This window comes from Podarcis melisellensis, assembly GCF_964234715.1.
Source record: "Podarcis melisellensis genome assembly, chromosome: 14".
NCBI classification, from domain to species: Eukaryota; Metazoa; Chordata; class Lepidosauria; order Squamata; family Lacertidae; genus Podarcis; species Podarcis melisellensis.
Window position 1 is genome coordinate 13,646,812 of NC_138546.1, and position 121,896 is coordinate 13,768,707.

At 44.6% G+C, this 121,896-nt stretch overlaps 6 protein-coding genes and 1 long non-coding RNA gene across 17 annotated transcripts in view; 5 read left to right on the forward strand and 2 right to left on the reverse strand.

Moving 5' to 3' along the window:
• Positions 1-5,874, forward strand: part of TMC7 (transmembrane channel like 7) — a 19,510-nt gene extending 13,636 nt beyond the window's left edge. The window contains exons 13-16 of the mRNA XM_081887993.1: positions 1-85; positions 883-1,038; positions 2,803-2,881; positions 4,156-5,874. The exon at positions 1-85 is cut by the window's left edge and continues 46 nt beyond it. Coding sequence (XP_081744119.1) covers positions 1-85; positions 883-1,038; positions 2,803-2,881; positions 4,156-4,215 — 380 coding nt within the window. The 3' untranslated portion in view covers positions 4,216-5,874. The remainder of the gene's footprint in view (positions 86-882; positions 1,039-2,802; positions 2,882-4,155) is intronic.
• LOC309356568 lies at positions 5,875-9,200 on the reverse strand. The gene is made up of 2 exons (XR_014162844.1): positions 9,084-9,200; positions 5,875-7,630 (listed from the first exon to the last, which is right to left on the reverse strand). It is a non-coding gene; the product is annotated as an uncharacterized lncRNA (long non-coding RNA).
• Positions 9,201-9,209: 9 nt separating this feature from the next.
• LOC309356500 (uncharacterized protein) lies at positions 9,210-19,212 on the reverse strand. Of its 3 annotated transcripts, XM_081887996.1 has the most exons (8): positions 18,921-19,212; positions 17,602-17,686; positions 16,632-16,811; positions 15,127-15,176; positions 13,825-13,936; positions 13,421-13,569; positions 12,754-12,885; positions 11,693-11,790 (listed from the first exon to the last, which is right to left on the reverse strand). In XM_081887996.1, exons 1-7 carry the CDS (start codon positions 18,983-18,985, stop codon positions 12,849-12,851), a joined length of 678 nt encoding a protein of 225 aa, XP_081744122.1. In that variant the 5' UTR covers positions 18,986-19,212; the 3' UTR covers positions 11,693-11,790; positions 12,754-12,848. The 3 variants fall into 3 exon arrangements, with proteins under 3 accessions (XP_081744120.1, XP_081744121.1, XP_081744122.1); XM_081887994.1 differs by lacking the exon at positions 12,754-12,885 and having other exon boundaries at positions 9,210-11,790; positions 18,921-19,132; XM_081887995.1 differs by lacking the exon at positions 12,754-12,885 and having other exon boundaries at positions 9,210-11,790; positions 18,856-19,132.
• A 132-nt stretch (positions 19,213-19,344) lies between these two features.
• Positions 19,345-24,339, forward strand: COQ7 (coenzyme Q7, hydroxylase). Its single transcript, XM_081888082.1, has 6 exons — positions 19,345-19,543; positions 20,671-20,870; positions 21,765-21,879; positions 21,978-22,117; positions 23,060-23,128; positions 24,178-24,339. Exons 1-6 carry the CDS (start codon positions 19,360-19,362, stop codon positions 24,253-24,255), a joined length of 786 nt encoding a protein of 261 aa, XP_081744208.1. The 5' UTR covers positions 19,345-19,359; the 3' UTR covers positions 24,256-24,339.
• A 5,531-nt stretch (positions 24,340-29,870) lies between these two features.
• ITPRIPL2 (ITPRIP like 2) lies at positions 29,871-32,549 on the forward strand. The gene has a single exon (XM_081888025.1). It carries the CDS (start codon positions 30,095-30,097, stop codon positions 31,598-31,600), a length of 1,506 nt encoding a protein of 501 aa, XP_081744151.1. The 5' UTR covers positions 29,871-30,094; the 3' UTR covers positions 31,601-32,549.
• A 13,677-nt stretch (positions 32,550-46,226) lies between these two features.
• On the forward strand, positions 46,227-82,555 carry SYT17 (synaptotagmin 17). Of its 9 annotated transcripts, none has more exons than XM_081888108.1 (8): positions 46,227-46,888; positions 61,197-61,214; positions 64,193-64,341; positions 67,666-67,817; positions 69,293-69,912; positions 71,861-71,981; positions 74,308-74,463; positions 80,049-82,555. In XM_081888108.1, exons 1-8 carry the CDS (start codon positions 46,793-46,795, stop codon positions 80,243-80,245), a joined length of 1,509 nt encoding a protein of 502 aa, XP_081744234.1. In that variant the 5' UTR covers positions 46,227-46,792; the 3' UTR covers positions 80,246-82,555. The 9 variants fall into 9 exon arrangements, with proteins under 9 accessions (XP_081744234.1, XP_081744239.1, XP_081744241.1 ...); XM_081888113.1 differs by having other exon boundaries at positions 46,822-46,888; positions 61,192-61,214; positions 64,231-64,341; XM_081888115.1 differs by having other exon boundaries at positions 46,873-46,888; positions 64,231-64,341.
• Positions 82,556-88,237: 5,682 nt separating this feature from the next.
• CLEC19A (C-type lectin domain containing 19A) lies at positions 88,238-98,964 on the forward strand. The gene is made up of 5 exons (XM_081888103.1): positions 88,238-88,531; positions 92,830-92,995; positions 94,465-94,558; positions 97,196-97,328; positions 98,627-98,964. Exons 1-5 carry the CDS (start codon positions 88,441-88,443, stop codon positions 98,704-98,706), a joined length of 564 nt encoding a protein of 187 aa, XP_081744229.1. The 5' UTR covers positions 88,238-88,440; the 3' UTR covers positions 98,707-98,964.
• Positions 98,965-121,896: the final 22,932 nt, after the last annotated feature.

A 121,896-nucleotide genomic window follows, 5' to 3' on the forward strand; every position in this document is an offset into this window, starting at 1 on the left:
CGTCCAGCTCCAACTTTTTCTTCCTGGTGGTGCTCTTGATTGGCCTCATTCTAGCTTTCATTCCGTTGGGACTCAGCATGACGCAGTAAGCAGTCCTTTTAATACAGCTTTGCCTCTCTGTTACTGTGTAGCTGGGAGGGGAAATGGGCTTCACCTGGGTCTATCCAAGTCCACTTATGTGCCAGTGTTCAAAATCCTGAGTTGTGATGACAGCTTATTTCACTGTAGAAATGGTCAGGGGAAAATACACTCGAGCTAAAAGGCCTTGGAAAATAAAAAGGAGTTTTCCTAGTGCTTAACAAACATTTTTATAGGTGTCATATAAGCCTTTCTGGGGGGAGAGTTTCCTAAGCAGAAAGGCTCTCCCCTGTCTCAATTCAGAGTGTGGGGGCACATCTACCTTCTGAATGGGGGCTCCTGCTATCAGAAGACACTGGAGTAGGGCTTCATATGAATCAACCTAGACCCTTCTATCATCATCTCCTTGTGCCCCCCTCTGTGGGAGGTCAGGAGGATGGCAACACAAGAATGGGCCTTTTCAGTCATGGCTCCCTGCTTGTGGAATGCTCTCCCCAGGGAGGCTCACCTGGTGCCATCATTAATTACCTTTAGTCACCAGGCAAAAGCATTCCTTTTCTGACAGGCCTTTGGCTTTTAATTATTTGCGGCCTTCTTCAGCGGGTGGGATGTTTTAGTTCTGTCTTTAAAAACATGATCAAGTTTTATATTTTATTGTTTTAGTTTCATGCTGGTTTTAATGTATCCGTTACTTTGTCATTGTTTCAAGTCATTTTGAGTTACTTTTGCATTTAAAAAATGACTAATAAGCTTAGTTAATAGTAATTTTCTTGCACATGCTTCCTTCCTTCCCCGCTTAAACAGCATTCCCTCCTCAAAAGCGTGTGGGCCTTTTGTGAATGTTAACCGTTCGTGGGATGTCATAGAACATACGGCGCATCATTTCCCACCAGTATTGCAGAAGGTTCTGAATGGCATTGTGTCAGAAGCCTTTGCAGTGCCTTTCTTTATGGTTGTCTGGTAAGCACTGGCCAGGCTGGCCTTGATCTCTTCCATGTTGTTCTTCGGTGTTGTCTGGGGTCAATAGAAAAATGTTCCCAGTACACAGCTATTGGATCATGTTCAATGTAAATGTACCAGATTTCTTTTGGTGTGGGGTGGGATGCTGAGCACTGCTGTGCATAAGCAACCATTGGATATTTAGTTGAAACAGTTCATACTGCTGGTGTTTCTGCGAGTATGATATCTTTGGGTACATTTGTAAAAATAAAAAAAGATCTACTGTATCTTAATAATGTGTCTAGCTGCCACCCTTTCCCCCTCTAACTCTGACAATCGCTTAGCACTATATAGAGCAGTGTTTTTGTAGTCGGTATTCTTCCATTGTGCATGATACCGCAGTTGTGCGCTGGAAGCACTATTTTATTAATGTCACTGCTGTTCCTTTGTTTATTTAAAGGATTTTTGTCCTGCTCTTCCGCGGCAAAGGCTTCAAGAGCAGCTTATAGTTCAATAAAAAAACAAGGCCATTCCTCTTCTCAAGCTTAGAATACTGGTCCCTTATTTAGCTTCAGTTGCTGAGGTCACCATTGGCAGGCATCTGCTGTGGAGAAAGCAGCACGGACCGTGTTGCAGCCTTTGCTAGGGTTGAGTGTCCCATGTACGTTTGAAGGTGCCCTGTACAGTGGTGCCCCGCAAGACGAATGCCTCACAAGACGAAAACCCCGCTAGACGAAAGGGTTTTCCGTTTTGGAGGCGCTTCGCAAAACGAATTTCACTATGGGCTTGCTTCGCAAGACGAAATGTCTTGCGAGTTTTTCAGACTTTTTTCCCCTTCCCCCCCCTTTTTCTAAGCCGCTTATCCGCTAAGCTGATAAGCCGCTAATAGCGCTAATCTGCTAAGCCGTCAATGGGCTTGCTTCGCAAGACGAAAAATCCGCTAGACGAAGAGAATCGCGGAACGGATTCTTTTTGTCTTGCGAGGCACCACTGTACTGGGAGGCCACCGGGCTGACTGGCCCTGTACTGGGAAGGACTAGCTTGGGCAAAAAACTCCTTGGGTTAGGGTTTTCTAAGCAGGGACTAGATAAGGATGCAGTACCCATGGATTCCCTACATTGGCTGGGAGTTGGACTAAAAGACCTTTTGAGATCCTTTCCAACTCTGATTCTGTTGTTGAGTTTGATTGACATCAGACCTCCAAGGCCTCCAGCACTGGTACCCTTCCCCAGCCCTGCTGCCTTTTAGATCCTTACATGCAGCCCCAATTATAGCAGTCTTTTGACACTGCAATGCCTCTCTTCTCATGGATTTCACTGTTCAAATACTAAGAAGAATGTAGCTGATGTAGGGCTCACGCCTTGGATGCAGATGGTCCCAGGTACAGTCCTTGGCATCTCCAGTTCAAAAGGTTGGGTGGCAGGTGACAGGAAAGACCCCCTGCCCAAAGGCCTGGAGAGCAAGTCAAAGATGACAACACTGAGTTAAATGGACAAAAAGCTTGAGCTCGTATAGGGCAGCTTCCTGTATAAATGCAGAAAAAGGTCATTGGTTAGTTTATGGCCCTAAACATCCATGATAAACATTAAATTGCTATTGGAGACAAATTACTGGGTTTGAGGAACTCTTCATCTGTCTTGTTGAAGTTGTTCCTGCATTTGGTAGCCTGGGAATCCTTACTATTATTTCGTATGTATCTCAATCTTCTGGATGCTGTTTTACAAAACTTGGGCCTGCATCGGTATTAAACTGTCCTGATGTTTGCGTTTCTCCATTGTTTTACAGCCTGATTATGTTTTATTTCATTGCCTTGGCTGGAGCACATAAACGAGTTGTTAATCAACTCAGGGAACAATTAGTTATGGTAAGTTTAAATCAGTGCTTCATCTCCCCTCCCCAAATACTGCATGCACAAGTTGTCCTGACAGTCTAATGTATGATGAGAGCCATCTTTTTTTTTTAACCTGCTAAATATTTGTTGTGGGATCATAGGACATGATGTCAAATTAATACCTTGGACAGATTACTAACCTGGGATGTCAACCAAGGCCATTGCTTTGTGTAATTAACTCCTAGGCCACGCTATCATTTAGTGAACTTTGCAAGAGTTTGGCAGGTTTGCCCCCTATGTATTTTACATATTCTGCCTCTTTAAAATGGTGCATTGTGTTTTTGTTTTAGCTGCAATCTTGATGGCTAGAAATATGTTTCTGGGCTTCAGAGAGAGCCACAAGCTGCAACCCATGGAGTCCAAGGCTTACACCAGCCTTTGCCAACCTGGTGCCCTCCAGATGTTGGACTACAACTCCCATTAGCTGTCCTGGTGAGGGCTGATAGGAGCTGTAGTCCCAGCATTTGGAGGTATCTGAACACAGTCTTCTCTGGGCTTCAGTAAGGCAGGAAATCATAATGAATGGAGTAGAAACTGAAGTCTGGCCACACTCTAAGGAGTAACAGGCTGAAGAGTGGCAACAGGAATTTTGAGGGAAGTGGAAGGTTGTCCTTGACCAACTGACCTCTGGGAAGATGTCACTCAAAGTTTCTGCCAGTTTGCATGTTGCAGAGTAAAGGGCTGTAGTACACAGTTTTTTAAAAAAATGAAAACATATGCATGCATTTCTTTATTCAGAGCCAACTGCTGTTCAGTCACTCTGCTTTTGCTTAGGTTAAGGGTAGGGATGTTCTTGGATGCCAGCTCCCATTTTTCCCAGCTAGCATGATCAATGGCATGGGTAGGCAAACTAAGGCCCAGGGGCCGGATCCAGCCCAATCGCCTTCTAAATGTGGCCCTCAGACGGTCCAGGAATCAGCGTGTTTTTACATGAGTGGAATGTGTCCTTTTATTTAAAATGCATCTCTGGGTTATTTGTGGGGCTTGGGTATTTGTTCATTTCCCCCTCAAAAAATATAGTCTGGCCCCCTACAGGGTCTGAGGGACAGTGGACTGGCCCCCTGCTGAAAAAGTTTGCTGACCCCTGATCAGTGGTCAGGGATAAGAGTTCAGCAATATCTGGAGAGGCCATAGGCTCCCCAATCTGGTTTAGATCTTGCTTGGTAGAGGACTTGCACTTTATATTGAAGAACTTCAAATACTCTGTTTATTGTATTCCCTACCCCACCACCCAATTTCTGCCTTAGGAGAGTCGTGACAAGCTTTTCCTGATCAGGAAGCTGACTGAAGCTCAGAGACTTAGCTGAGGTGCCTTTTCATGCCTGCTGCCTTTGGAGTCGGTTTTTTTGGAGCTGCTGTTCAGGGGATGCTAAAAAGAGAAGAACTCTAGTGCCTTGAACCTTGAGCCAAGTGACTTGGAACTTCATCCTTGGACCAGTGTAACTTGCAGTAGATGTGGGTCTCCTACAGCTGTTCCAATATCTGTGTCCGGATCTGGGGCTGGTGTGCATAAGTGACTCAGGGAGCCATTTATCATGTTGACCCGTTAGGCTTCTCGTTGAGCATGCACCCCGATTGTACAGGATTTCTGTATTTCTGTTTGTGCAGAATTTACTCTTAAAAATAGTGCTCAGAATCTCTACCATTGTAGAGGTCTTTGTGAGGTTATATCTTTATTTTCATTGTTTACACTTTAAGCCTCTGTTTTTCATGGGTGTTTTAAAACTGTTGTGAACTGCCTTCCCTGTCTTGACCAGGAAGCTCTTTGTAAAAGGTTCTCAGTGTTGTTTTCAATGCCATTCCTTTTTTATCTTTTAAAAAATCAACTTTTATTAATCAGTTTTACTTAATAACATGCAAGTACATCATTCCTAATGGTAACTACCTGGGTCTGTGCTGGTTCAGCCACATAACAGAGTGCATGCAGTGAAATGTAGTGCTTCTAGACTTCTTTGATGGAGAGGCTTGGTTGATCACCTGTCCAGAACTTGGTATGTGCTTGAGGAAGAGAAGATACATTACCTGTCTTTAAGTACGACCCCCCCCCCCAAAAATGTTAGGGCAATTATCTCTGCTGCCCCAAATCTTCCTGAAGACTTGCTGGGTATAAACTAGGCATGTATTGTGCTTCAACCCAGAATCTGACTTCTGTTGATTTACTCTGCCAGATGGTTGGATTTTGCATACCAGATAAGAATGGCTTTATGCTGAAGCCTATATACGTGTCCCAACTATATACTTTGTTTTGTTTTAATTGCTGCTTTAGGAGAGCTGTGACAAACTCTTCCTAATCAAAAAGCCAATGGAACCTCAGAGGCATAGCTGTGAAGCCCTGCCCATAGGTGCCCATGGTTCATGCGTTCCATGGCCATCTATAGAAATCACTTAAATCCAGGGTCGGAAAGTTGTAGTCCTCCAGGTGTTGTTAAAACTACAGTTGGTCTTGCTGCGTGGGGCTGATGGGAATTGGAGTCCAACATCTGGAAGGCCACAGGTTCCTTACTCCTTTTGTATTCACTGGGTATAAATATAAGCGGCAAGGGACAGGAAAATGCTGATAGCATTATGCTTCAAAACGAACGTGTAGATGCTCAAGTCATTAAGTTAAAACAAAAAGATTTTTTTGTAATGAGATGGGGGTGGAAGAAAGGACGTATTGAGGTAGGTTTGTAGCTATATAGTTACTCAGAATCCTCAGAAACCTTGGTTTTTCAAATTGTAGGTCAGACTATCAGGTAACAGCCAGATCCTTGGCTGGAATTAATTGCTGTGTTGAAATAGAAGCCAAGGGTTTGGTAATCTTTGGCCTTTATTAAGTAGCCATGTTTTCTTACTCTATTTCCGTTTTGGATAATTGTTGCATTAAATGGCACACCTCAGAGGTACTTAAAAACAAACAAAGAAAGAAATATTATAAAAAAGGTAATGTATATATTAATTAATGCTAATAAATATATTGCAGCTGCTTTATGGAGAGTTGGCTTTTATTTCTCTTTGACTACATGATTCAGCTTTGTCAAATCATATTACCCAAGGGTCAAGCTTTCAGCACAACATTAACGCAACAACAGTTGAACACTTCAAAATCATGTTTGCAAAACACAGGGCATAATCTGACCAAAGTTTAAACACACTTAGTCTTCTTTCAAGGAGACAGCAGTATTTTGTCCTTATTTCTGAGCCTGGTAGAAGATTCTAGTCAGTCTAAAGTAGTGGTTCTCGGGCGGGGGGGGGGGGTGATTCTGAGCCACACTTTCAGAATAAAAATCTGCTTGTGCCACACCAAATTTTTTATTGATCAGGAATACATTGGAAAACAAAAAGAAACAACTCCTAGCAGTGCTTGATTTATAACATACAACACAATTACTTTATAATATGACCATGGGACGTTCATAAGATATTAAACAACACAGCTACATAAGAACTTGAATCATAAGAACTTATATAATTATAAACGAGCCTCTTACATATGTATCTTAAGTAGGTTTTTTATAGAAAAAGTAAAGGACCCCTGGATGGTACCTTTCCCCTTAAGTATGTATACAAACTCAAAGGTGTGAACTTGCTTTTGCTGGGTAATCTCCTTGATATTAGGTCTAATTTGAGACAAATTCATCTTCTCAACACAAAGAAGCCTTTCTCTTTTCTGATCTTTAATATTTGGAAGACCCTGTTCACAACAATTAAGTCGTAAAGAACTAAAAGAATAGGCAATGCTTTTGAAGAGAGACATGGATAGATATCCTCCCCCCTCCAAAAAATAGTTTTCAACTATGCTACTCTGAAATGTTTAAATGTTTCCTTGATTGTCCTTGAATATTCCTGCAATACTTGCCATCCTTTCCTGCCACACCCCTTGAGAACCACTGGTCTGAAAAGGAAGAACTTCACACAGTGCATTGTTGAACTATCAGATTTGCTACTGTTGAGAGTCATCCATTTAGATGGTTTTTTAAAAGGGAGGGAGATTCATAAAGGGTAATGCTGTCAGTGGCTTCTAGATGTGATGGCAATCTGCAAGCTCCAGGTTCCACGCCTCCGAGTACAAGTTACTGGAAAACAATGGTTGGGAGTTTTGCTCATGTCCTGCTTGCAGTCTTCGTGAGAGGCATCTGTTGGTTACTGGGACTATACAGACCTTTGTTCTGATCCAGCAGGGCTCTTCTTAAAATGACAATTTCAAAATCTTTCAACACGGCGGATTAAACTGTCTTAAAAAATCAGAGCTCAGTCCCGTTGATTTCAAGAGTCTATGGACATTATGGGCAGATTTTGTTTAGAGGTCAGTTCTTTTAAGAAGATTCCCACAGTGGAAACAGCTTTTTTCGTTTCAGGTGGGTGATTTTATCAGCTGTCAAGATTACAAAAATAAAATGGCACTCTATTCATACCTGACGCAAGCTTCAGCCTGGGCAGACAGTCACTGAAATTGGAGAGGCATTGGGAGAAAAATGCATTTGAGATCTTAATGCTACTGATTTGATTTCCATGAACATAGCGAATAATGCGTTAAACAATCGCAAGCAGAGTGGTAAAAAAGAGCGATGGCTACCATGCCTTTTTTATGATGAGGAAAGATGAAGCAACAATTAACGTGGTCCTCTTTGAGTTGGGGATCTGCACTAAAACGACTGGGGGAAGTGAGAAAAATAAACTATTTGATTGACGCAGGCACCCTCAGTTCCATGATCCAAGTCTCTTCTCGTCTCAGTGGGAGGACTGAAGGGAGAAAAAGCAAGGGTTACAAAATGGACTTAGACAGGGAGAAAATGACTGGCTAGGCCATGGGTCAGCAAACTTTTTCAGCAGGGGGCCAGTCCACTGTCCCTCAGACCTTGTGGGGGGGCGGACTATATTTTGAAAAGAAAAAAGAATGAATTCCTATGCCCCACAAATAACCCAGAGGTGCATTTTAAATAAAAGCACACATTCTGCTCATGTAAAAACACCAGTCAGGCCCCACAAATAACCCAGAGATGCATTTAAATAAAAGGACACATTCTACTCATGTAAAAACATGCTGATTCCCGGACCATCTGTGGGCCGGATTTAGAAGGCGATTGGGCTGGTTTCGGCCCCTGGGCCTTAGTTTGCCTACCCATGGGGCTAGGCTATGATGTAGCTCAGATGGCAAAACTGTTCCTGAGTGAAACAAGGTGGAGCATCCTTGCACTGAACTAAAGGAAAATCAAACCCAACCAAAGTCACTTCCCTTGCTTTGCTCTGTAGACTCTTCACCCAAACAAGGAAGTAAAACTGAAACATAATGTTCGGGTACGTGGAGATTAAGGAAGCGAAACTGAGCATTAAGCTTAATTTGCAGCAGTGAGAGACACAACAAAAGTAACCTTACTACCCTTCCCAGCAAGGAACACTTTTTAAAAAGACCTTCTGAGTGCTTCCTCTTCCCATCTGATCACTGCCCAGGGGGAAAAAAAGTGGTGGGTTTTGTTTGGTACTGCCCTGCGTCCCTAAATTTAGCCATAGATCCCAAGTATTTAAAAGCCTCAAAGGTACTCCACTCTGAACCAAATAACACACATACAAACAACCACCACATGAGACCACATGTTATTCAAACATTACTCTTGAACCAGTGCATTCACCAGAAACCAGTCCAAGCATGCTTTCCAGAATTCTGTAAGCTGAGCTTTGGCAAACATGGTATCTGTAAGTGGGAGGCAGCCACATAATGCTTTTCTGCACACTTGAATAATGTGGATATACTGCACAGATGTGAACAAGAGGGTGAGCTTTCAGACAACCTTAAGAGCATTGGGGATGAAGTGCTTTCTCACATGTACAGGATTCATTGAATCATAGAAACTTAGAGTTGGAAGGGACCCCAAGGGTCATCCTGTCCAACCCCCTGCAGTGCAGAAATATCAGCTGAAGCATCCATGGCAGACTCAGTCTCTACTTCTTCCTTTGCTTTTACCCTGCCTGAATGGCCAGATGTTAATGGCAAGAAAGGGCTGCTAACTCATTAGTCATCCATATGTTGAATATAAGTGGGTGGCGGGAGAGTGGTGGTGGTTATTGCTAGGCATAATCTCTCTGGCCAAACTATGAAACCGTGATGTTACAGCACACCTGGAAACATCTAGACTAGAGTATCGTATTTTTAAAAATTCAAAATTGTCATTCGCCAACAGAATTAAAGTTTTCATACCTTGGCTTTTTGCTTTCTTGACGGAACCTATCTTGACATGTGGTGGTCTCTTCTGGCGTCACCTTCCGAAGTTTCTGAACAAGAAGTTCCATGCTAGGGTCAGTGTTGTTTTCCTCAGGATGAAAAGCACATGTAGGTATCATTTAGATAATAGGGAGATAACATAGTGTTCTGTTGGAAATGTTAGATTATCCCTAATTCATATGTCAGGGCAGTTCCTATGGAGGGGATCTTCTGGCCCGGGGTTAAGAAGACTTCAGGCTCGCTGGAACTATTTTGTATTTTACACAGCCCCCAAGATCTAACAGCTAGAGCCAGGTGTGTGTAAATATGTGCACACAGTTCAGCAAAAGTATGTCTCTTTCACATGAAGCACGTATGTTGTAGCAGAGGTAAAATCTTTAAAAACAGGCACCTTGGATGAATTTGCACAATAAACAGGATGCACAGTTCTAGTGCATATAAATAGGTTGACAAACATATATTTAGCCCTGGAAAGAGAAGATTGAATGGGAACAGTAATCACCATCTATTTAAACTATAAAATTGCAGGAGGCAGCTGCTTACATCAGTGTCTGCCATAGATCAACATAATTAGATCTACGGCTTATGCTGTCCAGCTCTTATGTCATAGACCAGGGGCTGCCAACATCATGCCGTCCAGTTGTTGTTGGACTACAACTCCCATCAGCCCCAGCCAGCATAACCAATTGTCAATGATGGTTGGAGTTGTAGTCTATTGATAACGTGAGGGTCATGGGTTTCCCATCCCCTGTCCTGGAGCCAGTAATCACTGGAAAGCACTTCAGGCTGATACAAAAGTATTATTCAAAATGATGTGGGGCTGCTGAGATGGTACAATGTAATATGAAGAGAGCCATACCCCAGATGTCCACTTTGACAAGTAACGTATGGTGGAAATGAATTTGTCTGTGTCTTCTGCTTCTGACCATCCTGAGCATGACCTACTAAATACCCCTGAGGCAGCATCATTCTAGTTCACTGAGGGACATTTATATGGTGGATCTGATCTGCGTAGTGCCAATGACTGTGGTGTGGCTACCCTCCACTACCAGGTAAACTCCTCAGAACAGGTGAGGATGCATCAGAAAGCCCTTTCCCCAAAACCTACTTGGACATGAAGATAGAGAATGAGCCGCAGCACTAGTAAGAGACAAATGGCAGATTGGCTCAGCACCTCTTGAGCTGCCCACTAAATCATAGCCGATCTGCCCAATTTTAAAAGATGGGTTTGGCCTAATTAGACAGCTTCCAATTTTGCTGAAAAGTAATGGGAAACCTCATTCCAGAAGCCAAGTAGAAGTCATTAAAGCACAACTTCAAATGCCTTACCATCTGTTCACATAGGCCAGTTAATGATCTGGCACTCAGGCTGCTAGAGGGAGATGAAATGGTGAATTCTTCTTCCGAATGCTCACTTTCCAGTCTTTCTAATATAGTTGCGGTTTTGACAGGGGGTCCCAGACGTTGCTTTTCAGGAGCTTGACACACACAGTAATTCAGTAGTTCTGAACACCTGCAAGCACCTGGTGTCACTGATGGGAGAGACGTCATTTGCTTATCCCGGGACTCTGATAAAGTAACATCCTGCATCTGTGTGGTATTGGCAGGGTCCTCAATGGCATAGCTGTCCCCTTCTTCCTCTGAAGAGAAGAGCTGGTCTAAAAGATGGTGTGTACTTTGGTTTCTGACATTTCCATCGGTATTCAGAGACCTATTCATAGTTAAATTTGGTGGTACATCTTCATCCATTTCCTGGCACACTTGATACAGAAAATGCGATTCACGCTGGACCACAGGGATATGGTCATTGTTCTGATCCTCTTGAAGACCTGTCACAATCCCAGTGGATACTTTATTGGTGGCAGTTGACTGAGTTGCATCTTCAGGGCTTCTTAGGTTTTGCAGGCTACAACTTTCCAAAGAAGGGTGTTCCCAAGCAGCAGTGCCAGGAATAGACTCCTCTTGAAGTGTTTGAAAATGAACCTGGCGGCCTTCAGGGTTCCTTGATACTAAATCACACCACTTTTGCTCATTTGGAGGCCAGTCGCTTTCAGAGTTTTCCACAAGCTTGCTTTTCTGATCACCTTGGCTGTGTATTTGATTGCCTTGCTCTTTAAGTAACCACCCAGAAATTGGCGTGGGATCATATTGCTTCTGAGTCTTTTCTATGGACATTAAACTCTGGATACTTATCACTTCAGCGGTCGATTTTGCAGAATACTTTGTGTTGCGCCTTTTTTCTTCTCGATTACTCCTGGAACTCTGGATCGGTCTTGTATTCAAAAACTTGCTTGCTGGAGAGCTCTTAACTTTTGGGACTGTTTTAGTTTGTCCGAGAGATGACTCTTGCCTTTTGATTTTAAGTGGTTTATTGGAAGGTCCAGCAGAATTCTCTGCAATTTGCTGAGGGGGTGAAAAGTTCTTCCATTGAGCATTTGAATGCTTATCTTGGTGTTCAGACATTGCTGAGGAGGTTCTGCTTTTAAGTATACCTTTCCTAAATGCTTCATTTTGTCCAGTTTGCAAATATAGAGCTACGGACCTCCTATCATCTGAGCTTATATCACTTGGTTTAGGGGAAATTTTCAAAAAAGGCCTGTTAGATTTCTTGTTGGAAATGCTTGAAGTTTCAGGTGATCTCTTCACCTCTTTCCATTTTTCCCCTTCGCGGTTTCGTTTAACCCTGAAAGACACCAGAAAATGAAAACATTGTAAAATCCCATTCACATTTTTTGAGAAGGACTTCTTGAGAAGCCAGGAAATAAATTAGAAGATCAAAGGTGCATCCCAATGAAAAGAAGTAATCCTATATTCACATTACACTGAGGCCAGAAATAAGCCACTGCTATTCTGGTGTAATGGCCACATATGCAATGATATTCAGCCCAGGAGGGGGAGAAACTCATAACCAGAATATATGAAAAAGATGCTTAAATGTATCAGATACATCCTTGGTATCTCTAGAAACACCACCATAGCCCAATCAATCATTCCCCCTTCCCCAACACACAAAGGCAGCCAATGAACTTGTGTCAAGGGCATCCCACATCCTTGCATCATTCCTCCTCTCTCACACACACAAGATAATGCCACTGTGCCCCCACTCATCACAGCAGTGCTAGAAGGTCACCTTAGGTGTGAAGGGGGATGCTTGTGTTGCACAAAGTTGACACAAGATCTTCATCAGAGTAAAAGGAAAATCTAGCATTCCACAGGTGGGTTAGGGATGCGGGTGGCAGTGTGGTCTAAACCACAGAGCTTAGGGCTTGCCGATCAGAAGGTCAGCAGTTCAAATCCCCGTGATGGGGTGAGCTCCCATTGTTCGGTCCCAGGTGCTGCCCACCTCGCAGTTTGAAAGCACATCAAAGTGCAAGTAGATAAATAGGTACCGCTCCAGCGGGAAGGTAAACGGCGTTTCTGGGTGCTCCTATGGTTCGCCAGAAGTGGCTTAGTCATGCTGGCCACATGACCCAGAAGCTGTCTGCGGATAAACGCCGGCTCCCTCGGCCTATAGAGCGAGATGAGCACACAAACCCCAGAGTTGTCCACGACTGGACCTAACAGTCAGGGGTACCTTTACCTAAACCCAGCAGAAATGAGCAAATATCAACACTAATAAAACTGTAGGATCCCTTCATCATGTCACCTCAATGAAAAAGCCTAAAAATCCCAGAGATGGCTCGTCCACTGCTAAAAGGAGGAGATGCCAGGGCAATTAGGCGCCCAGAGAAAACTGATCCATCAGCTGCAAGGGAAAGGAGGAGGTGGGAATACTTTTCTGAAAGACAAAAAGCAAAGAGAAAGAAAGAAGACGGAATCTCAGGAGGATAGGAAGCATCATCGGGCATGTGAAATGGTTAGTCTAGGGATGGAGGAGACATTTGATTCAGTGTACATTTAAAGCATAATATGCAAACCAAAACACAGCCATCCTTTAAAATCTGCACTTAACCCTATTATGGGGTGCATTTCTCCAGCTAACCACTGTTTACCAAAATGTGGATAAAAATAAAGGTATTAGTGATAAAAACATGTACTATATTAGGGGAAATTGCTTGCAAAACTGCACATTAGTCATGTAAAAGTGTTTTTTAGGATAAATTTGCTCTAGAAAGCTGGTGAGTTTTCATGAGGATTTAAAAATAAAATAAATTAGCAAATTGCTGCAAGATGTGAATAACTAAATTTAAGTTTGGAAAAATGAGGAACTGGTAGAAAGGGACAAATCCTCCCATCTCTGGGTTTGAATGTATGGAATTTGGGGCAAAGGTTTCTTTCAAGATGCCAATTGGCATGCCACCATACTGCCATACCTTCTTGGTTCATCTTTGTGAGAATGTGTGGAGGAAAGACCTGCCTTGCTGCCACTGTCCAAACTTTGAATGTTTTTTGCTTCTTTTCTCTTTGAGGTTGAAAACCTTTCTTGGGTTGTTCCCATTTCTCTCGGAGAGGCCTCAGAAGTCTGGAGAGAGAGAGAATCAACATAAATTCTTGAGAAATATGAGTTTGACAGAGAGATGTGTTCACAAAAACTGTCTACTCTCAACTCTAGAACTAAAACAGTAGCAGAATTATTGCTGGGAGATGTTTGCTAGAATGCAAAAAAGGTCAGCTGACTTCTTTCCGTACGTAAAGAGCAGAAAGGAACAGTGACAGATTTTAGGGGAGATGCTTAACAATTTTGTCAATGTGTGAAAGAGGGTGACTTGATACCCACAGCAGCAACTATTAGCTTGGAAGCCGATGAAATGAGTCTCCGTACTTCTGGTGCCATACATGGAGTAGTAGTTATATGTAGTCTGGAGGGAGTGCTCTGCAGATTTTCCTGCCTGATGAAAAACAAAGGTACAGTTAATTAATGCCAAGAAAAATGCCGATATTTACAACAAGCAGGCCCAGCTCCAAGTTTTGGGGGTCCTGGGCTGATGGGGGTGCGTGCCTGGCTAAGATGATGGTGGCACTGCTGAAAAGAACTGGGGATCGCATACACAAACTCACTGCTGGAGCTGCTGGCTGCTCACTTGCTTACAAGTGGTGGCTCTGGAGAGGTGCTGAGAGGTCTATCTGAGTACTGTCTACACTGGCTGCTAGCAGCTTTCCAGGGTTTCTAGCATGGCTCTCTCCCAGCCATACCTGGAGATGCTGGAAGTGAACCCAGGATACCTTCTGCATGCAAATCAGATGCTCTATCACTGAGCTACACCCCTTCCCTGACGCCACTGGCTTAAATATGATTATCTTTCCCCTGATGTGTGCATGTTGGGGGCAGCGTAATAAAGGTGGCAAGGCTGTAGAATCTGTGTATGCAGCTCATAACTCTGCTCAGTGCTGTCCCCAGCTGGCACTATGGGTGGGCAAGTGGCCAGCTACCCGCAGTACCGGGCAAGGCAGGTCTGTAGTGCCCGCCTATTTCACCCAAATGCCTGCGGGCCCCCAATATAGCATTGCTACAATCAGAGGGATCAGTTGGGAATGAGAGTGACTACTTCTACAACGCCTAAGCCTGTGCTTCTTCAGTAGTGAATCCTAAGTCTCGGCCCCCGTTAAATTAAAAATTCTGACATTAGTGTTGGGGACTCCCAGTATTTACCCAAGCATGCCAGGTGCTGGCGCTGGGCCTGATTGCAAAACCAACAGCTTTCAATAGGAGAGACTGGACACAATTATACACTGTCATCTCTAAATGACAAAACCATAGGATCTAGCTGCCATTTTGCACAAGCAGGGGCTGCATCCAGAGCACCCCAGTTTGGTTCAACCAGCAGCTGTGGTTGTGTGAATCCCAAATCCACTGCCAGTAGCTCACAGACACGGCACATGTGTGGCAGCTGCAGTGGGGCGGTTGAGTGTGTTAATGCAATAGGTTTTCTTTCATACACTCAACTACTATAATTTCAGGGAGAAAATAATTTGAGATTATTCTTGGGTGTACATTTGCATTATAGCATGCTAGCAATCAGCAGGGCAGCAAGGGCTTCTGCTAATCATTAGGCAACAATTAGACAGCAACAGGTTTTACCTTTTTGTACTTTTTGCTTTGCCCTCGTTTGTTCTATCAGGTATGTAATCCTACAAATAAAGATGCAGACCATGTTACTAACTTGTCTAATGCAAGTCAAAACGCTAGATGCTTTGGGAGCCTAGAAAACCACCCAGTTGCACTGTATCTCTTTTCATAATGAATCCCAATTTTGCAACGATACAAAAGCCTGCAGCAAATGAGCTGAGTCCTGGGGAGCAAAATTAGTAGGCAGCAGAGGATGAGTTCTGCTACTGTCAATTTATTTCACTGTTAATTTGTATGTCATATTTGTTGTTATAGTCGTATTTGTTTTATCACTCTCTGTTTTTGTTTTTAAGCCTTCTCAGCAGCTGTCTCTTGGTAGCCACTGTTTTATTTTCACAAAATGCCCTGGACATAAGTCAGAGGAGGGAGAAATAATGGCCTTGATCACAACAGACAGCCATGCTCCCCCATCCCACTGCTTTCTAAAAGGAGCTCAAGATGGCATACACAGTTTCCCCCCTTCCCATTTATCCTTGCAACAACCCTATGAAGGTGGTTAAGCAGCAAGAGAGCAATTGGCTCAAGATCACCCAGTAAGCTTCAGGAATGAGTGGAGATTTGAATCAAGATCTCCCCTGTCTTAGCCCACCACTCAGCTGCTCCACCATACAGGCAGGGAACTGCCTTGTTCAGTGGGAGGAAGGAAGTGGAAGAGGCACGCAATCCTAGAATCATAGAGTTGGAAGAGACCACAAGGGGCATCGAGTCCAACCCCCTGCCAAGCAGGAAACACCATCAGAGCACTCCTGACACATGGTTGTCAAGCCTCTGCTTAAAGACCTCCAAAGAAGGAGACTCCACCACACTCCTTGGCAGCAAATTCCACTGTCAAACAGCTCTTACTGTCAGGAAGTTCTTCCTAATGTTTAGGTGGAATCTTCTTTCTTGTAGTTTGAGATGTGTAATGTCAAACTGCAGTTTGGCGTTATTATTTATTAAATTTAAATCCCAAAGGAGCCCATAGCAGCAAACAACAAGTGACAAAACAATGAAAGCATTTTAAAAACAATTCCAATATAGATGATGGCTGGGAAAGTTCTCTGCTTAAAAGGTTTGTGGGAAGAGGAAGGTCTTCAGTAGGTGACAACAAAGACAGCTCCTGTCTAATATTGAAGAGGGGGAATTCAAAAGGGCAGGTACCATGGAACTGAAGGTTGGATTCCTATATTGTGCGGAACAGAACTTGTGAAAAAATGGTATCTGCAGAGGGCCTCTCTTGCGGAGCACAGTGACCAACTGGGTATATAAGGAGAGAGATGATCTTTCAGATATCTTGGTCCTAGGCTGTAGAGGGCTTTATACACCAAAACCAGTGCCTTGAACTTATTAAGTGTGAACACACCCACTGGCTGGATACACACTGCTATTTCCCATATGATGGCTCTACCAACATACACGGCAGATGTATGTTGTATGGTATGCATAAAGAAATAGAGAAGAGTGATTCTAAATATTACTTGTGCCATCTTTTTAATAAGCTTTTCCAAATCCTTTTGCTTTTCTGGGCTTTTCTGCAATTTTCTGTTGCATTCTTCAGTGTTCCCCATAAAGGCACGTAAGGATGCTTCCAATTTAATCTCAGCAAAATTATGTTCCAGCTCCCGGTTTTCCTTCTGCTTCATCAAAAATGCTGGATGCTGTAAGACCAGTAAAAATGAAGATTCTTAGAAAACTATTTAGATTGGGGAATCTTGAGAAACTCTACAAGAAAGCTAATAGGCTTAAATCTACAATACACACAACTAGTTTTTGTGTGTGCGTATTCAACATTAAAAACCCACTTTTCTATATGCAAATGTCAAAATGCTCAATCATAAAAAAGAAAAAAATCCAATGCATCTCACTGGTATTGCAAATACAGTACCACTCAAAATCTATAAATTTAGGCTGCAATCCTAAACACACGTTTGGAGATAAATCCTATTGAACTCAGTGGGACTACATCCATTTAGGATAAAGTGACGGGGGCAACCCAGGCAGATGGCCAGGGTATAAATAAGACCAGACACATTGTGCTGCTGTCAATGGGCATGGCTAGGATGGCAAGCCACGAGGGTCAAGTTTGCTACCATGATAATCACCATCAAGGCCAGATGCAGCATAAAAACCCAGCAAAGACCAAATGGGGAGAGGCTAACCATTAGCCACCACATGATAAGTTACAACAGGAGAAGGCAGAAGGTAGATCTACTAATGAACATTTTCTGGTAAGCTATTAGTGCTAGAATAGTACCCTCCAGATGTTGGACTAAAACTCCCTTCATACTTGGATTGCCACCCCCAAGCCTGGTTGCAAGTGAGAAGATAGGAAGGTGGGGAGCTGCCTGAGGTTAGTGGGCCAGTGCCCCCCTTTCCCTAATGTACCAGCCTTCATTGTGTGCAAAAGATGTAATTTGGAAACCCACACATACGTTAACAAATATTTACCAAACGCAAACTTTCAGTCTCATCATGGATGATTCCAGATGAATCGAAGGAATCTTCTTTTCTTTGTACATCAACGTAATACTTTCTAAATGGGGGAAAACACATTTTTCCTTATTTTAAAAAAAGCATAATTGCCATCTGGCTATGCTGCTCCCTTTGCCATCATAACATTCAAAATCACAAAGCTATCGTGAAGAGTTTGGGAGTGTCAAGATGCTTCTACTTCCCTGTCTAATTTTGCAGTACAAATTTAGCATTTAAAGATCACGTATTGGCCTGGGATGATGGTTGAAGCATTGCCAAGCAGGATGGCAAGGGCAGATCTCCAAGGCAGCAATCCTACACATACTTACTAGGCATAAGTTCCATTTACATATGACAGTGCTGTGAAGTACCTGTCTAGGTAGTAGGGAATGTGGATGGGGCCATTGCCCTGAACATATTTTATAAGATCAGACAGCTGTATACTGCAAGCCAAATGTCTGTTCAATCTTGTGCTGTGTGGCTTTATAACTAGGGTTGATAGATCTTAATTTTAAAAACATTGATAATTAACATTAACATTTATCAGTCCCTGATGGTCACTGCTAAGTGGATGTATTTAGTGTGCTTGTGGGTTTTCACTCCCATCATGGGAGCGATGATGAGACCCAGTGTGGCACAGTGGCTAGAGGACTGAGAGACCAGGGTTCAAATCCCCATTTGGCCATGAAGCTCACTGTGTGACTTTGGACCAGTCGCTGCCTGTCAGCCTAATCTACCTCACAGGGTCACTGTGAGGAAAAATGAAAGAAATAAGAATGTATGCCACCTCTTGAGCTCTTTGTAGAAAAGGTGGAATAAGTGTAATTATGAATAAACATATTAGGCTGTTGTGTGCTCTGTACTGTTACGGTCATGTCAAAGTCCTTTTGTATTTATTAATTAAATACAATTGACTCTAAAGAAAAACCCACAAGGCAGATTACAAATAATTGTATAATTATGTATGTTGCTGGTGTCATGGGTATATATTATTAATATAATAACAATAATGCAACTATATTATGCCTTTTTCCCCTGACAGGAACTCAAGGAACATTACCGATAAAAGAACAGCAGTGAAAAACAGGGGTGGGGGGAGAACCATTAACAAGCAATTAAAGATTAATAGAATTAAAGCATGCACACACACAAATATATATATATATATATATATATATATATATACACACACACACACACACACACACACACACACACACAGATAATTACGAATTACATTTCTGCCCCCGTTTCCCACTCATTGAAGCGCGCACACACACATACACACTCCTTACAGCCTGTGGGCCACCGAGCGGGCCAGTCCCCTGGGGGACACGGAGCCCCCCAGCAGCGCCGCCATCGCTTCAGCCCTCAGCGCCGGGAAGGCGTTCGGTGGTCGCCATGACAACCTCAGGAGGACGCGCCTCCCGAGGAATTGACGGTCGCTTTCCTCCAATGGGGGAAAGGGAAAGGCGAGCGAGGGCGGGAACCAAAGAACCCAGAGCGGAACACAGAGATGCGAAAGTTCAGAGCTCCCACGCCGCGCGCGTGTGTGTAAGTAGGTAGGTAGGTGCGTGCGTGGGTAGGAACAGGAGTGGTTAAAGCGAAATGCCTGTAATGGGCTGTCAGTTTCTCTCTCCGCTCGGCGGCAGGCAGAATAAAAGTTAGAAAGGAACCCGGAAAGCTGCAACTTTCTGTCAGTCTATATCATTATAAATCTATTGGGACAAAGCAATGTTGTATAATAGCTGGGAACGCGAAGGCGACTTTGGTCTGTCTTTCGTTGCTAGAGTGGGCGCGGTTGGGCAGGCCGATGGCTGCAACGTCATCGGCCCGCGCCAGGTGCCCGTGGGCGGGAGGATGGCGGCGGGGCTGCAGCTGCTGCGAGCTGAGTGCTGGCGGTCCCTTTGCAGGGAAGGTAGGGCGGGAGGGCGCCCGTGGTGTAGCCGCCCCTCTCCCGGGCTGTTCTCCTTCGTGCCTCCCCGGTGCTCCTTGCCGCCCTCTAAACGTCCTCCCCCCCCGCCCTGCCCTTTTCAGTCTCCTTGACACACCCTCGTCTGTCGCAATGGGTGGCGGTGAGGTGAAGGCGCTCTGTGTACGCTCAGAGGCACGCTCGGCCATAGCTGCATGATTTAGATCTTACTCCTTCAGCATGCAGTCAGGTCCCTGCAGCAACTAAAAGAAAAGGATGCTGCAACAATAATATTTGACGCGTTATAACTCTCGTATTTTAACTTAGTATTGTTATTAATTATATACTCAGTACTTTTTTTCGGGGGGGGAGCGCATACCCCTAAACATTTTGTGAATCTTTGTACTTTGGTCCGTTTACTGTATTTATTTTTCCCTATAAAATGGTGATCTTCAGGAATCAAAATGAGAGTACCCCTAAACATTTTTTAAAAGAAAAAAAGCACTGGATATACTTAAATCTCATTATTAGTATACTAAATATTATATTTTCAGATATTTTTACAAATAATAAGAATGCTAATAATTTATTAAGCAACAAGAATCAGGGAGCAGGACCAAGCAGAGTATTCTCCCAGTGAAGGGTTGTACAAAGTAGTCTCCCGAAGATCCAAAGCTGTTGTTATTATGAAGGCTGTCATCCGGATAGAGAAGTCTTCCTTCATTAATTGAAGGAGTGTTAATTAATGCTTTTTCTATAAATTCATAGAAGGGACTACATTCTTAAAATCAACTCAGTTTTAAAAAAATTATGTGTGAAACATTGCAACAGGCACCAGCCTTGAGGGTGTTTCTCTTTTGCTGCTCAGAGGGAAATGCTTCTTTTAAGAACACCTTTTCCACCTGCAGTTTTTATAATTAGTAATAATAATTTAATTCCCTGGAAACCCCTTTCCAATTTAAAGGGATTTTATGGCCTTTTTAGTTGATTTAATTGAATGACTAACATCACAGCTGTAGTTATTACCAAGTAGAAAAATTTCCTGGCTTCCCTCCTCCCGCCCCATTGTTACAAAATAGTGACAGGATTCTTGTTCTCATATTTTCTGATAAATAAAATGTATGTTTTTACAGGTGGAAGAAGAAAATGGCATTTGCCATCCTTGCACTCACCTTACAGATGCTGTAGTACTGGAACGACCTATGGAAGCATCAATAAGCCAGTTATTGACCGTATAATCAGAGTGGATCATGCTGGGGAATATGGGGCGAACCGCATTTATGCAGGACAAATGGCAGTGCTAGGGAGAACTTCAGTAGGACCAGTTATAAGGGTGACTATTTCTAACCTATACCTGTATTTTTTTCTCCAACCCTTCTTGTGCTTTATTTATTTATACAATTTATTACCCGCTGTTCTTCACCCTAAGGTCCCAGGGTGGGTTACACTAATTAAAACAGAACATTCATATTAAAATACAATATGTAAAAAATGTAAATGAAGGCCACCATATATTATGAATACAACAATTTATGCTGTACCTTATTGTACACCACTTAGAATCTATAGTATTTAGTAACACGCCTGCTCACTCTTGACTTTTGATACTTAAGATGCATATTTTTAAGACCCACTAAATTTTTGTAATTTTAAGTTGTTTCAAACTGTTTTCATATGTTTTGATCCCGATATGGAGTGTTCCTCAACCCATTGTTTGCCAGTTTAGACATAACTGCAAACAGTGGTTTGGTTGAATGGTGATGTGAGGAAAGGAGGGTGCTTATTGTCATGGGCTTTATTCCCAGTCCTCCAAACCATGGTTCAGAGTACAGTGGTATCTTGGTTGTCAAACTTAATCTATTCCAGGAGTCTGTTCAACTCCTGGAACCGTTCGGAAACCAAGGCGTGGCTTCCGATTTGCTGCAGGAGCTTCCTGCACTCAGTCGGAAGCTGCGGAAGCCATGTTGGATGTTTGGCTTCCAAAAAACATTGGCAAAACGGAAGGCTGGATTCCGGATTTGCTGCGTTCGGGAGCCAAGCTGTTCGACAACCAAGGTACCACTGTATTGGAGCATCAGAATGCAACAATAATGAAATAGTGTTGAAAATAACAGCAATGCTCTTAAATCTATAATGTATCCTGTAGACTGATACTGTTTATCCCGGGGAAGATTTTCCTTCCATGTTACTGCAGTTGTCTTTCTGAACGCCATTTTTTTTAATGCAGAAAATGTGGGATCAGGAAAAGGGCCATTTGAAAAAGTTCAACGAGTTAATGATCTTGTACAGAGTCCGGCCAACCATTCTGTTGCCTTTCTGGAACATTGCGGGATTTATGTTAGGTGAGGCTAAACCCTTTTTCTCTTTCACCTTTCCTTCTTCATTTTTAATTCAAATACATATATGGGGCACATGTTTTATTTCAATGACTCTGCAACAGGTGCTGGAACTGCCTTGCTTGGAAAAGAAGGCGCGATGGCTTGCACTGTGGCTGTAGAGGAGAGCATATCTCACCATTATAACAACCAGATCAGGACACTTGTGGAAGAGGATCCAGAAAAATACAAAGAATTATTAGAGGTATGTTTTAATCCATGGTTGGCTAGTTTTACAGTTAAAGCTCCAGGGGCTCAAGTGTAAAATAGGTCTTTTTAAACAAACATTTGGGATAACTTTTGAAGGGTGACGGGAGGGTCATAAAATCCGGTGAGTTCCGGCTGAAAAAACACCCTGGTACTGAGAGCTGTTAGGAGATTTCCATTTCCTTTACAAAGTTACAGTTCCCTGAGTGTTTTGACAGTCAATCCCTCTTTCCCAGGGAACTCCGGGAATTGTAGCTCTGTGAGGGAAGAGCGGTCTCCTAACAACTCACAGCACAATCAACAAACTACAGTTCCCAGATTCTTTGAGGGAAGCCATGACCATTTAAAGTGGTATGGTGCTATTTTAAATGTATAGCGCAGATGGGGCCTAACTTACCGTATTTTTCACCCCATAGGGCGCACCGGCCCATAGGGCGCACTAAGTTTTTTTTTTGGGGGGGGAATAAAGAACCCCCCCCCAGGCACGGGGCTGGGGCGGGGGAAGCCCGAGCTTCCTCCGCCCCCAGAGCAGGCTGCTATCCGCAATCCTAGGGAGCCCGGCAGGAACTCCCGCCGGGCTCCCCAGGCTTGCGAATATCTACCCAAAGCCCGGGTGCGCCCCAGGCTTTGAGATGCAGGCTGCTGCAGATAGCTTCCTGAAGCCTGGAGAGCGAGAGGGGTCGGTGCGCACTGACCCCTCTCGCTCTCCAGGCTTCAGCGAAAGCCTGCATTTGCCCCATAGGATGCACACACATTTCCCTTTCATTTTTTGGAGGGGAAAAAGTGCATCCTATAGGGCGAAAAATATGGTATGTTCCTTAGCTTCAGTGAGTCTACTCTTGAGTTGGACTTACGGGCTACAACCCTGGGTGTTCTGGCATCTCTGTTGACTTGCATGTAAGACAGATATTAATCTGGTATGTTTTTGTTTTTAAACAAGGTAATAAAGAAATTCAGGGATGAGGAGATGGAGCATCACGACATTGGACTTGATCATGACGCAGAACTGGTAGGTGCCACTCATTTCCTCCCCAGGCTATCCATCATGGCTGGTTTTAGCACCTGGAATCCATGTTCGTGGATGGTTCCTCATCACCCCGGCATGGCTCACCACAGATGGCAGCCCTGAGTCCACACATGGATAAATCACTGGGGCTGTGAGCCACACAGTGTTTTAATTACCCCCAAGGTAGCATCGCTCCAGGTTCCTCTTGGAAATTTTAACAGGAAGGCCACCATTTAAATCCCCCAGAATGCCATTGAATTATGCTTATGTCGAGGCCAATGTTAACTTTTAAATGGAGGACAGGTCTTGCCTCTCCCCAGTGACAGCTGGCAAGATGCCCCCAAGATTGCAGGGAGTTTCCCAGAGGGCACTTCGATTGGGTTTCGGTTTGCAAACCTGGATCTGACTCTATTAAGGATTTCGGTGCAGTGATGTCAAATACGGAGACTAGGTCTGGCTGCTTGCACACATGGACCAATGGTTTAACTCTGTATAAGGCGGCTTCGTAACTACCGTATTTTTCCGTCTATAGGATGCCCCCATGTATAAGATTCCCTCTATTTTGGGGGAACTCAATTTTTTAAAAATGAGGGACGACGGCCCAAAGTTGTTGAGCCTCTCCCTGCAGGCAGCTATGGGCAGGAAGCACTCCCTAGATCGTTTCCTGCCCGCAGTGGCATTGGGGGAAGTTGTGCTCCTGCCAACGAGCTGGCTGGTGGCGTGCAGTTTCTCCTCCCCCCATGCAGCTGCGGGCAGGACCCCCCCCCCGACCGAGCGGCATCGGGGGAAGCTGTGCTCCTGTCAACCGAATGGCTGGCGCGCCCTGCTTCTCCCCCCCCCCCCGCCCATGCCACTATCTGTGTATTGGACGACCCCAGTTTTTTGACATAATTTTTGAATCAAAACACCTCATCCAGTACACAGAAAAATACGGTACTTAATATATGGTCTCTTGGATGCCAGGTTTGGAGTTTCTACAGTAGCACAAGACTCAGAATTATTCAAACTAAGCTGCAAAGTATATTTAAATGTCTTCTCTCTCTCTTCTGTAGGCTCCAGCATATTCCATTTTGAAGAATGCTATACAAATGGGATGTAAAGCTGCAATTTTTTTATCGGAAAGAATATAAGTTCTGGGCAATAGTGTAATAACATTTTTGAATAAATGGATTATTATAGCATCATTCAAATAATTTAAAACTAAAATCACACAATGGTGCATCTTTTTTCTTCCTGTTCTGTCCATACAAGCTATCTTCTAGTGCTTATAGCAGCACCAAAAAACAAACAAGCCCTAGGGTTGATGGGATGGCATGCTACCTTGAGCAAATAATTATTGTTTGGTAAGAATAATAATTATATCTACACATAAGATAGGTAACTGCATTTTTAATGTAAGTGAAAAGAAGGTGTAAACATTCACAGCATATATGTGGTAGCATAGAATACACGTACCATTGTAGCGATCCAGATCCTTATCAGGATCAGATTCGACTTGTCAAAATCCCTTTTCCCTCTGGTTGCAAAAGGGAAGCAGGAGAAGGCTTCCAAAAGCTTTTGCAGATCCAGCCGCTTCCCCACTACTTAAGATCAGGGACTTAATAGTGTGGAGACTTGCAGAGGCTTTTCCAACCCTCCTCCCTTTTTCCTTTTAAGTTCCTAGGTTCTTAAAAGGGAAGATGGAAGCAGCTTTCAGAACCCTTTGTAAGTTTCCCCCATCCCTTTTACATCTCCAGTCTTGTGACGGTCTTATTCCAGCCTTTAATCAGCTGATGAATGAGCAGAAATTGAATCCTGCTTCCCAGGCTATATAGACAGACAGTGCAGCCAATGGAGGATTAAATTGGGTTGTCCTGCCCATCAGCTGATGTCACCGGTGATGTCAGTTAATGGATGGGTGTGGTTTGAGAGGAATAGCCTGGCAGGCCAAGAGCCTATGGGCTTGAGGCTCCTCACCCCTGCAATAGTTGGAGGGAAATAAGCATTTCTTCCCACTCTGATGTCAACTATTCATGTTGGCTACATTTGATTGGAATTAAGTCTCATTGAAACCAGCGCCGAGGAATCAGGTTTAGGATTGAGGTGCAAATTAAGTTGCAGTTGTGGGATGTGTGTGTTTTGATTCCAAGTAGGGAAGAAAATGTCATTTAAATATTTTTTACTAGGAGTTTGCAGTGGCTTCGAACAGCTTTATTTGTGCAAGGCCCCTGCTTTGGGAAAGGTCAAGTGACAGCGAAGAAAACCATGTTGGACATGTGTCGAGTACACCCGCCCAATGGCCTCTGATATGGTGAGGAATGGGCAAGCAAAAAAAATTAATGCTTTTCTATTTTGGAGTTAGGTCCCACCCACACTGTACAGTTAAAGCACTCTTACTACTTTAGGAATAATGGATTCCAACCCCTCCCCCCAAAAAAGAATTGTGGGAACTGTAGTTTAAGCATGCTGAGAATTGTTAGGGGACCTCTAACTAGTTGCTCCATTCCTAGCAGTCTTTGGGGGAAACCATGACTCACAATACTACAAGTGTGCTTTAAATGTATGGCGTGACTCTGACTTTATTTGCCACTACGTACCAGTCCTGCTTATTAACACATGGCTTCTGTTTTCATTTTGTCCCTTCCTGCCATAAGTGGCAATTACTTAACGTAACATGGAGAGATCACACCAGGCATAGGCAAACTCCGGCCCGCCAGATGTTTGGGACTACAATTCCCATCATCCCTGACCACTGGTTCTGTTAGCTAGGGATGATGGGAACTATAGTCCCAAACATCTGGAGGGCTGGAGTTTGCCTATGCCCAGATCACACAGTGCCTGCTGGGCTAAATATTACCAACATGTCATCCATTTGGCCACTGGTTTTAGGCCTTTCCAATGGTCTTTGATACACTTTGATGTATTTTGAGACAGATTTTCATCTGGGCTCCAGAAAGGAGCCTGTGAGGCTGCTGCTTTGATGCAGAGATCATCCTACGTGTTCTCCCCCTCTTTCCTCTTCACCGTTAGCGCTCCTACCCTCTGACAGTGTCCCAGATTTCTTGGAATTCTCTGCTAGACTCTTCACAGACAAGTCATGTGTTTGGCAGAAGTTTGTGTGCTGTTCTTATCCCTCCTCTGTTCTGGGAGCTGTCAGGAACAAGGCATTGAGTCAAGTGCCTTTCCTGCAGGGTGTCAGCTTACAAACGGCAAGGAATGGGCAGTTTGGGGACGCAGTTACTGCACTGCCCCTATTCAGGTGTTCATCTCTCGGCTGGCGTTCCCATAAGCCACCCATCTGCAGTGGGTGCAGAGACTGCTCACCCCATCGGCTCCCAGACTAATGGACAGTATGAGGCAGGCACCCTACCCGGAGGAAATGGATCTATCAATTTCAGTTTCTCATTTTCCCAGTCTTAAATTCAGTTCAGTAGATTTCTGCAGCACTACGCATTAAAAAACCAAAAAAACCTGCATGAAAGTGTGGATTTCTCCCAACATTTTTTTTTGTATGCAGTGTTGCCTAATGCACACATTTCTGCAAACCAATTTCCCCTCATGTAGTGCTTTTTTATATATAGTATTTGCTGATATATGTGAAAATTTATGTATGTTTATGTACTTTTGTTGCACGTTAAAATGCATTTTTGCAAATATTCCTGAGCTGCAGAACTGTAGCAGTCTCGATTTTTAAGGATGGCTGTTTTAAGTGGGTTTGCCCTTAAAAGCAAATTAAAATGAATCCACGCCACAAATCCATAGGTAGTAAAAGTAACCTTTTTAATGCATTGGGGATGACCATGTGTGTGTGATGAGATACAGAGCTAGTGTTATTCCTACTGTCGCTCACCTGCTTATTTAACTCAAAAGACACTTGTCCATCTAGAACTCATATGTTTTGTGGGATTGTCCAACACAAATTAAACTCTGTGCCACACCTCAGTTCATTATTGTAGTGGCATCTGCTTCTGATGGTTCCTTCGGCATGCCAATGAAGATTGTCAAGATCATCCCATGTTCAGAACAAAAATGCCAGTTTCTTAATGTTTCCACTTAGGACAACAAAACTTCCCCTCCCAAACACTTTCCAGCTGAATTTACTTCTCTCCATGCCAGATGTTGGGAACTTTCGGCCCTCCGGATGTTGCTGAACTACAACTCCCATCAGCCCCAGGAAGCATGGCCAATGGGCCTGGGGATGGTGGGAGTTGTAGTTCAGCACCATCTGGTGGGCCAAAGGTTTTCCACACCTGTGCTGCAGCTCTTTGGTGTTTTCTCTGGCCAGAATTGAACCTATTGTTGCTAACAGCTCACTTTTATATCTTCACATTCATCAAAGCTGACGTCTTGCGCTCTTTGCACTGGGAAGAATTTAATTCTTGTATGGCTGTCAGTGTGACTGCAAGTACGCTCTGAACCTTGCCAGTTTTCTTGTCAGGGCTGCAAGATCTATTACAGGTCTGATTCCTTCCTTTGACATCTCTTTCCTTTAGACGTTCCTGTTCTGTCACATTTCAGTGAGAAAACACATTTCTCTTACTTCCAACCTTGCCCTCTGGATCCTGAGGGTACCTTCTTTGCAGACACACTTTAGCAACGCTTTGGTGCAATAGATAATCTCTTCAGCTGACATACAGTATTGCTTTGCTTAAAAGTCACTGCCTTCACCTTGGGCATAACCTCCTTTTCCTCCACTTTGGGCAGGTAATGCTTTGTCTTGTCCTTGTAAATATCCCTAAATTGCTCCCCCCTTTTGTGCTTGCTGATTACTGAACTAAGGCAGATTCATAAATGAATAATCACTGTATAATAGGTAAAAACTACTGATTCCTATGGAGTAAGGACCATTGATACAGGATGATCATGTAACAGAGAAGCAAAAAACCCACTTTGTTTTACGTTTGGCTTTTAAAAAATTTTTACTGGTGGGTGTCTGATGATGAATTTGGCAGTTGAAAATCTGCTTTAGAAACTGATGCACACAAGTGTTCTAGGTCAGTGCAGAACAGGGATTCCCCCAGATATTTGGGTGCCAGGTTTCCCCCTCTCGATTCTTGGGTTGCTGGGGTTTGAACCAGAGCTTTGATAATTAAGGTGAGATGACATGCTTAACTTCTTTTCCTTCCAAACAGAGGGGCAGAGGGGGATAATGGCCTTGCCATTAACCCATTGATTGCAAAAGCCATCAATGGCAAAACTCCCTATTGTCTCCCTCCCAAGAGGGAGATTGCCAGGGCAAGGGTGTGTGTGTGGTGCCACTCAGGAAAAAAGTTGTCCTTTTACACAGATGTTTTTTTTGGCAGCTTGGTGTTCTGGGAACAAGCAGGAGGAAGTAGGAATAACTCCATGCAGGTGCTGGGACAGAGGCACAGAGATGGCATTCAAGGGTGCCTTGGAAATCCAGTGCTGCCCTGCTGGAGGAATAAGCCCCTCTTGAGATGTAATGCTCTGAACTCCCTCCATTGAAGGCTTTAACTATAAATATGTACACATAAACCATATTTCTCTGCTGTGCCTTGATTTCTCAATGGAAACACAACCCTGGGTGAGTGCCTGGAATTCTGCTACCAGGCAGCAGAGATTGGGGATGGTGGACAACCTTTATAAGACATTTATTTATTTATTTATTCATTCATTCATCCATCCATCCATCCATCCCACCTTTTCCCCAGAAACAGGACTCAAGGTGGTTTGCAAAAATTAAAATACAGATAAAGCCATATAAAAGGTTATTGTTAAAATGTAATTAACTACCTGCAGATTTAAACCAATGTTATTTTATTTAAGTAAATAGTTTTCCTTCCCTCCCTCTTTTAAATAGCTGTCAATCTTAGGAACTGATTCTCTTATCTCTTCTGAATGGATGTAGCCTCTGAGCCATCAGGAGAGCAAAAAGCATTCAGCCAATGGAGTCATGGCTGGACTTTGGTGCAGAAGTCCCGGCCTCCATTCAGTACAATGAGCAGCATGTGCCCCTAAAAACAACAACACCCAACATACTTACCACATTTTGGAGTAATACTAATTACCATGGGGAGATGGAAGCTGCCAGGCTGTTAAAGTCTAAAACAAGAATGTGCGAACCTCAGCCACTCCAGATGTGACTGAACTCCGGCTCCCATCACCCCTGGCAAATATGCCCAAAGGCCAGGGCTGATGGGAGCTGTAGTTCATCAACATCTGGAGAGCCAGAGGTTCCCCCTCCCACTCTTGGACTACCGGCTCCGATTTCACATCCACCCACCATCCCAGTCTTTGTGTTATTTCCTCCCTGAGCTCATAGAATAAGTGACGCGAAAAAGTTCCTCTTTCCCACTCGGAAGAGGAAGCTTCAAAAGCCCCATTCCTCCCCCCTTAAGTAACGGTCTGCGGGAAGGGCTGGAGAGGGGAAGAGGCGTCGGAGGAGGAGGAGGCCACTTTGGCGCGCGCTCCCCCCCGCATAGTCCCGGGACAGTAAAAACTGGAGAGGAGGAGGAGGAGGAGGAGGCGGCGGCAACGAGACAGGAAACCGCAAAGGAAAGCCGTCCTCCAGGCAGAAAGTTTCAGCCAAGGGAGTTTGGAGAGGACGAGAGAGAGAGGGAAACGCGGGGAACCCGAGATCTGATTCCAGGAACGGGGAAGATCAGCTTCCAAAGTATTCCTCAGCCCGTTTCAGAGGCGGCTGGATCCCAGCGCACCAGCAGATCGGAGATCTACCGCGCCGGGGGAGGAGGAAGAGGCCGCCCAAGTGTTGTCGGCTGTTGCCGGGAGGAAAGAGGCGGGGGCCCTGCATCGCGCGTCCCGGTGGACGGGAAAGGGTAACGAATGGGTAACGAATGACCTGCTCCCGATCTGCTATAATGGCCTGAAGAGATTTCACTTAAAAACAGAACCGTGGCGCTCTCTTGACTACCAGCACCGCTCGAGTGCCATGCGCTCTGTGCGCGCTCAGAGGCACTCTTTGCGCCGCAGGCTTCCCGACTGAGCTTTCCCGGCGCGCAGCGAGGCGCCATGACCGCCTACAGACTCAACTTGCGCGTCTTCTGGCCGCTGGTGACGTGCGGCTGCACCGCGATCCTGTACGTCTTGCAAGCGCTGAGCAGCAGCCAAGCCGGCGCGGCCCTCGAGGGCTCGGGCTTGGGCGCCCCGCTGCTGAAAGCCTCGCTGCTCCTCTTGCTCCTCCTGGCCTGCTTGGCGCTGCGCTATCGCGCCCGGCTGCCCGGCCGCGCCCAGAGACCCGCCGGCCTGGCGGAGAGCCCCGAGGGTGCCTGGAGTGAACTTCGACGGCGGCGGCAGCAGCGCCGGCGCGACTTGCTGGAGGAGTTTTACGAGCAGCAGTTGCGGCTCTCGCCCCACGTGCTGGGCCACAGCAAGGCGCACGTCAGCCTGGTGGTGGGCGAGCTGGTGCGCGCCGGCAAGGCCCCGGACCGGCTGGCGTCGCGCGGGGACTTCGTGCAAGTGGGCAGCGCCTACGAGCAGCACAAAGTGCGCAGCCCGGACTGCTTCGACGTGCTGGTGCCTCTGCGGTTGCCGCCCCGCCTGGAGCTGCGGGTGCAGCCCCGTCGGGGGACCGAGGCGGGCCTGCTGGGAGCCTTCGTGTGCGCCCTGCAAGTGGCGGCCGGTTGCGCGCACTACGAGGCGGGCAGCGGCCCCTCTCCGCGCGTGGCCGGGGCGCTGAGCGAGGCGCTGTGCGTGGAGCTGCCGTCGGCGCAGGGCGGCGGGCGCCACCTGTCGTCGGCGCTAGTGCTGCGCTGGTTCCAGGGCCACGTGCAGCGGTGCCTGGGGGCCGTGCGCTCCCGCCTCCAGGAGCGCTGCCGGGTCAGCTTGGCCGTCGGGCCCGGCCGCCCGCTCACCTTGCATATCGCGCCTCGCTCCGACTACGTCTGTTGCCACCTTTCCATGGCTGTGCGCCTCACGCCGGCCATCCCGTTCGGCGAGGCGCTCTACCTCACCCCTTTGCCGTCGGCCCAGCCGCCGGCTCCTGGGAAGCTGGGAGCCTTCTGGACGCTCAACGTCTCCAAACCGGAGCAGAAGCTGCTGGGCTTCTTCAAGGAGCAAGCTCCTGCTGACTCCTGCCACCTCAAGTGCCTGCAGATCCTCAAGGGGCTGAGGGACCTGGGGGGACGCTCTTTGGAGCAGCCTCTGGGCGCTCAGTGGAACCGGATCCTTTCCTCTTACGTCCTCAAGACGGCACTTCTGTGGCTCCTCCTGCGGGGTCCCTTGCAAGCTTGGGAGGACCAGTTCCTGGTGGAGAGGCTGGAGAACCTCTTCCTGTTCCTCATAGAAAGCCTGCAGAGGCGTGAGTTGTTGCACCTCTTCTTGGGGAACCCCAAGCTCCCCGAAGCCCTGAGCCTGCCCAAAATCCTCAAGGAAGCCGCTCCGGTCAACCTGCTGGCCGACTTTGATGGCCCTACCTTGGACAAGGTGGCCGGCCAGCTCTTAAACACTTGGAAGCAGGCGCCCAAGATGATCAGGATGTACAGTGGCCACAGATACAGAAGAAAACATCCTGCCTGAGAACAGAGCAGAGGACTCTCAGTTTAAGGGAGCACCATTTGGGCTGTGCGTGCCTTTCCTCAATCTGTGGCCTTCATAATATTAATTGCAGAGTTGGAAGGGGTTGTAGAGGTCCTCTAGCCCAACCCCTGCTCAAAGCAGGATTTGAAGTGTGAGAATAAGCATCTACAGAGAGATCACCACCAGCCTTCTGCCTAAACATCAGCAAAGAAGAGACCCACTATCTCCCTAATGGCCCAGCAGCTCTTACCATTAGGATGTCCTAAAGCTTAGCTGAAATCTGCCATTTCCATCCTTTAGGTTCTAGTTGTGCCTTCTGAAGCTTCAGAGAACAAGTTTTCTGTGTCTTCTTAGTGAGAGCCCTTCAGATATTTGAAGACCATTATCCTGTCTCCCGTTATTCTCTTCTCCTGGTGTTAGGGCTTGTTTTCAGACTTGTAACTATCCTCTGAACCAGAGCCTCCATGTGTTGCTGAACTACAACTCCCATTATCCCTGGCCTATTGGCCATGCTTGCTGAAGCTGATGGGAGTTGTAGTTCAGCAACAACCAGAGGACCAGAAGTCCCCCCACGCCTGTGTTGCCTTAAATGCATGATCACACTTAACATATCTATTAAACCTCTTCACACCTTTGAATGATGGTTTCTTGGATGGCTTCACAGGTGAGAAGAGCCCATTTGGGATCAGATACTGCTTATAGGTTTCCCATGGGCATCTTGTTGGCCACAGTGAAATCAGGATGCTGAAGTAGATCGATCATCAGGGCTCTTCTTATGTACAAACAGGAATCTGCTATTGACATCAACAGCAGCCTCTGTTCCATATTCAGTAACAACTTTTGGGGAAGAGAGTTTTGTCAGAACTTATGAAGTCCCTCCCCCTTACAGTTCTGATCCTCTCCAGTTGCTATTTTTAAATATATACAGTAAAACACATGTTTACTGTAATTTTGCATTTGATGTAATGTGTAGTTTGGCCCATAGGTACTTTCATTTGGAATGTGGTTAAGCCACCACAATGGGTCTGTCCTACTCTCATGTTTTCACATGGTTTTTGCTGTCTTTTGAAAGCACCACTTAACCAGATGCAGAGCATGACAGAGCACATGGTCTCCGGATTGTGCTTACCTCTGATATCTTAATGCACACCGGTGCATTTGGGAGCAAACGGTCTACAGTGACAACATAGAATGTGGGTGCTGTTTTAAAAAACAACATCAAAAACAAGTGCAAAAGTTCCCCTTAAAAACACAGGTCTGCACTACTGCTGGGTTATTTTATGGGCTTCAAATTAAATAGAATAGTTCTGATATTGCTAATCAAGTAGTGGGACAATTTTGGGGAAATACTGTGCCTTGCACCCTGAGAGTAAACACAGGTTTGTCTCCAACGGAGTTCTGCTCAGGGAATTGAAAGGAGTGGACCTACAAATTTGTCATTCTCATTCACTTCAATTGTTGTGTTCATAATATGACTGAAGTTTGATGTAACTCTGATTTTTTGGGGAAGTGAGTCTGGTCCATTTCCTCTGGATGTATCAAGGTGCAGAATTTCACCCTAATAACCACTTGCAAGCCTTCTTCACCCAACATTTCTTATTACAAGCTGTTGTGGTGAGGTGGGTTCAGCTTTTGGACATTTGTACCAGCAAGTTGGAATATATGTTGTGCTTGAAGAGGGAACCCGTGTGTGGAAGTATCGTGCAGCAGCTCCTCTGGGCAGCTTCCCTTTCAGGCAGGTATGGGGAACCTGTGCCCCCCGAGAAATCACTGAACTACAACTCCTATCAGCCTCAGCCAGCATGCCCATTGGTCAGGGAGGATGGGCATGTTCCTGGAGCCCAGGAACAACTAGAAAACCACAGGTTGTTTATCCCTGCTCTAAGGCATTACTGTGGAAGAATTTGGCAGTGTGTGCACTATATCTTGGAATCATGTGTCCTCAAAGAAGTCTGGGCTCTGTTAAGGGTTTGTTAAGCGTTGCTAGGAATTGTAACCGTGTGAAGTGCTCATAATTCTTTTGAAGGGAGTGCATGTGCTTCAAATGTGCTTCAAAAGTTTATACACAGCCGACAAAGCCAGAATTGTGTATGATATCCAGAACTGCTCTTGGCCTTGACTCGGAATGTGCTTATAGCTACAAGAGCCCTTTATCTCTAGTGTGGGTGAGGATTTTTACATGCCACTGTGCTCAAACTATTTGAAGTGATGTGGTATGCAAACTCACGGTCTGCACTTATCTGAACGGCTCATGTGACCCACGATCACATTTCCCCCCTTCCCATTTAGAAACAAAATTGGGTGTCCTCTGTCGTGTGATTTGGCATTGAGCCTGAGGACCTGAACAATTTTCCTAACGTCTCACCTAATGTGGGTCAGTCATGAACACCAAAGATGGGATGCCGTGCTGGATGGTGATGGTCAGGGAGATGTTGGTGATGGGATGTGAAATGGTGACATTTCCCCAAGAGGGCATGAGAGATCTAGCTGTGATCCAAAGAGAAGTCTCATTTTGGGGACTTAAATACAAGTATGCGTTCAGAGACCAAAAATATTAGCACCTTATTTTCATAAAGGCCTCTTATTTTTATTCTTGCAGTGTGTATAGGCTGTGTTAAACATTTTTTGCTCTGAAGTACCTGAGCAATACTGAGCAAAGAACTGGGAAAAATAAACAAGTACCCAGATTTTCAATAAGCTGCCTTTAAAAAGGCAGATCCAGAACACTTACGGTACCTTAAGAGGTGCTGTCAAACCTAAATCAGTACTTTGCTTTAACCAGCAGCCTTGTTGAAAGCTACTCTGCGGTGTGTGATTTAGAAGAATCCAGCTCAGGGGTGGCTGTATAAACCCTCTTGTTGGTTCTGACAACAAATTTTGTCTGTTGACTGTTCTAGTGAATCGCTTGGTGCTGCGCCAGGCTAAAGTCTTCCCAGATTAAAATCAACAGGAGCGCAGCTTTTAACCCCTTAGTGCACAAAAACACAGCATACCAAAGACTTGAGGACCTCGTGCTATGCTCTCCTGTGCATGGCTCTTGAGAAGCAAGTCCCACTTAGTACAATTTCCTCCTGAGCGAATGAATGTACATAGGATTGGGGCCATTGTGGGTGGCGGGAGCAGACCCTTCCGCTCCGAACTGCTTGCCGTGCTTAGCCACAAAAAGGAAATGAAACTGAAGGGGGTCTCTGTAAGGGCTCTGGCATCTGCCTGAAGGTGCTGACCCCAGCTGCTTCACATGGAACATTGGCCACATAAATATAGGTACAGGGATATTGACATGGTAGCAAATAATGTCATCAATCATAGCTGGTTTACATGTAACATTTTATTTTATTTTATTTTGGAGGTGTAGACACTTTGCATCCACTATTTGCTAATAATTAGTTTCCTTAGGCTTTTTGGCGTTTGGGGGAGCCTTTTCTAGACGGAGGGCCACATTCCTTTGTGGGCAACCTTCTGGGGGCCGCATGCCAATGGTGTGCAGAACCAAAGGCCCAAAATGGGCAAAGTGATGAATGAGGCTTTGTTATAATAGGCTGCATTCCAGCCAAGCGAACAACCTCTGTTTCTACACACACACACCTCTCTCAAGCCTTCTATGCAAACAAGAGGTATTATTAGAGTTCAAGGATGCACATTGAGGAGCATGTAGATCTGGGCTGGCGAGATATGCTGTCTGGGGGAGAGTGCATGGGTTCTGGAGTGTCATATAGAATGGCCTGGAGGATCACATGTGAGGTTCTGAGGTTCCATACTCCTGATGTCTCATGAGCCTTTGCATGGAATGGAAGGTTGCAACAGCAAGAATGCTGCCATCGCTGTTAACAGGGAAGTGCGGTTGGCTTTGGAAATGAAGGGAGATGGGAAGGAAATGTGTTGGAAGACGTAGTTGGAGCAGTAGCCAGGAAAATTGAAATCAAATGTTTGTGGAGGTTGGAGAAGGGACTGGGAAGGAGGTATAAATGAAAGCATTGCGAGGGGGTGGGCGGTTTGAGCACGTGCCAAATTAGTTCCTAAGTCATTAACAATATTCAGTTGGCTAATACCAGGGTCAGGACCTCCTTACTGGGACTTTCTTAATAGGAAGGCCTTCCTGCTCTGAGACAAGTGTTGTGGCAGGAAAGCTCCGATGGTAGAACACGAGACTCTTAATCTCAGGGTTGTGGGTTCAAGCCCCACGTTAGACCAAAAATAATAATAATCCTGCATTGCAGGGGGTTGGACTAGGTGACCTTGTGGTCCCTTCCAACTCTGATTCTATGATATTCTTGGCACTTTATAATTGAATTTTGTTGTTGGGGCAGAGACGGTTGTTTCGTTTTGCTGGTGTAAGCAAATGGCTTTGCTCCATCATGTCCAACTTGGGTGTATATGAGGATGTAATGCTCACTTAAGGTCTCTCTGTCTGGCCTTGGGTCTCATTCTGCTCCCCAGGCACACGCCTCAAGGAACCTTGCTTTACACCCTTCTTGAGTGATTTGGAATTTGTCCTTCAACTCTGATTCTGCCTCTCAGTTGTGTTAGCTTGGTGAGCCGTGGTTCCTGCATTTCAGGGGGTTGGACTAGATGGCCATTGGGTCCCTTCCAACCCGATGGTTCTGTAATTCTGTGGATGAAGGATAGAGAGGTGTGTGCATAGAAACTGGCCTGTGGCGCATAGGTGAAACTTGTTTTCATTGCCCCACCCACTTTCGCCTCTGGCCCCACCCATCACTTGCATGCGGCCCCTGGAAGGCCGCCCAGAAGGATATGCGGCCCCTGGGCTGAAAAAGCTTGGACTAAAGTAAAGAAGGGTTCCAGGAAACCAGTGCCCAGGCGGAGGGAGCCTGAATGTGAATACTTGGATTTAATTATCCGAAGGAGATGCTTGTTATGGTGGATCAGAGTGATCATTTTCAGATGTGCTTGACCACACACCAAAACGTGTGTGTGTGTGTACGTGTGTACCTTGCACACATTCATTTTCCCGCTGTTGTTTTTGCATGCCTTACTCTCCAGCCGTTCAGTGTGAGTCATCTCTCCGTCTCTGCAGAAATTCATCATTAGGAGTTGTTATGGGTGGGTTGAGAAAGCTGCAGGGTGGAGGGCTTGTTTGTCAAATAGTCTCGTAGTCTAATGAGAGACTAAATTGAAGAGCCAGGCAAAGAAGCACATCATTTTGGACACTGCTGTGTGGCGGCTTCTTTTTTTACCCCTCCACCCTGCACATCATATTTTGGAAGCACTAGAATCTAAGCCCAGGCTCTTGTTTCTCAACCATCGAGGGATACAAATGCATTTACCTGTACACACTTAACCTGGGAGTAAGCCCCACTGAACATGGCAGGACATCAGAGTGAAACATATATAGAATTTCATTATAAGATAGTCTTGCAAAGCAGTCCTTCCTTAGTCTCCTGTGGTGAGCAGTGATTGCCTCCAGGTGACCACATATGTAAACATTTACAAAGGTTAGTTACCCGGTCCACTTTGTGCCACAGATGATTAACATAGGCACTAGTAACTTTTGCATACTGATTTCCAAAATTGATTTCATATTTGCAGTATTATAAGTACCGTACATCTTGCAGGCATGGCTGGTGTTGGTTATAATTTTCTCATTCATAGACTCACTCAGTCTGGACTCCGGAAGTGTTCCTATACCTCTAGAGTTGTGTAGAAGTAACAATCTGGCTCTAGTGACTTTTCCCAAAATCATAATCTTTGGTAAGCAACTCCAAAGGTGGGAGACATGGAGCTGATACCTCTCCCCATTCACGTAGTGAAATAGTTGAAATGAGAACTTACTTTAAGTCCCCCCCGAAGAAACCATTCCTCTTTCAGGTTTTGCAAAATAATGCAAACAAAACCTTAACTTTACAACTGACAATTGTGGTACGATAATAGCTATTTGTTATCTGTCAGACCAAGTGTGTTTTGATGCTTATTGGAAGATGCAAAAGCACAGTGTTATTTAATTGTTTAAAATTTGGAGGAGCGAAAAGTGGTGTTAAGATGTTAATTAAGTTTTTTAATGTCATGATTTTTTCTTGTTTATGAAGTTGCTAATAATAATAATAATAATAATAATAATAATAATAATAATAATCTGGTCGTATTTGAATCTTGCCATTAACAATAAACAGCTGTTTGAAGCCTCCTGGGCTTGATTCTTTGCTTGCCAAAAGATGACTTGCACCCAATGGTGAACGTGCTCCAACAGGAAGTTTTATCAGAGAGGGCCGTTGAACAGGAGTGGCATGAAAGTCTAATCACTTAGACAAGAATGTTTCTGCAGGAGAAGCACACAGCAGATCGTGCCTCTCTGCTTTTTCTTATTCTCCGTTCAAAACAGTTTCCCACCAGTTCTGACACCAACTTTGGCTGTTAGAGGTAGGTGTGTTGCCAGGCACCTAAGGGAATCTGGACAGAGGGCCATGACACCTTTGCATAAATATATCAAGTGTTCCCTAGACTGGTTTCCAAGTAAGAAAGGAGGCAGGTAGTTGGCTGAGAGTAGACAGCTTGGTACAGTGCCCAACTTTCCCTAACAGACTAGCCTCCACTGGGATAGGGATCTGCTAGCAACTCTCAGCACCCTGAACTACAGTTCCCAAGATTCTTTGGGGAAATTCATTTGGCCAGAGATAAAGTAGAGCTATTGAGTTAATGAGTCTCGGGTCTGAAGTCAACGTAAAAATGTTTTTTATTCCCATAGTTCCAAATATTAAAAGGGGTGTGTGTGTGGATTCCTTATGCATGTAATAATGGTAATCAAAGCACCTTCATTTTGTTCTCATATATTTATATAAAAACAATTCCCCCCCCCCCTGATGCATTTATTTTATCAAAAGCTTAGAGTGACTGGCATATTGTTTGTTATGACTAATTGTCTCGACAAGAATAAATTGGACTGGATATTTTTGTTAGAGCCAAAGACATTCCCTCAACAGTTACCAGATGGAAGCACAACACAACATATAAATGGGCTGGTACGAGGATGTCACCAACTTCAATCAACACAGCATTTTTGGCAAGAAGGGCTTGCCTTTTTTATTTTTATCAGTGACAATTGGATGACGGGGCGGGAAGGAGGGAAGCAACTTGCGGTTTTATATAATATATTTAACTATGCCCTGTAATATAACCACCTTTCTGTCAAGGCAGTTTACAATTTAAAATGTTAGAACAAAGAAACGCTGTAAAATATTCTCAGGCCAATATCAGAAGTTGGCCTGGACTCTCTCCCTTCTGCCTTTCCTCAAGGCAGGCTGGCCTGAGTAGCCCAAACCAATTCTATGATCCTAAGCCCCAACAAGCATGGCCAATGGCAAGGGATGATGGGAGTTGTAGTCCAGTTCCCCATATCAGAAATAAGCAATATTAACTGAGGGCATTGCTATCAGAGGTGCCAACTTGAATAAAATAATGGTTGAGGGGGCAGGTAAGCCGCACCCTGCATAATTGATCATGTGACATGATACACACCCACCATCTGAGTGGCAATGCCCATCAACTTTGAGGGGGCCTGACCCTCTCAACTATTTTATTGGGGCAGCGGCGAAGGGACCTCAGCCCTTAGGAATTGGCTTCTATGATTGCCATGCGAGTTTCTGTTGGGCTGATAGTTTCTATTCCAACATATAGGTGTGCTTTGGATGTCCATTCTTTATTATTTTAAAAACAAACTTTAGTTATTGTTTTCACACTGTTCCCAAAATTATTTTTGGCTGTGGTATGTTTGCCAATCCCCTTGAGATGCTTGTAATAGAGGATTCATAAATAAAAGACTACCATTACTACTTTCTGTCTGCCCCTTGGCTGTTTTGAATTGGCAAGCCTCTTTCCACATGGCATTATGTGCCCTCAATGGAGTCCTTCTGCTCAGTTGTAGAGGATCTTACTGGTGTGGAACCTAGAAATTCAACTTCCTGAATAAATGAAGCATTAGATCAGCTGTTATAAAGGAAATGAATCATTCCTCTGTTTATCTTGAGATAGTTGTCTAGCCACTGCCTAATGCATCTTGGTTTTGTTTTTTTAAAGTTGATTTCATTCCAATTTTGGAAACACACACATAAACACACACACACACTATAATCCATCCAATAATTTGTGTTTAACAACATCTGGAACACCTACTGCGCCCATTACTAGGGTTAACAGGGTTTATAAGATTCAGAGACATTTTGCTAGGCTGGTGCCGAACACGTCAAATATCCTGGGGCGTTCCTTGGAGATGACTCTCGCTGCCTGACAGATGGTCTTGTAATTCATGGCTCTTGTCAAGGAGCCAATCTCACATATTAATCACTCAAAGACATTCTTGCATCCATCTGCAAGGAGTAAGGCAGAAAGCCCATGCCGATCTGTAACGTTAAAACACTGACGACGACAACAGCAGTGCCACAAATAAAACCAATATATTATTTTAATTTGTAGCACAGAGTCGGGGTGCGGAGTGGGGAGGCTAAGTTAGAACGCTGGCTTGATATACACCAGTTTAAAAGAATTGAAAACAATACTTATTTTATGGGCATGTCATTTCTAGAAATGAAGGAAGGAAAAAGAGAAAGATAAAGAGAAACCAAAGTTACAAAAGAATAACTTCCGATTTTCCATCTGCCGGTTACATAAAAAAGAAAATATGGTTATTTAAAACCTTCAGTCCATTATCAGAGTTGAGGGACATATTCCAGCCAGGCAAAAATACGGAAGGAGAGTGAAAAGCGGGGTCAGTAAGAGGTGTGGCTGGAGAGTGGTTGTGTAGCTGTGTGTCCTGAGGAGAGAAAGGCCTTGAGGGTTGCATTTGTCCCCTGGGCCTTTCATGATGGCTTTGAAACCGTGACTCGGTTTTACCTCAGAAGCTGCTTCAGTGTCTTACTGTCCTAAGATGATTTGGTTTCTTTGTGGAACTTGTGACATGTTTCTGATTCAGTCCAAGGGGAAAGGTTTGGGCACTCACATGATGCTTATAAGCAGCCCTGTTTAGGGAAGTTTTTAATGTCTGATCTTTTATCACGTTTTTAATGTTCTGTTGAGAGCTGCTCAGAGTGGCTGGGGAAACCCAGACAGATGGGCAGGGTATTTATTATTATTCTTATTCCTACAAGACATTGCTGAATCACTGAAGATCAATCCTTTTATCCAGGCTTCCTCATCCTCGGCCCTCCAGATGTTTTTATCCTACAACTCCCATGATCTCTAGCTAGCAGGACCAGTGGTCAGGGATGCTGGGAATTGTAGTCTCAAAACATCTGGAGGGCCGAGGTTGAGGAAGCCTGCTTTTATCTGTACACAAGATGGGTTACATTTTGGGATATTTGCCATGAGGCAGTGATCTGCCTGTGGTTGATGCTCCACATATTTATATTATCAAACGAGTGCCGGATTTTCAGTGTGAGTCATGAATTGTTTGAACTTGTCTCCACTGAGAGAACAGTTAAGAGCACAGTAAGTGGGGAATGGCAATACGAAAAAGAGACAAATCGCTGTGATTTATGAAAGGGAATGCAGGGAAGTGGCCACCTGTGGTTTGGAAACCGTATTTAAGATACTTTTTACTGTGCTGCTGAAAGAAAAGAGGATTAAACAAAAACACACACAGGCACCTCCAATTAGGATGTGGCGGATGGCCTGATAACGAGCAAGATCCATCTCGGAAGTTGGACCAATGCTGAGGCAGCTTCTGAGGTAAAACTGGGTCGTGGTTTAAAACACATCATTAAAAGGACATAGGAAGGGGACAGAATGCAGCCATCTTGTTATTTGCTTTATTAATGTGCAGAATTCAAAAAGCAGAAAATAAAATTAGCAGGAGGATAGTATAGTACAAGAACAAGAGCAAGGAACCTCAAGTCAAGGGCTGGATGCGGCCTTCTAGGCCTCTCTCTCTGGCTCTTGGGTCTCTCTCCAGGCCAATCCCCTCACTAGTTCCATTGGGCATGCCAAGTGTTTTTGCCTGGCTGCAATATGTCCATGTACTCTGATCATGCTTCTTGCATGTCTCAATGGAGGGTAGTGAATGTGCATGCGTTAGAAATCATGTGGAGACAGATGGTGTTCATGTATTCATCCCATGTCCAGAATGGAAACTAACCCAGGAATACGATCAGTATTGTCTATTGTTGCTGTTTTCAGCCCACAAACAATACATGTTTGATTATGTTTCCTCCCTGTCCACTGTCATTTTGTTTTCTTTCCATTGGTCAGAATGGGGTAGAATAACATAATGGTAATGTGATAAATTTCATAAAATTATGCCACAAGATAAATAAGCTTTGTTGTTGTTGTTGTTGTTGTTGTTGTTAACAGCACTGCATGCAGCAGAATGGAAACAGCACTGCATGCAGCAGAATGGAAACAGCACTGCATGCAGCAAACATAAGTTGGAAAGAAAACAGATGCCTTCTTACAACTGTGATTCTGCATTAGACCAATGGTCCATCAATGTCATGTCACAGCCAGGGCATTCTTCATCAGAGGAGGACCTGGAGACCCCAGCCTTACACCAAGCCCTGGATCAGGATTCATATGGGGGTGAGGAGTCGGGATTCTGTGGCGATGCCATGGAGGGGTGATCTGCACCCAGAGTGACATTGAGGCCAAACAGGTCCCAAGCCCAAGGGAAAGGCAGATGGAAACCCAGAGATGCACCTGACCACAAGCAAGGACTATTTGGGATTAAAGGGGTCCTGGGAAGTGAGACCCTCCTCTCAAGGAGACCTTTGGAGGAAAAGGAGTTGATAGGGGTCAGCTGAGGCTGGAATATGGTTCCAGCAGCTCCAGCTCAAAACCCCCAGTGCTGGGCAGAAAGAGCTGCTGGAACAATGTGGTGTAATGGTTAGTGTGTTAGACTGTGTCCTGGGAGACCAGGGTTAAAATCCCCGCTCAGCCATGAAGCTCACTGGGTGACTGTGGGCCAGTCACCATCTCTTAGCCTAATCTATCTCACAGGGTTGTTTTGAGGATGAAATGGGGAGGAGGAGGACCATGTACACCTTGAGCTCCCTGGAAGAAAAAGTGGTATATAAATGTAATAATAATAATAATAATAATAATAATAATAATAATAATAATAATAATAATATATGAATGGTGCTTGGGTGGTGTTAAGGCCCGGCCCAACCATGAGGCAAAATGAAGCAGCCACCTGAGGTGGAAAGATCTTGCCAGCAACAGGGCAGGGTGGGGCGGCACTCCCCATTTTGCCTCAGATGGCAAAATGAGACGCACAGGCCCTGCTGGTGTTGGTTTGGCTGCTTAAGTATAAGCGCTTTAGTCTGAACATCAGGAATTGAGGGAATGACAACTGGCAAGGAAGAACTAAAACAGTGATGGTGAACCTTCCAGATGTTGCTGAACTACAAGGCATACCATCCGAAACCACTGGCCATGCTGCCTGGCGTTCATCGGAGTTGTAGTCCTCTAGATGATGTTAGACTCTTTGGATTCCCACTCCATCCTACGCTTAGGCTGTGTAGATAAAAGCATCTATCCTAAAGACACCGCAGACTATGCTGACCTTCGTTCCGAGGAAACCAAACCCTGGGCAAAGAGCTTGGAGCCTCTCACTGCTTAGAGATTGGGGTGGCGCGTAATAATTTATTAAGGAAATGTATGCACAACACTGGTGAAAATCGAACACTAAAGTGCCTCCTGACAGGGGAAATGGCTTGCAAAGATGCATATTACCAGTCAAAACTGCATGAAAAGTGTGCTTCTTGGGAGAGGTTTGCCGTAAAATACTGGTGAATTTTCATGAGGATTTAAAAGAAGCAAGCAAACCCCAAATTGCTGCAGAAATATGGAGGCTGAACTGAAGGCTAGAAAAATGAGACGCTGAGAGAAACTGAACCTGGCAGGTTTACTCATCCCCTCTGAGAAAGGGTGGCAACAGACCCAGCCGTTGCTTGGAGCACAGCTGCCACAACCACCTATGCCCTCCAGAACCCACTGAAAGAGGAGGGAGGACCCCGCTAGATGGCACTTTGCCCACAGCTCCCTTAAACCTGGAACCAGACCTGGTGGTTCGCTACCTCCATTCAGTATAAAGTGGGAGTTGGGAAAATTCAGCTCTGTGCAGCTCAGTACTTTTTCCTCTAGATGTCACCCTTCTGCAATCCGGCCCCCAGAGGTGCTGCACCGGCTCCTTTGAAAGCACTCTTCTAGTCCACAAGAAAGAGCGGGAACTAGGGAGAAACCCTACCCTTCTCTGTGTTAAGCAATAGTGTCAACTAACAGCTTATTTAAAACAAAACAAAAGCTGGTGTGCATACACACATACAAATAGTTTTGAAAAATCCAAGTTTGTGAATACCCATGAGAAAAGGTGTTCCTTTTCTGCTTGGCAAACAAAGGCAAAGATGAAAGGTGCTGAGGAGAGGTTGAACGCAAGGGTGGGGCAGAAGGCCTGAGACCAGCCCACCAGCCCTGTGTCCCTTGTGACTAAGGCCACAGTCACACCAAACATTTAAAGTGCTGTGATATCACTTTAAAAGGTCATGGCTCCCCCCAGAGGATTGTGGGAGTTGTCGTTTGTTAAGCGTGCTGAGAGTTCCCAGAATTCTTTGGGGGGAAGTCATGACTGTTTGTCCCTGTAAGCAACGTAGCTGATGTGTTCTGCATCAGCTGCTGCCTCCAGACCAACCCCAAGGGTATAAGTCATACCCAGAACATGTTCATTAGTGCGATACAATGAGTAACAACTGCAGTCTTGGTTTGGAAAAAGAAGAGTTTCCAGGTCAGAGGTTACTACAGGTGTGATAGGAATTTTATGGTCTTAGATATATGGAAATGTTCATAACTGCACATACATAGATCAACACAGGAAGACCAACCTGGAACCATTTTGATTCCTAAACTGACCAAATCCTTTCTCTCAAGGTTAAACTGGAAAAGCCTCCCCATTGTCTCTTTCCTCACAAATCCTATCTCAAGGATATGTCTGTTTGAATAAGGTATGAGCTTGTGACCTGGCCCAGGAAATAAGTATTTTACCACTACAAAAGAATGGCCAGGCTCTCCAGGCAATCCAATCAAGTAACTTGCCAGACAGGAGATAAACTGTGACAGGAGAATAAGAACATTTAAATTTCTGTGATGTAGGTGGGATGTATCTGAGGGGTGGTCTTAGGTTACACCCCTTCTGTGATGCATGCATAATGTTTCTGGGGGTGGTCTTGATCTAGAGAATGGGAATTTCAAAAGTCTTTATAAGCCCTTGCACGGCATTTTGGGGGTCCTCTTCCTCTCCTGCGTGTGAGGGGAGCACCCTGTTGCAACAGATCAATAAAGATCAGGCTTACTAGCTGCCTTGCTTCTCAATATTCTCTGGTTGGCCTCTGTTATTCTCTCCTACCAATAGGGAACCTATGTAAGGACTCTATATGGGCTCTTGGATACCCCATAAGGGAAAAGGGCATATTTTTATTTACAACACAGGTCCCTCCAGACTGGTTTCTTCTTAAAAACAAGCAAACGGTATATTCTGCAATGTGCCGCTGATGTAGCAATAATGAATTCGTGGTGGACCATCCACACATTGCTCTGGATAGCCAACACATCATTGTGCTTTATTAGTTGTTCTGCAATGCTTCCCTAGTGTTGCTGCATTACTGCCATCTGGAGGGGGCACTTTTTCACTATGGTGTGGGACAAAACAAACTGGAATAGTTTATATGCTCTATGTGGGGCTTCCTTTGCATCAGATCCGGAAGCTGAAGTTGGTGCAGAATGTCTGTGGGATAGCTCAGTCATAGAGCAAGAGACTCTTAATTTCAGGGTTGTGGGTTCAAGCCCCACCTTGGGCAAAACTATTCCTGCATTGCTGGGCATTGGATTAGATGATCCTCATGATCACTTGTTAGCACATGACATATGTGCTCAGAAATCTGCTGGATGCCAATTTGCTGCTGGGCCAGGTTCAAGGTGTAATTATTAGTATATAAAGTCCTAACAACTTGGGACCAGTTTACCTGCTAGATTGCCTTACTGTTTATATGTTCACTCAATCCGAACACTTCAGTCTGTGGTCCATATTTGTTATCAGTCTTTTAATGTGGCAGGACCTACACATTGGAACTCTCCATCTATGAATCCCAGGCAGGCACCTTTACTATACTTTTTCTGGCTCCTGCTAAAAACATTTTTGTTCAGACAAACTTATCCAGATATCTAGAATGCTGGTGTGCTTTTAATTTATTGCTGGTGTATTTAAAACATTTTTTTGAATGTTTTAAATAGTTGTTTTGTTTTTTACTAACAGTTTTATTGGTGTATTCTTTTCGTAAGCCACTCTGAGGCCTTTTACAATCAAGTGATGTGTGAATTTTACGAAATAAATTTTACAAATGGTTGTGATGTAAAAAGTTACAGCAGAAAGTTACAGGGCACACACTGATCGGCAAACAAAGCAGCATACCTACCCTAAAACTTTTGCAGGTGCAAAGAAAGTGTGGGATTGCGGATACCTGCCCCGATGCTTTCATGAACGCAAAATGCACAATAAGACATCTGGATGGGCTCTAAGTCTCAAGTAGATTTGGCTTCTGCTGCTGTCATATCACAAATTCAGTACTTAAATGAGTTGAGCTGGATCAAACTGTATGTAAATTTCACATTGGTTACCTCTCTGCATAGTTTTAACACCCCAATCGTTCTCAATCTGTTGTATCCATGACAGTTTGCCAGGGAGCCAAGATTTCCTGTTTGGTTGCCGAAACGTCCCTTCAAACTCCCTCTCCCTCTCTGCATTGACCCTCCCACGTGTTGCTATTTGGCAACTCCTCCATCTGCCAACAGACAGATGGAGTGCTTCTGTTTCCAGGAGATGCTTCCTCCTGATACATCCTTGGGGTTTTAAACCGAGTTCTCCTTAAAAAAAATAAAAATGTACGGAGAGAGAAGGGAATCCAAGTTTACAAAAAAAAAAAAAAAACCCACCGTACTTGGGGTGCCAATACAAGCTGGGGGAAATTTGCCACGTGCCAAGGAGAAGCAAGAAGAAATGGGTGTCTGTGGATGCATGCAGTGACTGGGGCAAGGGGAAACCCACCCCTCCAGGAGGAGAGAGCCTTTCATCCTGGAACAGCAGGCGACAGGGAACAAGAGAGCGGACCCCAAAGTGAAATCCATTACAAGGACTGCAGGTGGCTGCCCAGTTCGTGAGAGAGTGAGGAGGGATGATTATCCTTACTGAACGAACAAATCATGTCTTTGTTGGCTGTTGAGGGCAGAGAGAGACACCAGGATCTGGATATGCCGGGGGCGAAAATGAAGCCTGAAGAAGATGGCAGATATATGCAGGTAGGTCTTGAGTAATATTGGGAAGAAAAGGATGTGTTCTGGGCAGGAAGCAGGTGCAGCATGGAGGTTAGCTGGTTGGGACCAAGTGGATGAGTTGCATGTTCAACTAGGCCCTCCAGCCCGCTCTATATGGCCTTCAGATCTTTTGCCAGACCACACCCCTCTCTGGCTCTGCCTTGCCTGGCTGGAAGGAGCCCCAGAATGCTGATCATGCTTCCTGCTTGTCTGTATGGAGGCTAGAGGGAGCTGTGGGAGGGTTTGTTGAAACTAATCTGCTGTACAAAGGTAAAATTTGCATTGTTCGGCCCACTTTTGCTTCTCACCGTGTCCACAAATGGCATGTGGCCCTCGGAAGGTTACCCACAAGGGAATGTGGCCCTTGAGCTGGAAAAGGTTCCCTGGCCCTGACCTAAGAGAAACTGGTGACTCCATCTCACACTGGAAGAAAGAGATGAGGAATTAGCACTATGGGGTTCATCCACCTGGGAAGGTAGCTCATCTAGGAGAAGGTACAACATACCTTCCAACATTTTCGTCCCTAAAATTGGGACGTCAGGAGGGGCGTGCATTCCAGTCTGGCACTCTGGTGATTGTCAGCAGGGTCGCAGCAGAACACTAGACTGAAAAACGGGACATTCCGGGGTCCAAACAGAAGCTGGGATTGGCTTCTGCGATCCAGGATGTCCCGCTTAAAATGGGACACTTGCAGGGTATGCATACAAGAGGGAACTTAGGAAGAGGCTTCATTCAGAGTCAGACCATTGATCCATCTAGCTCAGTGTTGTTTACACTGACTGGCAATGGCTAATCAGGATGCCACCGGCCACCAGATGCCAAAGATTTCACCTGGGGCCTTCTGCATGCAAACCAGATACCCCACCACTAAGCTACAGCCCTTCCCCTAACTGAAGGGCCGGCCAGCCCAAACAGAGAGGCAGCCTCAAACTTCCATGAGTTTCATTGTCTCTCAGACCTGGGACCCAGAGAGGCATCTCCCAATGGCTGTGCTCTTTACAGGAAGGCCTCTACTTCCCTCCACCCTGACATTGGGGGTGGGGGGTGGGGGCTGCAGCAGCCCTGGCGGGGCTGTTGAGCTGCTGTTGGCACTTGCCTCCTCGTGTGTGAGCAAAAAGACAAGGTGCGAGCATGCTCAGTTATACAGTATGCATTTGGCAAAGCCTGAACAGCATGCTTATTTCCTGTCTCCACATTCTTTTCTGCCTGCGTTTCTGGGACTGATAGATCTAAATGTCTTCTGTGTATGAGAGAGCTGGAATTGTGAGTACTTGCTCTTATCTGGGGTTGCATAGAGTTGTTTCCAGAAGGCAAAAGGGTAAGGGGTGCTGTGGCTGAGCTTTACAGGGAGGGAGACAAGCTTCGGGACTCAGGGCAGTAGCTCAGTGCTGGAGCATCTGCCTTGCATGCAGAAGGTCTCAGGTTCAAACCTCAGCATTCCCAGGTAGAGCTGGGAGAGAAATCTCTCCCAGAAATCCTGGAGAGCCGCTGCCAGTCCGTGCAGACACTACTGAGCTAGATTGGACTAGTGTCTCAGTGTAAGGCAGCTTCAAAATGCTGTTGTTCCGTTGTCTGTCTTTGTATTGACACTCTTGATTGTTAGTCATAATCCCCAAGCCGCCGGTGTCTTTTCTCCCTAAAAATATCTGCCTGGCAGAGGCAATATTTGTGTGGCTGAAGCTTGTGGTCTCCTGACTCAGATTAAACCCTTTTCCTGGGTTGGTGGAAAACACGGGTTTTGCTAGAGGCAGTCTCTGAAAACTACTGGCATTGATATCATACTGGCTTTGAATTCATAAGGTCCCGCGTTCAACACCTGGCACATCCAGGTATATCTGAGAAGGACTCTAGTCTAAAATGCTGGGCAGCTGTTGCCAATCATTAGAGACAGTGCCAAGCTAGATGGACCAGCACTCTGACTTGGCACCGTGCCATCTCCAAAGGATTCCCACAGTCAGATTCTCAACAGCCTGTTTACCTGAAGGAAGCTCTACCGAAACGCTTAGGACTTACTATTGAGTTAGATCTGCATAGGATCGCGACTGAGCCTGTGTTTCTCTGGCCTAGCAAAGTCTCAGGATCCCTTTAATAAATTTCCTGAGTTGTCGTTTGATGGCGTTGTCGCTGCTGTCTGTTGACATTCTATGCAAACAGCTTTGGAGAGCTGCTCAGATGGGGGCGGGGAGGACCATGTAGAAATGTTTTAAGTAATTAAATACAGTGGTACCTTGGTTTAGAACCATAATCTGTTCCGGAGGTCTGTTTGTAAACCCAAACAGGTTGTAACCCAAGGTGGGCTTTCACCAATGGGTCCTCCCAAAAAAATTTGTTCGTAATCCAAAAAAAGTTGCAAACCGGGACATGCACTTCCGAGTTTGATGTGTTTATAATCCAAAACGTATGCAAATCAAGGTACCACTGTAAATTACAGAAGCAATGAATATTGTTTTAATTAGACTGCACACACTTTTTCTTGCTTTAAAGAATCTGGCTGCAGAAAGTGGGCCAAGTACCATGGCAGGGGAGGGCAGCCTGCAGCCCATGCGATATTAGTGGACTCCAACACTCATCATCCCTGACCATTGGCTGTGCTTATTGATGGAAGTTGGGAGTCCAGCAACATATGAAGGGCATTTGCCAACTGCAGGGCCATTCTGTCTACTCAGAAGTAAGTTCCACGGAGTTCAATGGGGCTTACTACTGGATAAGTAGGTGTAGGATTGCTCTGCCTATCATTCTTTCAGTTTATAGTTTTTTAAATTAGTTTTTTATTAGGGATTTTCTTGTGTTACAAAACAAACAAACAAGGAAAAGTACATATAGCTTCCCCATATTCAATTCATTGAGTCTTTTTCATGGTTCATTTACATTCGGTATCATAGAATTGTAGAGTTGGAAGGGACCATAGGGGTCATCTAGTCCAACCCCCTGAAATTCAGGAATCTTTTGCCCAAGGTGGGGCTCAAACTCACAACCCTGAGATTAAAAGTCTCATGCTCTACTAACTGAGCTATCCCATATAGTTATGACACTGTTATCATAGACAAGTTGAAATAGTTAAAGAGTAGTAAAAGAGTGATAAGGGAGGCCTAGACCTATAGCACCTCTCTGTGTCCCATCTGCTTTGCTCCAGAGCAGTGGTTCTCAAAGTGGGTAGGTCTGCCCCCTGGGGGTGATGGGATTATCTGGGGGTGCTAAAAGGCGAGGGAGAGGCAGGGGAGATGTAAATGTCTCTCATAATTTGAAAAGCTGGTAGCTCTGTGTCAAGTTCATCAGTTCTGTTGAATTAAACTTAATAGTTTTAACTAGATGTTGAATGAATATGCAATTACCGTATTTTCCCATTTATAAGACGCCCCCATGTATAAGACGCCCCCTATTTTGGGGGACTCGATTTAAGAAAATGGAGGGAGATGGCCCATAGTATAAGATGCCCCTAATTTTTGACATTATTTTTTAGGGAAAAAACCTAGTCTTATACATGGAAAAATACGGTAATTGTTGCAGTTATGAAATTTATTGTGTGATTACCTTCCTTAGTGGGCCATGCAAACCATTATTCTGAATATATATATATTAATAGGTTAGGGGGCACTGGGGATGTACCAAGGGGGTAGTGGTTGAAAAAAGCTTGGGAACCTCTGCCCTAAAGCACCAGTAGGGAGCCTCAGACCTGGGGCATGAGTCCACAGGGAATGGTAGTTGCCCCCGCCAGCCCCGATAAACCCCAGTAAACTCCAGATTCTCAGCTTTCATTTTAAAAACAGAGCAAGTTTCTAGCCTTCGTGGAACCTGAGATATGAGGCAAAAATGTACAGGCACTATTCTTCTTATGTTTTTGTGAGAAAGTTGCTTGCTCCCAACCCTGGAGCAAACATTTCTGACTTCCATGGCCTGGGGCCCCAAATACAGCCCCCAAGGCCTCTCTCTATCTGACCCTCAAAATTCTCCCCAAGCCACATCCCCTTACTTGCCCCACTTTGCACCCCAAGTGGCTTCCCCCCCCGGCTGAAATGTCTTCTTCAACTCCAATAATGCATCAATCTTGCTTGCCTGGATGGAGGATAGAGAGGGGTGTGGTGTGGTGGTTATGTGTTTAGAAACTAGCTCAGGGGTCAGCAAACTTTTTCAGCAGGGGGCCGGTCCACTGTCCCTCAGATCTTGTGGGGGCCGGAGTATATTTTTTTGGGGGGGAATGAACAAATTCCTATGCCCCACAAATAACCCAGAGATGCATTTTAAATAAAAGGACACATTGTACTCATGTAAAAAAACACTGGTTCCCGGACTGTCTGTGGGCCGGATTTAGAAGGTGATTGGGCCAGATCCAGCCCAATTTACTGTTTGATTGTACTGACACCTGTAAAAAAAAACCCCACCCAGGTATTTAAAAATATTCGAAAGGTTATTAAAATCAACAGTAGTTAAACGGAGATAGAACATATGCAATGTCTATATGTCTACATAGGCTTGCTTAAACAAAAAAAATGTTTTAAGCAGGTGCTGAAAATATATTGGTAGCAGTGTCTAAGCAAGAATGTTTTTAGCAAGCACTGTAAAGAGGACTGTGGTGGCAATGTCAATAGGCAGGGAGTTCCAAAGGTTAGGAGCTGCCACACTGAAAAAACGATTTCTGACAAGCGTGGAATGAGCATTATGTTCCACAGATCAAAATGGCCGAGCGGTCATATATGGGGTAAGGGGCTCACACCAGTCTTACTGATCCCCCGCTTTATATACTAATAGTAACACATACTGAATATCACTCCAAAATAGCAATGCTCTGGATACACCTGCTGTACCCCACCTTCAGCAACAGCTGGGTACAGAACAAGATTTAATGAGCTCAAGTTATAGGGGAGGATATTTTGGTTAAACATTAAGAGAAATCTCTTGTGCACTAGCACCTTTAAATAATGAAATCCATTTCTTGGTGGGCTCAACAATGCTTCAGATTAAATTCTGGGAATTAAAATATTTTTATTCCCTATATTATGTCTTCTTTTTAAAAACAAAAAAAACCTTCCATATACCAGCCTATAGCAACCTGGTGAGATGTCTTGGTCTGGAGAAGGCTGCCCTATAGAAATGACTGGGTCACACCCGCTGTTTCAGTTCAGCGCCTGCTGCTCCTGCCGCGCGTGCGGTTCTCTCGCTCCCCCTAGCGGCGAGTGCAATATATATATTATATACAGTATTAAAATTCACCATCCTTGCAGAGAATTCCTCTTTCGGCTGCTCTCCTCCGCTGCTTAACGCTGCACGTGTTGCACGCTGCAGGCAAGGGAGAGAAGCCACCCACTCTCTTCGTTTGCCCTTCCCCGGTTCTCGCCTGTAAAGGTCATTCCCCTCCCCCTTGGCTGGAGAGGTCGGGGGATCAAGAGGTTTCCCCCCCCCCGGAGGGGTGTGGCAGAAGGCTGGGAGGCAGATTGCTAACCATGCCTAGAAGGTGGCTTGTTAAAGGAGAAAGATATAAAAGAAATCTGAATTAAAGCATCCGGCGAAGGAGGTATAGAGTGACCACCCGTTCTTCCAGCCAGCCCCCTGGGAATCCAGCTCATGCAACCCTCAGTTAAGCCGATGCAAAAGGAGCAAAAGCAACGAGTTGGGGTTGGGAGCCGGCATGGTCAATCAAACAGTCCTCATTGAGCAAGCCAGGCACGTCTGTGTTCTATTGTTGAGGGCAGACGCCATGCACAGCCTGTGCAGGGACTAATGTGAGAGACCCGAGGAAGATGGCGTATATACAGGTAGGTCTGAGCAGCACCAGTGGGGAGAGAGCGAGATTATTGGGGGGTGGCGGTGGCTGCAGACTCCGAGGTTGCGGTGTGGGGAGAGGCAGAGGGAGGGCAGCCTTTGCTTGCAAGGAACAGAACTAAAACAATGGCAAAAATCTTAATACAAAAAAAGCTGTCGAGGTTTTCTCCTTAGTTGCTACCTGGCAAAAGGGAGGATCCCCCTTTACTCTGAAACTTGAGCGACTCGAGTTGTGAGTTTTCGAGTTGCTGACTTTGCTGGAAGAAATTGCAACCTGTAGCATACATTTCTTTTTAAAGTAGCTGGCTGTAATTTTATTCTGCCTTGCCCTTCCTTCCTCCTTTAAATTTTATTGACTAGCAATCGCCGGAGTAGGAAAATAAAAGCCGTTGTTTTTTGCTGGCGGTTGGGAGAAGCACTTGGAGGTTAATGGAAGAGCTCCATGGGGGGAAAACAAGGGTGTTTTTTTATGAGGGAGGTGGGAAATGAGTCCCTGAGATGCTGCACAAAGTTAATGGAATGATTTCGTGCAAAAATGGGGTTTGGTGAGAAATGGGTCTCTCAAATCATGCTGAAAGTGTGTGTGAGAGAGACAGACATTTATATATATGTATTGTGCATGACTTTAAAATGTGTACATGGCTGCTACCCCGTGGGTCTTTAAATATGTGTGCATATGAATAATGACATGTGGATAGGTGGTTTTTGTAAAAATACTTGCTACGCGTGTATTAGTGATTCTGGGGGCTCCATGAGGCTTCCCTCCTCTCCTCCCAGAGATGTGGTTGTGTGACGACTTGCATGTATGCTGTGAAACCTGCCACTGAAGGAGAGGGTGTGTGAGAGAAATGTAAATAGAACAGAATTTGCACTCGGGGCTCTGGAGTAAAGCAGGTGAATCCTATTTGTGTGTGAAAACTCCTTTTGGATTTCACTTTGCTGTGACAGTCCAGAATTTTTGACCTCAGGCTATAGGCGCCAATTCCCTGGGGCCCTGGGTGCCTGAGCACCCACAAAATTCTCCATGAAGGAGCCGGGTAGCCGCAAATTTGGGTGCCAGGGCTATGCACGCTGCATGGCACCCATGGCCCCAGGCACCCATGGCCACGGGGCCAAACTCCTGCTGCAGGCTATGTGATGGCAACACTGTGTTTCCCCTCCTTTTAAGGGACGCTTAAGGTTACCGTTAAACAAGACAGTAATAAAAAGGTGGTCTGTCCTCCCTTGAAAGCTTTTAAGCAGAGGTTGGATGTCCATCTGTCAAACTCACTGCTGGGTTGCATGGATGAGGTTGCTTGATTCTGCAGCAGAAAGGTGGTAAAAACACTATCAAGCAGGAGCTGTCTGCAAGGAGGGCAAAGGGTCCTCAGATGTTTCAAGAAAGAAATCCCCAATTCTTCTGACTGATTTTATTGTGAGCATTCAATTCACTAAGGAAAACATTTATTAATTAGCTAGCCTTTCTTCCAAGGCAGACTTCGGTCTTTCAGATTTCAGCGGTGTCTTATGCGAGGCCAAAATTCGGTGGTGCCCCGCCTCTCTTCCATCCTGCTCAGTTCACTGTGTCATAGTTGTGGTGCTCTGCGGCGCCCCCTAGGCTCGGTTCCCCTTGTGGTGGAACCGGTTATGTGGACCAAATCCATCTCTGAACCTGCCTTATACCAATGCGATATGTCAGGTGTGGAGAATGTTTAGCCCCCCTTCCAGCTGTTGCTGAACCTGCTCCATCCCTGACCATTGGTCATTCTTGCTGGGGCTGATGAGAGCTGTAGTTCAGCAGCATCTGGAGGGTCAAAGGTTCCTCGCTCTGGATCTCAGTATCAGCTACACTAACTGGCAGAGGCTCTCCTGGGTTTCAGACAAGGATAGTGCCCAGTCTTACCTGACTATGCCGGGGAATGAACCTGTGATGTTATGCATGCAAAGCAGATGCGCTCCCACTGAGCTGTTGTTATAATTATTTATTAAATTTGTTTGCTGCCCTTCACTTGACGATCCCAGGGCAGTTCATAACAACAAAAATACAGAATGAGAACATGAAATAAAAAAACACCCCAAACCAACCAATAACTCCTCTCCCTCCAACTCATTTGAAAGGCCATAGAATGTTTAACCTGCCAATGGCCTGGTTATAGAGAAATGTATTTGCCTGACACCTAAAGATAGGTAGTGAAGGCGCCAGAGAGAAATTCATTTCAATTGACATATAAAGGTCAGTCTATCAAAGTGACACTTTCCAAAACAATATGCAAACCGAAACACAGGTATCCTTCAGAATTTGCACTTATCCACATTTTGCAATGCACTTTCCTCACCAAGCAGTGTTTCCAGAAATGGATTTATTTGGGGGAATGTGAAGATAAAAATGAATATATATACTGGTAAAAATGACATAAAAGAATGCATTATTTTGGGAAAGTGCTTGCAGAAATGTGTGCACGAGTCAGAACTGCATATAAAGATGTGTTTATTGGGAGAAATTTGCACCTAAACTGCTGGTGGGTTTTCATGAGGACTTCTTTTCCCAAGTGTAAATTTTTGCAAAATGTAAAGAGCTGAATTTAAGATTGGGGAAAAGAATGAGAAATTGGGAGAGCCAAAATTGGCAGGTCTTTCCATCCCTTTGGATCACACGGTGCACACTGGTGATTTAGGTCACCTTGAGTTGGTACAAGGGACTCAAGGGACTCTTGAGTTCAGGTCTTGCTTATGGGGTTCCCAGTAGCATCTGGTTGGCAACTGTGATGGACTAGGTGGGCCTCTGGCTTGATCCAGCAGGGCTGTTCTGTTCTTCTTATGGTTCATTTGCCTTCTCTGTGGTAGCTAAGCTTGGTAGCAGACTGCTCCTCTCTGAAAACTTCAGATCAACCTTTTCAGACTTGCTAAACACCAGCCACACTGTGGCTTTTCATTGAGCCAGCATTCAATCCCTACAACAGGGACAGGAAACCTGTGGCCCTCCAGGTGTTGCTGGACTCCCAACTCCCATAATCCCTGACCACTGCCTGGGGCTGATGGAAATTGTCCCATAGGATGCTGCCTGAGGGGGGCACGGGTGGCGCTGTGGGTTAAACCACAGAGCCTAGGACTTGCGACAGGGTGAGCTCCCGTTGCTCGGTCCCTGCTCCTGCCAACCTAGCAGTTCGAAAGCACCTCAAAGTGCAAGTAGATAAATAGGTAGCGCTCCAGCGGGAAGGTAAACGGTGTTTCCATGCGCTGCTCTGGTTTGCCAGAAGTGGCTTAGTCATGCTGGCCACATGACCCGGAAGCTGTATGCCGGCTCCCATGGCCAATAAAGCGAGATGAGCGCCGCAACCCCAGAGTCGGTCACGACTGGACCTAATAGTCAGGGGTCCCTTTACCTTTACCTTTAGGATGCTGCCTTATGCTGAGGCAGACTCTTGGTCCACCCAGCTCAGTAATGCCTACACAGACTAACAGCAGCTCTCCAGTATTTCAGGCTGGGTCATCTGTCAGCCCATCCTCTGGAGAGGCCGGGGATTGAACCTTGGACCTTCTGCATACAAAGCAGGTGTTCTGTCGCTGAGCTATGACCCTTCGTCAGCAACATCTGAAGGATCACAGGGTCCCCTTTTCTTCCCTAGAAGATTTATTTAGGTGACGCTATCGGTATGCAAGGTTCTTTATGGAGTACCGGAGGTGCAGTTCTCTGTCCCAAGGAGATTGCAACCTGAAATTCAGCAGAGGAAACAGCAACAGGTGAAGGGGAGGCTGTGGCAAAGCAGAAGGCAATATGCAGATGTATCATTTTGCATGTGTTTTATTTCTTTATTTTAACAACTCCTATGCTGCTTAACACCTCAGTCTCTTTAAGAGATGTCAAGTGAGGTGGAAAACAGTACGGTGAAGATGAAACCAGTTAAAATTAACTATAAAACTATAAGAAGGATTTCTTAAAATGCCTAGTGGGATAGCTCAGTTAGTAGAGCACGAGACTCTTAATCTCAGGGTTGTGAGTCCGTTCCAACTCTACAATTCTATTTCTGTGCTTCTATGAAATGGTAAATAAGGGAAAGCCAACAGGGAGGGGCCCTGTCAAATCTCATCTGGGAAGGAGTTTGTAGGAAAAGGGAAAGTTGCCTTATACTGAGTCAGGCTACTGGTCCATCTAGCTCAATACTGTCTACACTGACTGGCAGCAGCTCTGCAGGATTTCTGACAGGGGACGTTCCCAGCACTACCTGGAGAAGCCAGGGATTGAACCTGGGACCCTCTGCTTGCAAGGCATATTCTCTACCACTGAGCTATGGCCCTCCCCACAGACAGTTTAGTATAATTATAGGATTAGATGTTGCAGGCACAGGGGGAACCAACATGATGCTTGTCTGGTGTTGTTGGACTCCCAGTGCCCACGAGCCCCAGCCTGCATGGCCAGTGGCTAGGGATTTTGGGAAGTGTAGTCCAACAACACTTGACACCCAGGGTGGCGTAGAAACTAGCAGATTGTGCCAAAGATGATTTTGGGTGTGAAGGTTCATGTGCATGCAGTTAAAACAAAGCAGTCCTGAGCATGTGCAGAAAATTCTGAACCACAACCATTTCTGACATCTTTGGAATATGTTCTTTTCCTTGCAAATGCTGCAGGGAAGGTAGACTGCGGCATAGAAACATAGAAGCCTGCCTTATGCCACACTGTTGGTTCACCTATCTCGGTGTTTCCAACACAGACTGGCAGCAACTCTGCAAGGTTTTAGACAGCTCTTCCTGGACTGGAATGGAACCTGGGTCCAAAGCAGATACTGTGGACTTTCCCCAAGGCTCCTCTCTCTCCCCACCCAATTAACTGTTGTACATCTGAGGCTATATATTTATTCTGTGACATTTACAGCCTACTCTGAATGCCCTAAACCCACACTAGTTTCAATAGATGAATCACTGATGCCACCCCAAGGGGATACTGAATCTGTCCTTTAGATGCAGAGGCAGCGTGGTACTGAATGCCATCAGATGGATAGCAACAAGCGGGAGAGGGCTGCTGCCTTCTCACCTCCTGTGAAGCACTGAAACATAGGGAGCTGCCTTACATTAAGCCAGGCTGTTTGTCTATCCAGCTCAATATTGTCTACACTGACTGGCAGTAGCTCTCCACGGGAGTCTCTGCTAGTGCTACCTGGTAATGCCAGGGATTGAGCGTGTGGATCATCTGCATGGAAAACAGTCGCTGTGCCACAGTAGACTAGATCAGGGCTGGGGAACCTCAGGCCAAGGCAGTGAGTGTGGCCCCCCAGACCTCCCTGTCTGGCCCTCAGAGATCTCCGCTGGCCACATCCTTTCCTGCTTTGCACCCATTGTGTTTTTGCTTGGTTGGGATGTGCCATTGAACTCTGATGGATGGGCAATGGGGAGGTGTGTGTAAACTGACCTACCTTAGGTAAAAGGTAAAGGTACCCCTGCCCGTACGGGCCAGTCGTGTCCGACTCTAGGGTTGTGCGCCCATCTCACTTAAGAGGCCGGGGGTGAGCGCTGTCCGGAGACACTTCTGGGTCATGTGGCCAGCGTGACGAAGCTGCTCTGGCGATCCAGCACCAGTGCAGCACACGGAAACGCCGTTTACCTTCACGCTATAAAGCGGTACCTATTTATCTGCTTGCACTTTGATGTGTTTTCAAACTGCTAGGTGGGCAGGAGCTGGGACCAAAAGACGGGAGCTTACCCCGCCGTGGGGATTCGAACCGCCGACCATGCGACCGGCAAGCCCTAGGCGCTGAGGTTTTACCCACAGCGCCACCCGCGTCCCCATAACTTACCTTAGAAAGGTATAATTTACCTACCTTACAAAGGTATAATTTACACTGGTTATTCCTCCCTTCTGTAACTGGAGATAAGCCTAGGATTTAACTGTGGGGACATTTTGGGTGCATATATGTACCACAAAATTTATTATTTATTAATTGCCCACATATTTATTTGTTGCATGTTTATCCAAGGATCCTAGAGGGGCAGTCTTCCCCTGTATTCTCACAACAACCCCATGAGGTGGGTGAGGCCAGGGCAATGCGACCAGCCCAGCAGTGGGTTTGATAGCTGAGCAGAGATTTGAAGTCAATACTTCCTGCTTCTATTTCAGTGCTCTAACCTCTGTGCTAGAATGGCCCAGTGTTGTTATTGGGGCTGCTGTGTGTCACCCGCAGAGCTTCCAAAGTGCTTCATGATGGATTTGGCTTTCCTGACATGCTCAAGAACGTGTAAGAAGTCTTTGGAGATGTAGTCTGGTTTTGTTTTATGGGACTTGATGGAGCTGCTGCATTTGAACTTCCATTATATAGGGTACTTAATGATCTGGAATGGAACATTGTTGTGCGGGACTTGATGGAGCTGTGTGCCATGTTCTGGTTTGATGCCAGAAGGCATGGGGAAAGCAGCAGGCAGGACTGGTCAAAGGTGGCTGGACCATGGACAGCTCCAACTGAGCAACATGTTCGACAAAGGCTGGGAACAGACAAAGGGCTTTTGCCCTTCTGCCTCCAGACTAGGTTCTCCAGGCAACACCCATTTGAGAGAACTTCTGAATGCCAGTTACTGGGAATAGTAAGTAAGGCAAGGACTGTTGCACTCAGTTTCTGTTTGCAGGCTTCCCGTACAGGCAGTGTTAGAAACTTGGATATATAAGCTGGGTGCCAAATGTTGCAGAGGAGCCCACCTGAGAGGCACTGGTGAGCTCTGGCTGAAAAAATCCCTGGTTTCCCCCCACCAGATGTAAGAAAATATGCAGGGCCTCTGTTTTGCACACCCAGCACAATGAGGTTGGTGAAGCTGGACCAGCAGGAGCTCAAAGCTACACACCTAGTGAAATAAGGTTGTGAAGCCTTGAGGTGGTAGATTGGTTTGTACCGTTTCAGGTTTCCACAGGTACCAGAGGAGAGAGGCAGTAGCTCAGTGGTAGAGCAGCAGGTCTCCAGGCCAATTCCTGGCAACTCCAGGAAGTCCTGGGAAAGATCCCTAGCTGAAATTTTGGAGAGCTGCTGCCAACCAGTGTAGGCAATGCTAATCTAGAGAGACCAGTGGTCTCATTTTGGTATAAGGCAGCTTCCTGAAAATGCTGAGGATTGATCCTCGAACCTTCTGAATGGAAAGCATGAGCTTCACCACTGTTCCGAGTAGGTTAAGGCAGAGCAATTGTTGGATAATATCCAGGGACTTCTGGGGGAGGCTAGCAAGAGAAAGAAATGCAGCACAAACCATGGTTTCTAGCTACGTTTTGCGATAAAACCATGGTTTGGTTGGTGTGGTGAGATTCCTGAGTAAAGGCACTGTTATACTGCTATATGTTTTTTTCAATGTTTGCTCCATAGTAGACCTTCTGCTGCTCTTCTGGGATCGATAGGAGTTTTCAGTGCATGGCTGAAATTGCCTTTCCATCAAGAATTAAATTTTCAGTAAGCAGTCTCTGTGCAGGTTGAGCAAAATTCAGCAGAACCATCCATGGATCAAATTTTATCGCATCATGAGTCATGCATCAAATTACTTGCAATACTTTTTTTTATTGAAAAAACCCCACAATGCCAGCATTCATCCGAAATTAAGAAGACATGCTTGGGTGTATGATATTGCCAGCTGCGCTCATCAGGATCTGATCAGGTGATGGGTTTGGACACAGCCACAGTTAGGCCACAAAAATGTGTGTGCATGAAAAATGTTTCTGTGCATCGGCCATAAATTTGTGTGATGTACGTGGATTAGATGCACGGACGATGCAATTAGAGGCATGGCCCATTTTCTGTGCTGAGGTATGCCATTTCTGCTTCTCATTCCATCCCTTTGCTCTTATCGAGGCAGAGGTTGCTGAACAAGTATCCTGTCTAAACATCGGGAAATAAAATCACTGCAAATGAAAATCAACCAAACAGGGCACATTCTGCATTTTCAAATAACATGACTGGTGTTCTGGCATTAAATAACAAATAGGCATTCAATAATTGGGTATTTGAATAGCATGATTGGCAACCTGATTCCAGCCGTGAGAACCCGTATGTGGTGCAGTGCCTAAAGATCAGAGATGGGGAGCTTGACAGCCTCCTAATGTATCTGGAACTCCAACACCCATCAGTCCCGCTCAACACGGTCCATAGTTGGGTATGAAGGGAGTTGCATACCTGAGGGCACCAGTTTGGAGAAAGCCTGCATTGGACAAGTACAAAGCAGGTAAGGACTGTAGCCTTAGAACCCAGGAGAACAAAGCCTTAAGCACATTCACTTTGTGGGGGCCTGGTCAAAGCCAGGGCTGACTACCCAGGGGGAAATTTGGGATCAGGTGAGCTCTTTCAGAAGGAAACAGAAATAGCAGCTTGGTAGGGAAAGTGCAGAGAATAAATTGATTTCCCCCGGAGATCCTTTTCAACTTCAGTAAAATATGTAGGACAATAAGAGCTGAAAATAGTATCATTTTTCTAGAAATCAAAGCCATGGCACCAAGCAGGGAGGGCAGGTATTTGGGGATCATTAGAGCTTTGCTAAACTGGTCTTGTCTGTTTCATTTTCTTCCCCCTTGCTTCATCATGGATATCTAAAAGGACAGTTGGAACCAATAAATGAGGTGAGTTAATCTGGTGACTCATTCTGCCTTCTCTTGCCTCTCCCCAGGCAGAGGGAGACGGTTGTGCTTTTTCATCTGCTCGTTTGCTTTGTCTGCCTTTGGTTTCTGGCTAGCACAATCTCTTCCTTGGCAAAGTGCATCTTGATTTCTGTAGGGCACATTCTTTTTCCTTAGTTTCCTTTCCTAGTGCAAAACGCGAATTGCCTTTGCTGATCATCTGGCAGGCTGATTTCTGTCACTTTGGGTGCAGATGTTCCATGCAGTATCTGGTGCTAGATTCCAAATCTGGATTGCATGGGAATCTTCGCTTTAAAAAGCACAGTTATAGCCCTCATACTTTTAAAGTTAATTGTCACATGTTTCAGTGTGCTTGTGATGTCTCTTGTGCACATAAACACCTCTATTCACTCTATAATTTGTTGACTAGAAACCTTTCCATAAATAGAGCATAAATATTTATTTTATTTAGAACATTTGAACCCCACTCTTCAGCCAGAAAATCTTCCAGAGTGACTTACATACAGTCAATTAAGACAGCCCCTGTCCTTAGGTTTACAGCCTGAAAACAACAACACACAAGGAAAGGGGGCAGGGAGGGAAGAGGGGGGGAAATCAATCTCAGGCACTGTACCTGTTCTTAAATAGTTGTTCACATAATGACCAGCTAGTCCAGTTTGGCGTAGGAGAGTCCTGATGGTGCTGGTCTGTCACAGCAGAGCTGATGGAGCGAGCCTTGTTTCCCAGCTCTCCCATTGAAGCAGCCTGCTCCCAGGTGACACCTGAGGGAGAGAAGGTTTGATGGAGTTTGTATGTCAGCTTCCTATCTGTCTGGCCCTTTCTGTCTGAAGAGCATTCATTCCTCCATAATAGCAGAGAATGGGACACTCCCATGGATATTTGCTTCTCCTGCAGGCTTATAGGAGGGATGGGGAAGTTTGTGCCCTCCAGATGTTGTTGGACTCCAACTCCCATCAGCCCCGGCCAAGTTGTATGCAGTTATGCTTAACTGCAGTTGCCAGCAATTGAACCAGGTCCCTTCTGTTCGCAAACCATCTACTCCACTTTGCAGGACCTCATCGTCTGTATCAGCGTTGAGGAGCCCATGGCCTTTAGATGTTGTTGGACTCCTTCTCTCATCAGCACCAGCCAGCATGGCCCAATGGTCAGGAACGATGGGAGACCAGCAATGTCTGAAAGACTGCAGGTTCTTCATCCCTGGCTTGCAGCTCTGTTCCCCTAAAAGTGTGTGCCTCCTTGCCACTTACCCATATTTGTTCTGTTCCCCCAAATTGATTCCCCCAGATATAGGTGGGGAGAGGGCTAATGTACACAGGTCCTGCTTGAGGGCTTCCAATGGTGACATCTGGCTGGCCACTGTGAGATCAGGATGCTGGACTAGATGGGCCATTGGCCTGATCCAGCAAACTCTTCGTAGGTTCTTATGATTAATTGTAAAACAAAACACAACAACCCCCAAATTCATTTTGTTGAGTTCAGAGTAAAGCATCTTATGTGTCTTATACTGATTTGATTAGTTCATTTCTGCATTGCAGGGAATTGGACTTAGATGGTCTCTTCAAATATTATGATTAAATGATTTTGATGGGAAAACACCCTCCCTTCCGGGTGACATCTGATAGACATCCTCAGAGCAGGTTTACTGAAATCGACTTACATAAAATAATCCTAACTTTGGGATTTTTTCATGGTGCGTAGGAACAGGTCTCCGTTAGGATTCACAAGTGCTGTGAGCTTGTTATAATGGTGAAATTAACGCACTTTATAAGGACAAAAGAAAAAAGAGACAAGCTAGCTGTGAGTGGGGGAGAATTAGAAGCCAAGACAGTTGTAGTACAAAGTTGTTATTTCCCTAAATGGATGTTCTGTTTTATTTGAATTGCTCTACTCAGACATAAGAATGTTCCTAACGGGAGAGATTAACAGTACTCTTTTCTTTTAATTAAGGATAAAATCTGCCTACCTAAGCAGTGGAGTCATAAATAGAAATATATAAATATAGAGTAAGATACTCAATTCAGTTAGAGCTTAACTGAAGTACAGAATTTAGAACTGACATGAAGCCATTTAAACTTGTGGTGAAAATATGCAAAAAGAAATGTTCATTTTGGTTACTGATATGTGAATATGTGACAAGAATCTGACGTTCTCAAATTCACTTATGGATTTGATAGCATATGTTGCATGGCTTTGCTTTTTCCTTTTATAGTATTTGTGGAATGTATTGAACACTCAAAAAAATTATATGCATGGATCCCCATTCCTCTCAATCAAATAGAAATGGCTACAAATAGAACACTGCCTTTTGACAGCCCTTAAAAATAGAGGAATATCCTCTGCAAAATAGGACACATGGTCACACTGTTCTTATTTATATCTTAAGTTGGGACTGTGGGCTGTATCTAGTGTTACCCTAATCAGAGTATTTCAGTTGAAATGAATGGACAGGAAATTAACCTAAAACTATTGATTTCAGTGGTTGGTTGGAAAAGCCAAAGTTGGTTGGGAAAAAAAACCCTTAGATAAGTAACTTGCACTTCTTTCACATCAATGGAGTAAACATAGGAAGCTGCCTTATACAGACCGTTGGTTCACCTAATTTAGTATTGTCTGGCTGGCAGCAGCTCTCCAGGATTACTGGCAGGGGTCTCTGCCAGCCCTACCTGTAGATGCAGGGATAGGACCTGGGACCTTCTGCTCTGCCACCGAGCTGACCCCACCCTCCAAATTAAAGAAGGTCTTCAAAAGGGAGTTTATATGTGGGAAAGGCTCCTCCCTACAGACATTTACATAGGAAGGCATTAATTCCAGGTCCTCTGCAGGGAAGAAAAGCAGCAGGAACAACACACAGGCACACCCAGCTGAAATCCAAGCCCTGCACCTCAATTACAACTGAGTGTTTATGCTTGCCAGCCACCAACTGGTTGTAATTTTTGCTATCTGGTTTCCAACGGCCTCAGGGCCTGTTGTCTAGAATCTCGGATCTCTTGCTGTGCAGATGGACTTGCCGGAACTGTTGCCAGAAGTGTTATGACTGCAGCTGTTGCCAGTCGAGCGATGACGAAGTGGAAATCCTGGGGCCTTTTCCAGCACAGACGCCTTCCTGGTTGTAAGTCTGGATTCTGCTTTTAGGATCCCGTTTGTTCCCCTTTCACTTCGGTTTTTACAAAGATCCCTTCCCATCTGGATTGGTTGATTGTTTCTAACAGCCACCCACGATTTGCATTTTTTCAAAAAAGAAAAACAACAATATGCATGTTAAATGCAAAGCTGTAGTTTGGCCCTGTGTTAAGGTTGTGAGAGAAATTCGATTCAATTCACGTTCAAAGGTGAGCTACCTGATTCGGATTCCCAATAACAATATTCAGACCAGAACACAGCCATCCTTTGAAATTCTCTCTGAATTTTGCAATGCGGTTCTCCAGCCAAGTAATCTGTACGAAAATGCATCTGCTGAGGGCAAGTGTGCATAAAAATGTGTGCATTAATGAAAATGACATAGAAAAATGCATTATCATTAGGGAAAGCCGCTTTGCAAAAATGTGTATATTAGGACTAATTTGCACTAAATTGTTGATGAGTTTTCATAAGGGCTTAACAAAAGTAAATTACAAACTGGTATGGAAAACTGAATTTAAGATTGGAAAAATGAAGAACGGAGAGAAACCGAAATTTACAGATTAGCCCATCCCTGCCTTGTCTTTTTTTTATATAAATTATTTTTATTCAATTTCCAATATAAAATTTTAAACATACATTTTCAGTATTGTCACAGATACATATTTTTTACTTCCTTCAGCTCATCCGCGAATCTATAGTTTTCTAATCTTCTATCCGCAATTCTAAATTTAACATTGCCTTTTATTTTAAATAAACCTATTCCCTTGTTCCCTTTTTTACAACGTTTCTAATACTTATTTCTTCACAAAGCTTCCTGTTATTTGTACATCACATGTGCTTTTCATATAGTCTACAAATTTACTCCAGTCCTCGGTAAACTTGTGATCTCATCGGTTTCGAACTTTTCCTGTTATTTTGTCTAATTCTGCGTAGTCCATCAGTTTCATTCTCCATTCTTCTATCGATGGTAATTCTTCTTGCTTCCATTTTTGGGCCAGTAGTATCCTTGATCCCTGCCTTGTCTTTGTGGCGATGCCTCTTTTGTAGAGGTCATCTCCATTAATGTGTGTGAAGTAGAGGTCATCTCCATTAATGTGTGTGAAGTGTTGGATATCTTGTGGTGTTCTGGTTATTCCTATCCACCTCCATCCTTCGGATTAATTTTATATTTGTATTCTCTTACTAAATTTCTTATGTATACCTCAGTAACAGTCTCATACATAGTGTTGCTCAGGAATTATAAGAAACCTCTCCAAATCAGTGTGGTTTTGAAAAGTTCAGTCCACCATCTTGATTCAAAATGGCTTCCAGTTGTGTCCAAACATAGATCCAAACCTTCTCCTTGATCCTCAGGAACCATTATGCAAAATTTGGTTAAAATCAGCGCACCTACACCTTTCCCACTGCTGGTGTCATTGGAGGTGAGACAGGTGAACTTTAGGGTAGAAACAGGAGATACAGAGTATAAAAACCCTGACATATTAAAAACCATGGCTGGACTGTAACCTGCTAAACAAAGACAAGAGTCAATACTGTCTCCATTTCTGTTACTGGCACCACTCCCCTCTGGTTTGTGCCCCTTCAGGTGAAAAAGGTTCCTGGCCCTCATGTAGTGACAACCCAACCTTCTTTGTTTGTCTACAAAAGCTATTTATTTTCCAAAACCTTTAGCGAGCAAGGTAACTTGTGCTCTCAGCTAACAAGGCTTCATTGCTTTACCAGTCTATTAATGCATGGGGACTCAGAGTTGGAACAGAACTCTAGAAATAATTTCATCTCCAACATTCAAGACGGAGAATAATGATGTTCTTACTGTACCATACAGAGCTGGCAACTTGGCTGTCTTGCTACAACTAGTCTAATTATGTTGACTTAGCACACATGGCAGCAACACCTTCCTGTCATTTCCTCTCTAATATTTGCTTTCCTGCTTTGTTGGGAAAAGATAAATTGTAGCAAAGAGCAGTAGGTGCTCTTCAGCTTTGCAAATTACAAAATGTGTGACACGGGTGTTCAAAATGATTAAAAATATATATACTTGGTGAGATTAAACTGAAATTGCAGCTTGGGTCTTCTTTTTTGGTGGCCCACATTAAAGAAAAACCAGGAGCTCTTCTGAATGGAGCCAGGATTTAGAAGTGGACATGTCAATAATCTGGTGCCATGGTGTCATCAAGGTCCCACCCACATGTCCAGGTTGACTGGTGGAGGAGCTAAGGGTCTGCTTCACCAGCACATTTCCCGCAGGATCCTGCTGGCTGCAGGGATCTGTTTCACTAGCGCTTCCCTGTGGTGAGCATGGTGAAGCAGTACTCTGCAGTGTAGCTCCCTGCCTATCAATTAATGTCACCCTGATGTCAGCTGATGAACAGGTGGGCATGGTTTGGGGGAAATGGCATCATGGGCCAACTTGGACATCTGGTAGGCCAGGATTGGCCTGTGGGTTCCCCTACCCTGCAGTAGAGAAATAGAATGGGGGGATGGATGGAGAGGAATGAAAAGATATTATTGTCTAATTTCTGAGGCATTGAATGTGATTGCGTTGCCATTTTTACACTCTTCCAACAATTTCTCAGAAATTGGACGATTGCAAAACAGAAAAATCCTTCCATTAATCATAAATTCATTTGAATTTGGAAGCTGTACTTCAGAACAAGCCAGGATATAAAAATGTATTAGTAGCTTAGAATCTTTAAGGAGTTAAAAAATAAGAAAGAGGTAGCCCTTGGGCCACCTCTTTTGTGCCTCATAAGTACCATTTTGTTTGTAAAAGTGGGGGGATTTTTTAATGCCCTTTCCTTTTTTACAAATATGCCCATAAACAGGACAAAATGGATCTAATCTTTTGTGGGGTGGGGACAAGGCAGAGGCATGATATGTTATTGATGATGGTGATGAATGTGCACAATTAAATGATTTGCAGTAATAAACTAAGGAACAGGGCTCTCCATACAGGCTTGTGGTACAAATAATAAGAGAGTATAGCAATGAAGTTCTGAAACACCACGTTCATAGGTTAATTCAATTGAGGGAAGAAATGCAGTGCTCATCCTGGAAAAGAATTCAAGATACAGTGGTACCTCGGGTTAAGAACTTAACTCGTTCTGGAGGTCTGTTCTTAACCAGAAACTATTCTTAACCTGAAGCACCACTTTAGCTAATGGGGTCTCCTGCTGCCGCTGTGCCGCTGCTGCACGATTTCTGTTCTCAACCTGAAGCAAAGTTCTTAACACGAGGTAATATTTCTGGGTTAGCAGAGTCTGTAACCTGAAGCGTATGTAACCCGAGGTACCACTGTATTTCATTTCGACAGGGTGAGCAATCGAAGCGACGACAGGGATGGCGACTCTGACAACACTACAACGAGCGAGCCCCCTCCAACCCCTCAGGACGTTTCGCTGGACAGAAGGCGGTCATCTTCGGATACATCCCGATCCACTTACAGCCTCACAAGACGAATTTCAAGTAGGTTTGCCACAACTCACCTTTTTGGCATTTTGGTGATGTGTGTGAGTGTGTGTGAGAGAGATACCTCCTCAGACCGTGAGGCATGGGGCTGCCCCCCAGGGCTGCCCTCCACTCTGTTCATTGGGTGTCTTATAAAGGGGTCCCTGTGTGCGATGTAACTGCATTCCAGGCTTCCAGGTGAGGAGGCGATTCAGATGGGTCCCCTTTATGTGGAGAAGCACTACACAAGTATATCAGCATTTATTTAGGGCTTGTTCTCAAAGTGGCTGTACATGTGGCCTGCGGGAGAGTGGGGAGTGTCTGGAAGGCGCATTGGGGCTGGGGGCGGGTGCAACACAATCAGCACAACCCATCATGATGTTGTTGTGGTCTGAGGCCAGATCCCATGGCCAAGGCAGGTCAGGAGTTGACTTAATGTAAATCCAGGCCTGTGATGAAGCGCTACAATTACTCCAATAGGAGCTCTGCAATGACATACTTACATTTTTATTATATAGAGAGGGTCCCATCTGCACTATACATTTAAAGCAGCACCATGCCACTTTAAACAGCCATGGCTTCCCCCAAAGAATTCTGGGAAGTGTCGTTTGTTAAGGGTGCTGAGAGTAGGTAAAGGTAAAGGGACCCCTGACCATTAGGTCCAGTCGTGACCGACTCTGGGGTTGTGGTGCTCATCTCGCTTTATTGGCTGAGGGAGCCGGCGTACAGCTTCCGGGTCATGTGGCCAGCAGGACTAAGCCACTTCTGGCAAACAGAGTAGCGCACGGAAACGCTGTTTACCTTCCCACCGGAGCGGTACCTATTTATCTACTTGCACTTTGACATGCTTTCGAACTGCTAGGTTGGCAGGAGCAGGGACTGAGCGATGGGAGCTCAACCCGTCGTGGGGATTTGAACCGCCGACCTTCTGATCGGCAAGTCCTAGGCTTTGTGGTTTAACCCACAGCTCCACCCGTCCCTTGCTGAGAGTAGTTAGGAGACCCCTATTCTTTTGTGGAGTTGCAGTCTTCAGAGCCGTTTAACAATCAATCCCTCTTCCCAGGGTATTCTGGAAATTGTAGCTCTATGTGGTGTAGTGGTTAATGTTGGACCTGGGAGGCTAAGGTTCAAATCTCCACTATGCCATGAAACTCATTGGATGACCTTGTGCCAGTCACTGCCTCTCAGCCTAACCTACCTCACAGGGTTGTTGAGGGAATTAAATGAGGAAGGGGAGGAGAACTGGGTACGCCACATTGAGTTCCTTGGAGAAAAATGTGGAATATAAATGCAACAAACAAACAAATAATAATAGGGGTATCCTAACACCACTCAGCACCCATAACAAGCTACACTGCCCACGATTCTTGGGGGGAAGCCATGACTGTTTAAAGTGGTATGATTGCTTTAAATGTATAGTGAAGTTGGGGCCTATATCTCTGCAGTCAGTATGGATTAGTGCCTTGTCCCACCATTTGCTCTTTGTTACGCAGGTCTAGAGTTGAGGCGTCCAAGTTCTCCACTTATTGACATAAAACCTATCGAGTTTGGGATTTTAGGATCCAAAAAGGAAATAGTTCAACCGTCCATCCTGAGGAAAACCTATACTCCAGATGACTATTTTAGGAAGTTTGAGCCGAGACTATATTCCCTTGACTCTAACAGCGAAGACGTGGACTCCTTGACGGACGAGGAAGTCTTGGCCAAGTACCAGCTGGGCATGCTTCATTTTAGCACGCAATACGACCTCTTGCACAATTATCTCATTGTCAGGGTGATTGAGGCGAGGGATCTGCCTCCCCCAATTTCCTATGATGGCACTAGGCAGGATATGGCCCACTCGAATCCTTATGTGAAGATTTGCCTCTTGCCGGACCAGAAAAACTCCAAACAGACTGGAGTGAAGCGCAAAACCCAAAGCCCGGTCTTTGAGGAGAGGTACACATTTGACATCCCGTTTTTAGAAGCCGAAAGGCGGACCCTGCTGTTAACCACAGTGGATTTTGACAAATTTTCACGCCACTGTGTCATTGGCAAAGTGTCGATGCCTTTGAGTGATGTGGACCTTGTGAAGGGAGGACATTGGTGGAAAGCTCTGGTCCCCAGCTCTCAAGTAAGTTTCAGAACAAAATACAACATGTTGACTGTTATTACTGTTCTTGGTGGTCTTGGCTGGGTGGTCTTCCCCCCTCCTTCTGATTGTGATTTAACACGGGCAGTGGTTTAATGGTACAAGGAACAGAGACGTATTTGGTTGTGGCCTTGAAGCTCTTGAATGTTCTCCCTAGGGAAGCCTGACAGGCTCCCTCACCATGCAGTGGTACCTTGGTTTAAAAACAGTCCTGTTTATGAACGATTCGGTTTAAGAACTCCACAAAACTGGAAATAGTGCCCCAGTTTGAGAACTTTACCTCGGTCTGAGAATGGAATTCGAACGGTGGAAGGGCATCAGCGGCAGGAGGCCTCATTAGGGAAAGCACGCCTCAGTTTAAGAACAGTTTCAGTTTAAGAATGGACTTCCGGAACGGATTAAGTTTGTAAACCGAGGTACCACTGTATTATTATAGTGCAGAGCAAGACTGGTAAGCCTTCTAAGGGCCAGATGGAGAGGTTTAGAAGGCTGCATTGTCCCCCAAGACAAGAAGTTCCCCAACCCTGGGGTATGTGGTGAAGACTTGGCTCTTTAGGGGAGTATTTGAGGGGGAGGGTAGCCAGAAACTCTCGTGTTATCATGACAATTGGTGTTGTGAAATGGCTAAGAGAGTGAGCTACAATTCAGGCAGGGCCTGATTCAAATTTTGCCTCTGTCATAAACTCCTTAGGTAGCCTTAGGCCACCTACCCTTTCTCAACCTCAGTCCTACCACCCCATCTGCAATTTCGGAGATAATAATATCAGCTTACTTGACAAGGCTGCAACTTGACAATGCAAGGGAAGTGTTCTGAACACTTGGAAATGCTATACAAATGTTAAGTTGCTGTTAATAATAAGATCTGTTCTAAGTGCTTGTTTGATTATTGTAGTGCTTTATTATGGTTATTTGTGCAAAACACTCTTCCTCCATGGTTTTCTGTCATCAGAGGTTTCTACTTCTGAATTCTTATTGTCTGACATGTGGGGGCAGAGGAATATAGCTGTGTGTCTTACTGACTGTTTTATATACTGGTGGTCGTGCGCCATGCTTAGGTCCTGGCTGGGTGATTCCATTTCATATGCTCAGGGTCAATCGCGGTGTGTGGAGGACAGGGGGGCTGTTTGGCCTGGATCTCAAGCACCAAGGAGGGGTGGCTCCTCAGATTTAGACACTTGTTAATTTTTTAGCCTTTGATAAGTTTCATAACATATTTTTATGAGCATTGGACCATAACACAACACTCTCGGCTTAGAGCTGCAAATCTAAGCAAATAAGATTTGTGATTTGGAAAAGATATCATTTTCTTCTGTTAACTGGCGTAGTTTTTTGTCATGTCGAAGAGTTTAAACATTCACAAATATTAATAAAAATATCTGTTCTGGTAGCACAAAATTAGACCCAGACAATATCCTCTCAGATCAGCCGATTATGTAAATAAACCACTCAGGTGTGGGTTGTGGGGGAAGGAAGGTTAATTTGTTTCTCGTGTGTTGTCATTTTTAATTTTGATTATGGCTAGGGGCCTCAAATGCTGGAAGTGGCTCAGGCTAGGGCTGGGTGATATCTGATTTTCAACACTGTGGTATATCACCAGCTAAATATCATAATATCACGATATATCACGATATATATCTGTGGTGGTGGAGGGCCTTACTGGGCCTCCCCATGGCGGCAGAGGGTCCAGGCATACCTCCCTGCAGCAGCACAGGGCTTTGCCGTGGCAGCGGAGGGTGTACTGTGCTTCCCCTCATCATCAGAGGGCCTTGCCCAGATAGAGAGGCTTGGAGGGATCCAGCCCTTGGTCCAGAGGTTTCCCACACCTGCTGTAAGGGCATTTGTGATCCTTGGACATGACTTGTAATGCCCTTTGTTTCAAATGCCCCACCTCTTGTCCTGTTTGATTCCTTCTTTGGCACATCTGTTGCAGAATGAAGTTGAACTGGGAGAACTCCTGCTGTCGTTAAACTACCTTCCCAGTGCAGGAAGACTGAATGTAGACATCATTAGAGCCAAACAGCTGCTTCAAACAGATATGAGCCAAGGTTCAGGTACGGACTGGCGCTTTTCCAATAATGACTGCTGCACTTAATCGGAGGTGCTCTGGTACTGCTGAGATGTATAAGATTTCTGAAAGATGGGGATGTTTTCAACAGGGAACAGGATATTGTTGTTCCCCAAAGCAGCTCTGAAAAATCCCAGCCCTAAAGTCCTAATATGAACCAAGCCCCCGCCCCACGGAAAGTTTCAGTGCCAGGATATGCAAATCGACAAAGGAGTAGTGTGTCTCTGAGCATGTTCAGAGAATGTCTGTTCCTCACTGCTGCATCCAGCCTCCACTTGTACTGAGAGGGGAGGGACGGAGCATTCAGAATCAGAGGAGGCTTCTGAGAAGGTTTTGACTTCCATAGTCTTTGAAGAACTTTACCTCTATGACCTTTTCAGACCAGACATTTACGATTTGAGAAATGCCAGCGGCACATTCAAATGTCAGTGTTTCTACAGAATAATGGTGGGAAGTGTAATGATTTTTTTTAAAAGACGGCATCTGCATTTTACCTAAGGGGTGCCTAAAACTAACCATGAACTGGAAAACAATAAAAACAGTTCAAAACTATGCCCAGTTGAAAATAGAGAGGTCCAGACAGCTGTGACTCTTGCCTCATGTGCTGGGCCTCAGGAAGGCACATTTCCGCTTTGTGGTGGGTGAGGTGGCCAAAAAGGCACAAATCCAGCTGGCTTTGTTGGGGGATAGTGCAAGAGGGCACTTTCAAGGGGTCCTCAGCACAGAGCTACCGGTCAGCCTCCACCTCTTCAACATGCAGAGCTCACCCCACAACCCCACCCCACCCCAGTATGGCCTTCAGCCCTTGTATCACCATGGCAACAACCTAGCTGCTGGAAGGGGTACGAGAAATCTGGAAGGGGCAGGAGAGAGAATTGGCAGCGGATTGCTGTGCGAAAGGATTGTGGGCTCAATTCTCACAACTCATATTCCCGGATTGAGCATATGCTCAGAGCCCCCTGATTCTTAATTCTTGAATGTGTGACCTCCACCCCATTTTTTTAATGCACCTGCCTCCAGTTGTGAATCTCAGGGTTCCAGTAGAAAGCAAAATAGATCCCCAAAGCCTGAAGTCCTCCTAGCAAATGCACATGGATCTATATTTAAGCTGCCCCCCCAACCTTTCCATCAATCCTCTTCCAGACTGCATACTGTATAAGTGGGAAATCTGAGGAGATTTTGTGCGTGTGTATGTTTTACTTTCAGTATGGAGAAAATCAGCAGGCAAGTGGCGTTTTGAAGCTGCCCTTTCCCAACCATTCTTGGAATCACCAGAGGAGTCATTTTTGTTCCTCAGAGGCAGAAGTCAAAATGTACACTGTTTACTTTCAATTGCGAACAACAGAAGGCTGGCCTTGGGGAAGGAAGGTCAGCTACGCTGTTCTTTTTGAGAGAGAGCAGGTTCTTCTCGGAAGATGTAATCTTCATAGGAGCGAGCAGGGAAGGAAGGTTACAGCCGAAAGAGGGAGGCTGAAGACTCACTACTGAGCATTGTTTTTATTATTAATTATATTTATTAGTCACTCTTTCAGAAAGCAAACAGTAAAAAGTGTAAAGACCAGCATTTAAAAATCCTAAAATGCTCATCAGTAATAAGTATAAAATACATGAAAATTGTCTATAAAATACAAGAATCCTCTTAAAGGCCTGTCTGCTCCAGCATCCTCTTTCCACACTGGCCAACCAGAATACCTACAGGGAGCCCGTAAACAGGACCGGAGTTCAACACTCCCCACCTCTGATTCCCAGCTTAGCGGGGGCAGGGCAAGCACTGCATGGTCTACAGAGCACCAACACCATAATAATAATAATAATAATAATAATAATAATAATAATAATAATAATAATATAATATATTTATACCCCACCCATCTGGCTGGGTTTCTCCAGCCACTCTGGGCGGTTTCCAACACATATAAAAACATAATAAAACATCAGACATTAGAAACTTCCAAATACAGGGCTTTGCTACCACTCCCTGCACTCCAGACTCTGCCACCTGAGGCAAACTACGTCACTCTGTCCAATAATAGGGGTATTTTCCAATTAAGGGGTACCTTGGTCATCGGCTTGAGGCCAGGCTCAGAGCTGGTCAAGATGTCAGGGCCTGGATCTGTATCTGGGACCTTTTTCTCTCTGAGTCCAATTTAATGGGCTGTCCCTTCCTTGTCTGGGTCAGAGTCCAGGCTGCATTGGGGCAAGGAGTTCACTTGGGCCAACTTAATGTGTGAACTGGGCAATGACAGGAAATAATGATTTCCGATGAACAAAATCCTCTCCAGAAGATCAAGCTGTGCTTGTTTTCTGTTCAGATCCCTTTGTGAAGATCCAGCTTGTTCATGGTTTAAAACTGGCGAAAACAAAGAAGACTTCTTGCAAGAGGGCTACCATTGACCCCTTCTACAACGAGTCCTTCAGTTTCAAAGTGCCCCAAGAAGAACTTGAAAGTGCCAGTTTAGTCTTCACAGGTATGTTTACCTATCTCTTTCAAATGCGGTTTGTAGGCCTGCCTGCCACACAGTTGAATAATTTTGGCTGATTAATTCATGTGACCTTCCGTCATTTAATCAACTAACAGCTAGGGTTGTAAGAAGATAGAGGTTTCTGTTGTGACCAACCTGTGTTGGTCACAATCAACACTGTCTCCATTCTGCTGCAGCTTTGTTTCCATCAACTACTATGTCATTCATCTTACTGTCCACTAATTAAGATGCATTACTATTTAAATCAGGTGTGTAGCTATATACGTAACTTAAAGGAAACAACAAAACAATGGGGGAAAGAGTAATTACATATTGTTTGCAGAGTTCCTCTTTCTCCCCTGTTGTTGGTGGAATTCTCCAGTATCCCTATTAACAGTGCAATCCTTACTATATCTACTCAGAAGTAAATCTTACTGACTCCAGTAGGACTTACCCCAGGTGAGTAGGGTTGGGTTGGCAGCCTAAATCTTCATTTATGTACAAGTGAGGAACAAAATGGTTTTAAAAAATAAACATGCCTCTTGTGGTTTGAATGATACCCACAGTTGGGTGACGGAAGCCTCTTCAACTTCCGAAATCTCCTCCCAGTCTGCTGAGAGTTGTCGTCCTCCTCAACATCTGGCAATCAGCACATCAGCCATCCCTGATCTTGCCCCACGATGCCCAGAACTTCAGAAAACGAAAGCAAGATTCTGTCTCAGGTCTCAAATGAAATGCCTCTCTTTTGAAGTGGACCATAACCAAACCCGTCACACAAAAAGCAGCCCCCTCTCAGAAGCACCCAATCGAGATCCGAAGGGATTTTATTTTCTGTGCGCACCCACCCTAGTAGAAACAGATGTTGCTGTTGAGACGAGACGCTGAAATGAGAACCCATTAGCTTGTTTCCAAACATTTCCGAATGAAAGCGATGCTCATCAGCAATTTAAATCGCAACCGAAATTTTCCTCTGTGGAAAAAGCAGCATGCATAGTTTTGAATGCACTGGATCAGGTGTGGGAGGAAGGAATTGTTCCTGTAATCCATTGAGGGCCTTATTTTGAAATAGAAAAAGACAGTCACCTAAGCCACATTCTCCTCCTCCCGCTCTCTCACCCACAATATATAAACATTACCAGCTGTCTGGAGTCAGTTGCGTTTATTAAGAGGAATTGTTTCCCCTGTGTTACTATTATGATTAGTGTTTTTGCACAGCTTTGGGTTGTGGGGAGGGCGTGTAGAGCGTTTCAGTTCCCACCCACAAAACTTTCAGGCCCTGGGCAGGTTCCTAGGCTGTCTTTTGGTAAATCCATCCCCAGGCTTCCACAGACTTGACAAGCTGGAATGTCTGAAGGGGAGGGCAAGTAAGATGACAGAGGGTCTGGAAACCAAGCCTTGTGAAGAACGATTGTTGGGTATGTAGAATCTAGACGAGAAGACTGACAGAAGATTTGATAGCCAACTTTAATATCTGTCACATGGAAGATGGAACAAGCTTGTTTTCTGCTGTTCTGGAGTGGGGGAACCAAACCAGTGGATTCAAATGACAAGAAAGGAGATGCCAACATTAGGAGGAACTTTCTGATAGTGAAAGCTGTTCAAAAGTGCAACTACCCTGTTCAAAAGTGGACTACCCTGAAAGGGTGTTGGACCTCCTTGGAGGTTTTTAAGCAGGTTGGGTCAGCATCTGCCAGGGATTCTTTAGCTGTGATTCCTATAGCACGGGGTTGGACTAGGTGACCCTTGGGATCCCTTCCAGATCTACAGTTCTATGACTTATCTGTTCATGGTTGTCCTCTTAGAATCATAGAATCATAGAGTTGGAAGAGACCACAAGGGCCATTGAGTCCAACCCCCTGCCAAGCAGGAAACACCATCAGAGCACTCCTGACATATGGTTGTCAAGCCTCTGCTTAAAGACCTCCAAAGAAGGACACTCCACCACACTCCTTGGCAGCAAATTCCACTGTCGAACAGCTCTTACTGTCAGGAAGTTCTTCCTAAAGTTTAGGTGGAATCTTCTTTCTTGTAGTTTGGATCCATTGCTCCGTGTCCACTTCTCTGGAGCAGCAGAAAACAACCTTTCTCCCTCCTCTATGTGACATCCTTTTATATATTTGAACATGGCTATCATATCACCCCTTAACCTCCTCTTCTCCAGGCTAAACATGCCCAGCTCCCTTAGCCGTTCCTCATAAGGCATCGTTTCCAGGCCTTTGACTATTTTGGTTGCCCTCCTCTGGACACGTTCCAGTTTGTCAGTGTCCTTCTTGAACTGTGGTGCCCAGAACTGGACACAGTACTCTTCCCTTTCCCCAGATCCTTGCCACACCTGACCTCCTCTGGGTGTGTTACATACCAGGCTTGAATTGAGTGTTTTATTCCACTAGACTGGGACAGATGACAGGTGGAAAGGCTACCTGCCCTGAGCCTTGTTGCTCTACAGTGTCCCTGCCAGCAGGACTGCAAACTGAAGTTAGTTGGGCCATCAGGAATCAGGCGACTTGGGGAGCCAGTAGAAGCTTTGCTGGCCTTACATAAGAACTTCCTTGGGCTTGGCTCTTCAGTCTGGGCCTGTGAAAGGATGTGTTAAACCAGGGATTGGGAACCTCCAGTCTGTAGGTTCCTGTTTGGCATGCAAGACAATTCCCCCTCAAACCACAACCATTTGCCCCCCAGCACCTGACATCAGTTAAGGTTGTGGCTGCAAGCTGAATGTTAGCTTCTGAGTCTCCCTTTGCAAGCGGGACTCGCTGGCAGTGCCAGTCCGCTAATTGGCATGTTCAGTGAGCCCTGTTTTCTCCACACCTTCAAAGAGATATTCCTCCTCTACAGACGTGTGTAGGGATGCTGGCCCTAGATGTTCACTCAGTGTTGGCTTAAGTAAGGAATTCCATTCACAATCTAAATGTGAATGGTGATCTGAAATGATTTAGTATCTCAGGGCCAGGCTTGAGTAGGGAAAACACAACAGCTAGATGGACCAATGGTCTGGTGCTGTATAAGACAACTTCCTAGGCTGCTATTATGATGACGACTACTACTGTTATTGATACTACTATTACTATTGCCTCTGGGACTGGAAAGATAAAGACTGATCCTGTGATTCTAGCTGATGCCTGAGTGAATAGACTTCTGAGGCTATGGAATAAGTACACATTGTAGATTGTGCTTTTGTTTGTTCCCCAGTTATGTGCTCAGGCCTCGCGGCTATGCTTTTATTCGCTGTTACAGAGGCCGCAAGACCAGCAATGGTTTGTTCTCTTTATTGGCAGGCTGGGTTTGCAGAGCAGTTGCAGGCGAACAGTTTAATTATTGAAAGGCTTTTGAAATATGTAACAGGAAAACAATCTACATGAAATGGAAAGCTTTGGGGAAACATGTGTTAGGATGTTTGTGTGCAAATAAGTTTGTGTAGGATTAGACTGGAGCAGGGGGAGCACTTAGAATCATAGAACTGTAGAGTTGGAGGGGAACCCCAGGGGCTGTCTCGCCCTACCCCCTACAGAGCAGGAATCACAGCCAAATAACCCCTGACAGATGGCCATCCAAACTCTGCTTCAAAACCCCTGATTAAAAACCTACCATCCACTCAAACAGCTCTTCACATCAGAAAGTTCTTCCTAATGCCTAACTGGAATCTCTTTTCTTGTAATTTGAACCCATTGGTCCCGTCCTCTGGAGCAGCAGAAAGCAAACTTGCTCATCATCTGAGGCCCTACAAGAGGTCCAGAGAGTGGCAACACGAGAACAGGCCTTTTCTGCAGTGGCTCCTTGTTTGTGGAGTGCTCTCCCCAGGGAGGTTCAGCTGGCACCTTCATTATGCACCTTTAGGCGCCGGGCAAAAATGTTCCTCTTCAACCAGGCCTTTGGCTGATTAACATCCGATGCCCTTTGAAATGTGTTTGTGGGAAGGGGAGAAAGGGGTCATTGGTTTGTGTGGTTTTTTTTTGTTTGTTCTTGTTTTTATTATGTGTTTTGTGCTTTTATCTTGTATAAACCTGTTGTATAGTCTGTGGTGAAGCGTCCTGAGATCTATGGATGAAGGGTGGTATACAAATTTCATCACCACCATCATCATCATATTCCATGTCACAGCCCTTCAGATATATCAGGATGGCTATCATATCACCTCCAGGCTAAAGCATGCCCAACTCCCTCAACCAATGGTCATAAGTCTTGGTTTCCATCTTTATCATCTTGGTTGCCTTCCTCATGGCTGCTGGAGCTGCTAAACCTCCTCCTTCCTTACAAAGGGGAGGGGAAGTGAACCAGCAGGTGGCAGCAGTGCTCCTGGTTGCTCAGCCTCTGTAGCCCAGAAAGAGAGTGGGGAAGGTGAGCGATAGAATGGCCACTTATCTCTGAAACAATAATATACTGTACTGTACAGTATAGGATATGCATCACACAGAAAGAAGAGAGGGCACAGATTCTCATGAAATTTGGCCCAAGTTTATTTATATGTGTAGATGCAAACTTGGAAATAGTGGGTGGAATTCAGTGCTACACCTACTCGAGAGTAGGCTCATTGAAATGAATGAACACAACTAAGCTACGTCTGTTTTGCATTTCACCCAGTGACTAATCTAAATGGAAAAACAGAGTTGTCTCCAACTAAGTGTTGCTCAGACCTGGTCTCATATGCTTGTAGGTCCCTAAATGTCTGTTTTAACCCCTGCAAAACACCTCATTTGCAAGCTGAGTTGCACCCAAACTTCCAATGCTCTTTGTGTTGCAGTTCTGTCTTCAGTCGAAACTATTTGAGTGGATCAGGAGTTCAAATAATAAAACAACAAAGTCACAACTGAAAAACCCAAAATGAACAAACCTGTAAAAGGGCAAGAACTGTTGTGAAACTGAAACCAGCAGACAACAGAATTAAAACCTCATTAGAAAACCACACACCCATGCTTTCTAGTTGATAATTTATTTTTAAAAGCATTTTCATTACCAAAACAATACAGATTACACACAAGATTTGTGTAAGTGCAAATATTCTGAAGAAGAACAAAATAATAATCCCATGGCGAGGAATGTAGTTGGAACTAAATGCAGCTCAATGAAGACAGTGGTCAGTGGACACGGCATGTTAGTTTATTGTTGGGGAAGGGAAATGGAGGCAGGGTGGTGAATGGAATGGAAAGGAAAAGGACATGGCTGGCTGGCTGGCTGGCATTTTGGTCAGAAACACTCCACTCTGCATCATTTTGTTGCAGGTACCACTTTTGTAGGTAGATAATTGTTCAGCAGTGTTCCCTTTCTCTTTCATTGCTGCTAGACTTATCCTGCTACAAATCTATTGACAGGAAAGAAGGAAGACAATTTCTGGCATGATTTCTTCAGCTCTGCCAGTTCCGTCCACTGCAATCGGAAGTCACTGCTTTCTCTGGGTGCTTTTGGGTGGGATTCAGTCACATAATGTCAAATTAAAGGTTGCGCAGTTATGCTGGCTAGAGAGCTCTCTAGTTAATTGTTCCAGTCAAGGAGAGATCTGAGAGTTAGGGTTGGCGTTGCAGCTGCTTTTTCAGTCTTTATTCCCTCACCCCCACCCCATCTTTCTTTCTCCCTGCCTCTCTCTTTATTATCTTCAGTCTTTGGCCACAACATGAAGAGCAGCAACGACTTCATTGGGCGGATTGTGATTGGCCAGTACTCCACAGGCTCTTCGGAATCCAAGCACTGGCGGCGGATGCTGAACTCCCACCGCACGGCTGTGGAGCAGTGGCACACTCTCCGGTCACGAGCTGAATGCGACCGCGTCTCCCCGGCTTCCCTGGAGGTGACGTGAGGACACCAACGCTGCTAGCAAGCCACTGAGCAGATCTATACAAGACAAGTCACACACACACACAAACACACACACACACACACTTGCACATAATCACTATGGAATCCACAGCAACTCTTAATGGCCACTGGCAACGAAAAAAATGGTTGTATTAGCCTCCGTGCTACCTATTATTCCATCCACCCCATTGATTGTTTTACTCAGGATCACATATCAACCACTGCATCTACATCAGATGTTGTGTAGGACAGTGGAAGCTGCTCAAAGGGTTGTCTGCTAATACGTTTTCAGAAATCCTTTGTTGCCTGCTATGTCATAGTGCGGTGCAGATAGCAGACTGGTTAGCTGCGGAAAAGCTTCATGGTTTCTTCTCCACTATGCCATACTCTACATCTCGTGTGAGCAATTGTATCGGAAGGTATCACATCCTATGTGTTATCCGTGGTGAATGCGTGGTAGATTACTAGGATGTTGTTTTAGCGGTAGAGTGTATGGTGTAAACACGTCTAAACCCAGTCCTTCCTTTGTCACTGTACTAGCTTAACCAAATCAGATATAACGTGTGCTTCTGTGTCTGGAGCTGTGCCCTTGGGCAGAATGGGATGGAGGCAGTCGTCTCTTTCCTGCTCAATCGCACATGCTAGCATTTTGTAAAATGTTGCATCATTCAAGAACCCGCTGGTGTACTGTTATGAAAGCTGCAGTCCACAGCTGGATCACCCTTGATCAGGCCTCTTAAAGCATTGCTCTTCAACCAGTTGGTCGGGACCCATCACCTGGTTGCATCCTGATCTAAGGTGGTTTGAAATGGTAGCGCTACTACCAGAATTAGGGTGTGTGCATGTTTGACTTAAGAGTGGGTCCTGGGTCTGAAAAGCCTGAAGACTCCTGCGTTGAAGTCAACAAAGCTCATTTTGGAGGAGGGAAATTGCAGGGAGGAGGGTTGCAGCCTAGTTGCAGTGCTAGTTCCAGAAGTATGCAATAGTATGGGATGTGTGAGCTGCCCAATTTGTTTCCACGGTGCAGGTTCCATGACTGCAAAGTGCGTGTGGAGTTGTCCTTTCCCTTGGAAGTGGTGGAGGCACGGAGGAGCCAACCACCCAGCAGAGTGAGGTGGGTGCTGAGGGTGCAAGGAGTTGCACCTAGTAGTCTACCTGCTATCCTCAAGGACAGTGGAGGGTGCTGAAATCAGGTTCAGCCACTGGCCCATTCAGCTTCTGGAAGGAGGCAGGTTCCACTTTGTGCTTTGCTTCACTCAAAACAGTCATAGTAGGGACTTCTATGCACATGGATCCACCACACTCACGGCACATCATTAGAATGGGGCACATGTCCCTTTAAAGGCCGTGGCTGAACTTGAAAGTGGAAGCATCTGAAGGTTTCAGAGAACTGTTTGTGTCAAATCCCACCCACCCCCCTCCGTATTTTAGGAACCTTTTGTGGCAACGTTCACAAAAGACCTAATGCTGTGTGAGTTGCATTTACATGTGATAGTCAAGTTGATCTCTCCACACACACACCCCCACTTTGTATTTCAGTGTGTTGAACTGGTCTTGAGTGTAAAGTCAGCAAATGTCTGTGTATTTACCTGCCACATACAGAAAAGGTGTAGGGAAGTAGGTTGAACCTTCTGTAATACTGTAGAGATCAGGGATGGGGAACGCCCTCCCACCAGATGTCAAAGAGAACAACTACCAGACTTTTAGAAGACATCTGAAGGCAGCCCTGTTTAGGGAAGCTTTTAATGTTTGATGCACTACTGTATTTTAATATTTTGGTGGAAGCCGCACAGAGTGGCTGGGGAAGCCCAGCCAGATGGGTGGGGTATAAATAATAAATTATTATTACTATATAACCTCAGGCTGCCAGAGAGGCCCCTCCAGGCATCTCCACAGGGCACACACCCTCTTGAGTCACAGTGCTCACCTGCCCTGCTTTGCAGCCTCCTATACTGTTTTTGTCTGGCTGGGACATGTCCTCAAACTCTGATAATGCTTCTTGTGTGCCTAGGTGGAGATGAGAGAAAGGTATGAGTGAGTGTGAAGAAACTAGCCCACTGTTCTGTTCACCTTTGCCTTTGCCCTCTCTCTGCCACTAGTCATGTGGCCCCTGGAAGGTCACTTAGAAGGAAACGTGGCCCCTGGTCTGAAAAAGTTGCCCCACCCCTGGAATAGATGACCTGAGCAAATTGAATGTATGTGAGATTGAACACTTGAACAGCTCATTTGCTGGGATCTGCTGTGGGAGAGGGGATTCCTGTGGGATTTCCGAGAGGCATCTGATTTGTCGTTGTGGGAAATGGGAATTTAGGCTAGAATCATAGAATTGGAAGAGACCACAAGGGCCATCGAGTCCAACCCACTGCCAAGCAGGAAACAAGATGGGCTAGATGGGCCTTTTGTCTGATACACAGGCCTCTTAACACTCTTGTACAATTACAAAGTGAACCTGTATTGGGACCCCACAAAGAATATAAATTTGGTTCTTATAAGGTGTAATATTCCTGTATGAAAATTAACTTAGTATATCGCTGTTAACTTTTATAAGTAGCAAAACCTTTTTTTAAAAAAATAAATGCATGGAACCATGGCACATGGAGACAACAATCTGAGCATTTGCTGCAGTATTCATGCAACAGATGTCTGATGTGCCAGCATCCATCATCAAAGCTGGCACGGGCATACTTTACTTTGACAGAAATCTTCGTGTCTGTTGGCTCTTGGGCCTGATGGAGGGGTTTTGGTTCCTCCTTATTTTAAAACCATAGTTTCCCAAAGCGGTGGATGGACGTGACAAGTCAGCAAATTCTGTCAATTTTGTTAGATGCTTCTGTACATTCTCCCCAACCCCAAACATACTGTCTAAGGAGGTATATTTATGGAAAAAAATAAAGATCTGTTTATTTGTGTCAAATAAGAATGAAGTGGTGCTCTTTTTAAGCAACTCATTTCAAGAACGATGACCTGTGTTCTGGATGCCTGCACAACATCCCATTGAGGTAGATTCAGCAGTGAGTTTCTTGGGGCATTGTGGTTATTTGTGTTACAGAATTATAGAACCATAGAAATGTGGGGTTGGAAGGGATCCAAGGGTCATCTGGTCAAACCCCCTGACAGATGACCACATTTGTCTCTATGGCAACAGCACTTTTTCAAGAGGCAGGTGATGTGTACCTGGCTGAGCAGCTAAGGCTGTTACCTTGACAAGGAAACTGATGCGGCACATTTCCTCTTACAGATTCAACCCACACAGATACAGGATCACTGCTTTGGAAGGGATCATCCAGGCTGACCCCTCCCCCCCTTACGTTTATTTATTTAAAATATTTCTAGGCCATCTTTTAGGGACAAACCCTCCTAAGGTAGATTACAAAAGATTTCAAGAATTTAAAAGAGAGAACTATAACCAGTGCTTTTTTCTTGGGGTACGCATACTTCTAAACATTTTGTGAATCTTTACTGTATTTATTTTTCCTGATTTGAACTATAAAATGGTGATTTTCTTGAGTCAAAATGGAGTACCCCTAAACATTTTTTTTAGAAAAAAAGCACTGACTAAAACAAAAAGATCATCATGTTAACTAAAAAAACATTTGCAGATCAGCAGTACTGTATCAGAAGTCTTCTTCTTCTTCTTCTTCTTCTTCTGCGATCCCTTGTAGCCGAGTAAGATTGTCTTCCATAAACATGGTTTTAATAATGAGTCCATAAGTGACTGTGGAGGCCACAGTGGGGACATTGGTTTCCGGGCTGGAGTTGTGTTTATACTTCATTTATTTAGATTTGCCTTGAGACAGTCTTTAAACCTCTTTTGTTGACCACCAGCATTACACTTTCCATTTTTAAGTTCGGAATAAAGTAGTTGCTTTGGAAGATGATCATCAGGCATCCGCACAACATGACCAGTCCAACAAAGTTGATGTTGAAGAATCATTGCTTCAACACTAGTGATCTTTGCTTCTTCAGTACACTGATATTAGTTCGCCTGTCTTTCCAAGTGATGTGTAAAATTTTTCGGAGAGACCGAAAGTTCTTTATGTTTAATGTTTTATTATATTTTTATATATGTTGGAAGCCACCCAGAGTGGCTGGGGCAATGCAGTTAGATGGGTGGGGTATAAATAATAGAGTTGTTGTTGTTGTTGAATAGGATGTTCCTGTTTTCATCAGAGAAAATATTGGAAGGTATGCAATGATCAGGGAAGATGGGAATTGCAATCCCAACACCACCAGGAGGCCACCATATTGACAATCCCTACACTGACGATAGGGCACTTTAGGCCTGGGAGGGTCAAATGCAGCCATCTGGGCCTCTGTGTTTGGTTCTTGGAAGTCTTGACAGGTCACACTGCTCCCTGGACCTGCTATCCACTCAAAGTTTTTTTGCCTAGCTGGAATGTGCCATTGAATGCGCCTGCTTGCCTGAGTAGAGATGCGTGAACGTGAAGAAACGAACCTGCTGCTCAAAGGTAATTTTATTGATTATTTATTTCCAGTTTCATAGCCTGCTCTTCATTAAATATTTGCAATCCAAGAACGGGGAACAAAGCGACACAATAGCACACCGTCCAAGTGCCCTGATTTTCCAGGGACAGTGCTGGAATTACGGAAGCCGTTCTGGCTTCTGATCTGATCTTGGAATGTCCCTATTTTCCCTGCCGCTGATTGAAGCGGTCGAGTGAGCGCACATGTGCGGTGAGGTGATCTTGTAGTTAACTGCCCCTGGTTAAGGCTCCCGCCCCCCCAAAAAAGTTCAAGGGCCTTAAGGTATGAGGCAGTCTTTCTCCTATACTTGTTGCAGAGTCAAAGAGCCTTGACTCACCTGTCAGTCTCAGTCACCCCTGTAATCCCCTTTTAATAACCACTGGCCCCACACGTCTTCTAAGGATGTTGTTATAAAGATGGGCTGTTTGGGGACAAAGCATGATACAGAGAGGCTGTGTTCCTTCACCCAAACCAGAACTGTGAGAGTATAGGAGGTGGTGCAGGGATGGGAGCACATTCACGTTTTTTTTCTGGCCGCTGCTTGGCGGTCCTCGCGGAGCATTTGCGCACCCATGCAGTGGGGAGAACATTCTGCCTTTAAAGGTCTGTGGCATTGCATGAGCTTGTTCTTCTCCTTTTCATTCCAGTTGGAAGCCTAAGGATTACTGGCCTGGGGGAGCTGTAAATTCCTTCTTGTCCTTGGCAATAGACTCACGCTGGGATCCATCAACCATAGAAAAATCCACAGCGCCTCCCAGCCCAAACAATCTTAATCCAAAGTCTTTTGTTTCATGTTCATCTGTGGCCTTGTTCTTACTGAGATGGCCGACCTATGTCTGAGCTGCAATGTTTCAGGTGGCAGGTGTGGGATAGAAGACTCCTGCTTACACTTTTTAAAAATAACAATGAATAAATCCCTGCACAGAGAAAGCTAGTGTATCAAGGAGAAGGGCCCTAACCTGACTCTCTTCTTGACAGGCTAGCTTTCTATATTAGGGGAGCAGTAGCAGGGGTAATCAACTGATCACTCACTTCCCAAATATAAAAGACCAGCATGTCAAGGAGAAGGGTCCTGGCCTGGCCTACTTCTGGATGTGCTTGTTTTCTATATTCAGGGTATAAATAAATATAATAAATCCATGCATTCATGTATGTATGTATGTATGTATATAAAAAACTAGCATGTCAGGGACAAGTGCTCTAACTTAGCTTTCTCCCTGATGTGCTAATTTTCTACATTCAGGGAGTTTTAGTATTTGTGTGTGTTTAATTATTCACTATTTTGATACCACTCAATTTTTAAAAAAGTGGTTTATATAAAATGTTATAAAATATTTAAAAATAGCAATAAAACAAACCTTAAAAACAGTAGACATAATAAAGTTACACAGTACTTCAGTTTTGTTCACTGTTTGTATCTATATTGGAATAAAGAACTTGTAACCCACTCCAGGACCTTACATTATAGTTTTAAATATAGATAAAATCAACAACTTTAATAAAGCATAGAACTTTAGAGTTTGGAGTAACTCAGATGTCCTCTAATCCAACCCCCCTGCAATGCCAGAATCACTGCTAAAGCATCCCTGACAGATGGCCAAATAAAATAAAGATACCAAAAATATATGTACGGATAGGCTCAGCATCCCCTGAAAATGATTTAGCTGACATCGAAAATATCACAGCAGAGGCATTTTTAGGGGAGGCTGTGTAATATCAGTGGGGAGGGGAGTTTCAGAGAATACATGCTGCCATACTAAAATATTGATTTCTCACAAGTGTGGAAAACACACATTATGTGGCACTTGTACAAATGCCAGTTCTGCAGATTGAAGAAGTTGAGTGGGCACATATGGAGTGGCAGTTGGGGAGTGGGGTGGGGTCACACGAGTTGCCACTAGACACAGCCACAGTTCAAAGTTTCAGTAGGAAAAATATTCTTATGTATGTTTAGCTCCACAACAACCCTGTGTGGCAGGTTAGGCCGAGAGGCAGTGACTGACCTCCAAGGTCACCCACCAGGTTTCATGGCTGAGTGAAGATTTGAGCCTTGGTCTCCCAGGTCCTGGAGGGACGCGGGTGGCGCTGTGGGTAAAACCTCAGTGCCTAGGGCTTGCCGATCGCATGGTCGGCGGTTCGAATCCCCGCGGCGGGGTGAGCTCCCATCTTTCGGTCCCAGCTCCTGCCCACCTAGCAGTTCGAATGCAACCTTAAGTGCAAGTAGATAAATAGGTACCGCTTTATAGCGGGAAGGTAAACGGCGTTTCCGTGTGCTGCGCTGGTGCTGGCTCGCCAGATGCAGTTTAGTCACGCTGGCCACGTGACCCGGAAGTGTCTCCGGACAGCGCTGGTCCCTGGCCTCTTAAGTGAGATGGGCGCACAACCCTAGAGTCGGACATGACTGGCCCGTACGGGCAGGGGTACCTTTACCTTTACTCCCAGGTCCTAGTCCAATACTAACCACTAACACTGCACTGGCTCTTGGGTAGTAGGAACAACTCTGTCAGCCACCTGGCTGCCATTTTGTTTCTCCCCAATGTCTCCGCATTGCCCCACAACAGTGTGTGTGTGTTCAGAAGGGGGAAGAGGAATGGAAGCCCCCACCCAATATAGTGGAGAATATTCAAAAACACTGTGTAGAGCAATCCCCCCCTCCACACGTATACCCTTGGGGGCTGAGAAAAGGAAAAAGAAATCTCATAAATTTCCTCAGGGGAAAAAAAACACCTTTGAAGAAATGCCATCTCTCAGTGTGTGCATCAACATGGGAGAAGTGTAGACAGGATTCATCCCCAACTACCACCTGACACGTTAAATTGAGTGCATTGGGTGATTTGTAGGAACACCCCTTACTGGTCTTTTTAAAAATGTGGTATATTGCCACATATCTTTCACTGTGCTGTGTTCCTTCATAGGCCTAGCAGCTCTGAGACTTGGACCTGCCTCTGCCTTTGACAGTCCTGGCAAGTATTTTTTTTTTTTTAAAGCACCAAGATGGAAAGCTTTTAAAAGAAAGCCTGAAGTGGCTTTATGTTCTAAAATCCAGCACATTGCTTTTTGGAACTGTGAATCGCCTTTGGGATTTACCTCTAAGTCACGTAGCAATCATCTTAAGGGTTTGTTAGGTCATTTCTACTGCTGGGTGATGAGGGCAAGTTATTCCATTTTAGCCTCAACTTGGTTTTATCTGGGACACTGGGTTGTTGTGTGGCAGTGTGTTAAGGAAGGGGTTCAAGCGCATACCAGAATCCGCACCTTTGAGGTGCTCTGTTGCGCTTGCGCAACAGAATTAATCAGACTTCTCGCGGATGACTAATGGGAAGATGCGTAAGGACCTTACAAGCAAATGGAGGGTGATTTGATGCAGGGTGAATGCTCATTGTCATACCCAGAGACGGATGTGAAATAAAGACTACTTATAGTCCAAACGCCACGCAAGCTTTGCATGAGCAGATCATGATGGATGCTCAATAATCAGGTCATCTGGAGGAGTGAGACAGAATGGCCAGTGGTGTGGGAGGTTAGGCCGTGAGGCGTTCGGCCAGCATCCTGTGCAAATCTTGTTGAAAGTTTGCCCTTACAAGGGAGGGAGTTGTCTACAAAGCCTCTTTGCAGCTGCTCCAGTGACTTCAGTAGCACTACAAAGGGAGGAAAAACACGGAGCAGCCAGTTCTTTGCAGCTTCGTAGAGGAGACTTGCTCTCGACCAGCTATGATATCGAGGTGGAATTTCTGCGCTACTTTCTCTGGGGTGCTGCTCGCCATCCAAGCTTTCCCGCACACCAATATTAAAATCAGTCAAGGTGAGTACCCATCTCCAATGATAAAATACTCAAAACTGGGACACCTGAAGCCAAGGTAATTTTGCTTGGGGTTTTAATCAGGCTGAGATTTAATCTTGGGAGCTAAATATCACCTCTTGGTTTTTGTCTCCTTCCCCCTTTGAGAAAATCCTCTAAATAGAGCTATAGATAGATAGATTCCATTTATATCACAAAATGCATAAGCTTTAGAAAATAAAATATATGCAGAAGGGTAGAATGTTCAGTGACTCCTATGAATTTGCATATATCCAGTCAAAACTTCCTGTGTAGCACAGCAGCTATTGACCCAAACTAACATAAGTGTATCAGAACACTGTAAGCCCACTATATACGTTTGGCAGCAGCCCCTAGCTCCTATATTGATCACTGAAATTAATCCTTCTTCACTTAAAGTTATTTTCTCTTAGGTTTTGTTCTCTAAAACTAATAAAGTGAGTTAGTTTGCTGTTGAAACACGGTCCTGTATTCTCTCATGCCATTCTTTGATAGACGATATTTGTTTTTTCTAATTAAGTCAGAAAAGTTGGGATTTATGGGTGGCTTACCAGGAATCTAAAGGCTTTGATGAAAAGGCAAAACTGACATCTTGCTCCAACTTTATCATTGAATCCAGTTCTGGTGGCAGCCTGTGTTCAGTAGGAATAGGGAATAAAATTCATTCCGTTTAAAAGCAAACCTATGTACTTTTCAAAACAGTATGTAAACTGAAACTCAGCTAGCTTTTGAAATTCATATTTCTCTGAATTTTGCAATGCAGTTCTCCAGTCAGGTAATGTGTCAAAAAATACATATACCAGATTAAAGTGTGCATGAAAATGCATATATATATATATATATATATATATATATATATATATATATATGTAATTAATATGCCCTAAGAGGTATTCTATTAGGGGAAATCACTTTACAAAATATTGTATATTGGTCATAAATGCATACAAAATGTATATATTAGGAGAAATTCACACAAAAATGCTGATCGATTTTCAAGAAGATTTTTTTAAATGAAAAAAACAACACAAACTGATGTAGACGTGTAAGGAACTGAAATGAAGATTGGAAACATGACAAACAGCAATAAATAGAAATGGACAGATTCATTCATCCCTAATGTTCAGATAGCATCTCAGCCGTCATTATGGCTCAGCTAAACTGTTTGAGAGTTTGTGGTATACTTATTCACTGTCATTTCATTTCCAGACCACTATTTGTACAAATTATGTGGATTTATTTGATTGCATAATTAAGTTGTTGTGGAACTTCTGTGTTCATGAAATGCCAAGAAATGAGATGATAAAATGATTTATGGGCATTAGGGATTATAGTGTACTTGGTTTGTTTGTTTTTAACTTACTCAAATTAATGGGTTGGATTCAGGCTAAAATAGTTGAACTTAAACCCAATTAAATCAAAGGGATGGCAGTCATGATCTTAACTTAATCTACACTGAAATGAATGGGAATTAAAAACAACTAACTTATTATGGATTCAACTGCTGGAGTGTAAAGTAGAAAAAGGTGAGGAGTTTCTCAGCTCCACTGCAGTATAACCAACCTTACTTTGGATGGATTTAGGGATGGAAGGATCTGCTCATTTTGGCTTTCAGTTTCTAATTTTTCCTATTCTAAGATTTGCAAAAATTTGCAATTAAAAAAACATCCAGAAAATTAAACAGGATTTTATCTCAAATTTCTCCTAATAAACATTTTTCAAACAATTTCTCAATTTTTGCATTTTTGTAAACATTCTTCAATTGGCGATCTGCATTGCAAAATTGGATAAGGGCAAATTTCAAAGGATAGCTGTGTTTCTGTTCTCATGAAATTTTAGAAGTTGTAGATTGAATAGATCCGGCTTCAAATGAGGCCAGAATCAAATTTCTCCCCTATCTCTTGATGCCATGTGACCAAAGATGGAAGGAATTAATTTCACTTTCTTTCGGTGTTGGCACAGTTCAGCCACTGAAGTTGGTGGAACATATTCTAGAGAAAGTGAGTACATCTGAGCTTCACTGAAATACTATATGATCTCATCTAATGGGGGGGTTTGGTTCTAAGGGTCCTGCGTATACATAAAAATAGCATATGCCCAAACTCTTGGAGGCACCCCACGGCTACCAGGAAGAAAGACACACACACACACACACACACACACACACACAGAGAATCCCCATACTCCCAGAGCCCGCATGCCTAGCATATAAATAAACAAATAATAGATATCATTGCTACTTCTTTATTTCCATCAGTACCTATTTGTCCTGTTTTTTCATGTGACATGTAAGTGACTACCCTAACCCATCAAATTTGCAGACCTTTAAACTTGCATCAGGGGCACTGGTTTCTAGCGGCCGAGCCCTTTTGGGCCCCCTATATTTTGGGGGTAGGGGCTGCCCCCCGATGTCCCAAAAGTGCGGATCTGAGCACCCTTCCTCCTCCTGCCACAGAGGGGTTGAAGGAGGGTTGAAGCAACCTCCTGCCAGTGACAGCACCAAGAAGAGGTGGAGGAGGTCTGCTGGCCATCGAGCCATGCAGCCGCCATGTTTGGCTCCACCCCTGGCTCCTCCTGACCTCCTGACGTCACACGCATGACGTTAGGACATCGCAAGATCACACGTGTGGCGCCTGCCCCCCTCTTCAATCACCCTTGCAAGCTGGTGCCTCTGACTAGCATATTATATTATTTTCTCCTTTTAAAAGTACAGCTAGCAAAGAAACCCTGAGGTGAATATGACATCCTTGATTTACCTCAGCCCTGGGAGTTGAAAGCTTACTGGCTGCTCGTCCAAAGATTGGGCCAACGCGGCCATTGGCAACTGAACAGGAAAGGTGCTAATTAGGGGGTTGACCTGTTTCGCCGTCTCTCCTCTTGCACATTTAACCTTAAAATTCTTTCAGGCACCTCTGGTGCACTGGAGCTAATCAAATTAATGTTACCTACTGGGGCAAGTGGTACAGAATTTCAACAGGCTGAATGGTTCAGACAGCTTCATTTTCCACCAGACGATGGGCCGTTTTCTGAAGAGGAATATGGAGGGGGGAAACCAGCTTGAAAGCTTCGACTGGGGCCTAACTCGTCCTTCCAGTAAGGTGTGCAGAACTACAACTCCCATCATCCCCGTCCATTGGCTGTGCTTGCTGAGCTGATGGGAGTTGTAGTTTGGCCAGATCTGGAGGACCAAAAGTTTCCCCAACCTGCCCTTGATATTTAACACTGAGAATGAACCTTCTGTCTCATGTCTTCGCCACACTCTAGAAACATACCCTCCCTGCTTTTAGTGGTGCCATTGATTGATTGATTGATTGATTGAAATATTTATAGACCACACTTTCATTTTTTTGAAAAAGACACAGCCAGGCAGTATACAAACTCACCCAAAAATAAATAACAAACATCAATAAACAGCGGGCAATAAAAAGAAATTTACATTGGAAAGACCTGTCTGAATAGCACAGCTTTTGGGAGATGACTGAAAGAAGGCAGGGATGATTTGTGCTGAATCTGTAGTGGCAGGGAGTTCCACAGGGCAGGTCCTGCCACACTAAAAACTTGGTCTTTAGTTAAAGGCTGACTGAACCTCAGGGGCTAGATGAAACTCAGTTATCAAGGTAGAACATAAGGGATCAAAAGCTCCTTAGGTGCTTTGGATCCCCGTTTATAAAACCATAGAATTGGAGGGGAACATAAGGCTCATCTAGTCCAACCCCCTGCAATGCAGGAATCTTTTGCCCAACATGGGACTTGAACCCACAACTCTGAGATTTAAGAGTTTCATGCTCTACCAAATGAGCTCCCAAGGTGGGTTAGATCTTTGTGAATTAGCACAAGAACCAGGAGCCTAGCTTGGTAGCAAACTGGCAACGAGTCAGAGACATTGGGATGGGTGCGGGACACAATTCTGGTCCTTCTTTCCCACGTTAAGAACCATGACGTCGCCTGCTGAAGTGGTATTTGCTAGAGGGGACAGGAGGACAAGGCTGTTTATCCAGCGTGGTGAGTTTTATCTAATCTCCTCTTTTGTGGGCTTCTTTCCACATGCCTCTCCTGAGCTCTTCCCCCTCCCAGCTCTGCATTGCCTGCAGCCAATGGCATGTCAAGATGCATGGAAATGACAGCTGTTGCTCGTCTCTTTTGACAACCGTTGTTGAGACAGAGGTGGCTTTCCTGACCCTTGTAATCTTCTGGGCTCCCAGGACTGATAGCAAGTGAATCTGACAAGTGGAAGTGTGTTGAGATATGTGCCTCTCTAACCTATTTCCTTCCTCTCTCCCTAGCTTTGCCAGAGCCAATTCTCTCTTACTCTTGCCCCCTCTTTTGGACTGAATATGAAGGCTTTTGCTATAGATACTTTCCAATCAATAAAACATGGGCGGAAGCTGACTTGTATTGCGCAGAGTTCTCCATCGGCCTAAAATCAGCCAAATTAGCTTCCATTCACAGGTAAGAATCACGCAATAACGTTGCCCCATTTGCCCTAATGCATCACCCTTCGCTGGTGCCTTGTTGCTGTGGAACACTTGGGATGTGTTCAGAGGATGGAGACAAAAATGGTGAGCGGTTTAGGGACCAAGTCCTGTGAGGGAAAGGTTGAAGGAGTTGGAGATGGTTCGTTTGGAAAAGAAACAATTGAAAGGTGAGACTATACTATCCTCAGATATCCAGAGGACTGTTGTATAGGCAGAACAACTTTGTTTTCCTGTTGCTCCAGTAGCTTCAAATGACAAGGGAAAGGATTTAGATTAAGCTTAGGAAGTACTTTCTGATGGTATGAGCTGTTTGACAGTGGGACAGGCTGCATTGGAAGTTGGCGGATTTTTAGAGGTTTTTAAGCATAGAATGGGAACGCGGGTGGCGCTGTGGTCTAAACCACTGAGCCTAGGGCTTGCTGATCAGTAGGTTGGCAGTTCGAATCCCTGTGATGGGGTGAGCTCCTGTTGCTCAGTCCCTGCTCCTGCCAACCTAGCAGTTCAAAAGCATGTCAAAGTGCAAGTAGATAAATAGGTACCACTCCGGCGGGAAGGTAAACGGTATTTCCTTGTGCTGCTCCGCTTCGCCAGAAGCGGCTTAGTCATGCTGGCCACATGACCCGGAAGCTGTATGCCGGCTCCCTCAGCCAGTAAATTGAGATGAGCGCCGCAACCCCAGAGTCGGTCACGACTGGACCTAATGGTCAGGGGTCCCTTTACCTTTAAGCATAGAATGTAGTGCTGACTTCTTGCATCAACTGAGGGTGGGACTACATGAACCTTGAGGTCCCCCTCCTAACTATATGATTCACTGATTACCTGGCAGCAATATCGCTATTTACCCTGGTTAGCCCAAGTCCATCATGGTTTTTGCGATGCTGTTCTCCAACCAACCCGTGTTTACAGAAATGCACATATCAGGTCAACATGTGCTTAAGATGAATATCTTAGTGAAAATAACCTACAAAGACGCATCATATTAGGAGAAAAGTCTTGCAGAAGTGGCGCGCATGAGTCAAAACAGTGCACAAAAACTTGTTTTATTAGGAGATATTTGCACTAAAATGCTGGAGACTTTTGTGAGGAATTAGAAACTGCACATTGCTGCAAAAGGCAGAGCACTGAAATTTAAGGTTAGAAAATGAGAAGCGTAGAGAACTAAAAAGAAAGAGCTAGCACAGCATAGCGGTTAGAGCGTTGGACTAGGGCCTGGGGAAGTAAGGGTTTGAATCTGCACTCAACCTTGGGGTGACCTTGGGGGCTAGTCACTGCCTCCCAGCCTAACCTACCTTGCAGGGTTGCTGTGGGGATTAAATGAGGAGAGGGAGAGCCATGTCTGCCACCTTAAGCTCCTTGCAAGAAAGGTGGGGTGTAAATGCAATGAAATAAAGAAATAAGTATTAACAGATCTTTGCATTCCTAATTACATACGACTATTGGCAGCTGGGAAGAGAATGTGTTCGTCTATGACCTGGTAAACAGCCGAGTGCCTGGAATACCGACAGATGTTTGGATGGGACTTAATGATCTAAGACAGGTAAGAACCTAACCGTATCAGATGCTGCACCTCTCATCAGGCCCATAAGAAGAAGAGACCTGCTGGGTGAGACTTGGTGGCATCTAGCCTAGCAGAAGCGGAGCATTAAGGGAAATAGCCCTGCTTTATATTGAGTCAGCCTGTTTATCCATCTAGGTCAGCATAATCTATGCCAGGGGTCAGCAACCTTTTCCAGCCGTGGGCCGGTCCACCCTCCCTCAGACCATGTGGTGGGCCAGACTATTTTTTTTTGGGGGGGGAGAAATGAATGAATTCCTATGCCCCACAAATAACCCAGAGATGCATTTTAAATAAAAGGACACATTTGACTCATGTAAAAACACGCTGATTCCCAGACTGTTCGCGGGCCGGATTGAGAAGGCAATTGGGCTGCATCTGGCCCACGGGCCTTAGGTTGCCTACCCCTGATCTATGCTGACTTGGCAGTAGCTTTCCAGAGTTTCAGATGGGGGTTTTCTCCCAAACCTACCTGGAGATGCTGGGATCTTCTGCATGGAAGGCAGATACTGTTCCATAAAGTAACAGCTGGATAATTAAACAGCCCTGGCAGCTTCCTATATGCCTATATATTCCTATGCTTCTGCCCTGAGGGAAGTCAGTTATTGACAGGAGTGAGCCAGCAGTAAATCACACAAAGTAAGTAGAGTTAACTCTATATTAGGATCTGCACAGGAATGTCATGCCTAATGAGCACAGCAATTGTTCTTCTGTAGGTCTTGCTCCCAATGTTTAACCCATTAGGATGTTCCAATAAGCAAGGAGGATGAATTGTACAAACTAATTAACCTGCCTCCTCGAAATACAAAATTCTTCTGCAATAAGTTTACCCTACACCCTACCTCATTGGCTCTATTCAAAGCAGTATGTGCACTGAAAGGCAGCTATTCTACAAAATCTGCCCTTCTCAGAATTGTGTGCAGTTCAGCTCTCTAACTTGCATCCAAAACTGCATGGTAGGAGATAGCTGGGCATAGAACTGCATATATTAGTGAGAATAATGTACAGGAAACTCCCCAGTTATGTATGCACACATCGGTGCGAAGCCCGGAGTGGTATGAAAAGGGGAAAGGGGGCCTTAAGAGAGCAAGAAAATGGCAGAAATGGCTCAAAAGCAGTGTTTATCAGTTCCACAAGCCTTCGCATGTGCAATCCCAGGAGCCCTTGCACTGGGTTGGAGTTTGAGCAAGGAGGTTTGGAGGGAGAAAAGGTGGTGTTTGCAGACTTTTTCAATGATGTTCCAAATATGCACGATTTCACTTAAACACATGGTGTCTTGGAATGTAAAATGGGGAGTTGCCTGTATAAAATGCATTATTATATTAAGGGGAATTTCTTGAAAATTGTGAACCATATTGGCCTGAATATAAGCCTCACTTTTTACCCCAATTCCGAGCATATAAGTGCAGCTTGTATATTGTGTGCAGCCAGGAGCGCCGCAAAGCGGCACCCGCCCTGCGCGTAGTGCCCCGTTCTCTCCCCCAAGACCGAGAAGGGAGAGAGTGAGGAAGGGAAAGGCTGTTGGCAATGCAGGCCCGCCCCCCCGCCCCCCCGTTTGCAGCCAGGAGCAGTGAGGAATGGAGCAGCTTATATTTGGATATTTTCCCCTTTTTTTCTCTCCCCCCCACCTCCAATTTTAAAGATGTGGCTTATATTTGGGTGCAACTTATATTCAGGCCAGTATGGTATATTAGCAGAATAGGTTGGTTAAACCCCTTGGTTTTAATGCAAATTAAGTTAAAATCACAACCACACCCCATTGATTTAATTGAATTTATCTTCAGCCAATTTAGCCTGGATCCAGCCAACTGATTTCAGTACATTAAAAAGTACACGAAGATGACTCATGCCCACACATCAGTTTGCCATCTCGTTTCTGGGTTTTTTTTATAATACAGAAGCCCCATGACGGAAGTCCCACCTGTAACTGATACAGATACTGGTCTCGAAATGAAACAACAGTCATTTATTCAGTCAACAAATATATACCACACACACTGACAAAGTTGCCTTCTTGGGCAAGGCATTTGCTTTTCAAAACCAATTGTTCAGGTTTGCTGAGCAACTGTAATGACACCTGAAATGGTATCTCAAAACCAAGAATAGGTGAATCTGCCCATTTTGATTTTTCTCTGTTTCTCTGTTTTCCAGCCTTAAATTCAATTCTACACATTTCCACATCTGCTTGTTTTTTTAAAGAATCCTCATGAAAATTCACCAGCAATGAAATGTGGGTTTCTCCTAATACATACATTTGTATGTGACCATTTTTTTTTGCAAAGCATTTTCTCCTAATATAATGCAGTTTTTCACCAATACATGCACGTTTATGCACACTTTGCCACTGTACGTGCGTTTTTGTACCCACGACTTCGCTCGAGAACTGCATTGTCAAAATTCAGAAAAGTTTTGAAAAAATAACCGCTCGTTGGCTTGTGTATTGCTTTGGAAAGCGTGAGTTAGCTAGGTTTGCCTTGAAATGTAAACTGAATGGCATTTCTTCTCCATCCCTAGAATGCTCCGAATGCTTCTATCTATGCTGGTTAACAGCAAAGATTGAATATGTGCCATTTCCTGCCTGTTTCCCTCGCACTAACTCCCTGGTGATGTATTTGGTAGGAAAGCAATTTTGAATGGACAGATGGCTCCTCATATGACTATAACTACTGGGATGGCAATCAACCAGACGACGGGATCCACTCTAAACCGGAAGATGAAGACTGTGTGCAGATCTGGTACAGATACAGCAGTGGTAGGTGGTACAGTAGATGTATCTCAGAGATGGCCTCTTCCCAGGAGCTGCGGGTGCTCAGGCAGGAGAAGAGGCAAGAGGCAATATGATTGCCACCTTCAGATATCTGAGTGGCTGTCACACAAATGATGGAGCAGAGTTGTTGTTTCCTGAGTGCCTCACAACTCAGGGACAGAGCACATGCTTATGAGATGCAGATGTTGTCACGTGGCAGATATGGTGGGGGGAAGCAGAGAGAGATTCCACCCAGGCAGGGAGAAGGGGCGAATCTACTATGAAACTGATGAAACTTAATCTTCTGGGCCCCTAATCCTGGAGGGGCCCCAGAAATGACTTTAGTCCACATTACTTAAATTTTGGGGGTCTAGTCGACCCAATTTGAGTCGCATGACTCCAATGGGTTGATTTTTTTGCTGTGTACAGTTGTACCTCTGGTTACGTACTTAATTCGCTCCGGAGGTCCATTCTTAACCTGAAACTGTTCTTAAGCTGAAACACCACTTTAGCTAATGGGGCCTCCTGCTGGTGCCGTGCCTCCGGAGCACAATTTCTGTTTTCATCCTGAAGCAAAGTTCTTAACCCAAGGTACTATTTCTGGGTTAGCAGAAGCATATGTAACCCGAGCATATGTAACCCGAGGTACCACTGTATATTTCAACAATCCCACTGTTTGCGAATCAGCAGCACACATGTTGTAAATGTTGTAAATCTGCTGTGGCTAATGTATCCTGCCCCCAACCCCCTTATTAGCAGAGGTCAAGACCCTGGAGGAATAACAATGAGTTCACAAAAGTACTGAAGCAGATACAAAAGTGGTTATTCAGACCTCGTTGCTGCTTGTGATGGGCCCCCCATAACAGTTCAAGCTTCAGGGCCCCTCAAATATAGGTCCACCATTAGCAGCGAGGACCATCTATAGCCATGCCCTCTTCCTGTCAGGGCACAAAGGGGAAGTGATCTCACAAAGTTTGACACAAAAGGAAAATGGGAGCTAGAGGGGAGAGGAAAGAGAGCGAATTTAGGCGCCTGTTCTTAAAGTTAGAAAGTGATTACATTCAAGGCTTGTATTCTCAGTGACAGGCTACTTTCCTGTGTGCAGGATTATTATTATTCATATTGGGTACAGTGGAACATTGCCTCTGAGTTTGAGCTAGCAGAAGCTTTGCCTCTTCAATATGCTGCCATTGCTTCCCTCCTTGGAAACTGGGGTTTAAAACTCCGCCCAACAAACTCCTTATTTCTCTCTCTTTCCCTCTCCCTCTCCCTCCCTCCCTCCCCACCCAATTTCTTTTTCATAGCTTTAAGGTCTTGGAATGACAATAGCTGCAGCAGAGAATTTCCATTTGTGTGCAAGATCCCATCCCTGGCAGCTGATTAAGCGTTTGCCCAAAACAAAAGCAACAACTCAACTTCTGTCCAAACAACATGGAATGAAATGGATCTACAACCTTTTTCTAAGCCTGTCTCCCCATCCCACTGCACCCCGATCTCGTGCCCTCCAGATGTTTTGGACCCCAAATCCCATTGGAGTTGGGAGCCGTAGTTCAAAGCATCTGAAGAGCGCTAGATTAGTGGGAGGCTGTTCTAAGGCATAATTCTCTCACCTCTAATAAACATATTTCTGTATCTGACTCAATGAAGGCTCCAACTAGTCATCATGACCAAGTTTGTGTGTGTGTGTGTGTGTGTGTGTGTTTTCTGTACCTGGTCAATGCTCAGGGATGATGGGAGCTGGAGTCAAGGAACATCTGGAGGGCCACGGCTGCCCCATATCTGATGTATTCACTGGGGCCCAGCTGCATCCAGGTAATTTTTTGCAGGGGATACATTTGCCACCGGTATGCAATGTGCAGCTGTCATCCGTGAACAGACTGCATCTTCCGATGCTGTTGTTTTTAGATTATGAGATTGATTATAGTAGGTGTGGGGAACCTTTAGCCCTCCGGGTGTGGCTGAACTACAATTCCCATCAGTCACATCAAGCATGACCAATGATTGGGGATGATGGGAGTTATAGTTCAGCAACATTCCAAGGGCCAAAAGTTCCCCACACTTGGAATTTAGCATCTGGCAGATTCTGATTTCCAAGCCAACTTCAGGTTTAATTTTTTAGGTGAAGGGTTTGGGTTGTACTTATTGTTTTTTTATTTTTCTATTAAGGTTAGCTTTCTTGGTTTGTGGCTCCAGAGCTAGGCAATATGGTACCCTCCAGGTGTTGTGGAATACAGTTCCCATCTCTTCCCTTATCATTGGCCATGCTGTCTGGGTTTGCACCACTGTGCCTATTTCTGCTGGGACCTCTTATTTTCTTGGGTAGGTTTTGAACATTTAGATGATGCTGACTACAGCTCCCATGATCCCTGCCCGTTGCTCATGTTTTCCCAGGGCTGATGGGAGTTGTAGTTCGGGGACACCTGGAGGACCAGAGGTTCCCCACATCTTTTTGAATCCCTGGATCTTCATGAGAAGCACAGCACAATCAGATTGTCTCGAGCGACTTTTTCATATTGGGGCCAATGTACGAGTCAGTTTTGAGCCATGGTGGGTGGGTGGGAAATAGAATAAAAAAGCAAGAGTCCCCAACTCAGTCAGCCCATGTTAAATAGGAAACAGTTCTGTTTTTATGTCTGTGTCAAGATGTTAGACGGAGTGGATGGCAATTAGCACTGGCATGATTATTTCGAGATGAATCAGCGGGCCAAATGGAAAATTGATCAACATCCATATGGTTAGATCAGCCTTCCCTTGTGTAGAAGCGCCGTGTTGTTTCATAGCAGTTTGTTGCACTGCTAATGTCAAGAGCTTTCTGCCCCTCTCGACTCTTGCTGCTGACTCATACTCAGGTGCAGCTGAATGCAGACGCTGAATGGGCTTTCTGGGCTGAAGCCCAGTGGTGACATGATGTGTAACCAGGGCTGGGAAATGAAGGAATAACACGTCCTGTTAGGTAGTAGGAGCAACACTTTTATTTGTTTAGCTAAAAGCCAAAACGGGGGGGGGGGGGGAAATGGAACCCAACCTCCCCTCTTTAGAGTGTGAATGTTCCACAGAAGCACCCTTATTACGTGATTGCTGCTTCTTTCTCATAATTAAAAGGATCCTTCTTATCTTTCTGCTTGTCTAAAACATAAAGAAGATCAACCTGGTTTAACAGTGACTTAAGACCTTAACCAAACAAGACAATCAACATTAAATGAATGAACTGAAACTTAACATGTTTTCTGCTGATTTGTCTCTCCAGCTTTTTACTGTTCTGTCTCCTTGCAGTATAACAAAATGCTGTGGTCTACCTTGGGACGCTGTTAGGTGCCGTTGTCCTTTGAGGTGCCTTTGAGTTCACCAAGGCATATGTTTATTGCTTGAAAGACGCTGTGATTCCTGCATTGCAAGGGGTTGGACTAGATGGCCCTTGGGTGTCCCTGCCAACTCTACAATGCTATGATTTGATGTAATCCCAGTGGCTTGCAGCCTGAACCTGGCCTTAAACAATGTGAAAGGGAGAGGTCACCTAATAACATTGGGGAAAACTTTGGGTGGCCGGGATATAAGAAGACTGCTTAACCAGACCAATGGCAAATCTGCTCCAGGAGCGGAAAAACCCCATGGTTGGGGGCCAAATGTGGCCCTCTGGGCATTTCTTTCGGGCCCTCAAGACTCTCCAGGTAGGGGTGGGAGGACCTGTCAATTTCAGTTCTCTCTGTTTCTCTACATTTCTGCAGCAATCTGCAACAGCATCAACAACAAATCCTGATGAAAATTCACCAGCATTAGAATTCCTTCTAATAAACACTTTTGTAAGCAGTTTTGGCCTCATGTACACATTTTCTTGCAAGCAATGTATTTCATATGCTGTTTTTGCTAATATATGCACATATTCCCTTTGTGCATCTTGGTGTCCTGATCACATGGTGCTTATTCATACCCAGAGTTGCTCACACATTGCTCTTCCAATATTGACAGCTGAGCTCCATGTCTGGTTGTTGGGGGAAAAATGTGGTTCTGATGTGGTTGGCACAGTCAGACGTTCAGCCCCTCTTTGGTCTGTAACTGTAGTATGCCATCTCAGGGCGGTCCACGGGGCCTTACATGTGAATGAGGACTTTCCTCTTACCAGCTTAAAGAACATAAGGAGCAGGGGCAGACTTTGGTAATATGGCACCTTGAATGAGGACAACATTTGGTGGCCCCCTCCCATATTTCTTATTTTTATCACAATTCCTTTTAGGACAATTGCTTTTTGAATGGATGTTCTCAGTGGCTTACATTAATAATAATAATATTTTATGGCCCCTTGGCTTATCACCCTATGCTGGGGAATGGACCACACCACCCTAAATCTTTAAGGAGTTTCTAGCTGGATTACCTAGTCCAGCATCCTATTCTTCAGAGCTGATTAGAGGCCTTTGAGAGGCCCCCAGCAGGCCTTGAGACAGCCCTCTCCTGACTTGTGGTTCCTCTGATAGTGAACTGACTACACAGCTCTCATGACAAGTAGCTGTCTAATGCTCTTAAAAGCTGTCCAGTAGCACTAGCACAAGCACTAGAAAAGTAGCATTCAATCAAATCAGCCTCACTCGTCTTGCAGGCTGATCTCTCTCTCTCTCTCTCTCCAATGCCAGAAAAGCTGGAATAAGAAATTCAGGCCAAGCTCATTTGCTGAGGTCACTAGTGCAGGAAAGAGGGAATGCGTCCGGTTTCGGCACCTGCAGGCTTGTTTTGTAACTAAGCAGCGACCCTTGATTGCAATATCTTGGCATCTGACTCACACACACACACAAACTCCTGCCTTAAAATGTCAGATCTAAGACTGAAGCCAAACTGGAAGGAGACCTACCCGGATCTTGAGTTTGTTTTGTTTCTCCCCCCCTGCAGCTTTGGGAGATGTTTCTTTAGTAGAGCCAAGCTGCAATAGCAGTAAGATTAATTTTGGGACAAGCGCTTTGTGGGCAGTAGCCAGGGATCTAAGGAAATAGAGCAGCTCCCCATAGCCTCTGTTGAAGATGCTTAATCAGTGTCTGGCTTTCCTTGAGTGGCTGTCACTGAGTTTACCATGGATATCCTTGGAGGTAAAATTGCTTCCTTTGGGAGGGAGTACAGGTATCCTGTTCCTTTAGTACAGGAGTGGGGAACCTCTGGCCCATGTGCAAATTTGGCCTACCAGATCTCCTTTGGCCTGCTAGGTTGTTGCGGTCAAGTCATTTCCTCCTGCCCTACTCCTGACATAGTATGTGCTACCAGATAGAGAGGTGGCGTCCCAGGGCTGAAGGTCCTGATTTAGCTAGTAAGACTCACAAGTGAATATGTGTTTGCACAGGCAGGACATGCCAGTGCAGAGGAGAATTATGACTGACCTAACGCGGGTGGGGCTGTGGGTTAAACCACAGAGCCAAGGACTTGCTGATCAGAAGGTCGGCGGTTCGAATCCCCACGACGGGGTGAGCTCCCGTTGCTCGGTCCGTGCTCCTGCCAACCTAGCAGTTTGAAAGCATGTCAAAGTGCAAGTAGATAAATAGGTACCGCTCCAGCGGGAAGGTAAATGGCGTTTCCGTGCGCTGCTCTAGTTTGCCAGAAGCGGCTTAGTCATGCTGGCCACATGACCCAGAAGCTGTACGTCGGCTCCCTCGGCCAGTAAAGTAAGATGAGCGCCACAACCCCAGTCAGCCACAACTGGACCTAATGGTCAGCGGTCCCTTTACCTTTACTTTAACCCCCCATGTAAGATAGTAAGAATATGTGTGGGATAACCAGCTTCATATAACCAACATGATTAAGTCTAATGAATGCACGAAAGAGTTAATACCATAGAGAAAGCCAGGTCACTCCCTCTCACCTTGGGAGGAATGGTAATCAAGCCAATTGTACCTGAGTCTACCTGAGAAACTCAGCATATAAAGAGGTCTGAGCTGGTTTCTCCACGCTCAGACCCTGTGGCTCTAACAAGCCATTCTTGTGTTCCTTTTGCCAATAAATCAGGAACATTCACCACTGTAACTAAGCCAAGCTTTACTGCCTGTGCAACTTTTTCTGAATGCTGTATGGAAAAGCACATGAATCTGACCTTTGGAAAGTTTGTAAGTAAACCATTTTCAACTTTCCAAATGTGTGGTCTTTTTCTGTGCCAGGGAAGAGGGGAACTTTGGAAGGAACTTAGAAGGGCATATTTTAAAGGTCAAACAGTTTTTATTTCCACACTTTGTTGTTGTTGTTGTTTAGTCGTTTAGTCGTGTCCGACTCTTCGTGACTCCATGGACCAGAGCACGCCAGGCACTTCTGTCTTCCACTGCCTCCTGCAGTTTGGTCAGACTCATGCTCGTAGCTTCGAGAACCCTGTCCAACCATCTCATCCTCTGTCGTCCCCTTCTCCTTGTGCCCGACATCTTTCCCAACATCAGGGTCTTTTCCACACTTTACCTTGCTGCATAATTTGTGGTTTTAAATCTCTGCTGGGGTTCTCCCACTAAAGAGTACCTAGATCTTGGCATCCAGTGAATTCTCCTTTTTTATACCTGTTTCTTTTTCCTTGCTACCAATGAGAAGAGCCTGCTGGTTCAGGCCAAAGGCCCATCTACTCCAGCATCCTGTTCAAACAGGAGCCAACCAAAAGCCTATTGGCACCCTGCAAATTGGCTGTAAGCACGAGAGCAGCACCCCTCCCCCCCGTGGTTTCCAGTGACTGGCATTCAGAAGCATTGTGGTTTTTTTAAAAAAAAATGTGTTTAAGATTTTTCCATGCTTTGTTTTATGAAGCTTTTCATGTACAGTGGTACCTCGGGTTAAGAACTTAATTCGTTCTGGAGGTCTGTTCTTAACCTGAAACTGTTCTTAACCTGAGGTACCACTTTAGCTAATGAGGCCTCTCACTGCCGCCACGTCGCCGCTGTGCAATTTCTGTTCTCATCCTGAGGTAAAGTTCTTAACCCGAGGTACTATTTCTGGGTTAGCAGAGTCTGTAACCTGAAGCGTCTGTAACCTGAGGTACCAACTGTATGTTATTTATGTATTGTTGGAAGTTGTTTTGGGTTGCAGTAGCAAAATTAGCAACTAAATAATAATAACAATATAAACTAGTAGGCATTGATAGCCATATTTTCCACGAATTTGTCCAGTCTGCTTTTAAAGGCATCGAAGCCAGTGGACATCGCTGCCTCCTCATTTTGAAATCAGCTCAGCCGCCATTTTGTGACAGGATCCATTTGGTGGAGCATGGGGTACTTTTGGGCAGTGTTCTGTAGGCCAGTGTTCATGAAGGGTTTGTTTTGGCTGGTATTGCTCATACTTAGAAGCTGACCTGTATCTCTACCATGGCAACAAACGGCAGTAGTAGTGGAGGCAGAAAATGACAGAGCTTGAGTTTCCAGATGACTTGGCATTGCCTTTCTGTATAATTTACTAAATGAGGCAGAGGCAAACTGTGCCTGATCAAGACCTCTTAATAATATTAATAATAATAAAGGTTCTTTCTCACAGCCATCTGCTTTTGCTGAAGGTACGACTTTGCTGCCTGATCGCTTAATGTTTGCATCTTCTTGGCTGCTGTTTGAGAAACTTGGGGAAGGAAGGAATTTCTCTGCCAAACCCCTCCAACATTGATGATGATTTATTCTTTTAAATGGAGGCCGTAAGCAATGCATGGAGTAATTTAACAAGCATCGCAGACAGTCATTGTGATTGCCTAGTGATTGCTGCAATTGCATGATGTAGGCAATTTACTTTGCAAAATGTTTTGTGAGAATCATACGAAAATATTTGTATGGAGAAGTGTATTGTGAAATTAAGAGAAGTGTGAGTTCCAAAGGAGGACTGTGTTTCATGAATTGGTTCAATAAGTGCGAATTAGGAAGTTTCTCGTTAAAATGTGAACGATCTCAAATCTTCTTGCTTTCTTAGGTTAGGTTAGACAGAGAGAGGATAACTGAACGAAGCAGAGAGTCCTATCCTTCCCTACTCCTGAGTCCTGTACCAACAATCTACCGTAACTGCTATACCATACAGCCTTTATTTTCGCAAATCAGTCTGGAGGTTTCTGTCCTTTCTAAACTGGAAAAGTCTACACAATATGCTCTTTGGTGCTTTTACACTTTTATAGCACAAACATGGTGTCCTCCCCCGCTCCAAAATATTGTAATAGAAACTATATTTTGTGGCAAGGGATATGGACTTAAATGGATGCAGTATTTATTCACCCACCCACCCCAATTTTAAGCTCCTCCACGAATGAACTGGTAATTTGCGTTGACTCCTGTAAAAACAGGAAGCTATTGGGTTCCCATTTAATTGACCTGATTGGAACCGGTCTGAGTGTGTCTGACAGGACCAGGCCTTGCGGTGAATGTGACCTCATTTCGCACTGTCACTTTGATTGCCAAATTGTACCTCTTTAAGAACCTTGTTTGTGCTGCATTAAAAACCTGAGTTGCACTATTGGTTTTACGGTACAGGTTTCCTTCTGTTGCTTGTTTAACGTGGCAGCTGCAATTAGAAGGCTACAAGGGGAACCTGTGACAAAATGCCAGAGTTTATTCTCACCTCTTAATAGGCATGCAGTACTTGTATTCAAGGCTCCAGCCACCCAGTCATGCTGCTGTCCAACATGCCATTCTGTTTCCTTCCTGTCTTGCCTGCTGCAAGTTTTCGGTTTTTCTTTTTTTATATATAATAATTTTTATTAGATTTTCCATTTTACAATTTCAAATAAACATTTTACAAACTTTAAAATATCCAATGACTTCCCTTCTTCTCTTTCCATGGTTCATTTTACATATCATACATCCCAGCATATTTTACTATAACATTCAAATCAGTTTTCCACTTTTACATCCATCAAAAATTATTTACTCTGTTGGATTTATCTTAATGTTGCCAGCATTTCAGCTGTATATAGTTATGTTTCACATATTCAATAAATGTTTTCCATTCTTCTTTAAATGTATGTTCTTCTTGCTCTCTTATTCTATATGTTAAATCTGCAAGTTGTGCATATTCTGTCAAATTACCGTAAGCTGCCAATCCTCTTTAGTTGGGACCTCGCTAACTTTCCATTTTTGGGCTAACAAAACACGGGCCGCAGTTGTTGCGTACATAAATAACCTTTTGTGACACCTGGGCATTTCAGTCTAGGTTATCCCCAACAAAAATGACTCTGTTTTTTTTTTGGGGGGGGGAGTAGTTTTGAACATTTCCCCCAATTTATTATAATTCATTTCCCAATAGTTTTCAGCTTTTGTTTTCCAACTGACAGGCAGCATTTTGTGACTACTACCAAGCATGCCCATCTGTCATCAAGTTGTTGTTGTTGTGTTTGTTCGTGTGTGCCCTATTATGTTTTTAAAATGTTTCTCTGGTGGTCCCTTGTTTCTCCTGGGCATGCTGATACCTGAATTTGTCTTGTTTCTCATTGGTGCAGTTGAACTATGATCCTTTTGGCACTTAGCATCTGAGTTCACTCTTAGACACGTGTGTGTGTGTTTGTGTTTGTTTTTTGGGCTGTGAATTATGAGGCTGTATCTGCACTGAAAGCACATAGTACAGCCATAATACCACAGGTCAGGTTAACCTAAGAAGATTGCATTTCTTTTTCTTTTTCTAATTTAATTTTTATTGGAAATTTTATTTACAACATAACATAAACCCTCACGCCCCCCAATACAGAAATCCACCCTCTTTAAACGTGAACATAACATACAATAAATAAATCTTTCGCCTTTTACTAAGCAGACTGCATTTCAACCTTGACATTTACTCATGTAAACTAATAAGCAGATTGCATCTGAAATGAATTCCTGTTCTGTCCTTGTAAAGGATTTAAAAGATAGGGATAATAATACCCCTTACAACTCCAAGGCTATGCCTTTGAAGGTGCCAACGATGCTTTCATTTAAGATAGCAGGCAATAACAAGAGTCAACAAACTTTTACTCAGAGTAGACTCGTTGAAATTAATGGCTGTTACTAACTTAGGCCCATTGATTTTAATGAGTCTGCGCTGAGTAAAAGTTAAATACAGCCCTAAGTGTATTGAGTGTATAATTACTGAAGAAGATATTTATGCCTTTTAATGTGCCTATCTTATGTCTCATGTTCTGGCCCCCAGGCATCTGGGTCTGGCCTTTGGAACGCTCCCCAGACTTTGCCCCTTTGTTCCTGCTTCCCATCCCAAGTGAAATGTGTCCTTGAACTCTGGCGATGTTGTTTGCCTTGGTGGAAGAAAGGGACAGGTTTGTGCAGGAGCCAGCCACTGTTACAAAGGTATTCACTGCTCCTACCACTTCTGCCTCCGGCCCTGTGCAACACTGACATGTGGCCCCTGGAAAGCTGCCTGGAAGAGCCTCCCCACCCCTGCTGCAGTCCATAGGGTACCATAAATCTGCTGGCCTTTAGGATGCCGTGAGACACCTTTCCTCCTGAGGATGTTTCTGTGACCCTTTTGCAATCTGTAGCTTGTGGGCCACTTATTTTAAAACTCGGCTGTATGAAAATTATATACATTGGGTTGGCACGGATTTGCCACTCAGTGACCCCTTCGGTCAATGTCTTTTCATTCTGTGACTCACTCACAGTGTGAACTAGAAAATAATGGTGTTTTCAAGGACTGAAAACTGGCTAGGGTTGGATCTGTGCTCTATACATGTAGGTGATGAGGTTTATCTCTTGAAGACTGGCTGCTGGATGAGGCCAAAGGGTCATAAAATTCAGCATCCTCTTTTCACAGTAGCCTATAGGATTGTTTGCAAGAAGGACCTGTGAGCACAACAGTCCTCTCCCCACTTTTGATTTTCAGCAACAGGGATGCAGAATAGGAGTGGGGGTCTTGTTGCCTGGGCAACTGGCAGTTCTCCCAGTGGTGTCCCACTGGTGCTGTTTTGAATGACATATTTACATGAAATCATAGAGTTGGAAGGGACCCTATGGATCATCTCGCCCAGCCCCCTGCAAAGCAAGAACATGCAGCTGTCCCTTATGGGTGGTCGAACCTGCAACCTTGGGGTTATCAACACCATTCTCTAACCAACGGTGCTATCCAAGCATGCAGTTTGTAGCATCTTAGGTAGAGAGCAGCTGGTGCACGATGCCCCGTCGTCTCTCAGCTCTCCTTCATCTGGAAATCAACGCAACACAAAATCGATGGTGGGTGCCTGCCTCAGTTTGCCAAGTAGGGAAAAGCAAAAGCATTTTTAACGCAGCTCTGTTTTCAGGGATTTTCTTGGTTACGACTGAGTGGCGTGGTAAAAGGCCATGTGCTTCTCATTTGCTTCGTGGCTACCGTACTTGTTGTGGGACTGGCGAGAGAGAACTGGAGCGTTCGCTCCATTAAAGTTCAAACCACTTGATTTCAAAGGAGGCGTGCTGTTAAAACCAAGCACTCATAACAAAACTTAATTGCTGGATCTATACTGTGGGATGCTTTAGGTGCACCGGGCCTCATTAGCAAATATTAGCTTGACTAACCACTCGAGTAGAAGCCTACTACTTAGCACCCTATTAAAACAAGAACCTCGCCGTGATCAATAAAGCTTTCGTGAAATCTGGCACGCCAAGCACAGTGCTGCTGGATCAGGCCAAGGGCCTATCTAGCTAGCATCCTGTTCTCACAGTGGCCAATCAGATGCCTCAGGGAAGCCCCCAAGCAGTGCAATAGTGCTCTCTCACCTGGCAGCTGTCATTTGGGTTGCTGCTCATGGCTCAGCACAGGGCTGCCAGAGTCTTACAGTGGTACCTCAGGTTAAGTACTTAATTCATTCCAGCGGTCCGTACTTAACCTGAAACTGTTCTTAACCTGAAGCACCACTTTAGCTAATGAAGCCTCCTGCTGCCGCCGCGCCGCTGAAGCACAATTTCTGTTCTCATCCTGAAGCAAAGTTCTTAACCTGAAGCACGATTTCTGGGTTAGCGGAGTCTGTAACCTGAAGCGTCTGTAACCTGAAGAGTATGTAACCCGAGGTACCACTGTATTTCTCCCCTTCTGATGGGGAGAGGAGATAGAACCTTCATATTAGAATTGATACGATCATCTTTATTGTTATTGTCCCATAAAGAACAACGAAATTGAAAAAATCTACACCAGACATTCAAAAACCAACAAGCTTGCTATCCCAGCTATCCCAGCCTGGTTAACCCCCTAAAAACTCTGATACCCCACAATTAAATACAATAGACTCCCACAAAGACTACCTTAAACTGCGTTTAAACCAAAATCGCATTTGGATAGAAACTGTTTCTCAGGCGGCTAGTCCTAGTCTTTATAACCCTGTACCTTCTTCCAGAAGGCAGAAGCTGAAAGAGATCATTTCCGGGGTGCATACTATCCTGCGCTATCTCTGCAGCTTTCTTATGACACCTGGAAGCATAGATTTGGTCCAATCATAGACTCATAGAGCTGGGAGGAAACCTGAGGATCATCTAGTTCAGCCCCTGCAATGCAGGAATTTGCAGCTTGTGCATGCAAAAAAGGGGAGGTGGAACAGGCATGAACAGCCAAACAGAAGCAAGATATAACCCCTCCTTCATGAAATGAACAGAGGTTTAAATCCTGCAGCATTGGTTGTGCTTAGCTTTTCCCTACTGCATGTGCAGCCAATGCAGAATTTAACCCTGCCCTCCAACTCAAGAATGGCACCAGTTGATTGATAGGTGGGCATGGTTTGGGCAGGTCAAATTGGACTCCCCGGTGGGCCAAGATTGGCCCAAGGGCTGGTGGTTCCCCACCCTAATGTCTCTAATGGAGCGGCCTCTAGCCCACAAAAACAAAGGACACAATAAACCTATTAGTCTTTTAAAGTGCCCCAAAACTCTTTCTGGTGTTTTGTTGTGCAAGATTGACAAAATGGCCCCTCTGGAATTTGTTGACTTTGATGAATTCATAGAAGATGTCTATCACGGGATACTAGGCATGATGGCTATGCTCTGTCTCTATGGCTGGAGGCAGTAATGCTCCCCAAAATCAGTTGCTGGAGACCACAGGGAGGGAGAGATGCTCAAATCCTGCTCCAGGGTTTCTCGGGGGCATCCTGTTGGCCAGTGTGAGAACAGGATGCTGGATGAGATGGGTCTCATCCAGCAGTCTCTTTTTACATCCCTACGTTGCAGAATTCAAGAGAAAAACATGACATCCTACATCTGAAAAGCACAGATCCAGCACTACACAATTTTCACGTTAACTAGCTGTACTTGAGGTAGACCCATTGAAATTAATGGGCATGACTAATTTAGGCTCATTAATTTCAATAGGTCTAACACTGGACAGGACTTAGTTGACTACAACTCTTGGTAACTGCGAAACAATGAAACTTTTGCAAAAATGTACTTGTAACTTTTAACAATGTGAGGTGAGGATTCCATAAATGTGAATCATTCACTGAACGAGTTTGTTTTGTTTTTTATCCTCAAATACCTGGACCAGCCTTGCCCAACCTAGTGCCCTCCAGATACTGTTACATTACTGCAACACACATCAACCCCAGCTAGCATGGCCAGCTGTCAGCCTTGATGAGATATGTAGCTTAATATCTGGAGGGTGTCAGGCTAAGGAAAACTGGACTACAGTTGCCAAAAAAAGTTAGAAGAGAAATGAAGTAAATCAACAAGCGGCTATGGGGAAAGTCAGTTTTTAAAGGCAGTTGCGCTAAGAAAGCAGTAGGCCAATTTAAACAATTCTCATCAAATTATCAGGTATTAATGGCCTGATACTAAACCATTTCAATAATAACTAGCGGTACTTGAAAATGCAGTTACTTTCTGCAGAAATGTAGTGGTGGCCAGCAACTCTGATGGCTTTAAGAGAAGAGTAGACAAATTCACAGAGGGTAAAGCTATCAGAGGCTACTTGCCACCACGATGGCTGTATTCTACATCCACTGTTTGCATCCCTCTGAATACCTGTTGCTGGGAATCTCAGGTGTGGGGAGAGGGATGCTGTTGCCCTCAGGTTCTGCCTCCAGGCTTCCTATGAGGATCTGGTTGGCCACTGTGGGAGCAGGATGCTGGAGACTGGCCTGATCCAGAAGGCTCTTGCTTGTGTTCTTACGGTATGTGCTATTGAGAGTTGTCCAACAGAGTTGGAATTTTGGTCTATCAAGCTCAGCATTGTCTATATGAGGGTTTCCCAAATCTGGGTCTCCAGCTGTATTTGGACTACAACTCCCATCATCCCTAGCTAGTAGGACCAGTGGTCAAGGATGATGGGAATGGTGGTCCAAATACAGCTGGAGACCCAGATTTGGGAAACTCTGGACTATCCTAACTGGCTGTGGCCCTGCAGGGATTCAGAGAGGAGTCTTCACCAGCCTTACTTTAAGAAGTCAATGAATTATTATTATTAATAATAATTATACCCCGGCCGCCTGGCTGGGTTTCCCAAGCCACTCTGGGCGGCTTCCAACACATATAAAAACATAATAAAACACCAGACCTTGAAGCTGGGACCTTCTACATACATGCAAAGCACACATTCTGCCATAGGACTGTGGATCTGATTTCCTTTTGAGATAACCAGATTGTAACCGAGACAAGTTGACCTGCCAGATAATGACGGCATGATCTCAGATAAAATGATTTATGAATTGCTTCCACCTGCTGCCCCACCCCCAGTGAACTGAAGTCATTCTGGAGGGTCTCGTGGTAAACAAAGAGTTGGAGGAGAAGCACCATCAAGCAATGCAGAGCTGGCTGGAGATTCCTTATCTCACAAGGGAGGAGAACAGCTGGAGGTAATTCTGAATCCAGTGAGCTCTAAATTACTTTCCTTTGGGTTCATTTATTCCTTTTGAAGGCCGGCACAGTGGAATGTCTTCCATCAAAGTTTCATCATGATAGAAGTCCCATCTGGTATGAAGGAAATGTTCTGAAGAGACTCAGGAGGCCACCAAAGCAGATTTCTGGTTTCCAAGCATCCAAGATGTAAAAAAAAAAGGGAGAGAGAGGAAGGGGGATATTAGAACAGCTAATGATTTTGTTGTCCTAATAACAACCTGATTTCTGCACTGGGACAAGTTTCACAGTTTTCTTGCAATCAAAGGATATGGTTGCCATGCTCCCCCAAATTGCACTGCGATGAACCCCTGTTGTCTGATGTTGCTCCACAGTGGCATCTAGAGCAACTGGGATGTTGCATCCTTGTCGTGAACCCTGAATAGATAGCTGCCAACTGTCCAGAGTCTTCAAGAAGGTGGAACTAACTCTAAGTAAATTTCTGGTGGACCACAGAGATCACAGACATGAGAGATGGAGCAAATTTTGTTGTGTTTGAGTCAAACAGCAATCTGTATCCACACTCCAAGGCTGGCTTTTACTTGTCTCAGATTCCCATGGAAGTTACGTTTTGATGACCTTGTGGCAAAGGGCGGATAAAGCATCTAATAAAATAATAAATAACTAAACAGTGCCGTTTCAACGCCAGGTAAAAACATGGCTATTTATCCAAGCATTTGGTGAAAACGCTGTCCCTCGTTTGTCTAATGATGTAATTATGTTGCTAATATTTTGGTACTGGTATAATATTCCACCCTTCCTGAGGTCCTGCTAGAGAGAAACAAGAGGGCTTTGGCTCTTGTGAAAAAAAAATCCCCAGTATGTCCTTTTTCATATCTACTGCCTTAAAAAAACCAACAGCTTCTGGGCACCTTCCTCAGAATGTAAAGACAGAATTATTTAGGCCAGCCATGGGGGATTGGTGGCCTTTCAGACGTTGCTTAACTACAACTCCCATCATCCTTGCTGGCTGGGGCTGATGGGTGTTGTAGTCCAACAGCAACCGGTGGGCCACAGGTTTCCTATCCCTGATTCATCCTGTGTCATTTCTGCCAAATGCGCTCTTTGTGCCCTTCAGCTCTGCATATTCTATCAGGGCCTTCTCAACACTGGCTCCAGCCTGGCTCCGGCTCTGTCTCATGAGACCAGGGCCCTGCGGGATCTGATTTCTTTCCGCATGGCCTGTAAGACAGAGTTGTTCCACTTGGCCTTTGGCTTAGAATCAGTTTGATTCCTTCCCCCTCTTTCTTTTTCCTTTCTCCTCCTATGAAGAGGCTGCATCCTAATGTTTTAATGTTGTATTTTAATCTTGTTTTCAAATTGTATTTCAATCAACTTGTTTTTATTATTGGTTGTTAGCCGCCCTGATCCCAGTCTTGGCTGGGGAGGGCGGGGTATAAATAAAATTCATTATTATTATTATTATTATTATTATTATTATTATTATTATTATTACCTGTACCCTTTATATAACTCGTAATTTTGTGCTTTTTATTCTGTTTGTGCCATTTATATGCTCTGTTGTGTTAATGGTTCCATTTGCACAAATTACACTGCCTGGATGACTTCTGGTAGCTATCATAGGCTATTTGCATAGGTGATGCAATTAGGTGTCTGTTTGCACTTGCTGTAAATATGGCTGTGTGGAATGCAGCATGCACCTTGGGTGGAAAGATAATAAGTGGGTGTGTACTTCAGTTTGAAGCCTGAAGCAGCCCTATGTTCCAATGGATAGAGGAGGTTGGCCCACTAGAGCAGATGGGGCATGGCCAAACCAACCTCAACCTGTCCTCGGCCACCCGATTGTCATGGACTGGTTGGACACAGAGGAATGGTTGGAGTCGCCACCTGGGGAACCCCCAAGGGAAGAAGGCTCAAAGCCTGGGGAGTAGTGCTGGGACAATGATGATTGGTCAGAGGGAGAAGACTGGGAAGAGGGGGTTCGGAAGATGTAGAAGTAACAGGGCTTAGTGAGCTGGGAGACTCAGTGGCAGAGATAAGTCCAGAACAGATCCAGAAGCTGAAAGGTGGGAGGAGAGAGGCTAAGAGGCAGAGATGAATCAAGCTAGTGAAGAGTCACAGGTGTCTCCCCCTCTTGCTATGATAAGCTCCCCTCCCTGTTGTCTCCCAGAACCAGAAGAGGCATGAAAAGAGCGGAGGAGAGATTGGCAACATGCTGACATAGTCTCCAGTTGCTTGAGAAACACCCCTGGAGAGGAGGATACTTCAGCAGTTGTGGGGAGACCTTCAGTCTCAGCAACTGCTTCATAGGGGCAAGACCGACCAGAGACGAGTTGCCGGTGGAAGCTGGAGGCCTGTTCGCCATTAGGTTCAGCAGCATCTGATTGTGCTATTTCGACCTCAGTCGCCATGCTCTGGATTTCTATTCAGTGCAGTCCCTAAGGGGTGGGGGAAGGAGAGACATGTCTCCATCTCAATGCGCCACAGATAAGGTTATCTTAACATGACATGGCTCTCAGGAAAGCTCTTATTCTTTTGCTTCAGACAGGAGCCTTGGCATTGCAGGCCGAGCCTTAGACTGTATAGATCTTGAGTAATGGATGTGCTATTTTCAGACTGTAGGTAGTGGGCAGATTACTGCACACAGCTGCCAATCTTCTCCTCTTGAGTCATAAACAATATTATCTATCTCTTGTGTTTGCTTTACAAACTAGATTTCATTGCAGCCATTCGCTCCATCTCTGTGTGCTTTCATGGAGCGAGAGGTCCTGCCTAAGAAGACACAAATGTTTTCACAAGAACTTGCTTATGTACATGTGTATTTGTTTATTTTATTTTATATACAAAATTATTTATTTTATTTATTATTTATTTTGAATATAAAAATTGATTTCAGAAGTTTTTATTTATTTATTTAAATGCTGGGATTATGTGAAAGGAAGATAAAAGGGAGTTTTTAGAGCTCAATCCCTTTGGGTAGCTTGGAGGTTATGTCAAACCACTAATAATCAAGGCTGGAGATGCATCTGGGCTGTCAGCAGTGCCAGATTTACGTATAAGCTAAACAAGCTTAGGGCCCCACTCTCTTGGGCCCCCCCCCAAAAGTAAAGGAAAACCTGGACGTACATTTCCAAAATATAAGATAAAAAACAAATAAAATACAGTGGTACCTTGGGGTACAGACGCTTCAGGTTACAGACTCTGCTAACCCAGAAATAGTAGCTTGGGTTAAGAACTTTGCTTCAGGATGAGAACAGAAATCGTGCTCCGGCAGCGCGGCGGCAGCGGAAGGCCCCATTAGCTAAAGTGGTGCTTCAGGTTAAGAACACTTTCAGGTTAAGTACGGACCTCCAGAACGAATTAAGTTCTTAACCCGAGGTACCACTGTAAAACCTACATACAGCAACAGTGTTTTGTGTTGTGTAGGCTCCTATGATGTAAGCAGTGGGCCCTGCCTGCTAGCCTGCTCCCCAAAATATCACTGGTTAGCTCATTTCTATATGTAGGGTGCCTACGTTCTGCATGGACTGGTTGCAGGGCAACATGTGCAAATGGCTTTAGATACCTGTTAGGTCCGTAAATTACCATATAACATATATTTAACACAAAAAAACAGCAACAGTTTGTTGTTGACAAAGGACAGCTGGACATATAAAGGGCCCCATTACCTTCAGTAGCTTAGGGCCTCATCAAACCTAAACCCGGCCCTGGCTGTCAGTATTTTGCAGGGAATTTTGAGGGAACCCCCTGGGCAGATTTAGGGGGTGCATGGGGAGAGGGAGGGGAAGTTCCACTGAACAGCTAGAAGTCCTTGCACTGATGGAACAAGTGAGTTGAATGCCGCTCAGTGTACTGTATTTAAACCTTCCTAAGTGCACTAGTATAAATAAAGAAGGCGCCACAATATTGCTTCCTTTGTACGAAAAGGAGGGGGAAAGCAGATTTCCCCTTCCCCACTGTTCAGATGACTCATCCAGAGTTGCTTGCCATCATTCTGTTTTTTAGCAATATCTCCAAATTGATTCTTCTCCCGGGTTCAGTTGCTTAGCAGCCACCTCTTGACTTGTGTGATTAGTCTGGCAGCAAAGTGCTCAGAGATTACCTGAATTGCCTGATGAATAACAGTTTAGGGTTTTTATTTTTAAAGATTAGGCACCGTTAGGGATGGGCAGATCTGTCCATCTCAGTTTCTTCTTGTTTCCATCCCCCCACCTCAATACTGAGTTCAATTCTCGACATTTCTATATCAGTTTTCAAATTCTTTTTCTTTATTTTTGAAAATGTCAATACGAACATTTATCAGAGGTTTAGTGTGCATTTCTCCTAATATACATACTTTTGGAAGCAATTTCCCCTGATTAAAATGCACGTTTATATGCCATTTTTTACTAATCTATACATTTTACACAAACTTTCTGCCAGTATATGCATTTCTGTGCCTATTACTTAGAGAAAACTCCATTGCAAAATGTCCCTTCCTTGGCCTGGGCGCAGGATGCCAGCTCCTCAAACCCAGATGGAGCCTGACGACCTAAAGTGTGGGCTATAAAGCGTGTAAGTAGATTATAAAACTTGCTGGTATTATTAGCATAAGAGAAGGTAGGGAAAGAGAGAACTGTTTGGTTGAAAAGTGAGTTTCTATCTTACTGGAATGAAAAAAAATATCCCAGATGCTTTGAATCCTTTTATGTTGTTGAGGAAGATATACAGTGGTATATCTTCAGGTTACAGACTCCGCTAACCCAGAAATAGTACCTTGGGTTAAGAACTTTGCTTCAGGATGAGAACAGAAATCGTGCTTCGGTGGTGCGGCAGCAGCAGGAGGCCCCATTAGCTAAAGTGGTGCTTCAGGTTAAGAACAGTTTCAGGTTAAGTATGGACCTCCGGAACGAATTAAGTACTTAACCCAAGGTACCACTGTAAAATCAAATGTTAAAGGTTATTTTTTAGGTCAGAGAAATAACCCTTTTGCTGAAAGCTTCTTTAACTGAGAAAATTTAATTGTAAAAATCAGTTTACACATACAGTATTGTATATTTGTAGGACTTACTATAATTTTGGACTTATTTCTAATTTCATATGCATATATTTCATACATACATAGCCTAATGAGTCTGCCACACAACCTCGTTTATTGCATCCGAAAGGGGATGTTCTAATTCATTCCTGAAGGTTTTATAATGTTCTACAGTGAAGCCTTGTGCTGCAGGTGTGCTCTATTGACTGCTGTTCTGTAATGACTCATCCAGGCACTGCAATTGTCATTGGACTTTTTAAATGTTCAATATCTGTTTCATTTAAACCGTTTAATCTGAACCCGGTGGGATGTGCTATTCAGTAGGCAATGGGTGGTCCTGTTAATTGATTAATTCATTAATCAACTGCATTTCATACAATGAATGAGCTAAGATTCGTTTCCCTGAGTGTCTGTAACTTACCTTACCTGCCTTGGAGATACAGAAACTCAAATGACAATGAGTGTGCAGGTTCTAGAGGTCTTAATCAGACTTGCTTGCATAAACAATGGGTGCTTTCCATAAAAAAACCCTCTGACAACATGTATAAAAATAAGAATCACATATTTTGCTTTGATCTCTTTTGCCTCTGGCCTTGCCCACCACTGAGAGGTGTCCCTCGCGAAGGCTGTTCATGGAGGAATCTGGCCCCTAGACTGAAAACGGTGCCCCACTCCTGTCTTATGTGAAGCTGTTCGTCTTTGAAGATGGACTGCTCTGCCCTTCCTGACTTGTTCTGCCCCCTTGCCTTTTGAGGCACAGCTGATGACAACATGCAAAAGGACACCCCCCCACACACATGCACCTTGTACATGCCCAAAGAGGTTATCATCACCTGGCAAATGTGAGTACTGCTTGGTGTAGGTTGTATGAGACTAAGTGTCAAAAGTTTACATTTTATATATCTGTAGGGGAAGCTAGCCATCTGCTGGTGAGTGCAGGAACTACATAAAAGCTATTTTTGTTACATTTATTCTTGATAGTAAAAGGTAAAGGGACCATTAGGATGACGGATGACTCTGGGGTTGCGGTGCTCATCTTGCTTTACTGGCCGAGGGAGTCAGCGTACAGCTTCCGGGTCATGTGGCCGGCATGACTGGCGAAACCAGAGCAGCGCACGGAAATGCCCTTTACCTTCCCGCCGGAGCGGTACCCATTTATCTACTTGCACTTTGACGTGCTTTCAAATTGCTAGGTTGGCAGGAGCAGGGACCGAGCAACAGGAGCTCACCCAGTTGCGGGGATTCGAACCGCCGACCTTCTGGTCGGCAAGCCCAAGAGACTCAGTGGTTTAGACCACAGCACCACCCATGTCCTTTATTCTTGATAGAGGAGCTACAAAAGGATGAGTGCTTTTTCATCACACGCAGGAATATGTTTTTCTTTCTATATCTTTCTATATCTATCATCTATCCATCTATCTATCTGTCTATCTATATCTATCTATCATCTATCATCTATCATCTATCAATCATCTATCATCTATCATCTATCATCTATCTATATCTATCTATCATCTATCATCTATCTATCATCTATCATCTATCATCTATATCTATCTATCTATCTATCTATCTATCTATCTATCTATCTATCATCTATCATCTATCTATCTATCATCTATCTATCTATCTATCTATCTATCTATCTATCTATCTATCTATCATCTATCTATCTATCTATCTATCATCTATCTATCTATCTATCTATCTATCTATCTATCTATCTATCATCTATCTATCATCTATCTATCTATATCTATCTATCATCTATCTATATCTATCTATCTATCATCTATCTATCATCTATCTATCTATCTATCTATCTATCTATCATCTATCTATCTATCTATCTATCTATCTATCTATCTATCTATCATCTATCTATCTATCTATCATCTATCTATCTATCTATCTATCTATCTATCTATCTATCTATCTATCTATCATCTATCTATCTATCATCTATCTAATCTATCTCTATCTCTATCATCTATCTGTCTATCATCTTTCCCAGATGTTGTGTCCAACTGAGGTGATAAAATGACCATTTTCAAATACCTGAAGGCCTGTCATATGGAAGATGGAGCAAGCTTGTTTTCTGGGTATGAACCAAACAAATTGATTCAAAATACAATACAGGAGATTCTGACTAAATATTAGGAAGAACTTTCTGATGGTCAGAGCTGTTCAACAGTTGGACTGACTACCTTGAAGGTAGTGGACTCTCCTTCTGTGGAGGTTTTGAAGCAGAGTTTGGATGACCATCTGTCAGGGATTCTTTAGCTGTGATTCCTGCATTGCAGGAGGTTGGACTAGATGAACCTTGGGGTCCCTTCCAAGTCTACAGCTCTATGATTCTAAGTCCTACTCAGAGTAGAGATTAATGAAACTGAGTTAGGGCAACTTCAGACAGCACTTCGTTCCTTTTTACTGATGTTTCCTTACCTGATAATTTCAGGGTTTTATATGTGATCTTTCACATGATCTAGAAAAGCAGGGTTCCTGGTGTTCGAACACTTTATTTCTTCTTTGTAATGTTTTAGTTGCTCCGAATAAAACTTGCAACTACAGTAGTACCTCGGGTTAAGTACTTAATTCGTTCTGGAGGTCCGTTCTTAACCTGAAGCACCACTTTAGCTAATGGGGCCTTCCTCTTCCACCATGCCACTGCTGCACAATTTCTGTTCTCATCCTGAAGCAAAGTTCTTAACTCAAGGTACTATTTCTGGGTTAGCGGAGTCTGTAACCTGAAGCGTCTGTAACCTGAGGTACCACTGTACTCATCCCCCCCCCCAATGAACCAACACAACTCCCATCACTTTTCATTTTGTATTTTCTTTCCTTGCATTGTTTTAATTGTTCTTTAAGCTGCCTTGGGGACTATTGGTAGAAAGGCAGGGTATGCTTTTAAAAAAACAAAAGCAAATTTTAATTCCCACACTAGCTATTTCCCACAGAGAAGAAGAATGAGAAGGACATTCAAAATGAAAGCATGCCCAAGAGTCCTCTGACAAATGACTTGCAGAAGTAAAGCCAAGCCACCAGGAAAAAAATGTTTTTGAAAAAGCTCTTCCTCTCATAACTGCTTAAAACGAAGAGTAAATGTTGCTAAATAGAGAGAGTTACAGCATCCCTTATGTAATAAGAACAACTAGATTCATTACGCAATGAATTAAGCACTTCATTGAACATTTCTTAGAAAAACCAAGGAAACAGGTATTATCTCCAGTGGTTTGACTTCACCTCCAAAGGCACAGTCCTCCATCGTCCCCCGAGACAAAAGGATGCCAACAATTGAGTGAAAATTAGTGCAGGATAGGCTAGAGTTGACTTCACAGGCTCATTACTATAAGGCCTCTTGCGCAACATACATTGAAAGCACTATGATTCCACCTTAAACAGTTCATGGCTTTCCCCAAAGAACATTGGGAACTAGAGGGACACGGGTGGCGCCATGGTCTAAACCAGCTCCATCTGGTACGTAGGCTGAGACCCTATCTGCCTCGCCAGAGTGGTGCATGCTCTGATTATCTCCCGCTTGGACTACTGCAATGCGCTCTATGTGGGGCTACCTTTGAAGGTGACCCGGAAACTACAAGTAATCCAGAATGCGGCAGCTAGACAGGTGACTTGGAGTGGCTGCCGAGGCCATATAACACCGGTCTTGATAGACCTACATTGGCTCCCAGTACGTTTCCGAGCACAATTCAAAGTGTTGGTGCTGACCTTTCAAGCCCTAAACGGCCTCGGTCCAGTATACCTGAAGGAGCATCTCCACCCCCATCCTTCTACCCGGACACTGAGGTCCAGCACTGAGGACCTTCTGGCGGTTCCCTCACTGCGAGAAGCAAAGTTACAGGGAACCAGGCAGAGGGCCTTCTCGGTAGTGGCACCCTCCCTGTAGAACGCCCTCCCACCAGATGTCAAAGAGAACAACAACTACCAGACTTTTAGAAGACATCTGAAGGCAGCCCTATTTAGGGAAGCTTTTAATGTTTGATGTATTACAATATTTTAATATTTTTTTTGGAAGCCGCCCAGATTAGCTTGGGAAGTCCAGCCAGATGGGCGGGGTAGAAATAATAAATTATTATTATTATTATTATTATTATTATTATTATTATTAGGCTTGCTGATTGGAAGGTCGGCAGTTTGAATCCCTGCAATGGGGCAAGCTCCTGTTGCTCTGTACCTGCTCCCACCAACCTAGCAGTTCGAAAGCACGCCAGTGCAAGTAGATAAATAGCTACTGCTGCAACTGGAAGGTAAACGGCGTCTCCATGCGCTCTGGTTTCTGTCACGGTGTTCTGTTGTGCCAGAAGGTTTAGTCCTCCTGGCCACATGACCCGGAAAGCTGCCTGTGGACAAACGCCAGCTCCCTTGGCCTGAAAGCGAGATGAGCGCCGCAACCCCATAGTTGCCTTTGATTGGACTTAACCGTCCAGGGATCCTTTACCTTTTTACCTTTATTGGGAACTGTAGTTTCTTAAGGATGCTGGGAGCTGTTAGGAGACACCCCAGCCCCCCATTACCCTCCCAGAGCTACAATTCCCGGGCTGCTTTAACAATAAATCCCTCTTGCCGTGATACTCTACCAATGGTAATAAATAGATAGAAGTGGGGCTTGGTGGTTTTCTGTTTGGATGAACTGATTTGGCGTGGAGGGAATTCTATCTTGTGAGCCTCCTGTTTGTGTCTGAAGTGATGTAGCCCACACACAGTTTCACCAGCTCGGTGAGAACTAGGTCTTAAGAAATGTTTGGCCTTCTGACAGAATTCTAACATTTCCCCCCCTTAAACAGAATTAATTGGGAAAAGAAAAGGAGCTGTGGTCTATATCTGACCGCTT

What these genes read in the sequence shown, in the direction of transcription:
- LOC309356500 (XM_081887994.1), bottom strand. Translation starts at nt 18,985, where the DNA reads ATGGCGGCGCTGCTGGGGGGCTCCGTGTCCCCCAGGGGACTGGCCCGC. An exon ending in AGACTGAAAGTTTGCGTTTG is followed by an intron (nt 16,812 to 17,601) that starts GTAAATATTTGT and finishes CTGGTCTTACAG; the next exon opens with CATCCAGCATTTTTGATGAA. An exon ending in AAAGCAAAAAGTACAAAAAG is followed by an intron (nt 13,937 to 15,126) that starts GTAAAACCTGTT and finishes GTTTTTCATCAG; the next exon opens with GCAGGAAAATCTGCAGAGCA.
- COQ7 (XM_081888082.1), top strand. Translation starts at nt 19,360, where the DNA reads ATGTTGTATAATAGCTGGGAACGCGAAGGCGACTTTGGTCTGTCTTTC. An exon ending in CATTGCGGGATTTATGTTAG is followed by an intron (nt 21,880 to 21,977) that starts GTGAGGCTAAAC and finishes ACTCTGCAACAG; the next exon opens with GTGCTGGAACTGCCTTGCTT. An exon ending in TTGATCATGACGCAGAACTG is followed by an intron (nt 23,129 to 24,177) that starts GTAGGTGCCACT and finishes TCTCTTCTGTAG; the next exon opens with GCTCCAGCATATTCCATTTT.
- ITPRIPL2 (XM_081888025.1), top strand. Translation starts at nt 30,095, where the DNA reads ATGACCGCCTACAGACTCAACTTGCGCGTCTTCTGGCCGCTGGTGACG.
- SYT17 (XM_081888108.1), top strand. Translation starts at nt 46,793, where the DNA reads ATGTCTTTGTTGGCTGTTGAGGGCAGAGAGAGACACCAGGATCTGGAT. An exon ending in CTCTGGTCCCCAGCTCTCAA is followed by an intron (nt 69,913 to 71,860) that starts GTAAGTTTCAGA and finishes CATCTGTTGCAG; the next exon opens with AATGAAGTTGAACTGGGAGA. An exon ending in TGCCAGTTTAGTCTTCACAG is followed by an intron (nt 74,464 to 80,048) that starts GTATGTTTACCT and finishes TATTATCTTCAG; the next exon opens with TCTTTGGCCACAACATGAAG.
- CLEC19A (XM_081888103.1), top strand. Translation starts at nt 88,441, where the DNA reads ATGATATCGAGGTGGAATTTCTGCGCTACTTTCTCTGGGGTGCTGCTC. An exon ending in CAATATTAAAATCAGTCAAG is followed by an intron (nt 88,532 to 92,829) that starts GTGAGTACCCAT and finishes CTCTCTCCCTAG; the next exon opens with CTTTGCCAGAGCCAATTCTC. An exon ending in CTGGTACAGATACAGCAGTG is followed by an intron (nt 97,329 to 98,626) that starts GTAGGTGGTACA and finishes TCTTTTTCATAG; the next exon opens with CTTTAAGGTCTTGGAATGAC.